The 141,251-nt window shown below is 43.1% G+C and overlaps 9 protein-coding genes and 1 long non-coding RNA gene across 14 annotated transcripts in view; 4 read left to right on the top strand and 6 right to left on the bottom strand.

The window, feature by feature from the left end:
• Positions 1 to 2,488, top strand: part of abraa (actin binding Rho activating protein a) — a 5,959-nt gene extending 3,471 nt beyond the window's left edge. Inside the window, exons 2-3 of the mRNA XM_086087630.1 lie at positions 1 to 141; positions 1,667 to 2,488. The exon at positions 1 to 141 is cut by the window's left edge and continues 623 nt beyond it. Coding sequence (XP_085943756.1) covers positions 1 to 141; positions 1,667 to 2,104 — 579 coding nt within the window. The 3' untranslated portion in view covers positions 2,105 to 2,488. The remainder of the gene's footprint in view (positions 142 to 1,666) is intronic.
• A 2,015-nt stretch (positions 2,489 to 4,503) lies between these two features.
• Positions 4,504 to 20,691, bottom strand: rims4 (regulating synaptic membrane exocytosis 4). Of its 2 annotated transcripts, none has more exons than XM_086087632.1 (8): positions 20,648 to 20,691; positions 18,208 to 18,305; positions 17,158 to 17,880; positions 12,783 to 12,927; positions 8,473 to 8,585; positions 7,081 to 7,182; positions 6,563 to 6,702; positions 4,504 to 5,748 (listed from the first exon to the last, which is right to left on the bottom strand). In XM_086087632.1, the coding sequence occupies exons 3-8, from the start codon at positions 17,252 to 17,254 to the stop codon at positions 5,530 to 5,532; spliced, it is 816 nt and encodes a 271-aa protein (XP_085943758.1). In that variant the 5' UTR covers positions 17,255 to 17,880; positions 18,208 to 18,305; positions 20,648 to 20,691; the 3' UTR covers positions 4,504 to 5,529. The 2 variants fall into 2 exon arrangements, with proteins under 2 accessions (XP_085943758.1, XP_085943757.1); XM_086087631.1 differs by lacking the exon at positions 20,648 to 20,691 and adding an exon at positions 20,101 to 20,369.
• Positions 20,692 to 22,717: 2,026 nt separating this feature from the next.
• On the bottom strand, positions 22,718 to 44,712 carry cpne1 (copine I). Of its 2 annotated transcripts, none has more exons than XM_086086061.1 (16): positions 44,565 to 44,712; positions 31,374 to 31,502; positions 29,508 to 29,687; positions 29,300 to 29,374; positions 29,157 to 29,228; positions 28,800 to 28,883; positions 28,553 to 28,642; positions 28,366 to 28,464; positions 28,193 to 28,279; positions 27,306 to 27,365; positions 27,091 to 27,224; positions 26,868 to 26,922; positions 26,694 to 26,748; positions 25,843 to 25,976; positions 25,527 to 25,763; positions 22,718 to 24,405 (listed from the first exon to the last, which is right to left on the bottom strand). In XM_086086061.1, the coding sequence occupies exons 2-16, from the start codon at positions 31,500 to 31,502 to the stop codon at positions 24,295 to 24,297; spliced, it is 1,602 nt and encodes a 533-aa protein (XP_085942187.1). In that variant the 5' UTR covers positions 44,565 to 44,712; the 3' UTR covers positions 22,718 to 24,294. The 2 variants fall into 2 exon arrangements, with proteins under 2 accessions (XP_085942187.1, XP_085942186.1); XM_086086060.1 differs by lacking the exon at positions 44,565 to 44,712 and adding an exon at positions 32,094 to 32,241.
• rbm12 (RNA binding motif protein 12) lies at positions 37,448 to 44,700 on the bottom strand. Its single transcript, XM_086086059.1, has 2 exons — positions 44,565 to 44,700; positions 37,448 to 40,209 (listed from the first exon to the last, which is right to left on the bottom strand). The coding sequence occupies exon 2, from the start codon at positions 40,179 to 40,181 to the stop codon at positions 37,470 to 37,472; it is 2,712 nt and encodes a 903-aa protein (XP_085942185.1). The 5' UTR covers positions 40,182 to 40,209; positions 44,565 to 44,700; the 3' UTR covers positions 37,448 to 37,469.
• Positions 44,495 to 51,880, top strand: hgh1 (HGH1 cochaperone). 2 transcript variants are annotated; one of them, XM_086086064.1, is made up of 10 exons: positions 44,495 to 45,043; positions 46,392 to 46,501; positions 46,604 to 46,742; positions 47,049 to 47,186; positions 48,860 to 49,011; positions 49,184 to 49,284; positions 49,497 to 49,595; positions 50,722 to 50,813; positions 50,998 to 51,120; positions 51,556 to 51,880. In XM_086086064.1, the coding sequence occupies exons 2-10, from the start codon at positions 46,392 to 46,394 to the stop codon at positions 51,739 to 51,741; spliced, it is 1,140 nt and encodes a 379-aa protein (XP_085942190.1). In that variant the 5' UTR covers positions 44,495 to 45,043; the 3' UTR covers positions 51,742 to 51,880. The 2 variants fall into 2 exon arrangements, with proteins under 2 accessions (XP_085942190.1, XP_085942189.1); XM_086086063.1 differs by having other exon boundaries at positions 44,498 to 45,130.
• Positions 51,881 to 57,369: 5,489 nt separating this feature from the next.
• Positions 57,370 to 58,577, bottom strand: LOC147167735 (uncharacterized). The gene has a single exon (XM_086087359.1). It carries the CDS (start codon positions 58,078 to 58,080, stop codon positions 57,493 to 57,495), a length of 588 nt encoding a protein of 195 aa, XP_085943485.1. The 5' UTR covers positions 58,081 to 58,577; the 3' UTR covers positions 57,370 to 57,492.
• Positions 58,578 to 60,229: 1,652 nt separating this feature from the next.
• Positions 60,230 to 79,245, top strand: nisch (nischarin). Of its 2 annotated transcripts, XR_015096335.1 has the most exons (27): positions 60,230 to 60,411; positions 61,192 to 61,275; positions 61,630 to 61,812; positions 63,053 to 63,101; positions 64,110 to 64,273; positions 64,353 to 64,448; positions 65,042 to 65,137; positions 66,414 to 66,566; positions 66,646 to 66,714; positions 66,780 to 66,965; positions 67,061 to 67,189; positions 67,266 to 67,379; positions 68,216 to 68,405; positions 69,328 to 69,410; positions 69,580 to 69,644; positions 69,717 to 70,294; positions 71,550 to 72,138; positions 72,390 to 72,574; positions 72,956 to 73,016; positions 73,764 to 73,896; positions 74,813 to 74,963; positions 75,659 to 75,781; positions 76,063 to 76,224; positions 76,751 to 76,947; positions 77,020 to 77,165; positions 77,414 to 77,858; positions 78,444 to 79,245. XR_015096335.1 is itself a non-coding variant. In XM_086087615.1 (26 exons), exons 1-26 carry the CDS (start codon positions 60,331 to 60,333, stop codon positions 77,736 to 77,738), a joined length of 4,392 nt encoding a protein of 1,463 aa, XP_085943741.1. In that variant the 5' UTR covers positions 60,230 to 60,330; the 3' UTR covers positions 77,739 to 79,245. The 2 variants fall into 2 exon arrangements, 1 of the variants encoding a protein (XP_085943741.1); XM_086087615.1 differs by having other exon boundaries at positions 77,414 to 79,245.
• Positions 79,246 to 83,280: 4,035 nt separating this feature from the next.
• stab1 (stabilin 1) lies at positions 83,281 to 121,502 on the top strand. The gene is made up of 69 exons (XM_086086947.1): positions 83,281 to 83,546; positions 85,119 to 85,362; positions 85,549 to 85,634; positions 86,225 to 86,294; positions 86,400 to 86,495; positions 86,774 to 86,887; positions 87,846 to 88,033; positions 88,105 to 88,241; positions 88,960 to 89,087; positions 90,083 to 90,159; positions 90,283 to 90,408; positions 91,292 to 91,432; positions 91,504 to 91,587; positions 91,730 to 91,843; positions 91,943 to 91,996; positions 92,863 to 92,943; positions 93,037 to 93,195; positions 93,283 to 93,345; positions 93,442 to 93,534; positions 93,636 to 93,722; positions 94,786 to 94,897; positions 94,977 to 95,163; positions 96,074 to 96,167; positions 96,444 to 96,602; positions 96,993 to 97,088; positions 97,515 to 97,610; positions 97,853 to 97,900; positions 97,978 to 98,111; positions 98,241 to 98,352; positions 98,489 to 98,566; positions 99,084 to 99,185; positions 99,295 to 99,399; positions 99,465 to 99,599; positions 99,679 to 99,807; positions 99,990 to 100,043; positions 100,210 to 100,323; positions 100,632 to 100,827; positions 100,954 to 101,049; positions 101,152 to 101,197; positions 101,904 to 101,983; positions 102,510 to 102,635; positions 102,780 to 102,853; positions 103,508 to 103,579; positions 103,656 to 103,775; positions 103,860 to 103,907; positions 103,989 to 104,069; positions 105,198 to 105,344; positions 106,115 to 106,243; positions 107,454 to 107,513; positions 107,616 to 107,792; positions 107,867 to 107,956; positions 108,157 to 108,303; positions 109,822 to 109,878; positions 109,953 to 110,121; positions 110,747 to 110,896; positions 111,583 to 111,687; positions 111,795 to 111,911; positions 113,850 to 113,982; positions 114,232 to 114,292; positions 114,977 to 115,121; positions 116,229 to 116,362; positions 117,213 to 117,378; positions 117,603 to 117,709; positions 117,771 to 117,890; positions 118,277 to 118,411; positions 118,486 to 118,590; positions 119,812 to 119,961; positions 121,136 to 121,240; positions 121,330 to 121,502. Exons 1-69 carry the CDS (start codon positions 83,490 to 83,492, stop codon positions 121,396 to 121,398), a joined length of 7,671 nt encoding a protein of 2,556 aa, XP_085943073.1. The 5' UTR covers positions 83,281 to 83,489; the 3' UTR covers positions 121,399 to 121,502.
• Positions 96,214 to 100,520, bottom strand: LOC147167733 (uncharacterized). The gene is made up of 3 exons (XR_015096280.1): positions 100,190 to 100,520; positions 96,459 to 96,577; positions 96,214 to 96,306 (listed from the first exon to the last, which is right to left on the bottom strand). It is a non-coding gene; the product is annotated as an uncharacterized LOC147167733 (long non-coding RNA).
• Positions 121,503 to 131,640: 10,138 nt separating the features above from the next.
• Positions 131,641 to 141,251, bottom strand: part of ccdc71 (coiled-coil domain containing 71) — a 9,816-nt gene continuing 205 nt past the window's right edge. Inside the window, exon 2 of the mRNA XM_086087920.1 lies at positions 131,641 to 133,673. Coding sequence (XP_085944046.1) covers positions 132,602 to 133,663 — 1,062 coding nt within the window. The 5' untranslated portion in view covers positions 133,664 to 133,673 and the 3' untranslated portion in view covers positions 131,641 to 132,601. The remainder of the gene's footprint in view (positions 133,674 to 141,251) is intronic.

Raw genomic sequence — 141,251 nt, 5'->3', positions numbered from 1 at the left:
GAGAGGAAATTGAGCTCCAGGAGCAGCAGCCTGGACACGGAGGACAGCGGCTTGGGGGACGAGGCGGCGCCCGGAGAAAGCGCAGACGCCAAGACGGAGACCTCGGATGTTAAGTGTCAAAAAGTCAGCAGCAGGCCCAAGGTAGCGTTTACATGACAGATACTTTTAAAATGGCGTAGCATAGCATGACCGCATCATGCTACACCGCCAGATGACGTAGCACGTTGTAGCATTCCGTTCTAGCGTTATTTTGCAGCGTTTCCTTGTCGTGTTACGCTGTAACATGATGTTGTAGCGTTCTCGGGTTACATTACGTTACGCTGTAGCGTTACAGCAGAGTATGTTCTAGAGTTACATTGTAATGTTACGTTGTAGCGTTACATCGTAGCATTATTTTCCAGCGTTACATTATAGCATTATGTCGTACCGTTACGTCGTAGCGCTATGTTCTCGCATTACATTGTAACGTTATGCTGTAGAATTACGTCTTAGCGTTACATCATAGTGTATGTTCGAGAGTTTTTATTTTTGAGGGATGCTTTTTAGCCTTAATTACATTACGTTACGTTGTAGCGTTACGCTGTAGCATTACATCGTATCGTTATGTTCTAGCGTTACCTTTTAACATTACGTTGTTGCGTTACATCATAGCGTCATGTACTAGCGTTACATTGTAACGGTGCTTTGTAACGTTGCTTTGTAGCACTACGCTGGAGCGTTACGTAGTATTGTTACATCGAACCTTTAAATTAGAGAATTTCATCATAGCATTATGTCATTGAGTGATGACGTCACAAAGTATCGTTATGGATTATCGTTAAAGCATTGCACCGTAGTATGACATCACAACCTGTCATAGAATTACTTGATATTACGTCGCGTGACATCATAGCTTGTGGCATTAAAACGGGCCACATACATGACAGAAATTTGAATGTAACTTAACAACCTCGTTGTCCGATGCCACAGCGCGTTGTCGTCTTCCGATTTGTTCCGATTCCAAACAATTAGCGCACGTGTGCGCGCGGATGTTTTCCAGCTCCATTCAGCACGAGCAGGACGTTGATTTCTCGGGTTTCTTCCGAAGGGTGTCAACATTCCTGCACAAAACGCCACCGTCGCTCTGACGTCTCCTGGCGAAACCCAAGTCCGAGCATGCAGGCGGGTCGCGTTGTCCTCTAAAAGGCAAACCGAGCTGCCTGCTGGCGCCTTCACAGGCTCCAACAGCTGTAAATGTAAATAAAAAATAAAACACACACACACACACACAAGCTGGGACAGTAAAATGTAAATAAAGCTGGAGGACAACGCGTTCTAGAGCGTGACCTTCAAATCAGGCTGAAGGTTTGAGTGACAGCTGACAGCTGCTTGAAAGAAAAGCTCCAGAAAGACGAGACAAGCGAAAAAGGTCAACTTTCAATTGTGACGTCACTAACGGCAAAAACAAGACGACCTCAAACTCCTTTTCGTACGCAATGAGGGTCAATGTTGGGGATACGAGGTCACAATGGCGACGTTCCGTTCCGTGGACTAACCCACCCAACACCCGAAGTATCACTTTGGATACGCAGACGCTAGCAATGGAAAAAGTTGACAAGCAATTTGCTACTATTTTGCCACGCTTGCTGCTTGATGACCACCGCGATGATTATCTGCCCCCCCTCAGATTAAGATCGCCCACACGGGCGACATCAAGAGCCGCTGGCAGCGGTGGTCCGAGGAGCACACGGAAGGCCAGAAGCTCAACCCCTTCAGCGAGGACTTTGACTACGACTACGCCATGAGCCTGCGCCTGCGCAAGGGCGACAGCGGCTACGGCCGCCCCAAAGAGGGCTCCAAGACCGCCGAGCGGGGCGACCGCGCGCACAAGCACGTCCGCAGGGAGATGGAGGAGATGGTGCGGATCGTCCGGGACATGGGCTCCCGGGACCGCCAGGGCCGGACCGCGGTCACCTTCGGGCGCCTCTTCGAACGCTACGTGAAGATTTCGGACAAGGTGGTCGGCATCCTGCTGCGCTGCCGCAAGCACGGCATGCTCCACTTTGAGGGCGAGATGTTGTGGAAGGGACAAGACGACCACGTGGTCATCACCGTGACGGACTGACGGGAACGCCTCCCAAACGGACGCTGAGTGACGCAATGGCGGCGGTGGACGCCATGACACTTTGTTGAAGGAGCAGAAGCACCGTCGGAAAACTCATCCTTGTCAATGATGGTGACGAGCAGCAGGGTTCCCCAATTCCGGTCCTCGGGGGCGGGAGTCCTGCAGGTTTGAGATGTTTCCGCCTACCAACATAGCTTTTTATTATTATTATTTTTTTCTTTTCTACCAACATAGCTGATACTAAAGAGCAGGATGGTTATCAAGCATGCTGGTGAGCGGATGATATGAACCACTTATGCTAGTACGCGGAATCATCTCAAACCTGCAGGACTCCGGCCCTCGAGGACCGGAATTGGGGAACCCCGGTGTCGAGTTTTAAGGAACTTGATCCCTTTTGGTTTATTCAATCCGTTGACCCAGTTTGCACATTTAGCGAACTCGGAGAAGAATTTGGTTTGTACAGTTGGAACTATAATTGGAATAAAGACATTTTCTTGATATCTTTTTTTTCCTCATTGTACTTTATTTAATCCAAGTCACAAAATGTGGTCGTGTGCATCCAAACAATCATAAACAAGTCGAAAGGAAAGGACTTTTGTTAGGAATCATTCATTAAATTCATATATTCAATAAATGATCTTTTTGACATTCTCGATGATGTTAGTCCTCAGAGGCAACATGTCCGCCGTGCGCGCAAGGCCTCCGCTTAACGTATTAGCGCTAAAATCAAACATAGCAGAGCAGACCTCCACCAAGGCCTCGACTTTGACATTCGCATGAACTTTTTAAGGTTTTGCCCTTTTGGGAGAAAGAAAAAAAAAGAGGACATCATCGAAACAGGAAGTTGACGTGCTCCATGATGCTTGGCGGAGGTAACAATTACGATCATTGCCATAAAATGTTCTTCTTGTTATGACTTCACTACACAGCTGTTTTCTGTTGTCGCTACGCTAGCCGCTAACAGTTTACATCGGGTGACTTTGGAGTAATAATAATAATTACAAAGTATATTAAATTGTCTGTAAACATGTTTTGGCACAACAACAAAAATTCCTTAGACCTTTTATTAAATATATTAAATATTTATATAATAACATCTACATCTCTTGTATTTTTTTAAATATTTATTTTATTATTTTTTGCATTGTTAAAAAAAAAAGCAGTGATTCCATATGCTAATAGAATGATGATAATCCAGGCTACAGGCTAGCATGTTAGCATGGGGGCGGATGTTAAATCTCCTCCAAAAACTGCCTTATTGACGGCAGCTTTGGGATTTTATTGCTTCGCACAATGTAGCTCATGATTTGTTGTGTACAAATATAATAATAACAACAACAACAACAATAATAATAATAATAATAATAATAATAATAATAATTTCCCTGCAGTACTGCTACTGGCAAACCTGAGGTCAAAACTTAATTTGAACAAAATCCTGAAATCAAATTCTTGGGGGGGGGGGGGGGGGGGATTACAAACTTTTGCTTGTTTGGCTCATAAAAAGTCAAAATAATAAATAAATAATTAAAACAAATATGCTACATCGTGCTTTGTCCCTTAGCTTAGCCTCACCGTGCTAACTGCGCATTTGACTGCATGCCGATTCTAGTGGCTAACGCTACAAGCTAGCATTCCCGTGTACCTCGGCTAAATCCTTTGGCTCACAATCGTAAATATATACACCACGTGAAGAATCCTAAAGTGCCAAAAATTAAACACCCCCCGCTTCCTCTCATCACACGAAGCTAACGTGAAGCTAACGGCTAACTGACGATATGGTACAAGCCGTTGCAACGGCTGTTACGTGATGCTACCTTGCGATGAAGCGAAGGAAGACACTTGCTGGTCAAGGTTGGCACGTTAGCGATGGTTAGCGGTTCGCCAAAATAAAAACAAGTAGATGACGTGTACAATTATGCTACAAGACTTTCTGACAAGCTTTCTAAGCGCTACGCAGTTGCCCGTCAAGAAACAAAAGAAAAGACGCATGGAAAGAACATTTCACGCCATCGATGTCACGAGTACAGCTGATGTTAGCTAATGATTTGTTTTGATTTTATAATTTCATTTTTTGCATTTTTTTTTTTTAAACATTCATTTTTATTTCGGTAACTTTACTTAATACTTACCTTAGCAAGCTAGTTTTACACTTTTGCACACTTATTTCATTTGTTTCACTTTTTATATTATTAGTTCCTTTTGCTTTGACTTTTGTCAACTTGATTGTTTTTTTAATTTTGTTTTGACTTTTGTAAACATTTATTGACTTATATTTTGTTTTTTGCTTTTGTAAATAAGAATTTAGTTAGTTTTGTAAATTGATTTTTCTCTGCATGGTAAATTATTTTTGATGATGATGATTATTATTATTTTTTAACTTTTATCTTGCTTTGGTAATATTTTATTTGTAAACATATATATTTTTAAATATACATTCATTTTTACATTGAATTTGCTGTAAAGTTCTCCATATGACTTTTAATACCTTTATGTGTATTTTTGTAGACTTGTTTTTACTCTCGTTCATTTGCTTTTTAATCAGTAAATTTTCAAATTAAACATTTTCAAATTTAATTTGTGTTTTTAACTTTTTGATTTATCAGTTTCTTTTACTTTGAAAATACGATTACATCATCACTACGTCAGGGTTTTTATTCATGGTCATGTGTTTATTTTCTTTTGTTATTCCCTGTTTTATTTATATATATATTTTTTTTTTGCTTTTGTAAGTTATTTTGTATAGTTAGGTTAAGGCTTTTTTCTTAGTAATGTAATATATTTTTTGCTTGAAGTCGCATCTTGCCTTCACGTGTAATATTCCTTTCGATATTCCTGTCAATCGAACAAACTTTACATTCAAATATTTCCTGGTTTGAAAAATGCTGCGATGATTTTAAAATGTGAAGAACAAGCAGCTCACGCGGACATACGAAGAAAAAGCGAACAAGGTTCTCAAAACTGGGGTTTGTTGACTTTTCAGAACTTTGGGCCAATTAAAAGTGCTGATATGAAGACATAAGGTTAAAATTCCCGATAGCCATTAGCAGTTCTAGAAATGTATTTTTTGTTGAATGAAATGTGTATTTTTACTTCAATAAGAATTTTGTTTGCATGTTTACTTTTGTTGTTACGGCTCATGACATTTTGATCATTAAATTGCGGAGCCTTGGGAAAATGTTCCCCACCGAACCCAAAATGTTTGAGAACCATTGCGCGAACAGAAAAAGACGGCGACGAAGAAGAAGAAGAAGAAGATGCGAGAGAGCGTTTTTACGTATGCTGAGCCTGCAGCGTCGAGTTGGTCCAGACAGGAGGCAGCATCCTCAACAGAGTCCATGAGTCCAAAGTCCGGCGGGATCCGAGGGTTCCCATCCTTGAATGTGTCCGTGGGCCTCCAAGGAGGGGGCGGGGCCGGCCGGGTCTCAGGTACGCTCGCAGCAGGGCCCCACGGCGCTCTCCAGTGACATCTGTGACGAGTGGCGCATGAGGGGCGCGCTGGTGGGCTCCACCATGGACGAGGTAGGGAACAGCTTGTACCAGCCAATCACCAAGCTGCTCAGGTCCAGCTCCTCCAGCAGGATGCGGGCCACGCCCATGAAGCACTTGCGCCCCATTCGCCCGTAGTTGCCCCAAACGATCAGCTGCTTGGCGCCACAACAAGGACAACAAAGAAACACAATGATTTCGATCTTCTTTTTTTGGGGGGTGAAAATCCAGCCCCTGAAAGCAGTTCATCATAACAATATAACATTTGCTAGACTTGCTAATCATGAGTTGGCCCACAAAAAAAAAAAGCCTCTTTTGAAGCCATGCCTGAAAAGACACAGGACGTCTGCCATTTTGATTTGAAGCGGACACTTTAGGATCTTGTTGCCAGTTTTCGCAGGGGTTCTTCATTTTGGAGGAAATTCAACCCACAAAAACAATTTGACTTTGCAATTTGAAATTTGAAAGACATGTTTAAGTATGATAAATATATCAGAGAAAATACAGGAAGTGCCTAATTGGACCTCATTTTAGGATAACTGTTTCAAGAGATCCTTTATTTATTTATTTTTAAATTCCAAAGCCAGCTGTATTTGGCAACATGATATTCAAAAGATTGTCACACATAGATCCAAAAAAGACAAAAGAACACTTTTTTTTTTAAATGCAGTCAGCCATTTAGTTTTTAAGCGGACATTTGTGCTATTTTAGACTTTTTTTTTTTTTTAATAATAATGAACTAATTTTAATTATTCTTTTTTTTTTTTTTTAAGATAGACTCCTGCTGGAGATTTTGTCGGATTATTACTAAATTTGACAGATTTATTAGCCAGATGGATGACGCCAAATTGCCAAAGGTTAGATTTCGTCATCATTGTATGGGGGCGGAGCTTGGTGGCAAAATGTCCCATATCAGGAAATGAATAAAACACACATCTCACACCTACGTAAACATACGTACGTACGTACCTGGACCACCTTCCCCTGAGGGCTCTCGGAGAAGACCAGCACTTGGTTGTAAAGCGGGTCCAGAGACTTTCTGGCGGACTTGGTTTTCTTCTTGGCCACGCAGGTTCCGTTCTCCAGCAGGTAGACTTTGATGTAGGCGGCTATAAACATGCACAGCGTTACAAAACAGCTGTCAAAAAGCAAGAGAGCACACACAAATCGTCCTGGGGGGGAAAAAACTCGAGTACAAAAATCGCAAATTCCAAAATATGACAATATCACGCAGATTCTGCAAATCTGGCAAGAAAACTGACAACAAAGTAAAAGTGGCTTTGTCTTCTGTTTTTTTTTTTTTTTTCATGCTGTCATGCTCTTTAGATTTTTTTGGGTGGCGTTTATCCTTTTTGGCCTGGCCTGTTTTTGTTCTTATGCAACACGGCAACGTTCCACATTACGCAACGGCACAGATTTAATAGTTTGTCGTTACACAATTCAACCTGCGGCCACTCTTGTTGTCTGTGTTGTGTCCGGGGAATTACCAGGAGGCCCCTTGGAGCCCATTTTCATGGTGAGCCCTCTGGCCTGGACCACCTCCACCTCCAGTCCCCCGTTCCTCTCCATTAGGCCGATCTCCACGTCACCTGGATGGAATCCGTCACTGTCAGTCACTACGTTTATGCGATCTGAAGTTTAAATTCGCTGTCAAGTGAAAAGAAATACGTAAATCTGACACACCACAGAGAAGACTAACAATCCCACTAAATTTGGATGATATCCCATCGGGATTTTTCATGCTGGGACAACGAGGCACTCTAAAGTGGCGATTGCGGGACTTCTGTTCGTCTCTTCCTCCTGATGTATTTGTTTTGGATTCATAACAATAGTGGTGTTTTGTTTTACTCAACAATTTATTTTAGTTCATGTCAAAATGTAAATTTTATTTAGCATACGTTTTTTGTTGTTTCATACAATGTGGTAAAACCATGAATAGATTATAAAAATAAAAAAAATCCACAAGAAAATAAAATTTTAAAAACCAAAAATGTTTTTTTTTTTACTGTTTTCCTTAAATGTACCGTTCACATGAATTTAAAAGTATTTTCTTACATTTACGTAAAACCTGACTTATTGCACTTAATGACAATTCAAAATAATTTGTATTTATATTTACGATTATTGAATGAGAATTATGAAAAACATTTTCATCTCTTCCTTGCTGATGTCAATGTTTTTGTAACACTTAAGTGATTATAACACGTGTTATTTTCATTTGTAAATCATTTAACCAGTTACTGCCTCTGCAAAACGTAATTTAGAATTAAATGCTTGTGGAGTCCCCGCGACCCTTGTGAGGTCAAGCAGTTAAGAAAATGGATGGATGGTATTATATTATATATATATAGATATATATTTTTTATCATGTCCTTGATATTTAAGAAGAATTGATGTTCCATAATTAATCAATATCTGGTTAAACTGAAGTGAATCGAAGCGTTTTCAGACACACGCACACACGCACGCACGCACGCACGCACGCACGCACGCACGCATGCCAGGCTGGCTATTCTGGGCCGTGTGGTGGTTACATCATATTGGACTGGACCAGGTTCTGTCGGTGTTGCTCGGGCCTAGGACGCCGGGCCTCTGCCAGGGAGGAAAGTGACCCACTTACAAGGCACGCTAGATGACTAACGCGACACCGTGCGGATGTGACTAACGCCCTCAAGTGTTGATGGCGGGAGTGACAAGCAGGATTAAGATTAGGTTTGTTTTGGGTCAGCGGGTCAGGCTTAAATTGAGGGCTTGCGCTCCCACAATGCTAAATGACAACATCATTGGCGGCGCGTCCCTGGAGTTGTGGTTCGGATGAGGAAATGCAAATTGATGCTCCTACCACCTCCAAGCGCTAACATGCTAAATGCTAAACTCACCCATGGACGTCATGGCCAGCGTCTGCCGGCCGACAAACTGGGCCGGTCCCATCCCGTCCAGGAAGTCGCTGAACTGGGCGTCAGAGGCCAGACACATGCCGCTGTAGTTGAGGCTAAAAAAAAAAATGAATAAAAAAACACACACACACGCGCGCACACACAAGTCAGATATTTCTGGACGTTCAGCCGCACAATGTTGCCAAATGTTTTTAGGATATTTACGAGAAGATTCTGGCAGAAGAAAAGGAAGAAGCAGCAATTGGACCGGCGCTTTAATTAAGTGCCGAGCGTCTTGGCAGTCGTTTGTGAATAATTTACTGTCTCGGCGCAACGAAATCACTTAGCCAAGATTAGTCGTTTACGCTATGCTTTTAATATTTTACATTTGTCAAGTGTGCTCATTTAGCAGCAAAACGCCAGCCAGCTAAGTGGCCACGTGAACCTGGATTCAGGGGCTTCATTTTTTGCAAACATTGCAAGAGTCCCTTCCCTGTAAGGAATCATAAAACTTTGCTGGAATACTTGACCGCATACGCAATGAGGAAAATTCCCCTTTTTTTGTAATTTAGCGAATTAGCATCATCCATTTGTTTCGTGGACGGATGTTAGATTTGGTCGCAATTGGACAAAACCTGTAGGACGAGTTTCTCTTTAAAAGGCTCCAGGCAAAAATAAACAAAATGACCATGAAATGTCAATTTCAAAGTAAACTTGCAGCGTGCCTGTTCCTGCATAACTTTAAGAGACTTTTTTTTGTTTGTTTGTTTTTTGCTGTACTCATGATAAACATGCCAGCCAAAGTTATGGGCCGCAAAGTGCAACTGGCTTCGGGGGCAGAACGCACATTTTAACAGTCAACATTTGTCAAGTGCGCTGGTTTAAGCAGCAACACCAGCCAGCTTTAATGAGGTCAGATGATATTATATTTATATATACACGTGTGGTATATTAATAATGCAATAAGTCCATCAACATTAGCCCAGCGAGTGAGTGAGTGAGTGAGAGGGAATTACAGCTTTGGATGACAACGCTACTGCGGGGGATTACGGTAGAAAAATGACACCAAAAATATCACGCATATCCAAGGTCATACTTGATCCACTTTTCATGATTTTTTTTTCTTTTTGCAAATATGACGTTATTTGACATATCCAGTTATCTGCCTGGCTCAATGGATATGTGAAGAACACGCCATCGTGGACTTACAGGTCAAACTTATTTGTAAAATGTATTGTCACATGATGTAATGTGATGCTAATTTCTCATACAAAAAAAAAAACATTTTTATAGTGCTGTACATAAAAAAAAAAAAGTGAGAGTTCTCCATCAGGGACATCCATTCAAGCCAAACTGATAACTAAACATTTAACAAACTTGACTGCCATCCTCCATCCAGACGCAACAACGGAAAATCGAATTCTCCACAAATGAATGTCGTCTAAACATGCTTCAAATTTGCTAGCAATTGGGACAAAATCTCTATGACAAGTTCATCTTTTAAGAAGATGGCCGAAGTGCACCATTTTCAGTCTTCCTGAGACTTTTTCGTGGGTCTACTCATGATAGACAAGTCTACCAATTTTCATGCCGTGAACTTAAACTGGCTTTGAGGGCTGCGTTTCTAAAATAATCCAGTAAAAGCAAACCAAAATGTCCGACTTTCTGTGTCTTTTCAAGCATGGGGTCTTGAGACTTTTTATGGATCGACTTGTTGACCAAATTTCACGTGGTTTGAGGGGCAGAATTTTCAAGAAAAGGACACTTGAAATGGCGAAAATAACGTGAAAATGATCACTTTCAATAAAAATGCACGACTTCCTGAGACCGAGTCTGCCAAATGTCATGCTGCTAAATTAAACTGGCTTCAGGGACTAAATGTCACCCCCCAAAAACAAAAACCCCATTGAAACAGCCAATGTAACCTCTGAACAAAAATGACAAAAAACTGAACCAAAATAGCCGACTTCCTGTGTCTTATCAGGCATTGCTTCCTGAGACTTTTTTGTGGGTCTGCTCACGATGAACAAATCCACAAAACATCATAAAACTATCTTCTGGGACTGAATTTTTTATTCCATCATGATGCACTAGCCGGACTCATCAAATTTCGCCGCCATGCTCCACCCACAAGAAATGAGTCCGCGTCACGCCGCGGCCACACTCGCGTTCCCGCCAAAAGACGAGTGGCAGGCGGCACGCAAACAAACAGACGCACGTTCGCTCATTCGTTCTCCTCCCACGCCACGACGTGCCACCTCGACGCCTAACGTGCGTCACTGCCATCGCCGCCGCCGCCGCCGCCACAGGACGGTCCCAGGATGACAAAAAGCGCCGCAATTGTTCACTTTGATGGCGTTTAACGTCGGCTTGACGTACAGCACGCAAGAAACGTTTGCCAAGTGCTGACAAAAGTGATGAAAATGCCTGAGCAAGCGTCATTTTTCCGTCCGTGCAGCCACATTGTGCGCAGCAGCAGTTTGTGCAATCAGTAAAGTGCGCTCGAACAACAAAAAGGCAGAGGATGAACGCTCACTGTCAGCAGGGGTTCGAGACCAGGAAACTAATGGCAAAAATGGGAGCGTCGTGGACATCCTCCACATATCAAAATGTTTACTACCTATATTCCTTTTTTTTTTTTTTTTAAGGAGGGGGAAAATAACACTTGTTTCTTTGATAGAAAAACTGTGTTTTTGAGGAAAAGCAAGAAATATTGTTATGGAATGTTTTTTTGAGGGGGGGGTATATATATTTTTCCAAGTCTGAACCTCACAGCATTTTTTTTTCAAGACAAAAGATGTGTTCCTTTAAAGAAAACATTTGTATATTTTGAGAAAAAATGTAATATATTATTATCTTCATAAGGGAAAAAAAAAGTCATAACGTCACAAGAATTATTTTTTTTTAGGGGGAATACACATTTATTTGAAGAAATGTTCTTAAAAAAAAAAAACATTATGAGAGAATAATGCACACAATTCAAACAAGGGAATGTTAAAAAATAAAATAAAAAAAAACTTAAAATTTAAAATTAAGGGGGGAAAAAAGGTAATTGTTTTTGTTTAAAAAAAAAAGTCATAAGGCCACAAGAGTAATTTTTTTTTCCCGAGACAAAAATATGTGTTTCTTTGAGGAAATATTTGTACATTTGCGAGACGTTGCAAGTCAAGACTTAAATTTGCTAGCAAGTGTCACTTGATGGATCCCAGTTTCAAATTCACTTGTTTAGCTTGCAAATGCTTCCTGCATTCTAATGCCATTGGCTCCTGGCATCTCTCATTAGCCAATCAGCCGCCAGCCTTCCCTTGGGTGCCGCCCACCTGCGTCTCTTGCGGCCCTTTGATGTTTTGCTGCACTTTTGGAGCCAAAACCGCCTTAGTCATAAATAGGAACAGAAACAGCGCGTGTGTGCATGCGATGCAATCATCCTCTGCTGATTTTGCCCCCCCCCCCTCCTCCTTCCTAGTCAGATTTTAACCCCCCCTTTTATATAACTGCAGGATTTCATAGCCAGGTTGGCAACAACCCGCATGTGTGTGTTTGTGTGTGTATAGTACTACACTGGTGTACTAGCCAATGATGTCATAAGCCTCCAGTGAACACTACCTCTCTAGAGATTGGGATGAGGAGAAGGAGGGGGGGGGGCACTGGTGCCTGGACTATTAGAGCCATTATATGAGGTCCTGGTCCAGAAAGTAAAAACCCTGCCACAGTTTGGCTTTAGCCCCTCGTGCTAGCTAGCTAGGTAGCTCCCTAGCAGGTAAAGAAGCACCCGGGGACCTAGCTAGCTAGCACCTGGGGCGCTAGCTAGCTAGCACCTGGGGCGCTAGCTAGCTAGCACCTGGGGAGCTAGCTAGCTAGCACCTGGGGAGCTAGCTAGCTAGCACCTGGGGAGCTAGCTAGCTAGCACCTGGGGAGCTAGCTAGCTAGCACCTGGGGAGCTAGCTAGCTAGCACCTGGGGCTAAAGCCAACTGTCTGGACCTGGATTTTCCACCTCTGGACGCCACCTGTGTAAAACAAAATTGACAAATTGCAGCCATTACGTAATCTAAGACCTGAAATGTATCCGCATGTGCCTCTCTCATAAAACCCTGACAAATACAGATGTTATATATATATATATTTTTTTTAAGTTTCAGAACCACCAACATTTCCGACCTGAACTGCTTTCAACACAACAGGGTGAACGAAAGCCACTTTTTCAATTTCAACGTCCCGCGTGGCGAAATAATAAAAGCTGTCATTTTGGGCCGCTTGTTTTCAGCGCGGCTGCCGACGAAGTGGACGGCGGGAAGTTCGGCGGCGTACTCACTTGCCCTCCGAGCCGTAACTGTTCATGCTGTCCTCGATGGACTCGTGGCTGGCCTGGCGCGGCGGCCGACTGGGCATCTCCACCGCCAGGCCCGTCTCCGTGCTCCTCTGGATGGCGCCCTTCAGCTTGCGCCCGTCCGTGTCCACTACACACAAAAAACCTTTTGGTTGACAAAAAATGCTTTTTTTTGAAGAAATGAAAATGATACGTTTACATAAGAAAGCAGAATTATACGATTACAAAAACGTAAATGTTTTCGTCTGTGGCAGTTAATTTAACTCATTGACTGTCAGCTATTTTCACTGAAGCAACCCCCTTCGCTCCTGGCTGTTTTACTGGATTTTGACTGACTTCGCAAGGCCCGCAGAATATTGTGTTCTATTGCTATAAAAAACTTACCAAAAGAAGGATTAGAGTTTTTTTCCTTCATCAGGAAAAAAAAGTACACTTCTATCTGTTTTCGTTTTGCAGCAATTAGCATTAGATTATAGCTAAGTTTCATCATTATTCACAAATCTGTTTAGAACTGTGGGGAAATCAGATTTTTGCAACATGGCCCTGGTTGATCTCTTATACTTATGCTGCCACCTGCTGGCCGTTTTTTGTAATAACTACCATTCTTCAAGCGTAAGAGTATGCAAATACATTTGAACGTACTCACTAGTAAAAAAAAAAATACTTCACATTGGTAGTTTCACGCTTCCATAAACAATAGACGACATAAAAAAAATTAACTAATACTAAAACAAAACATTTTTGAAATAACTATAAAAAACTAACAAACGCGCTCTGAAAACTCTACAATGTAAAAAAAAAAGGAAAAAAACTAACAACAATGAAAGTTCCCAAGCTGTAATAACCCTGACACACACACACGCACGCGCACGCGCACACGCACACACGCACGGGATATTAGAGTGTTTTAAAATCTTGTTTGACTGGCTGACCTTGAAAAATATTTTCTGTGCCGCCGTAAATCATTTTTCCAGTCAAAGTTTACACAAAACGGATGAAAAAGCAAAACACACACGGGAAACACACACACACGCACACAACAACAACGATAACACAGCAACACTTCATCTTGTTGCTACATGAGACTCGCAAAATCAATACACGCACGACCACAGTATGGCAGCAAGCAAGGTGTTCTGTGTGTGCGTGCGTGCGCGCGTGTGCGTGCGTGTCTGTCGTCTGGCTCATCATGAAGTGAAGAGGTGTGTGTGACCTTGTTTTTAGGACACCAATGTCTCCTTATGGCTCAGACGCACACACACAGACAAAGTGAGACTAACTCTGACTGGGACACACGCGCGCGCACGCACACACACACGCACGCTTGTAATAATGGATTGTAGCCGATTGAGTTACGTGTGCCGATTGGGTCGGCACGTACGGCAGATTTGAAAAAAAAGAAAAGAACATTCCTTTCATTCTTTGTACGATAAAAATGGAAGCAACAAAGCCGCTTCGGGGTCCGGCATCGAGCATGTGACGATGACGAGCACACGAACGGGGATGGGGATGGTGGTGGGGGGGGGGGGTGGTTAACGGATGGGGGAAGAGGGGGGGGGGGGGGGGGGCGACCCAAAACAGTCAGGAGTAAAAAAATGGCGTGCCAGGAAAGGAGGTCTGCTCCACTGGGAGGAGGAAGAGAAGGCGGGATGATGAAGCACGTGATCTCTACCAGGTGCGTCCTCTCAAAAGGACATTTTGGAAACAAGATGGCCGCCTGCAGCTAACCTATCACGGTAAATGAACGGACCTGTTCAAACAGCGGAGTGTCGGCCAATGCATGTTTTAAACGGCAATGTGCCAACCCATGGACAGCAGCCCCATTGGAACGCTGCTGCTAACCAAAACGGCAGCACCCGTTGACGCAACACGTGCATGGACGAGCTGGTTTCTTGTTTCGCTCAAAGAGCGAAAAGTACACGGCGTCCGTGCAACGACCTCCAATGATGGTGGACGGCAGCCAAACGCATGACATCATCAAGTGGACATGAAAGGATTCGCTCAGCACGTTTCTTTGCTTCTTTTTTTTTTGGGTGACGTAACAAGAATCTAACGAGTCGCCGCTCAGTATAAGCGCATCAGTTTATCTCAGACAATTTGAGGGCAGAAATAGACTAACAATTGAATGGTCGAGGTCAATGTGAGGACAGACAACGGACTGGTCGCCACTCGCCAGTCCATTGGATGTTTGATAAAGATGTTTTTCATTGAGGACAATTTTGCAATTTTTTTTCAAGAATTATTTTTTTTGTATTTCTTTTGAGGGGGAAAAAAAAATCCAATTTTATCTTGTAGTCTAAGTATTAATAAATAAAAATAAATAAACGCATTTTTAAAGAAAAAAATAGAACAGTATTTGAAAAAATAAAAATAAATAAATAAAAACTCACAAGAGTTGCATGAAATTTATTTAGATTTTAAGTACATAAATAATATATTTTTCTGTGGAAAAACTAATATTCTGTGGGGGGGTTACTTTTTTAATTGACTTTATTTTTAACAAACAAGAAAAAAAAAGGCAGGGGTTAAGGTTAGAAAAGACAATTTTTTTATATTATGAGGGAAAAAATATCAATTTTTATCTTCTAGTCTAAGGATTAATAAATAATAAATAAATTAAAATAAATACATAAAAATTTTGGGGGGAAAAAGTTTTTTAAAAAGTACCTCGCAAGAGTTGTATGAGATTTATTTTGAACATTTTGGATTAAATTTTTTGGGGAGTACTGTCGTCTCACATAAATAAATAATTTTGATACTGTATTGTTTTGCTTTTCTGTGGAGGTGAAAGTTTTACTTTTTTAATTGACTTTAAAAAACAAGAAAAAAAAGACACTATTTTTTCCCGGTTTTTCATGCAGGGCAGATGCCCGGTGGGCCGCCATCTTTTGGGACCAATGCTGTGCTTTTTAATGATTATGTTTCCTCTGTTTTACCCTCAAGAGACTGGCACACAATCTAGAGGGCAAAAACATGCAAATTTGCTACTTTATAAAGCGGCAAATTTGTGAGAAAAAAAACTCAAGAAACTTACGAGAAATACGCATAGCGTACTACTCGGATGCTTGTGCCAATACTTTTCGGTCGGGCTTTTCAAATAAGGAGATAGTCAAGTCAAGTTGACAGGAGATAGTAATTGCTTCAGCAGATATTAACCATATCATCTTAACTCATTCACTCGCAGCCATTTTGAGTGAAGCATTCCCTTTCACTCCTGGCTGTTTTACTGGCTCTTGACTGATTTTGCAAAGCCCACAGAATATTGTGTTGTATTTCTATAAAAACATGGAACCAAAAGAAAGATACAATTTTTTATCTGTTTCCGTTTTGCAGCAAATAGCATTCATTAGATTATAGCTAAGTTTGATCATTATTCACAAATCAGTTTGAAACTGTGGGGAAAAGAGCTTTTTAGCAACATGGCCCTGGTTGATCTCTTATACTCTGCTGCCATCTGTTGGCCCGTTTTTTGGACCAGGTTTTTGCCATCCTTGGTTCAGTGGCTGCATCAAAGGCTTCTGTATGCTCTAGCATAAAAAAAACCCACATAAAAACATATAAATATGTCTTTGGGAGCATGGTAATATTTAAAATAGAACATATTGATACGTTTTTGGGCCCAAATGAGTTCAGCAGTGTTGGGTAATGCCAGCGACAAAGACGCTTTGCTTTGGAAAAGTCCACACCTTGAGGATCAAGCATTTAAGTTCATTTGTTAAAATGTATATTTAGTTGTACATTTATGTTTCCAGAATTATTATTCACACTTTTTTTAGTAGCCAAGTTGATGTGTCGAATCTGCTTGCATTGACCTAAAGTATGCTAGCTTCTGATTGGTTAGTGTGAGTCAGCTGATCGGGGATCAGGAAGTGTTGTCGCGCTAGCTGTCGTGTATGACGAGTAAAGTTTAAATGAAGAATGAGTCCGTCTCCATCCCGCCTTTTCATTTTATAAACGCCGTCCCATGAACCACCAACGAATCCTCACATTCGACTATAGCTGCGCTACGTGTATTTCTCGCAAGTTTCCGAGTATTTTCCTTGCAAATTTGCGATTTTTTTTTCTCGCTACGCTACGTGTATTTCTCATAAGTTTCAGAGTATTTTCCTTGCAAATTTGCCACTTTATAAAGTCACAAATTTGCGAGGTTTTTGTCTCGCAAATTTGCCATTTTATAAAGTAGCAAAATTGTGAGTTTTGTTCTCGGCATATTAGCCCCCCCCCCCCTCTGAAAAAAAATGTATACGTGGAAATGGCTGAATTTGAAGAAATATTTGGCACAAGTGTCTCTACCATTATTCATGGCATTATATGAAAATGGGCAGTCGCGACGTCGCCTGACTCACGCATGCAAACGTACCTCCGTCGTCCTCGTCGAAGGAGTTCATGCAGGGGAAGTAGATGGCGAGCGCCTCGAAGGACGCCGACAAGCTGATGCGGCTCTGCGAGCGCTCCATGTAGAGGCCGCCCCCTCCGGTGGTCCCCCCGCCCGCCGCCGGGCCCGGGTCGGCCGGCTTGGCCAAGCGCGGCTGCTGGGCATTCTTCACGCGGAGTACGGCGCGCGGCGTCTTGCACGGCGGTCGTCGGCTGCCCCCCGCGGCGGCAGACCCCCCAAGCCAGCCGGGAAAGGCGAGTCACAAGCCGGGAAGATGCTGGCGGCGTGCGGCGCGAGGAGGAGGAGGAGGAGGAGACGGAGGACGAAGAAGAAGAGGAGGGGGAGGAAGAGGATGCTTTGTTCCTTGCTCCCAGGTCCCAAAAGTGGGATTTGACGCCGTCTTAGGAGCGCTTGTGGAGCCGTGCGGATGGCGCACCGCTGCGCATCTTCACTGGCGGTGGTGGGGGCGGGGAACAAGCAACTTTGCGCCGGAGGTGGCAGAGGAGGTGATGGCGGCAGCGGCGGCAGCGGCGGCAGCGGCGGCAGCGGTCGCCTCCTGGGCTCGGATGCTCGTCCGCTATCAGTCAGCTCACTTGAGAGGATGAGGAGAGTCTGGCAGGAATGAAGGAGAGCAGAGCAGGGAGGAGAGGAGAGGAGCCAGCCAATCACAGGCAAGGGATGGGGGAGGGGGCGTGGCTGGCTGGCAGACTGGAGGAGAAACCATCCGGCACAATGATGGGGGAGAAAAGCAATATTTTGTCAGCAACATGGCTTAAGGAATAAACTGTTTATGTTTTATGCATACTTTTTTTTGTGAAAATTATTTTATTAAATATAGCCTATGTTAAGTATTTTTTTGGGTGGGGGGTGTAGGGAAAACACTGAGAAAAATAAAGTTTTTGTTTTCAAGAAAAAAAACCTTAGTAATAATAATCTTGTAAAAAAATTAGCAATAGCTTTTCAAGATAAAAATGATGAATTATTTAGTATTAAAGGGGAAGTCAAGTTCAAACTTTTCGACCAATCACGGCTCACCTGTTGTCTGGGTTTGGTCATGTGACCTTTGCAAGCTGAACGCGCCAGGCACTGTGATGTCATTTTCAGTCGACAGCAAGTGGCAAAATGGCCGCCCCCTGAGAAGGATCAGATTCTGTTGCTTCATTCATATTCCAGAAATGCAAAATGAATCGGAATTATATTTTTAGACTAGTGGGGGTGCATTGAACATATGATTGTAAGAACATTTTGACTTGAGTTCCCTGTCAAGTCAAAGTAAAATAAATAAATAAATAAAAACAGTGGGAGAAAAACACAGTTCATACTACTCCAAATATAATGTTGCTTTTGCACCACACAAAAAAAAGTCCTTATCTTAACGTTGCTAACTAGCAAACATCCACCGATAATGAGCCAAAGAAAAGAAGGCGTCGCCACGGTAACCACGGCAACGTGTCACAATCAGCTGACGACGGGACGCCAGCAGATGCTCCTTTTTCTATTTCAAGCATCTGCAGCCGTTTCTCAGCACTCACCAAAATGTCACCGCGTTAGCCAACGAATAAGCATGTCCAACGTTCAGAGAAGCAACATCGCTTTCCCTCCTGGCTCATAAAAATAGATTATAATAAAAAAAAAAAAAAAGGTGTTTACATTGTAAAAAAAATGTTTACATTATTTTTGACGACTGTTTGCAGTCACGCTGACGTCAAAGAATGTCTCTGGAAGACATCCGACACACACACACACACACACACACACACACACACACACACACACACACACACACACACACACACACACACACACACACACACACACACACACACTCTACAGCTACCTGGTAATCCATCATGACAGCCATAGTTACATAACATTTTTTATCTGCACTAAGGACTCCAAAATGAGCTTAACTTCTGGGCTTCTTCATCAAACGTGTGTGTGTGTGTGTGTGTGTGGTGACTGAGGCAGCCTTTCATCTTAAAAGATAGACCACAAAATGAGCAGTTTATTATTAGACAATCAGAGCCAAGCTAGGGACTGCTCAAGGATTTTTGCTAAATGGCGGCTTGACCGATATTTAGCGGGGCTGAGAAAATATCTGATCAATATATTTTAGTATATCAAATAAAATGCTGGTGGGTCTTAACTGGGTCTACAACACAGATTTCTGACGGGGTATTGTTGTGTTTTCCCCCAAAATTTGTTATGGAGTAGTTTTGATGTGCTCCAAGTGCTCATTTAATGTTTTGTGTTTTTCCAATAAAATTTCACAAATATGGTGGCCACTTGCCACATTGCTATCCTGCTAAAAGTTAGCCAACAAGAGAGCCAAGCAGCTAACGACTAAACAAAATAACCAGCTTTCAAAATATTCAACTCACTAGCCAGTCAGCTAAGCTGCAAACGTACAAATTAGTACCGGTAATTACCCAACCCTAAGCAATAAACCAGAACAAAACATACAAATGTGCTAACCAGTAAACCAGCCACACACACAAAAAAAACCTCACAAAATAACCAACTAACAAGGCATCTAGCGAACTAAAATAGTAATCCAGTACTAACCAAACAACTTTCAAAAAATACCACCAACAAAATAAGAAGCAAACCAGGTAATGAATCAAGACAAATATTTTTAAAGTGTAACAGGCTTAGCAGCAAATGTGTCAATCAGTTAACATGCTAACCAGTCAAACTGCTACAGAGCTAAGCATCTCACCAGCGAATAAGATCACACACCAATTAGCTAAGCAGTCAACTAAACCCTACCTTCACGTGTTTTGGCAAAAACTGACCTTACCACTCGGAAACTCCTAATTAACGACCGAGTTCTGTTCAGGTCATTTTGTTGTTACAACAAAATTGTGCACGCTACGCAATTGTGTCGATTCTAAAACAAACCTGCCGTGCTAGCGGACGTTAACGCACCTTAGAAGTGTTCATATTCTCCGCCATGTTGAAACTTGAATAGTCCTTTCAACTCGGCTATCAAAATTAATTCCCAGTTGTCCAGTCGAAAATACGTCACGAGGGGGCGTTCGCGTGCAATTTTCTACCCGACAGGTGGTATTTACCATCATTTGGATACCACATTAAGGCAGCATAATAATAACCACTCCGTAAAGCAGCCTGCCAGCTTAAACCTGCAATGTGAACTAAGCGGCTAACTAGCTCACAAAATAGTCAGTTAGCTAACCAATCAATCAGCTAACAAGCCAACCAGTCCACCTCTCAACTGACTAAGCAACCCGCCAGCTAAAAAAAAATACACAAAAGAAGCCGCTAACAAGACATCCAGCTAACGAGACAACAAGCCAAAATGTCAATAATAAAAATAAGAAATGGGTCGCTTCTTTTTGGGACACACTTCAGCCTAGTTTTTTTCTTACTTTTTGTGTGTGTGTGTGTGTGTGTGTGAGAAAGTGGGCCGAGGCCTCAGACTTCAATTTGTTCTGAAAGTAGAGCGGCGACTTACAATTATCTGATCTCCGTCGCGTTCTCGCGCCACCTTCAACAATCGCTCGAGAACAACCACAGGCGCGCTTAGCTTAGCTTAGCTTGGTTTAGTTTAGTTTAGCTCCGTGTTCGGACAAACCACCTGAGATTTGCATACTGACGGAATTAGCGCCACAATATTTATTTATTTTTATTTTTATTTTTTATTGCAGGCGTTTGTTGTTGATGCCAGCAAAGAAGTGTTTTATTGTTTTGTTTTTTCTACTTGTCATGATTTCCTACGGGATCAACAAATATTGAAGAAAGAGGCGCTTTCCACCCTTGATTGATTATTGATTGCCTTTTGGTCAAGTGTCCCTTTGGAGTTGAAAACATATCAACGATCGGTGGGTTGGTTAATTAATAGCCAACTACTAACTGACGCACTTCCTCTTGTTATTAACTTAATAGCAAGAGGAAGCGCGTCACCGTTTGGTTAAATTAGAACCATGATGGGAAAAAAATGGTTTATTGTTATGACATCATCATGAGTTGGTTAGTTCGTTTCTTGTGTAGTCAGTCATTGAGTTAGTTGGTTTTAGGTAAGACAGTCTGTCAGTGGCCGTTAGGTCTTTCCATCAGTCAGTCCTTCAGCCAATTGGAAATTGGTTAGTCAGTAAGTTGTCAAGTCCATAATTGGAAATTGTGTCAGTTGGTGAGACGGTTAGTCCGTCAGAAAGTTACTCCGTCATTTAGTCAGTCAGTGAGTATCTCAGCTAGTAGGTAAGCCGGTTATCAAGTGGGTCAGTTGGTGAGTTTATTAGTCCGTAAGTCAGTCAGTTAGTTAATTAGACAATTAGTGTTTACTCAATGAGTCAGTCGGAAAGGTAGGCAGTTAGTTAGCTGGTGAGTCAGTTAGTCGGCTTATTAGTCATTTAAACTGTAAGTTGGTTAGTTATTTGGTCATTAGGTCAATTATCAGTCTATCAATCCAAGTTAGTTAGTTCATCGGAAAGCCACTCCATCATTTAGTCAGCCAATCAATGACTTACTCAGTGAGTTAGTTGATTAGTCATTTGGTCAGTTAGTCAGTGAGTTTTAGACTTAGAAAAGCGCCATTTTTGTGTTTGTCTTGTTTTTCCGTTTTGCGTTATAGTGGTGTGGGAAAGCTCGAATTGCAGTGCAGCGTTAAAAAAAATGAAATGGCTCTTTGTTAACATGAAACAGGCCGCGTCGCTACTTCGATGTCTGTCTGTCGTCCCGTGACGTCGCTCAGCAGCAAGTCGGTTCGTTGCAGGCACAAAAAGCAACTGGATTGATTTTGGGCAGCTGGGGGGCCCCCCCACAGCCAGCTGTGAGTTATGACGCTTCACAACAGATCGATGACAACGCTGGCGGGCGGCGGCGTGATGGAAGACACGTTCCCGTTTTCGGCATCCGTCATCACGCCACAGGAACACGTAAGCAAGACCGCGCCTCACTTCAATTCTATGCTTTTGGAGCTTGATGTAGGTCAAAGATCAAAGGGTCAAGGTCAGAGGCTGAGCAATGTCAAATATGTCAATCCCACACATAAAAATGGAAAATCCCTTAATTGTATCCGATGATCTGATTCGCTTGAATTTTGGGGATTAGCCTTGGGTCAAAGTTCACCAATACAAAGGTTAAATGTGCTTTTACAACAAAGCACACTTGAGGCATGGATCACATTAAATGTACTTGCTTAACCAGTAACCAAGTCAAAAATTCAGGTCGAATAAGCCCCATTGAGTTGCACCTCAAATTGTAGATCTTAATGAGAGCTTTCCATATCGATCTTTACTTTGGCAATACGTGGTCAAATGATTGCCTGTTAATACCAACAACAAAATAGATACAATTAAAAACACGGTGGGTCTGAGGAAGATCTTGACAAGAAAATGACAGCCACGGTCTTTACTGACACCTAGTGGCCGACAAAGTCAACTGCAACACACGCAATTTCAATTTCAAACCCAACCTAATTCGAAAGCACACCCTTGACTTGGAAATGTGGATATAAGTATATACACACATTCGCCGTCGTAGACTTTTGAGACTTCTTTTGTCCAGAAAATGAAAAGTCCAAACATCCATTTTTTTCCGCCAGCATAATTGCTTTATTGTGCGCATTGTTGAAGCATTGTTAATACAGTACGGCGCCTTCTTACTGATCTGAAGTGAAGCATTGTGGGAAGTGCAGTTCTTCGCTAACTGTAGTTTGCATAATTTCCACCTTTTGCGGGGTTTTTTTTTACTACTTACTACAAAATGTATTCCTCCGTTTGTAAAATTAACTCTTAAGTTGGGATAAAACATATTTTGTAGTCTAATGGCATCAAGAAGCAGCATTTTATTATTATTATTATTTTTTTTTAATAATGGCACTGTTTTCTAACTTCAGCACTTTGGCAAAGGCACTTCTCTGAAATGTTATCATCAATTTCTCGTTCATTTTTTGTCTTTTTTCTGTGTGTTTGTGGAAAAAACAATTGACATTTGACAATTGCAACATAGTTACTATTAAAGGCTACTAAACCTATTAAGGCATTTGGAATAAGGCAACGCAAGAAGTTCTAAAGCTATGATAACATTTTACATATATTTTTAGTAACAACAATTCCAGCATTGAGAGAGGAAATCAAGCAAAGTGCAAAAATAATCGATTCCTGGTCAATAAAAATGATTGGCAAGACACAAAGATGCCGAAAAGTGGTCACCGTGGTTATGTAGTAAACATCTGAACCCGCACTTCTCCTAATGGCCACTAGATCCTGCTATAATCAAAGATGAGTCCAGTCTCGAGATTGGCTATCAGTCCCATGTTGCCATGGAAACGAGATGATGCAAAAAGGTGCGTGAATGTGAGCTGCATAGTTAGAAGAATGAAAGTAATGAAAGAACTAGTTCTGCTTTTTTGTTTTTAAAGAAAAGACAAAAAGTTGCTCCTGGCCTTGTGACTGGCTGCCAGTCGAGCAGTGATGTGATTGGTCCTTTGCAGATGCACAAAATGGCACGTGGTCCGAGAGTAGCTAATGGTATGTGAATGAAATCACGGTTTGTTTGTTTTTTGTTTTCATTTTGAAAAGCATGTTGTATACTTATTTGTAACTGTTCAAGCAAAAAATTTTTTATGTGAGCCATATTTTTTGTTTTGTTTTTAAATTTACAGTCCCAATCGTACAATAAAAAAATAATTTTAAGGTGATATTTTCGATGATTTTTTTTCCCACTAAGACATTTTTCCAAACAAAAAGTTAATGAAAAATATTGCAATGTTATATATTTCCGTGAAAATGTCACATTTGTTTTCAAGTAATAATCATATTCCTTTGAGACATTTTGTATATAAATGGGCTAACATTAATTCACTTTTTTATTTTATACTTTTTTGGGGGTGAAAGTTTGTATTGACCTGACTGACCCTTTGCAATCTTCTAATCAATTATTCGTGGTTTTCAGTTTAGCCCTAATCTACAAGCAATAATTTCTTTCAATATATTTATGTATAAAAAAAAACAACCTGTCGTATAAAAATGTCATGTTGCTCTTGGCCTTGTGATTGGCCGCCAGTTAAGCGCGCAGCTGATTGGTCCATTGCGTGCGAAACGGGTGGTGGTGTAGGAGTGCTTTACGAAGGCGGGAGTGCGGCACTGGCACGCGTGGCCTTCACGCTTTGGCGGGCACCTTGAGGGGCTGCAGGCCTCTCATTTTGAAGTAGGACACCACCTGGGTGGGCACCTCTGCCAGCACAGCCTGAGCCAAAGTCGCCAGGGGGGCCTGGGGGGAGACAAAGCCGATTCAACAATTTCAATTCATTCGGTCAAAGAAGTATCTTTTCTTTTTTTGCTGCCAATAAATGTCTCTTATCTTTATTTCCTCTGTCTGCAACAGTGACATTGTGACAAAAGCTAATGTGAAAGTAGTAACTGCTGCATCTCAACTGCACTAAGTTTCTCTGGAAAAAGTGAAAACACAAACTTAGTGTTTGTTCCGTGCGAGTGCACTCAAAAATGCACATGCTCGATGGATAGCGTTGATGCGGCGGATATGATTTTTCCAAGGCCAATGCAGATAGCGATTATTAGTAGTCGAGAGACCGATATCCGATATTTCAAGCCGATATTCATTTTCAGTAAAAAAGAGAAAATATTATTGTAAAATGTACTTTTTCTTTTCATCTTAAACTTACAAAGAATTGGCATCTGTGTTTAAAAATGCTAACAAAAACTGCAGGGAGCTTCCAGAGTCATTTTATTATTAGTTTTTATTTAATTAGGTAATTTTTTTTTAAACTAATTCTCATTTATAAACATGACCTGGACATGCATGTTTTACGCTAATTAAAAACTAAGCAAGTACATTTCTACTGGAGATAAAATTTTCTATCTAATTTTATTATCATTTAAAAAAAAAAAATGTGTAGGGAGTTCCCAGCATTTTTTTAAAAAAAAATTTATTAAGTGGAAATTTAAATAAATCCATAAATGAGAAGTTTCCTGTATCTCACTGAGTGACAAATGCATGCGAATGCAGCGACTTCAGGGTTTTCGTCAGGGTTCATAAAAGGTTTCAAAATATATTTGCAAATAGTAAAAATTGTCAGCATATGTTGAAAATGGTTTTGTGACAAGCAAAAGCTGTGAACATCTTACAAATCCTGTTGAAAAGTCTACATTTCGCAAGCATTCCCTGCACAGTGAGATACCAACTTCACCAACCGATGTCGATATTTGTCAAAATGCCAAATATCGGCACCGGTCTATCCCTATTTAGGATTTTCTTTAAGTGCTTTGCCGCCATCTTGTGGCATGTATAGCCAATTACAAGCCCCTTTTCGAATCGACGCAGATCACAGATTTGTGCGTTTTCATTTTTGGCAGCAGGGCTCAGCCACTCACGTCTTTGAACTTGACGAAGGGGACAAACTGGACGATGTCCCTGGCGACGGCCTCTCCCACCGTGGACCTCAACACGCCGTCGTCTCCGTCCAGCAGCTCCATGGCCTTAAAGTCGGCCGGCCCCACCCCCGCGATGATGATGGACAGCGGCAGGCGGGAGGCGCGCACGATAGCGTCCCGGGTCTGGTCCAGGTCGGTGATCGCGCCGTCGGTGAGGATGAGGAGGATAAAGTATTGCTAAGGAGAAGAGACGCACGCCATCAGTCCCATTTGTCTGGGCGGGGGGCGCGGGTGCCATGTGTGTTTTTGTCCTCACAGAGGCGCTGTTGCTTTGGGCGGCGCCGGAAGCGATGGAGGCCACGTGGTTGATGATGGGGGAGAAGTTAGTCGGCCCGGAGAGTTTAAGCTGAGGGAGAGCCATCCTGTAGGCCTCCACGATGCCCTGAATGCCTGACACATCATCATCATCATCATCATCATCATCATCTTTTAAACATCTGCATATTTTTGAGCAGAAAACACACATTTATGAAAATGAAGTTGGTTTTTTTTGGGGGGGGGGGGGAAACCAATCCCTTTTAAGAAAAATAATAAAAATGTTGGACTGAAAAATATTTGTGAAAAGCATGTTGTGCTAACTTGAAAATTGATTAAAATGTACAATAATTTTGATTTTTTTTTTTTATTAGATTTTTTGGAGGGGAAAATCATAAATACGAAAACAAATCTGAGAAAAAGGGTTTATTTTATTTTTTTTAGAAAAAGAAATAAAGTCCAATATTTTTTAAATACAAAATTTTACATTTTGATATACATTTTTGTTTTTAAAGATTTTTTTTTTAATGAAATATAATGCAAAAAAAGGTTCTAGTTTAGTAATAAAAAGTCTTAACATTTAAAAAAAAAAAAGCATATTTCTCAGGGAAAAAAAGTTTGACATCTTGAAACAACAAAAAATATTTCTTTTCTTTTTTTAGGACAAAAGGTCATAATGATAAGTGCTAATTGTTGAGGAAAATGTCAGATACTGAAGAAGTTGGAGAATCTATTTAATGCCCATAACATGAGAAGTTGGCCTTATTTGCACCCATACTGAAAATTTGGGGAACCTGTTGGCATTTCTAGAAAATAAATGAAGATGGCGTGCGTGCGTGCGTGCGTGCGTACCTTGGCAGTAGGGCTTGGTGGGATTGAAGTTGAGGGCAAACTCGTGATGTGCGGCCTGTGGGATCCACGACACAATAATATCAAAATAATATATTCCACATTTTCAATGACAACATTCAAAATCATGCTCCTATGCCAGCGAATTAATATGTTTGTATTGTATGTCGTAAGCACCTCGTATCCGGGAGGAAGTTTGGCTCCAAAACCAAATGCAGGGAAGAGTTTATCACTGAAAATAATTAAAAAAAAATCAATTAGAAAATACACAGATACTAAAACTGATGTGCCTATTTTGTTGACAAATACAGCAGCACTCATCCAAACTGTTGCAATTGTGACGTCTTACATCATTATTTATGCACAATGTTTTGTCTTATATGTGGAAAGTTGTACTGACGTGTCGTAGTCTTGAATGACCTGGCCTACGGACCACAATGCGGACAGGTACTGATTCATCCCGTCTGAACTCAAATAGTGGAGAGAATTGGGCGAGCGAGGGTCCCCGTTGGAGCCCGTGAAGTCGATGCCCACCTACGCACACGCAAAACGTATGTGAGTAGATGTATTAAAACACAGCGCGTGTGCGTGCGCGCGAAAAAAAATGGCCCTCACAGTGAAGTTGATCTGACAGCCGCCCATCACGTAGTCCAGGAAGCTGTGCTGCGTTGCCAACTGTGACATCACAAACAGGAAATCCATCAAGGGAGACACAAGCCAAAATGCGCCTCGTTGAATTGGTGATTGGAGTCAACATCGTGTGGAATCGTAATTCAAGTCAAAATGAATCGTAAAGTCAATCCCAGTGAATTGGACCGTAATGCAGCAATTGAAGTGAATTGGATCGTAATTGAATTGCATCGAATCATATCCCAGTTGAAGCCGAATCATTAACACAATTAAAGTCAATCGTATTTCATCGTAATTAAAGTACATCTTACTGTACTTTGAGTGAATCGTATTGTATTATAATTAAGAGTGAATTGTCCCATATTGTAATTGGACTGACTCATCATTTGAGTGACTTGAACTGAATTGCAGTGAATCGTCTTATTGTAAACGGAGTGAATCGAGATGAAGGGAATCGCTTTGCGATTGGAGAGAATCGAACAAATCACAGTTGGATTGAGTCACATCGCAACGGCAGTGAATCTGATCGCAATGAAAGTGAATCATAGATCGCAAATGGAACCGATTGTATTGCATCATGACTGGGATGAATCCGATCTTGGCTGGAGTGCATCAAATCGGAATTGGAGTGAATGGTTTTGGTATCGGAGCGGCTCATACCATTAATACATTTACCAGCGTAATCAGCACTCATCGTATCATATTTATGGTCTCATAAATGAATTTGTGCCATAAACGGAGTGTCACGTCCGAATTGGAGTGAATTGAATGATATTGTGATTGCTGACCATAATTAATTTGGAGCGAATCGGATTCTAAGTGAGGTGAACTGCATTCACGTCATAGTTGAAGCGAAATCCGTCAGTGGTTACCTTGCAGCTCTTCACCGACACCACCCCGGAGTTCTTGTAGCTCTTCTTCTTCTTCTGCTTGTCCGGATGGATGCAATCAAACGCCACCTGTAGGACAAAAAAGCAGGAAAAAAGATACAAATTAGAACGACGAAGAAATCTGGAGGTCGGCGGTCGGAAATCTGCGAGCTGACCGGCGAACCCGAGGCGGCTTTCTGCAGCTCCGACACTTTGGTGGCGAAAGAGCCGATGAGGTCGTGCGAGCCGTCGCTGTCGTGGTCGGAACAATCCACCTGCGGGTGACACAGAGCCGGTGAAAAGTGGGCGGAGGCTTCTGCCAAGAGGTGCATTGTGGGGTTTTTTTTGGGGGGGGGGGGTGACCTTGAGGGGCCTTTCCAGGTCGCTGCTGCAAAATGTCTGCAGGGGCACCGAGAACTTCTTCCAGTTGGGACTCAGGTTGTTCTTCACCACCTACACACACACACACACACACACACAGACACACACACACACACACACACACACACACACACACACACACACACACACACACACACACAAGACAAATGCAACATTTGTCAACAAGCGTTTGGCCAACACATCACCTGCAATTTGAGCATTCTCAAACCTCTGTTCTGTGGACCAGCTGCCACTTTCCATCATCTCCTTTTTTGTAGAACTCCAGGAAGGGGTCCGACTTGCCAAAGGTGTCCTGAACAAACAAGTACGGACGTGAGCTGTTAAAAATTGAACACGGTTGTGGCGAAAGTGCGATTAACGGGCTGGGGCTGCTTTGCTACGTCAGGGCCAGCACTAGTTGCTGTGATCAACCTAACGATTCGATTCTGCCGCTTACAAATAAATTCTGCGCGCTTTTCATATTCTATTGGGTTTTGATGAGCTCAAACGTAAGTGTGATAAACATGCAAAAACCAAATCAGGAAGGGGGCAAATACTTTTTTTTTAAAGAGACTGTAAAAGTTACCTTCTTGTCCAGATTTTTGGCCTCCATCTCCAACTGAATGGCTCTGTTGTCCTTTATCTCCTCAGCGGTGACCTTATTATTCATACGAATCGCTGTTCAATGAAATGTCATGATTATGTTGCAGCGTGAACAGGACTGCATACCGTAATGCTTCCTTTGCCAGCAGGTTTTCCTTTCTTCAGCTGCAGCGGTCTGGTCACAGTTTTACTGGCAACGATCTGAGCGCACACACACACACACACACACACACACACACACACGCACACACACACATCACGTGGTGCTCTGTTTGAACGCGGACAGGCCCGTGTCAGAGTTCAAACCTCTGATCCAAATTCCATTTGTGTTTACCTGGCCCAGGGTGAGCTCCACGCCTCCCAGGTAGTCATCGTCGCCGAGGTCCCGGGACGCGTTGTCGATGTCGTAGATGCCCAGTTTGAGGTTCTGCACCGTCTCAAAGTGGTAGTCCAGACGGAGGCGCTGACTGAAGGACGGGCTGGAGGCGTTCTCGATACTCTCAGTGCGGCCCAGCTAAAATAAAAAAAAAATGGGTTGGTTGGTTGGTTGGTTGACCCTCTCCCTCTCCCTCTCCCTCTCTCCCCTCCCTCCGTCTCTCTCTCTCTCTCTCTCTCTCCCCCCTCCCTCCCTCTCTCTCTAAAAAAAAAATGGGTTGGTTGGTTGACTCTCTCTCTCTCTCTCTCTCTCCCTCCCTCTCTCTCTCCCTCCCCCCTCCCTCCATCTCTCGCTCTCTCTCCCCTCCCTCCCTCCGTCTCTCTCTCTCTCTCTCTCCCTCTCTCTCTCCCCTCCCTCCATCTCTCTCTCTCTCCCTCCTCCCTCCCTCTCTCTCTAAAAAAAAAAATGGGTTGGTTGGTTGTCTCTCTCTCTCTCTCTCTCCCCCCTCCCTCCCTCTCTCTCTAAAAAAAAAATGGGTTGGTTGGTTGGTTGACTCTCTCTCTCTCTCTCTCTCTCCCTCCCTCTCTCTGTCCCTCCCCCCTCCCTCTCTCTCTCTCCCCTCCCTCCGTCTCTCTCTCTCTCTCTCCCCCCTCCCTCCCTCTCTCTCTAAAAAAAAAAAATGGGTTGGTTGGTTGACTCTCTCTCTCTCTCTCTCCCTCTCTCTCTCCCTCCCCCCTCCATCTCTCGCTCTCTCTCCCTCTCTCTCTCTCTCCCCTCCCTCCCTCCGTCTCTCTCTCCCCTCCCTCCCTCCGTCTCTCTCTCTCTCCCTCTCTCTCTCCCCTCCCTCCAGCTCTCTCTCCCCTCCCTCCCTCCATCTCTCTCTCTCTCTCTCTCCCTCCCTCCCCCCCCCCCTCTGTCTCTCGCTCTCTCTCCCTCTCGCTCTCTCTCCCTCTCTCCCCTCCCTCCGTCTCTCTCTCTCTCTCTCTCTCTCTCTCCCTCCCTCTCTCTCTAAAAAAAAAATGGGTTGGTTGGTTGGTTGACTCTCTCTCTCTCTCTCTCTCCCTCCCCCCTCCCTCCGTCTCTCGCTCTCTCTCCCTCTCTCCCCTCCCTCCCTCCGTCTCTCTCTCTCCCCTCCCTCCATCTCTCTCTCCCCTCCCTCCATCTCTCTCTCTCTCCCTCCTCCTCTCTCTCTCTAAAAAAAAATGGGTTGGTTGGTTGGTTGGTTGTCTCTCTCTCTCTCTCTCTCTCTCTCTCTCTCTCTCTCTCTCTCTCTCTCTCTCTCTCTCAAAACGATCCGATCTGATCGATCAGAGCAGCCCTAGCGCTAACTCAAACATAATTGTCACTGATGCCTTTTTGCCACGCCAAAGTGCCAGCGGGTAGCCTACTAGTTAGCCCGCAAGGACAACATTAGTAGCTCATGGGGCTGTTCTAAAAATAGACAATCTGTGACGGCACACTGACGTACAAAGAAGAGGTCAAATACATGAACAATGTTAATATTTCCCTTTAACATGCATGTTTTTTTAATGCACCAAATACACAATATTCAAACAAACAATCAAACATAAAATTGATTGTGTTCAATAGGAAAAAAAAAATTTGTTTAAAAAAAAGGACAGGTTACCTATAGAGCTGTAATTTTGATAATGTGGTACAACAATATTTGTGCTCACAGTTGATCAGACTCTTGATGTCGGCCCATGCCTCATTTAAGCTCATTTTCTCAGCCGGGCTACGGCGTTTTGCATTACATTTGATCATCAAGCTATTAGATGAATTTTGGTTCAATACGTATGACTGTGGATGAACGATTCCTTTTACCTCAGTCCAGCTGTCTTTTCCAGAGCGCTGCAACAGCACACACAGAGGATCCGACTTTGATCCCACGTCTTTGTCCAGCAGGTCCGAACAGGAGACAGTCAGCTCCACCTTAGACACACAGTCCGCCATCTATGTAAAAAAATAAAAAATAAAAATAAACATGCAGAAATTATGCATTTGTCTAATTGTTTGTTTAGTATTTATTGTTTTATCTCTAGATTCGGTTTTGGACACCAAACAATATTCAATGAGTCAGTGACAAAACAAGTCATGTACGTATTTCCCATGGGATATAATTCACGTAATACACCAATGTGGACTTTGAAAAACAACAACAAAAACAATTGTCGTTCACCACATAAGGTTTTCAGTGAAAAACGATTTGTCATGGGGGGGGGGGGGGGTTGAAACGTACGAGGGGAAAATTACAATCATAGTACACACGCCCATTTATATTTCGCAAGCAAGGGAACTGGCATTTTTTACTTTTTACAAAGACACCACATGAAATATATACAAGGTAACCCAACAGCGACGCAAAGGTGAACTAAACATGTGCCAACAATTATGTCATAAACTGGTAAAAGTTAAGATAATTGGGTTTTTTTTTACATCGAGTCCAAGAACTACGGCGTAGTAGCGCATAAACCGGGAACCCGAAAAATTAAATAAAAAAATACTCAGTCAACATGTCTGTACGCGGAGCAAACACGTTGTTACCTGGTTAAACTTTGACATCAGTCTGGATGTTTTTTTTGTTTTTGTTTTTTAAATCCACAATTTTGCCCAAAAGAGACGAAGCCGTAGCCACTAGCTTGGAAAACAGACGAGACTCACACAGGAAGCGACAGTCAGCCAGCCACAAAGTCCTCACTTTGATTGGACATCAAAACCAAAAAAGCGGCCTCTTGATTGGACAAAACAGTCAGTCACCTCCACCCGCCCAACTCGGGAAAACCCTTTTCCGGCCTCAGCCAGTCAGAATAAAAGAGCACCAGAGCTCAACCAACTTAACAGGACATTGCTACTTTCGGGTTTGAAAAATGATGCTAGTCGTGTTAAATTGACAAAATTGACTCCTAGAATCATGTAAAATATTCAAGTCACGTTCTCCGTCGCACTTCGTCAACGTAATGTCGTTTTTTTTAGTTTTTTTTTTTTTTTACATCAATTGCATTTGTACACTATTTGAAGCGTTGCCTCACCAGAAGTGAATTCAAAAACGGTCTTTTAAATTTAGTACTAAAAAATATCAAACAAAGCCTCCCTCACACACACACACACACACAAAACCGAATGTGTTCTAAGCCATTATGTTGAAGGGCAAATACTTGCGCCGGATGCAGCGCACATCGCCAACTTCCGCACATCGCCGCTTTCTTTCGTTCATTTTTTTCGTTCATCAAAGCAAAGGAGAAGTAAAAACACAACACAGAAATATAGAGCAATTGTTTTCTCTCTCAATCAGCATGGTACCTAGAACAAGAAGCATCCAAGGCAAACATCCACTTCTTCCTGTGCAACAGCAACAGCTTTTAATACAGCATGACACATTTCGTCAGTTGTATTTGTCTAATACAGACATTGAAAAAGTCATGGTACTTACATGTCTCTTTGTATTTCACGTACGGATTCTATTCAAATCTCCAAAGCAATTGAGACTGTTCTCGTTTAGACCTTGTTTAATGCATGCCACATGACTTTGAACGTAAACGCATGTCAATAATCAGACAAGATACGTCGAGGCAAATGTGAACATTTTGCATCAAAAGTGACAGCAACATCTCAAACTTAGTAAAGCAATCATGCAGCCACTCATCCATGTGGTCACTTTTCTTCAATTGTTTTCATAACACGTAGAGCTGGACTCTATCAAGCCTGTTGACAATCGCTCAGTCAACCAAAGATTTCTTCAAAGTGTGTCTTTAGTTAAAAAAGGTATGCAGGAGTAATGGGGCCACAACAAAGGGAGAGTACAAGGATAGTAATTCATTTAAGAGAATAATGTCGCAATATTACAAGGATAAAGATGCAAGAGTGAAGTCTGAAGTGGTCTTTTTTTTTCCAGACAAGGGAGTAATATTATCATTAAATGTGTTAAATTATACCTTGACAATATCACAACAAGGCACCTAATTATTTTTGTTTTTTTTATTTACTATAAGCACAGCATAGCCCCTAAATTCACCCCACTCATTACCCTATATTACTAATAAATGAGCTGAAGAGTGGAGAAGAAAATTGGCAGGGGGAAAAAAAATCAACAAATTATCTGGTTGCATAAGCACGAGTATATGAGAAATTGTAATACCTCATACTTTATGCATCAAAATGACACCATTGAGGAGCAGTCTGAAGCCCTGCACAAGAATAAAGCTGTAGTTTTGCGTAAAATAAAAGTAACGAGATAAAGTCTTCATTTACGTGGTTTAAAAAAAGCACATTACGAATAATTTTACAGGAAAAACTATCAAACCAAGTCAAGTCCGTCAGTGAAAACTGAGTCCTACATTTATTATCATTATTTTTTAATGACAATGTTTACAACGTGATTTTCAAAGTGTGGTTTGAGTACCATCAGTGGAAACGCGCTCTCTCTCTATTGCGGAAGAAACACTGGGCTCAGTTGTATTTAACATTTTCAGTGCATGCATTTGCATTTAAGCAGTCTCCCATATTTCTATATTTAAGTGCAGTGTTATTCAAACTGTGCTTATGTAATGTTACAGTAGCTTCCAATAACATAAAATGACGGTTTAGGAGTAAAACCTTTACACCCCCAACCCCTTTTTTTATTTAAATGAACACTTAAGCCAGCAACACTATGAATGTTAATGTTGGTTATGATAGTGGGACTTGGTGGGTTGGGATTTATTTTTATTTTTAAGATAGTACTTGGTGATTGAAGTTTGAACACTATTACATGATAATTTAATGTTAATTTTGTACGTTGAAAAAAAAGAAGTAATTTTCTTAGAATAGTCAAACTTAAATTCAAAATTTTCTGTGGAGTCAAATTTCAGTCCTCTAATTTTGTAATATAAAAGGGGTGTTCTACCATTCATGATTTACAGGAAAAAAATATGAAACACTAAAGCTATATTATACAAAAATGTTCATAATCAGAGAAAATGTAATTTGAGAAAAAAACGTCTGAGAATTGCATTTTTTTTTTTTTTAAACTGTTATTGGCAAATATGTTTTTGGTTAAAATGTCTACTTTAATCCAAAAGACATCTTCATCATCTGTTTCAGTGCGGCCCCAAGACTCCGCTGTTGTTGACAGCTTCAACAAAGAATTCCAAAAGGAAAAATATTATCCAGTTTGGACAACAAGGGCATCAAGACAGCAGCAAAAGTCACTCAATCATGTTAAGACAATGACAAGGAGACAAGAGAGTGGCCGGCTGGTGGGCAAGGAGAGCGAAGGAGAGCGTCCTGTACGTACATCCTTTTTATTAGCCAAAAAAACAGGAGTATGTGCAGAGCATGTTGTGTTGCATCATACAAACACATGAAAACATCCCAAGTCGAAATACGTACAACAAAAATGCTACCCAACTAAAAATGCTACAAACACTACAGTTTACGCGCCTACTTTGTATATGTGTCAACATCATGTATGTTCGGGTATCCAAACACAGCAACATAATCATAAAAACAAAAGAAAAAAATAGCTCGGCCACCAATCTGACATGACTGACATAGAAAGAGGAGACAGTAAATTGTCCATCCCGCTTCACAGCAACACGATGACCTTCGTATGTTCATCAAAATGTCCATACAACAACAACAACGACAACAACAACAACAACAACAAAAAAGCATGTGACAGGTAGGGCTGCAAAATTCAATTAGTTTCAAAATGGGAAACTTTCCATGGGAATTAAAAGAAACCCACAAAATGACAACTTGACCCATATAATTTTTTTGGGGCGGTGATGCCGATATTTGGCAGAATAGAATTGTGATCAATTGGCTGATTAATCAAAAATATATAATTAAAAGAAAAAAATGTTTTTGGTCCTTTAACGTTTTAAACCAAGATAATTACAGGCAGAACATTGGGTGATTTTAAAGTACTTTACCAATTACAGGTAGTTCAATTTAATTTGTTTATTTTAACAAAGACAACTAAATTTTAGGGTATTTGAACGTCAATATCATCGTCTTATGTTGTAACGTGCTAATGTAAAAAAACGGAAAAAATCTAAAAGAGAAAAATAAATCTGCCAATCTTCCAACGATTTTAAGAGCTAATATCGTCCAATTGGTTGGGCCCTAACTAGCATAATCCTGACGATAACGTCCTGATTTCATGCACGGGCAGTGATACCTTGACTTACAAGTAAACCAACTTGAGTTGTTCCCAGTTACGAGCTGTTGCCTCGAGGTGTGATTCTGTGACCACACTTGTATCTCAAATCATTAAACATGCTTCTGTGTTTTTTTTTTTAATATGTATAAGAAAAGCAGCCCTCTATATCATACTTTATAAAAACATACAGTATAAACAAAAAAAAAATTTAATTCAATGGACAGTGCTTCTTCTGACGGCCGTGCTTTGGCCATCTGGAGGTAATACAGTACACGGATACGGTCCCAGTTTCTCAGGAAGTCACAGCAGTACTAGTAATAGCTGATTTTTTTTTTTTTTTTGCAAGGGAAGACAAATTTATGCCTGTGAATAGTTTTATCATCTGCTTACACATTTCAGTTTTATGGCAAAACTGTGCTTTTTTTTTTTAATACAATGCGTAATTTTGTTTAGTTTTACAGTAAACTTCAATAGGGAGTGGCACGAAACCGTTGAAAGCCTTGAATTTTTTTAAAAATAATTTCTGACAATCTGTCAAACTGTTGCTTGTCGTGAAGTGAGTTCAGTTCACTGACGCCATCGAGCGCTCGCCTAAGTCAAAGCAAAAAGGCATCCAACTGACAGCTTGTACCTGGAAACACTAAAAGATGGGTCACTGGTATCTTAAGGCACCATTGCAGTTACATTTGTGCTTCAACGGGACACGTTTTCATTACATTACCTTCAAATTCTCATGAAATCCTACAATTCCAAAGGACAGGAGCAATAATATTTCTAAAATGACCAAGATTCACTTCCCATGGAAATTTTTCAGAAACTTGATGAAAATGTTCCACCTCTTTGCAACTCTAGCGACAATACATAGATGCTTTCTATCATCATCATCATCATCATCATCATCATCATCATCATCGCGACACAGGAAGAAAAGAACAGACATTTCATGTGGAAGAAGCATAACAGCGAAGAGTTCATTGAGTTTGACAGCAAGGGAACAAATTATAACGCGTTTTACCACAACAACAACAACATGTAAAGATATTAGCAACACAGCATGTAGCGGCATTAGCATAGCAACCGCAAATGTGAAACAACCTCAGCTCGAGCACGCGGTTTACACATCGAGGCAGCAACGTGGGCGTTACCATAGCGACAGAACACAAGTCAGCATTTTTCCCAGGCAATTTGTCCTCATCATGACCATCAAGTTTGTGACTTCAAAATGGAACATCCAAGACTTCAAGTGGTTGCTCTATGCTTAAAAAAAAAAAAAAAAGAAGTTGTGTTGGGGACAAAAGATAACATTTATTTACAGTAAGACCCCCTTCACACTGAGACGGTATGAGCTGGTTTGGAATTGGTGGCAAAAATTTGGACCAGATCTTTGGAATTTGGGTTATTTTAACCAGAAAACCACTTGGATATTAAAAAAAAAAAAAAGGTGGAGGGTGGGGGAGCGGGGGTTTGGGCTTGCAGTTTGCGTTTCTCTAGCTCCCGGTACGTGTTGAATTTCTTGCCTAACCAGCGTTGTCCTTATGATGCAAGTTGTGTGCGGTTATGTTGCATTTTTGTTATCACATCACAATTACAGAAACCATCAATACCAAGTAGCAAACGCACAAGTGGCCACTGGTAACCAGTCAACAAAAAGCCAGCAAACTCTCGCCACCGGTACCCAACCGGCAACAGCTCAGCCTGAAAGGGGTACATTTAGAGTCAGTCTGCTGCCGTTGGGGGTCTTGGGGCAAGGGGGGGGGGGGGGGGGGGGGGGGGTCGTCCTAACCCAGACAAATTTTGACTTTGCGTGCGCCAATGGGGCGGTCGTTTAGATCCATGACAGCGGCGGTAGCTTCAGCCGGGTTTTGGAAGGCCACCATGGCTTCGCCGGTGGGCAGGCCTTTGTCGTTGAACTGAAAGCAGATGGATCCAGGAAGGACCTCGTAGCCATAGAAGAAATCCATGAGCTCGTCAGCGGTGACGGTGAACGGCATGTTCTGGAGCTTGACTATTGTTGGGCCGGCAGCAGAGGCGGCAGAATTGCGCTGACTGTTAGAGTTGTTGGGTGCCCCGGGGGTGGCCAAGAGACCCTCTGGGCCTGGGTTGAAACCAGGAGGTCCACAGGGAGGCGCTCCTCCTTGATGCCCTTGGTTGTTGTTGTTGTTGCTAGCCACAGGGCCGCCTCTGTTTTGTAGACCTCCTCCTACTCCTCCGCTTGGTTTCCTGCTGTTGTCAAAGGGCACCAAGCCTCTCAGAACCTCCTGACCGAACGTTGGCCCCCCTGCCACGCCGGGTCGAAAGCCCGGTGGCTCCAGAAGCGGAGCTCCGGGAAGACCCGCGATGAGCGGCGGAGCGACGGAAAGATTGACTTCACCAAGTCCTACTGCCAATGGCGGGATTGGAGGGGGTCCCACTACACCATTTCCGGGAGTAGAGAATGGAGTGACAAATGGGGAGCTGTTGAGATTTCCCATAGTGCCTCTTAGAAAGTTAAATTCCTCACCGCCAATGCCTGTAAAGGGATTCATCTGAGGCTGCTGTGGGACCGCCTGAGACTGAAGGTGCTGGCCCTGCTTCTGGGTCTGCTGGTTCTGGTGTGGATTTCTTTGGCCCCTCTTGTTTTGGGGTGGTGGGTTCCTCTCAATTTCCTTCATCTGCTCAAAGGTCACCAGGTGAACGAACGCATCACGGCCATTGAGCTTCTGGCGGTGAAGTCTTTCCGTTTTACGGGCGTCTTCCTCGGTCTGAAGCTGGAAGACCGCCTGGCCTAAACCATTGCCGTGGGTATCGGTCAGAACCTTCATTGTGTCTTCGTAAAGCCCGACGCCCTCCAGGAAGGCCCGGACATCCTTTTTGGAGATATTGTAAGGGATGTTGGTGATATGTGCGCAGTTCCTTGGTGTTTTGAGGCCATCCTGGTTCCTGCCGTCGTTTGTTGCATCACGCTTACGAATGGAGTCAATCTTTTCTAGCATTCCCTTGTGGCTGATCGGGTGTACTTGGATGAAGCGGGAGCCCATGTATTGCATGTGAGAACCCAGCGCAGTCTTGTAATCCTGCTCCGTTTTGAACTCCAGAAAGCCTTCTCCTGTGGCTCGCCCATTAGGGCCGTAGGCGATGAACATAGTCTCTTCCATCACGGACAGGTTCTTGAAGAACTCCTTGATCTGTTTTTTGTCAGCCTCGTAAGGGAGGCCCTTCAGGTAAACACACAACTCTTGACGATGCGGAGATCTTGACCTCCCTCGCTGATCCCGGCCAACGTCGGCGGCTTGACTACGCCGCTGGTGCTGGTCTTGTGAGAAACTGTGCGGTTTCGCATTATTTTGAGAAGTCAGGCCCATCGTGCTGTTATTGAGGCTGGCCCACTGCCTCTCCGAGCCCGGGGTGACCTCAATGAACCTCTGACCCATCATGCCGCCACCCCGCTTTACAGCTTCAAAGCAATCTTGGGGCAAGAAGAATTTGACCATGGATCTGCCGGTCGGACGACCTTGCCCGTCTCTCAACAAGCGCACTCCGTCCACTCCCAGACCCCGGAAAAAGTCCCTGATCTCCATCTCTGAACAGGTGAATGAGAGGTTCTGCAAGAGGACATACAACTCATCTGGGTTTGACACACCGATTGAAGGGGCTGTAGCTGCAGCAGCCTTCATGTGAGCCTGAAAGCCCAGAGACGCAAGAGGGGTGAGGGGGTTGAACAGCATCGGGTTCGGGCTACTGAGGGGGAGGCCAGTGGAAAGTGTTCCGGGTGGTGGCATGGATGGGTTGAAAGGCGGCAGGGAGGACATGTGTGATAGGTGGGACATTGGCGGCACAGGAGGTACGTGGGAAAGTTGACTGACGGTCGGGACAGGGGGTAAGGACGACACGGGAAGGGGAACTGTGGGCAACGTGGACATTGTTGGCATGTTGGGCATGGGTGCGATGAGCGGAGGGCCTGCATTGAGAGATGTCAGGGCCGTTGTCATGATGGGGGCGGCGTTGTAGCCATGCGGAAAGTTGGGCATCAGACTCGCCAGGCTGGCCGCCGCCGCCTTGTGAATCGGAGTCTCCTGTGAGGAGCTCGCCGTTACCACCACGGGCGCATTAGCGAAACCGGGGTTTCCATGGCCACCACTTCTTCCCGCTGAGGCCGACTGTATCGTGGGTATGGCTGCCACGGACGTTTGGCGATTAGCCACCGTGGGTGTGGCGATCTCAGCCGCACCCGTGCCGCCCTCAAACCTGCGCCTGCTCAACTCGATCATATTCTGCATTTCCGTCTTGCTGCTGAGCAACAATGACACTTTGGAGCCCTTAATGGACCCACCTGTGCGCATCATCCCCAGCCGAGCGTCCTCGTCGGTGGCAAAGACAATGAAGGCCTCGCCATGCTCGCCACCCACGATGTGCACGCCCCCATCAGGGATGGTGAGGCCAGAGAAGAAGTGTCTGATGTCCATGGTGCCGGCCACTATGGGCAGACCTTGAAGTCTGATGACTACCGCCATACTGACAGCTAATCAACAGGCCTACAACCTGGGGAGAGAGCAACACTGCCGTCAGATCAGGAGCAAAGAAGACCAAACCCGTGGTTTCCAGATGCACAGCAAACATGGCATGACATTTTATTCCAAAAATATGGAATGTTTTGGGATCCTAACCAAACATTTGGAAACCACCGATTCTGTAGCGAGGAATTAGGGGTGAAGGTGCAAATCGTTTGCAGAAGAAACTCCAAGCCCGTCTTTAACACTTGAATTTAGAGTACTACGAGGAGAGTAATGAGCTCAAGCTTCCAAAAACAGAATTAGCATCAGGCAGTGACAGTTTAAATTTTTACACAGAATGTCCTATCGAAGAATAATTTTAGCAGAACACAATCAACAGTGCATGAAGACAGGAAAGACCTACAGAGGAAAAGCTCTCCAAAACACTGACTAAACATATCTTAGTGACATAATTTAGTCAATTCAAAATGTATGAACTTCATTTCGACCTCTCAGCATAGTCTTCCTCAGTACGCATTTTCCCTCGTAATAATACCTGAACCATACTGGCCCACTATCGAGCAACCTTCGCAGTAGTACAGTATGGTTGGCCGTGTAGGGACGAGCATGATGCAATCCTGTCATTTGATCGGCTAACAGATGGAATGTAAAACAAAACAAAAACAAAAAGGCACCATTTCAAAAGCAATACTGTGGAGTCACGCTTATCTTAAAAATGGCACCACTGAACTTAAGGCTCAAAATAAGCAGTTTCACATCACAGTTTGCGAGTCAAAATGAGCATTTTGCGTCAAATATATAACGAATAGGAAATTGCAGATTTTTTCTCTTGATAACTGAACAGCGGAAACAGTCCCCCCCAAAAAGGCTTGGGCAAGCCATTTCAATTTTGTCGACATGTTTCAAGGGTTACTTGACTCATTTAGCCATTTTCAGCAATAACAAGTTAATATTGTCTCAAATCAATTTGATAGCTTTATTTTTCATGTACAGTTAATACCTTTAAAAGCACATTTTTTTAAAGGTATTAACTGTACATGAAAAATAATGAAATTCTCAAATTAATTATATTCTTAATCAATGTAATACCTTTAAAAAGCAAATTTTAAAGGTATTAAGTGTATATGAAAATTTTAAAAAAGGTATCAAATTAATGATAGACAAACTGTTAACTTCTTACTGCTGAAAATGGCTAAATGAGCCAAAAACCCCTTTAACCATTTCAGGCGCGATTTTGCCATCTTACTAAATAACAATAACATTCTCATTTTCATACACATTGGGAGGCGGGAGCAAAAACACACACTTATTTTATTTGAATTAAATATTCTAGATATAATGTGAGGAGATGTAACTGCTAAAATAATGAGCTAACATGCTAAAATGTGCCTTGTATATATTCTTGGCTAATGGCTAGTTAGAAGAAGAGAAACTAAAATGACACGATTCAGCTCACGCCATGTGGAGTTCCCCGATTAGTATACAATGAAGGGCGCCTGAATCCCATCCCAAGCAAAAATGTGTGAGCACACCAAAAAAGGGGGCCAGGTAGGCCTGCTCGAAATGTTACCCGCCCAGCTACTTCACTTTGGAGCTCCGATTTGATTTTCGATCAACTATTTTTGCAAAACCAGGACAAAGTGACTGACTGCAGGAATAAGGCAACCGCTACCTCTCTTGGGATTGTCCGTTTCTGTAAAATGTAAAAAAAATAAAAACACTCAACAAGCAATAACTCATTTGCCAAAGAAGTATTGAGTTTCCTTAAAAACAGATAAACCACTGAAATAAACCATTTGTCAGATTGTAAAAGGAGAACAATCGCTATATGCTACTCAACTGGCCACGTAGTTTCAGGGTAATACGGGCACTCTGACGGACACTTTGACAACATTTAAAAAAAAAAAACAAAGCAAACCGCTTTCCCTCAGAACTACAAATGTGTGCCAAACATTTTCTTAATCCTAACAGGCAGCAAAGGTTAGCAACGGCAACATCATACAATCGTAATTCCCACAACAGCATAGCACTACACAGCGATGCGGACCCCAGTGAAAAAGTGACTTTTTTTTTTCCAAACACATCGGAGCACATCATGGACCAAAGCGACACAATAGCATTAAGTCATTAGCATGAGCAAACAACCACTCAGCAAAATACCAGCAGCTCAATGCAAAATCTCAAAAGCACGCAGCAGCGCTATGAAAACATGTTGAACAAGATCCTCATACAGAACACAGCTCAAGAGCGCCACCAACCTGATTCAGCAACACGTTACACTCTCGAGCATTTTGAATTTAGAGGTCATAACAAATCACAACAATTTAGTAATCCTGACTACTCGCGAAGGATCGGAACAAAGTATTACTGCTAATAGTGAAGGAAAAAATTTATTTGTCTTAAAAATATTTCTAATTAAAACAGTGGTACCTTGACTTACCAGTAAACCTGGTCAAAAATATTGATTAGTCAGGGCGTCACAATACTCCTCCCATTCAATCTCGATTAAGCAAATCCTCTGAAATGATTCACCTCCTGCCCAGCGGGGGGTGCTTTACATGTGATTCGAACGGTATGAAGGTAAAAAAAGAAAGAAAAGAAAAAGGCCACCGCTCACACACTGACTTACCGCCGGCCAATCCGACTCCAGCTCCAGACATCGCTCACGAGGCCAAGCCCCTTAAAAGCACACATCCAACACACAAATACTACAACATAGAGTAATTACACTTTATACAAAGTATATTTTCTTTCATTTTTAAATAATACTGTTCTATTTTTATTGATGACAAAACCATTTTTAAAAATTGTGTTCTTGACAAATTTTGGGAACAAATTGTCATTTTACATTATTAAACTTCTAAGTCAGGTTACCACTGAATTTGTTGTTTAAAAAAAAAAAATTATGCCTAGAATGCGTGTAGACTTGCATGCAAAAACTCTTAACATTCACGAACAACCCGAAGCAAATTTGGCTCCTCCCTTGACAAAAACCTCATCTCCCAGTCAGGATTGATCACGTCCTTGAGAACAATGCCTATTTTAACAGGTTTATGGCGCTATAAAAGTGTTGTAGAACGAGCACAAAAAAAAATGGGGAGCTTTACAGGAAACTAGGGCAGACACCAATAGAAGAATTTGTGACTCACAAATTCACAGCCACATTTCACCAAGCACAGATCAATTAACAAAGTGGAAAGTAATCCATACATCTTGATCTCTGCGAGTGTACCGAAAGGCAAGACTGGTACAACTCTACCTGGAACTAAACACATCAACATGAACAAAAACAACTTGTGCCCCTTTGGTATCAGCTCAACCAACCAAGGAACTTTTTCTGGTCCCAGCCGGTACCACCAGTGGAAAAATCATTAGCAAGTCGAGCTCAGCCAAGCTGTCCATATGACTATTTTCTACTCACTGCCAACCTAAATCATTAGGTACCTTTATGTGTTTAAGTAACCTGGACTTCTTGATGGTAACGTGACTTAAAATGAACAATCTTCAGCAAAACATCTTCGGGAACAAACCAGAACATCCTTTGAGTGGGCACCAGACCAAAATACATCAACCAACAAGCACTTCCAGTCTAAAAAAAAAAAAAAGACAAGGGGAAACAACCAGTGTAATGAAGAGAAAAGCTTCCATTGTAAATTGCACAGAAATCAGCAGACAGAAGAAAGACATTGTCCTTTTAAATGTCCAGAAAAAGCACATTCACAAGACACAGCAGATCATTGGGAGCACAGCCAGCAACTAAATTGATGAGCTCAGCCTCAAAATGCAGCAAAGATGGTCAATGTGCGTAAACAGACACAATCCAACTCATTCCATACTCATATTACATACGCTAAAATAGCAACCTAATAGGGAAAGTATTTCGATCATTGATTCAATATGAGGGTCAACTCGTCACAACCTCCTTTTAATGGCGGGTGTGACGTCACCAGTCCTGTGCTATGCCAGAAGCTTAAAAAAAAAACTCCTTCACACAAACTCGTTCCATCACTAGTTTACACAAAACGACACATTAACGCAAACTATTCAAACAATAACAACAACAAAAATTGTGTATTAGGTATTGATTGGTACTCATTCACTAATAACATACCACCCCGAACGGATTTTTATTAAACTAAGGATAATTTTAGACGGTAAGACACCATTTGGACTATATAATACAATATAAAAATTATTATATGCTAGTTCACAGAGAAGCGCATCAACGTAAACGAGCAGGCTACGCCCCACTAGCCACTTAGCTGTTTACCAAACCTGCTTTGTGTGTGCGTGTGTGTGAGGACCAGAGTCGCCATTTTTCGGCGGCTTGTGTTATAAAGCTTTTAGCATTTTAAGCAGGTCGTCTCTTCTGGGAATTCTTACCGAGGATTCTGTCAACTAACACACTCAGGTTTGATTCATGCACGGACGTCTTGGTTGCTCACTTCCGCCTCTGCAAAAAAAGGTTTTGGAAAAAGCAAGCTAGCAGAGACCGCGGTGGCTGCACACGAAATGTCGGTGAAAACAACGCGATATCTTGCACTCATCGCGAGAAGGTGACGTTGGCGAAATGCCCCCATCTACCGGCGAATAAGGAGAACTTCGGACGCAAAAACCAAAAAACGCAGGCAGTATAGTTGCGAAACAGACTGATTTGACTCCCGCAGTATGTGACTGGACGGAATGCTTCGAACAATGTGAATATATTTCCACTAATTAAGTGAAAATGGATTTTTTGCTCTCCGGCAGAATGAAAAAGTCACAATTATATAGTCTGTCCAAGTGGCCTTACCGTAGCTTCCGGTGCGGATCTGGTTGCCGGATGCGTTTTGGGTATCCACTATCCTTGGCGCTTTCCACACGTGAGTTAAGAAACACACACGACGTTTCGTGTTTTAAATTGAAGAGTGAAGTGCGGAATGAGACCAGCGGCTATATAGCAAGTAAAGGTAGGTCAATATTGTGAAGCTACATTTAGACCATCGCCATCCACCGTTTTTCGCTTTCTTTCGCGTTAGAGTAAAGCCCCAGTAAACAACCTAGCATAAATAACATAACTTGTAAGTTCTTACGAGTTATACTAATATGATAGCAGTCTCGTAGCTTTCACTAACACTGACTTACTTCAGATATAAATGTAGCGATATTACGTGTATGTTATACATCATGTTTTATCTTTTAAGAACCATCAAGTGTCAAATTAAATTCGGAAGTAAATCTTTATTTAGCTGCCTTTTTCTGAAAACCACTGTGAGCAACCCGTCCTGCGCTTCCCCCCCCCCCCCGACTGTTACGTCACAAATGGGCTAATTAACGTAACCACGCCTACACCGAGTTTCTCAGCCACTGACATGATCAGTTAGGCTGGCTGAAGTTAGGGAGTGAATAAACCCATTTGATGGTGGCTGAAGCACTTATCATGCCATATAGTCAAAAGGTAAGCAAAGCTGCAGTGTTGTTGGGTGCTGCGATCACTCGCTGAAACTAACCACAACCGGGCTCATCATTGGCTGATGAGGGCTGGCACACCACGAGACATATCCGGCCCTAAAACGAGACAATTTTACCATGACAAGAAGCAGCGAAGAAAAATGTCAAATTCTTCATCCTTGGGGTATTTTGATGAATGTATGCAGCAGACATTTTGTTAAGACCCCTGACAACTGCTTTGGTTTCTTCAGTTAGAGCACTTCCTGTTTTCCACATGACAGTAAGTTAGACACCCTTCCTATTTCCATCCATCCATCTTCTTAACCGCTTAGTCCTCACAAGGGTCGCGGGGGTTGCTGGAGCCCATCCCAGCTGGCTTCAGGCAGTAGGCAGGGTACACCCTGAACTGGTTCCCAGCCAATCCAGGGGACACAGAGACGAACGAACAAACATCCACACTCAAAATCACACAATTTAGAGCGTTTAATAAACCTGCCATGCATGTTTTTGGAATGTGGGAGGAAAACGGAGTACCCGGAGAAAAGCCACGCAAGCACGGGGAGAACATGCAAACTCCACCCGGGAAGGTCAAAGCCCAGACTCGATCTCACGTCCTCTGCACTGGGAGGCGGACGTGCTAACCAGTCACCCACCGTGCCGCCTCCTTTGTATTTACCCCACAAAATATATAAGTTATGTTTCAAGTTTAAGATTGTTGGTCCCAAATGTTTTCCAAGTTATGGAAGAATGCAGGTTTTATTTTTGCGTTTTTGTTTAAAGATGCTGAATGATTCCGAGGCTGCCGAGCTGCTCTCCTTCTTGACGCCAGCGACGCGGCCCGACATCAAAGGCCACACCACCAGCTACATCCTGGGCTTGTCGGGAAACAGGTGGGTGATGTTGATGATGATGATGATGATGATGATGATGATGATGAAGAAGCACAACAATCACAGTGGGTTTTTTTTTTTTTTTTTTTTTTTTTTTTACAGAGATGGCTGCCGCTTCCTCCGCACCAAACCCGACTTCATAGCCGCTCTTTTCGCACTGACGTCCGACCCGTCGGTCGCCATCGCAAAGGACTGCTACCACATCCTCATCAACCTGTCGGCCGACGAGACTCTGCACCAGGTAACGAGCGGCAATCCACGCCGATGCGTGCTGGGCTTCATAAATATTGGGACATCAAGTCAATAACAATTCTCACCTTTTTGGCTCCAAACACCACCACACGGTGTGTTTGAAATAAAAGAAACTGCAAATTTGTGCTTCCCACATTGTAAGGGGACACATTTATTACACTCTATATTTTGTCTTTACATTCTCGTCTATTATGTTTTTCTAAATATTTTATAGAAAATTTGGCATTGTATTCAAACGCAACTTTTCTTCAATAAAAGCACAAAGAAAAATAAAGCGTTGTGTGTTTCTGGTCAGGTGTTGTTGACAGACGTCGGTGTGGTCCCCTCACTGCTCAAAAACCTCAAGGATCCGCAGTACCTGTTTTCAGACCAGATCTGCACCATCCTGTCCAACCTGACTCGCCACGAGAAGACATGCAAGACACTCTTCAAGGTACGCCGGGACCCGACTGGATCCTTCCGCTTGGATGACGTTGCCCGTGAGACCAATTATATTTGCAATGATTCATTACACACTTTCCAAATTGTCGCAATCAAAACCAAACCTGTTCTCCAGACTTAAGACTAAACCAGACTAACTTTTGACTAGGCCGCACTTTAAACTACAGGCCAGATATCAGATACAACCACTCTTTATATTAGACTTTACAAAAGACCGGACTTTAGACTAAAACATAGCAGAGCAGACTTAAAACTGGACTACATCCCCAGACCCTGACAGTCTGACCAGACTTCAGACTGGGCTAGACTTTACATTTCGGACCAGACCAGAATTTAGACTCAGCCATACTGGACCAGACCAAATCATATTTCTGACCAGACTTTAGACTAGGCCAGACTTTACAGTTCAGACCACACCAGACTTGATATTAGACGTTAGGATAGACCAGACAAGATTTTAGACAAAACCTGACATTAGGCTAGAATAAACCAGACCAGTGCGGAGCAGATATTGGATCAGACCACACTTTAAACTTCTGACCAGGTCAGATTTAAGACTTTAGATTAAACCAAATTTTAAACTGTAAACCAGGTGCGAAACCAATCAAGGTTCGAGTTTAGAGTAGGGGTGTGAATTGCGTAGTACGTGGCGATTTGATCCGTATCACGATTCATAGGTCACGATTTGATGCCGATTAATCCCGATTATTGTGTTTTGTTTTTTACTGTCCATCCATCCATTTTCTGTACCGCTTGTCCTCACAAGGGTCGCAGGGTTGCTGGAGCCTATCCCAGCTGGCTTCGGGCAGTAGGCGGGGTACACCCTGTACTGGTTGCCAGCCAATCGCAGGGCACACAGAGACGAACAACCATACTCACAATCGCACCTATGGACAATTTGGAGTGTCCAATTCACCTGCCATGCATGTTTTTGGAATGTGGGAGGAAACCGGAGTACCCGGAGAAAACCCACGCAAGCACGGGGAGAACATGCAAACTCCACCCAGGAAGGCCGAAGCCCGGACTTGATCTCACAACCTTTGCACTGGGAGGCGGACGTGCTAACCAGTCAGCCACCGTGCCGCCTGTTTTTTACTGAAATTTAGAAAATACTAATCAGTAAACTTGTACATGTACACGGTAAGATTTGTATGAAAATGCATTTATTTATCTGAAACGAGAATTGCGCCGTAATATCGCGATATATTGCCGAATCGATTTTTTTTAAAAACACCCCTAGTTTAGAGGAGACCAAACTTTAGACTAAACGAGACCAGACTATAAACTAGACCAGACTTTGGACTCTTGTGTGTGGCGGTGCCATGGAACTATATTCACGTGAGTAGAGGCGCTTGCTTCAGACAAAAGTGCTTTGTCAACACCTTGTGGCATCTTTAGGCAATTACAATCACTTTTAGACGGGGGGATCATTTACTGGTGGATTTTTGCTACCGGCAGCGCTCACTTTCTATTCCCCACCAATAGTATGGATGTATGTAGATATACATGAAGAACTCAGTCCTTCACCAATGTAAAGTGTTCCGTTTTGCGGCAATACGGATCAACAACAAATATGCAAATGAGGAAGTCTGGCAAAAACTGCACGATGAATAATGGACACGAAAGTTCGGGATGGAATGCAATCCAATGCGTTTGTTTTTCCAGTTGCTCCAGGAGGAGGTTGGCCTGGCTCGGCTGGTGGACATGCTCTGCACGGAGGGTTACAACCCCCACGCCAAGCTGCACTACCTGGCTCCTCTGCTGTCCAATCTCACGCAGATGCCCGACGCCAGACGCTTCCTGATGGACCGAGACCGGTCCGTTGTGTCGGCAACGCGTTAAGCCGCTTTTATGCATTTTGTGGAAGATTCAAATCTTTTACCAATGTAAAAAAAAAAAAATTACAGTCTCAGAAATGTACTTTGGTACCAATTAACGGCTTTTGCAATCATTTCAATGGGGGGAATTGATTTGATTTGTGTGTTGCAGGTGTGTGGTCCAACGCTTGTTGCCCTTCACACAATTTCAGGCGTCGGCGGTGCGGCGTGGCGGAGTCGTCGGCGTCCTGCGCAACTGCTGTTTTGACTACGGTGAGGTTTTATAAAACCCGTCGTGAGAGATGGGGAAATTTTTAAAAAATCCATCCATTTGTGCAGCAAAGACACGCCCACTCTTTTTGTTTTTTTTAAGAGATAGTCCACTTCAGCCACGTTCGGCCGCTAACTTTTTGGGTAGTAAAATTTCAAAGTAGCAGAAGAAACTGAATGTTCTCAGTTGTTGTCACATGACCACTCTCCTACAGCCAATCACGAGTGGCTCCTCAGCAACCAAGTGGACATCCTTCCCTTTCTGCTGCTTCCGCTGGCCGGTCCGGAAGAACTGAGCGAGGAGGACAATGAAGGTTTGAGATCTGACGTGTAGGGATAGACCGATTGTCAGCCGGGCTGATTATCGGTGCAGATAGTTGGCATTTTGACAAGTATCGGCATCGGCCTTTTTACAAATCTGAAGGCCGATAAAGCTGGTATCTCACTGAGCGGGGAATTTCAATTCAAATTTTATTTCACTCTTTACAATAAAAGAAATGAAAAAAGAAAGAAAGAAGTAAAAATTTCTGCCCCTGATCAACATTAAAAAAATAAACACAAAATGAATGACAGTGATGCGAACGTAGCAAATTGAGGGTTTTCATCAAGATTTGTAAGATGTTCACAGTCAGATTTTACATTTCGAACGTATTCAGACACATTTTCACTGTCTGCGAAGATCTTTTGAAACCTTTTACGATCCCTGTCGAAAATCCCAAATTAGCTACATTTGCAATTTTGCATGCATTTGTCGCTCAGTGAGAACTTTGCATTTATGGTTAAATTTCCACTTAATAATGCATGATACCGACACTGAACGCTCCCTACACTTTGTATTTTTAAATATTTAAAAAATAAATAAACTAAAGAACGTATGTTGACATTTTGGGAAACTTTAGAGAACTCTTAACTTGCTTAGTTTTTAATTTAGCTTAACACGTGCACCCTGGAAGCTCCCTGCAAGTTTTGTTATCATTTTCAAACAAAGCTTTCTATTTTTTACATCAGGGGCGGCAAACTGCGGTCCTCGAGGGCCGGAGTCCTGCAGGTTTTAGAGGTTTTCCCTACTTGAACTGCAGCTGATTCCAATTAACAGGCGCGTTATCAGGCTTATGCAGCGCTTGCTGATGAGCTGATCATGAATCAGCTGTGTTGAAAAAAGGGAAATGTCCAAAACCTGCAGGACTCTGGCCCTCGAGGACCAGATCTCGCCAGCCCTGCTTTACATGTTAAAAATGAAGAGAAAAAGTATTTTATTATTATTATTTATTATTCTGACGGTAATATTTTCTCTTTTACTGTAAATTAATGTCGGCCTTCTTGACTACTAATAATCGGTATCGGCCCTGGAAAAACCATATCGGTCTGTCACTACTGATGTGTCACAAGTATGATGAGAACGAGGATGATGATGATGATGATGATGTCATGGTGATGAAGGTCTGCCCGTGGACCTTCAGTACCTGCCGGAGGACAAGACGAGAGAAGAGGACCCCGACATCAGGAAGATGCTCCTGGAGACGCTCATGCTGGTAACAATCAAAACACAGCAGAGGTCGCAGAAGTACTCGCATGTTATACTCAAGTAGAAGCGTAGTTACTCGTAATCAAAGAAAAGTGGTGCGAGTACTGATCCAGCTCCTTTTTCTTAAGTAAAAGGGTTCTTGGCATGCTCCGCCCGTGTTCTTCTCGCTCACATCAATGTCAACCTTGTAGCTGATGGCGACTAAAGATGGCCGACGGACTCTGAAAGACAGGAACGTGTACGTCATCATGAGGGAGTTCCACCGCTGGGAGACGGACCCCCGAGTCACCACCGCATGTGAAAAACTGGTGGAGGTACGTTGAACCTTAGTTAGACGGGCCCAGACTTTAAAAATTCTGCGGCTATTGAATATTTTTTTATCCCATCGATTAGTCAAGTAATTGGTATGCAAAGTGGTAGAGACGCTGCCATTTTTTGGATCTTTTCACTCCGAGGATGTGACGCATGCTCACCGATTCCCGCCTGCTTTATTAAGAAAACGAGAAAAGTTAGGAAATATTCAGCAATGACAAGCTTCGTGTTCAATTTCATTACAAGCCACATAATAAACCAGGATTATAAATGTTGTCATTTTCATGAGCCGGCTCTCCTTCACATTTCATTCGCAGCAGGCTGGAGACGGTTTTTGCGCAACATGGCGGCCTCATTTACATCGACGAATCATTCGGTTTGAATGCTTAATTCCACTAACACAATATTAATCAGCGCACCGGTCGTCCCATCTGTAGGTGCTGATCGGGGACGAACCGCAGGAGGGCATGGAGAACCTGCTGGAGGTCAGCATTCCGGAGGACGTGCAGGAGAAACTGAAGGAGGCCGACGCCAAGGAGCAGCAGGAGCTGGAGGCCGAAGAGGAGCGGATACAAAAGCGAAGAGGAGAAGAGGAGGAGCAGACACACACCAGGCAGGAATAAGGCCAATTATGAAATATTTTCATAAGCACGTTTTTTTTTTATGTCGTGTGTGAAACTGCACACTCAACTTTATTGGTAAGATTGTATTCGGCAGTGGACAATTACGACAAATAAAAGAGGTATTCAGCCATTTTCTATACATTCCGTTGAGCTGAAGTCTATCCCAGCTGACATCGGGTGAGAAGCGGGATGGTGGAATACAACCCTAACTGGTTGCTAGTCAATCACAGCACACATACAGGCAACCAACCATTTACACTCATATAAGAACAACGTAGTCTTCAATAAAGATGATGTTCATGGAATGTGGCAGGAAGTCGGAGTACCTGTTAAAAAAAAAAAAGATAACATATTATGCAGACTCCTGAGCCAAGATTCAGACCCAGTTCCTCGTGACCATGAGGCAGACGTGCTAACCACTATAACACTGTGCAGATGCTCAATATCTCCTAATGCAATTGTATTTTTCTTAATCAGAGACTAGAGAGAAATATGCATGAAGAATGTTGTCTCTGGGTTAGGTGTTCATAATTCAGTTTGGCCAGCAGATGGCGCCAAGGTTTCACCCATTCTGCTCTACCGCGTCCTTATTTTGCTCTGGGATTTGTTGTTGTTTTTTTACGCCACACTTCCGCGTTTTAAATGCCCTTCAAGTTCCTCACATTTTCCTGGCTCCAAGCTCACCTCAGTCATTTGTGTTTGTGTGATCTCAGCAGCAGAGCCACCGAAATCCATGCTTTGTTGGACGTTGCATAACAAAATAATAATAATAATATTAAACATAACTATTAAACATACATGGGTCACTTCGTTTCTAAAATAAGAGTGACGGCCTGGGAAAAAAACACCATACAATGACAGTAAGGACAGTTAAAAAAAAATTGAAACATTTCAAATAAAAAAAATACAACTCACGAAACAAAAAAAAAAAGTTTATGCAATGACAAGTTTTGTCAACATAACAGAAATTGATTTTTAATTGAAAATCAGGCCGTTGCCCAAACTCCAAACGGTGATCGAGGAGGTGACGTGGAGCCAAATCTGATTACAAACTTAAGTATTATGAATCATTTTTGAACGATTGAAAATCCCACAACTCTATTAAAAGGAAACATGGGTCACACTTCGGTTTCCATTTTCACTTCCGTGTTTGGGTCGTCGCGAGCACGCGCCGCGGACGTGCGCGGCCCGTTGAGTAGTACCGGACGTGAGCGACGCGACGATTCCGTTGCTCCTTGTTGTCAACACATGTTTCAGGAAATTACATGATGTCGTTTTTAATGCTTTTAATATCGATCTTGTCTGAATGACGTCGACGTTCGTTTCACCAGGAACGAATCGCCCCTCCCCTTTGCAGCCCAGTGGCGCTATGAATGGAACGTATAACATAACAAACTCGTTTAGAAAACATGCAACAAGGTGCATATAGTCAATCATATATAGTGCACGTATTCAATAGTGTTTTGCCAGGCTGCTGAGTGGGTGAAAAAGGCGCAGAGAGTCAAACAAGAAGTGCTCCTGTTTACACTTGGACCAACAAGACCTTGAAAAAAAATAGAACACGTAGTAAATCCCGTTTGGGTGCGACTATCTGACCGTGAGAGCTAAAAAAATAAATAAATAAAACGCTTGAAGGATTTCGCATTACATATTAGTGTAATTAAACTATATTTTCAGAGGGACAATTTCAATTTCCTACAAAAACTCTCGAAAATTGTCTCGAAAAAAACAAAGTATAATTTCATTGGGAAAGGTGTATGTTTTCAAAGAAAAAGAGATCTGTGTGATTTTTAATGTTTGGGGTAAAAGCTGTATGTTTTTGAAAGAAAGTTGTATTTTCAATTTATGTATTTAAGGTAAATAATTGTATATTGTTGAGGGAAATGGTTAATGTATTTGACTAGATTTCCTATATTTTGAGATAATCTTAGAAAACAAATCCTATTGTGAGTTTGTGTCGTTTTGAGAAAAAGTTTGATACTTTTTAGAAATATTTTTTTGCAAAAAGTAGTCTATTTGTGAGAATAAAAACATCTGTATTTGAGGAAAAAGGTGAATATTTTCAAACAAAAAATCGGTGAGAAATTAAGTTGTATTGGTCTAAGAAAATAGTTTTCAATTGTGGGTACTAGGTGGTTATTTAAAAAAACAAAATGGCGAGAGGACTACAGTATTTGCATTTATTGCAAGTATATGTGACGTGCGGTGCATTACAATATGCGTGAATGTGCCCATGAATGCTGCAGACTTTTTGTTGTTTCATGTCTTTCTATTCTCTTTAGGGAACCAACTATAACTTAGTTTGAGTGTATTGTTGCCACTGACACGTCAATACTCCCAATTACTCAAAAATTAATCCTCTTCTATGTCCCCTTTTTTGCCGTTATTTTGCTTGGTCTTGTTTAAAATGATTGAGAAGTAGGCTACCACACTCTACCATAAAAGTAAATGCCTCTCTTGAATTGCACAATCTTAAAGTTGACACACACACACAAGGAGAGAAAAAAAAACAAGACTTCTTCTCAGTTGCATGCCACTGCTGTCAATCCATTTGTTTGTCTGCTCTCCGATTGGCTATGCCCAAAAGGCTCCACCCACTGAGGGATTGCTGTACTTTTCCACTCCAAAGTGAAAAAGTATCTCCAGTCCACTTCTCTTCCTCCTGGCAACACACTGAGCTCCTTCTCTGATTGGTGGCTGAACAAAAATATTATCATGTGTCATTTTTTTGTCATAGATCGATAGGATTAGAAATTAAGGAATATAGGCAATGGTATAAACATGTCTATTATGTACTGTAAATTAATATTCATAATATTGAAATTGATTGCCCATACTGTATGTTATTTATAATATAAAGCTCATATATGGGCAAAGGGTAGCTGCGTTCTAAGTTTGAGGATGTCAGAAAAAAAAAAAAAAAAAGATACATTTGCAGTTGCCGGGCTCGTGCTAAATATAGCTTACTGATCGCTGAGAAATGGAACTCTACGCTAGCGTTAGCATTAGCATCACTTTGTCCTTGTTCACGACTTTGCAACAATAGGAAAATGTGAAATCTTCTCGCGTCACAGGCACTGATGCTCTTCCCCAGCGGACGACCGCAGATAAATCAACAACATCTCGTTGGGCAGTTGAAGGATTTGACCTTCTGTGTCCTCCCCCCAATGATTGTATTTGGCTGAGCGTTGGTCCTCATCTTCTCGAAAGTCTGCAACGTTTGTTAGCTTTGAGGACCAGATGATTCCTACTCCACCAGTTCCATGTATGCCGTTCTTTGCACACCCCACCACCGTTGAGTCATCCGAGAACTTTCTTGAGGTTTTTCATTAAACAGGCGCCTTTTTCGTGTTAAAGTTCAGAAGCCAGACAGATGGTCGGCACAGGCCTCCAGGACCCGAGCACTTGCGTCATCGGGTCATGCAGCTGTGGGTTTTATTGGACTCGCTCCAGCTGTCTTATCACCTGGTCAGCTGTCTTTGCGGGGTCTTCCCTGGCGTCACTCGGGGGCGGGTGTGAAGTGTGGAGCTTGCTGTAAGGACTGGGGGCGGGGCTCAAGCTATAGTAAGGTTCAGGTGATGAGGGGGAGGAGGGACAGCAGGGGGGTGCAGACCTGAATCTGCTGAGAAGTGATAAGCGAGCCCCCCTGCTGTGGATGGTCTGTTGTGTTGTGGCCTCCCGATTTTTGCTCGTCCCCCGGCACACCTCTTTGATGTCTTTCCACTGGATTTTCATCTCCAGTTTAGGACAAAGAGTCTTTGGCCAACCTCAGTTTCACCGTGACTTGGTTTAGTAGTTGGATGGTAGTCATGGTTAGACCAAGATGAGGGTTAGAATTTAGACTCGATTTAATTTGGACTAAACAAGAGTTTGGACCACGCCAAATGAGACTTTAGACTAGACGACACCAGACGTTCAGACTAGATTTGACTTCAGACTAGACCAGACCTTAGACTTGACACTCTTTAAACCACACCTGACTTAAGACTAGGTCAGACCTTGAACCCGAACAAACAAGACTTTAGACTAGACGTCACTAGACATTATGACTAGATTTGATTTTGGACTAGACTAGAGTTTTGATGAGTCCAGACTTTGGACTACGCAATATCGGACCTTAGACTAAACAAGACCAGACTTTTGATCAAATAATTTAAAGTAGAATCGACTAAATATGATTTAAGACAAGACCAGACTTTAGACGTAACGCTCCTGAAACCACACCTGACTTTAGACTCGATCAGACCTTGGACTAGACATCTTTTAGACTAGATTTTCACTAGTAAGGGTGCATGTGTGTCAAGTAGAATTAACGAGTGTAATATTTGGAGCGGTGCGAAGTTGAAAATAGGTTTTTGGACCCTCTCAAGAGGGAGGGGGGAGGAGCAGGGTCTCTCTGTGGAGGGAGGGGGGGAGCACACTCGCACACAAGATGCACTTGTGGCGAAAACCTGAGCTGAGCCCAGCGATTCCTTGACAACAACTAAACCTAACTTTAACAAAAAAATAACTTCAAAAAGTTCCTCTCGGACAAAACAAAAACAGATGCTTAGTCGTTGCTTTTTAGTTGCACATTTTGAAAAAATAGATCGCTTCATCTATGAGTGACTGACTGACTGACTGAGAGTCTGAACCAAGACCCGTAGAGCCAACATGACCTGAATGACCAGCATGACATTGGGAACACTGAAAGATTGCAAACACACACTGCAGGTTAGTGTGACAGTGTGTGTCTGTGTGCGTGTGCGTGTGTGTGTCGGTGCATTAGCCACACAAGCTCAAGAGGAATTTCACTGCATTCCCGACTGAGCGGATCCACGGTTTTACACTCCAAAATAAATGTATAAGTGCAAAAAAACAATATGCACACCATGGATGGATTAAAAACAAATGAAAAATAATATTTAGCTTTACTTTATTTATTTATTTTAGCATTTAATTTATCAGCGCCTTTCATGACACCCAAGGACACTTTACAGGGCTGACTAAACTAAACTAAGACAATTAAAAGCAAACACAAAAATTAGGGCAGAGAAAAAAAATAATTAATAAAAAAAAAAGGTGTAAAATCAATACAGCAAAAGGAAATTCAATAGAGTAAAACTTAAATTTATTCTGTAAAACTAAAATGTAGATTTCATTCTACTGATTAATTATTATAATAATGGATATAAGCAGTTAAGAAAATTGATGTATGAATAAAATAACTCAATTTAAATTCAAGGTCATTATAAAAAAAAAATCTCTGCTTATGGCAAGTTAATTGATTTGTGCTGTAGCCAGTTAAAACTGCTAGTCACTTAAAAATGTAAGTGGAAAAACTTCTCATGATGCAAAGGACTACTTTTTTTCTCAACTCACTTATTACCAAGATGCCACCACGACGATAATGTCAAATCTCAATATGCATAGGTTTGATGTACCGTGCAAAAAAATCTTTTGACAGCACAAAAATGTTCACCGTTTTATGTCAAAGTAACAGCTGCACATACAAAAGCTGCTTCAACTCACCTTAGCATGAATAATGCCATAAACCAATATTGTTGGTGCTTCAGCCTGAGCACCAAAACAGGAAATAGCTGAGTTTTTTTGCACATAATGAATAGTAGAAAGAAAAAAACGCCAAACCACAACTTTAATTGATTTTATTACACTCATCGTAGTTCCTCAAAGGGAAATTCAAAGTACTGTACAAAAAAACAACAACTCTTTGTTGACGTCGTCTGATGACATCATCACAAACTTGCCCATTTATGACGTCAGAAAGTCACAGAACTGTGCAAAGTCCCGCTGCATGAAGTTGTGACTCTGCAGGATGTCGTCCTCGGAGGGGAAGTACTGCATGCTGTCCTCGTGCTGGACCACCTGGTCCCGCCGCGTCCCAGTCGGCGGTTCCGCTTCCGGGTGTGCTCCCGGACCGTCCGGCAGGGCTCCCCTGGCGTTCTCCAGGGCGCCCAGGTACGAGTCCATGTCGGTGAGCTCCGATTCGCTATCGGAGCAGCTCCCCCCGGTATCGCTGCCCACGGAATCGGAGCGCATGTGCATCATCTGGTACTTCTCGTGCATGAGGAACTGGTTGGTGTTCCTGGGGGCGCGCATGCCCCGCGCTCGGTTGCCTTTGACGTTGATGGGCCGGAGGCGCAGCAAAGTAGTTCTGCTGGTGGGCCTCTGGAGTCTTGCGTGAGGATGAGGATGATGAGGATGAGGATGAGGATGCTGGTGGTACTGCCGCTTCTTGCGTCCCCTCAAACAACCGCCGGCTCTCTTGCGCTTATCGACGCGGGCCTGCACGTCCCCACGCCGGACTTCTCGCCGGCACATCTCCCTGGAGAGCATCATCTTCCCTTTCTTCTTCCCTTGTTCACATCCTCAACAAAGAGGACTTTAAAGTGTCTCGCCCCCGCCCCGCCCCCCCCGCCGGTCTACCTTGTGACACTGTTGTGGCTCTTCTTCTTGACGTCTGGCTTGGGCCGTCGCATAGCCCGCTCGTCGTCGCCTCGCTTGCCCGCTTGCCTGCGAGCCTTCTCGGGCTGCGCGTCACGCCCTCCTCTGCCTCCTCGACGCTCGTCTTCTTCTCCTCACGGGAGCTGCGCACGGCGTCGCCTGGGGAGTTTTTAAAACGCGAGTTACAAAGTGGAGCTTAGGTTGATTGTTTTTTTTTGGGGGGGGTTTTGCTGTTTTTTTTCCTTTCAAGTTTTGAGCTTCGCGATGTGACACTTCCTTCTTATGTAGGCACTCAACTGAACTGTGTCTCGGATGGTGCGAAGAGGACAAATAAAGAGGTAGCATGATCCATTCCCGGATTCCAAACGGGGGTGTAGCACCTCTACCTTTTTACTCCCGAGTCCCGACTCGCACCACCGCTTCATTTATCCAGCAACGTTACGTTATATCTACGCCGTACTGTCAAGTATTAGCACGTATATACACGTTTGTTCGCGCGTTAGCGTTTATGATGGTGAAGCGCGCCCCCCCCCCCCCCAATTCAACAAATAGTTCAGTCCACTTTCTGCCCGCAGATGAAACTTGATCCAATTCTGCTGTCATTGGAGCCCCGCCCACCTCCAATGATTGACATCAGCAACAGAATCACTGGACACAGTATTAGGTACACTTGTTTGTCTCCTTCAATTTTGATTTCACATAGATTTTTAAAAACACACACACACACTACAGTCCTTTATTGGTCCTAATGACAACACAGCAGAATTCAACTTTGTGTTGAAAGATACAACTCTTTAAATAAAAAAGTGTTTTAACATGTTTAAATGTGTCTTTCAAGTTTAAACAAAAAATCAAGAATTTATTTCCAGATGACTTTATATTTTTACCAAATTTCATACAACCGTGCAAGATAAAAATATCTTATAAACAAAGAAAAAACATGATACACAAACATAACTAACGCATTTTTAATCCCAATCAGAAGGCGAGAAAAAAAACATGTACTATTAGGCTAAATGCAGAGTGTGTTTTACTAATCAATTTTAATGTAAGAAAATTTGTGAATTGTTAGTGTGTTCGGGTGAAGAGACAGCCTCATTGCTAACATAGTTTACGTTCCATGGGCGAAGCCAAGCCAGCGTTACTGATTGTGAAGGTCCTGAGCAGATTACATTGACATGGCAACACATGGAGGCCTGTGCAGCCAAGATAAACGCTATGAAATGAAGCTAATAGATTGATGGAAATAAAATCCTTTCATGAAACAATTGGAACCACTCACTCCTGGCAAACTACAACCACTGATTAAAAAATGTATTAATGCATCATAACTTGCAAGTATTTGGACACAAATCTAGAATAGATGTGTACCTAATGTGTGTGATGTGTCAAACATGTCAACGTATTATCTTCTATAATATTATATATATATATATATTTTTTTTTTTTTTCAAACGACCAATCTGGGTCATCTTCAAAGAACATTGCAATTGCAATAAAACATCACTGCAATTTATGATCTACATGATTATATTATAAGTATGAACGTCATTAAACGTCGCCCACGGTTGGATTTTCGTTCAGGAAAACTTTTAAATTAAATATAAAAGGTGCTAAGCGACCCCATGTGGCTGAAATGCGTATTACATATTTCATTTGAGTGGAAAAACTTGAATCGTTTGCTCGGTGTACAGAACAGAACTGAGTGGACCAAAAAGTCGGTACAGTATACGCATTTACGCGTATTTATTGCAGCTACATACGATTTTAATCACTTCGTCCTTTCATCCGCTCTTCTTTCCTTCCTGCCTACCATCCTTTTTTTTTCTTAATTTCTTACCAATCTTATTACCTTTCTTCAGTTCTTTTTTTAAATTATTGACATGATCAATATCCATTCGTTAACTTCTAGCGCTACTACTCGGTTACCGCGCGGGGGGGGGGGGGGGGCTGAAGGGGGAAGCAATACGTCATAGTTGCGCCCAACCTATCACATTCGAGTAAAAGAAGAAGTCAGCCGCTTGGCGTGACAACAAATTAAATGGCGGCCGTCGGCGAACGGAGAGACTCCAACTGCGCCGTAAAAGTCGATTTAAATGACACTTAATTTTTAACTCCAGACAGAGCGCAATCCCCGATACGACCATGGAACCTGTCCCGTGCTCAGAGGAGCTTTCGGAACGAAAAGTGTGTGTTGTCGGCTCAGAGTTGGTGGAAAACTACACGGTAAGATTGGCTTCTGCCTCTTAGCTTAGCTTGTGGCTATCCTGACGTTGTAAATCGGCGAGAAATTGGCGATTTAACTAGACAGGTCGTGTTTGAGTCACCGAGTTGTCATGCTGCGTCCCTGCGTCTCGTTTTCACTTGACCGTCACTTTGAGTCGACAAGCCGGATTGACTGCACGAGCTAAGGGCTGAATAGCAAGCTGTCAGTAACAGAATGATCTTTGGCCAATGCTGGAACACAAGGAATTTGTTGTCGTACATTTGATTTAGGACGTAGATATTCACACGTCTTGATGAATATCGTAACCCCCAACACATCATTTGCAATATAAACGTATCTATACAGTCATGGACGAAATTATTGGCACCCCCGGAACAAAACATACCTAAAAATAGCACCAAGAAATGGTTGGGAACAAAGTGCTGGAGAGTTCGGAAGTGGCCATCGATGAGTCCGGATCTAAATCCCATTGAACACCTTTGGAGAGATCTCAAAATTGTTGTTGCAAGATAACCTTTAAATCTGAAAGACCTGGAGCAGTTCACACAAAAAAAGAAAAAGAAAGAAAATTGCAACAATTTCTGGAAGAAATTGTGTATTTTCTGGAGAAATTCCAGGGGTGCCAATAATTTTGTCCATGACTGTATATAAAAAATCACAAAGCAAAAAAAAAAAAGAAGTAGACAAAGATACCTGCATCTCACATGCACTTTCTTTATGTGTTGGCATTGCTTAATAAGTCAGTAGAATGACAAGGTGATTTTTTTTTGCCTTTGCAGGTTTATATCATGGAAGTGTTGGATGGCGAGCACAAGTGGACGGTGAAGCATCGCTACAGTGACTTTCATGACCTCCATGAGAAGGTAAACATGGGAATCACCTCCAGAGTATTTTTTGTCATGATGGCAACATTAGGACTTGGATACTCTACCTGCATAAAGTATTTCCTATGCACTTCAGTATTAGTGTGTTGGACGTGTGCCTTTAAGGGGCGCGGCTTAGGGAATTAAAGTACCACTGATTGTCACACCTAACTAAGTGGGGCGAAATTCGTTCTCCGCATTTGACCCATGGGGTCCCATTTTTATAGTCTTTGGTATGACCCGGCCGGGAATTGAACCCACGACCTCCCAGTCTCCGGGCGGACACTCTACCATAACGCTACTGAGCTGGTTAATGGTACTCATATTGGTATGTGACTGTTTTGTTCTTCCCAGCTGGCAGCGGAGAACAAAGTGGACCGGCATCTGCTCCCGCCCAAGAAGATGCTGGGCAAGAACTCCAAGAGCCTGGTGGAGCGTCGGCAGAAGGAGCTGGAGCTCTACCTTCAGGCGCTGCTCCGGCAGTTCCCGGGGGCCACGCCCACTCCTCTCGCCGCCTTCCTTCACTTCAACCTCTACGTGAGTTTAGTCACCGCTGTCGCTCCTGTTGAAGTTCGCCGTAAGACTGAAGCGAACCAACGAGAATTCATGATTGTGTATTTCGGCAGCGTAATGTTCTTCTAAAACGGATACGTAAGATCTTGGCTCGTCACAGGAAATTGGGAGCAGGCCTGTAAAAATCCGCTTAGAATTGATGCCTACAAAAAATGTGTTGGGGGGGGAAAAAAATTGGGGATTGCCCACCGCCTTAAAAAAAAAAACTGTAAATCTGTTAATTTATTTTTCCTTAATTAATCAAATCTCACTTATGCTTCTCTCAGGTTAAGTAATTTCACTTTATTTCTGTTTTATTATGACGCGGTTAACTGTGTGTTTGTTTGTTTTAACAAAAGTTACTGCCTATTCAGTTATTTCATTTAAAAAAAAAAAAAGTTCCTCATCCAGAACAAATGACTTGAGTGTATTTCCAAAATGGAAGTCAACAACATCACTTGACCCCAGTCGTAAATCTTTCCAACATGCCTTTTAGCCGCGTCTCATCTTAGCCAGTTGTCAAGTCATCAGCTTATCCCGTGACCTCGTAAGTGCAACACGAGGCCAGTTGTTCCATCGTTGCCAGAAACGTCTCCACGTGAGCCGTGCTGATCAACATGTGAACATCAGCGCAGGCTGTCAAAACCAAACAACAATATTGCCGTCCGTTTTTAATGTCGCGTGGTGGCAAGTGAAGACACACTAAAAAAGTGCAACCTCAGTTTTCATGATTGATCCATTTCAGAACGTCTGAATTGTGTCAAGTCCAAACTCATAGGAAAGACTGAAAATGATAAATCCAATGAATTTGTTCCAGACACCCAAATTTTTTTTCATTCAGAACAACTCTAGCTTTATATATGGAAACAGTGTGAAATAAATCTGAATGAATAAGAAGTGGATACACGAATATTAAAGATCACTTGACTCTGACTCTGATGGTGTCTCCAAATAGAAAAGGGAGCTTGTGAAGCCCTTTTTTCAAGTTCTTTCCTGATTCCTATCCTCCTTTCACTCTTAACTTTGCGCGGGGTTGTGTAAAACGGGTTCAACAGGCGGCGAGGCGTTGTCTACAACTCAAGCTCTTATTAGCAACTCGAGTTATGTGGATACACGTTGCCGTCTGGTGAACCCGTTTTACGCAGTTTAGAAAATTATTTTTGTTACTCCACTCGTGTAGCTTTTTCAGGATTTGTTGCACCGCTCATTGTTTTTCCACTTTCAGGAGATCAACGGCATCACGGCTGCACTCGCTGAGGAGTTGTTCCATAAAGGTTTGCTAGCTGCCTTTTTCTCCTTTTTGGATTCCAGTTGATGAATTTTGAAGCTCACATGGCAGTGAGTGAACTCACAGAAGCAAACAATATAGGAATTTTCCATCTTATTCCAAGGCTGATCGACTGCTGCCATGCTTGCTACCAAAGTTGCGGTGTCGGTACCAGATGCGATCGGGCTGCCGGATTGTATCGGGGTCGCCTACCGATGACGTCGCGCTACAGGATTGGCTGGAAATCCGTTTACAAATTCTTTAACAGAGTTACATGGGGGGGGGGGGGGATCCAGTTGAGTCAAAAACATTGAAAAAGGAATTATTAAAGATGGCATTTAAATAACAAAATGTAGAGACTGAAATTGTAAAAATGTAAGTAAACCTAAGAATATAAAAGCAGGATACTTTAAGATTGAAGAAATAATCAAATAGATTGAAGCGCCTTCTTGTTTGCCGATGACGTCAGTAGAGCAGCGCTAACAAAATGCGCGAGTCGGATGTGTTCACTTTGGTTTGGTTTCTTTTTTCGCTGTTCACAAATAACGCAAAACAGTCTTAATGACAATAGGAACACATTAGCAGTCTAAACTGACAATATTTGTTTTAATTAATTTGTGCATTTATCTTTTATTCAATCCCATTTTATTATTTATTCAATATATCTTGCATTTAGATTATTCGCTTTATTTATTTAATGTCAGACCATACATTTTATTATTTAAATGACATCTTTTAGCATTTTCTTTCCCATGTTTGACGTCAACTGGATCATTTGCAGCCGATCCTGTAGCGTGACGTGTTCGTTAGGCGACCCCGATACGATCTGGTACCGATGGGCACACACACGAACAATTAAATATGATTGAATAACAAAATAACTTCTTTTTTTCTTTTTTTTCGATTGATCATTGAAAATGGACATAATGACTGATCCATGGATCGGAAAACTTATTTCAACGAATCTGTCATTCATACATCATCAAAACAAAAAGCAAGTTGTGTTTGTTGGTAGGCGAAGAGTTGCTGGCTGCCGGCGAGGTGTTCACCCTGCGCCCCCTGCAGCTCCACGCCGTCTCGCAGCAGCTGCGTCTGGCCAAGCCCACCTGCTGCAACGGCGACGCTAAGACCGACCTGGGTCACATCTTGGACTTCACCTGCAGGCTGCGCTACCTCAAGGTCGGCCGCGCTTCACCTGGCTCCAGTTTACTGATGTTCTTTTTTGTTTTGATTTTAATCGTCACCAATCGCACTGCAGATCTGTGGCGCCAGAGGTCCAGTAGGAAGCAGTAACATCCTGGAGAGCGATCTGCCGTTTGATCTGTCTTTTTTCAAGTCGCTGCTTCAGATTGAGGTGAACACATTTTTTGCATTTTTACAAAAAAAAAATTCACGATTTAAAACAATTCCCTACTCACTTAACATTTTTGTAAAATGTTTTCTTTAAAAGTAAAAGTATCAAGAAGTGGCCTTTGTTACCATGACAACTGGGGGCGACGCTAATGGTTTCAAGCAAGTTTGAGTATTTGCAAAACGAGTGCCCGTTAAGGCGTTAAAAAGTAACATTTTCACTGGTGGAGGCAGCACTTCATACAACGCCAAGTAGTGTTCAGATCTGTGCCATATGCAGCGGACGCATCCAACACAAATAGACTCACGCTTCGCACCTTGTCATCAAGCATGTTTCCCTTTTTCCAAAAGCTAATCTGGGCATCCAACAAAATTCAATGCAGCTCTGCTTACCTTTTGCCTTTGACATGTTAGTGTTTTACACATTGTAGACAGGCAGAGAAACTCGACGAGGGGGTTGGTTATTATGTGAATTAATGCAATTATTTAAAATAATAATTGTTTTGTCACAATTCGGTGACAAACTAAATATGTTTTGGTTGGGATTTGAAAATATGGCTAGAAATTTAAAGTTTGTCTCTCTTTGGCTGTCCTCAGATCAGCGAGTGCGCAGCTCAGCAAATTGGAGGTTTGTCGTCTCTGAGGTCCAGTCTGGTCACTCTGAACATCCACCACTCCACGGACAGCATGATGGTACACTTAAGATATGGGCTGGGCAAACTTTTGCACACAATAGCCACATTTGATTTTTTAAACGGACAGAGGGGCCTGTCATGATGATAGATGACATAAAAAAAAATATATAGAAAATAATTGATTTTAATAATATGTTCTCCTATTTTTTTTAATGTGATTTTTAATTTGATTCGATTAAGTAACTTGTTAAATTGTTGATTTTTTATTTTATTTACCCTGAATAAATTGTCATTTGAGAAATGAATAAAAACAAAATAATTAATACAATTAAATTAACCAAATTTGAATAAAACATGGCAAAATTGATGCAATTTTATTTTTTATTTTAATAACATAGTTCATGCTCATTTAAAAATATTATGTGTAATTAATTTAATAAACATGATTGTAAGAACCGCTAAATGTACATATAAAATTGTGTATTTACAAAAAAATATTTTTTTAATGAGAAAAAATTAAAAATGAATGCATTTTAATCAACCAATTTTAGGAAAAAAAATGGCTACAGTAATGCAACAAAAATTTTGAAATAAAATAATTCATATGATTTTAGTTGTTAATAATTATGACTAATCAATTACTATAACATTTCCAATGTACATGTAAAATTGCTTAATTATTTTTTTTTTTAAGTCAATTATCTAGTATTTTAATTAGAAATATAAAGTTAAAGGTTAAAGTATCACTAATTGTCACACTCACCTAAGTGAGGCGAAATTCTTTCTCCGCATTTGAGCCATCCCATGAGGGAGCGGTGAGCAGCAGCACGGGCTGCGCTCAAGAATAATTTGGTGATCTAACCCCCCAATTCCAACCCTTAATGCTGAGTGTCAAGCAGGAAGGCGAATGAGTCCCATTTTTATAGTCTTTGGTATGACCCGGCCGGGGATTGAACCCACTACCTCCCAGTTTCAGGGCGGACACTCTACCACTAGGCCACTGAGCTGGTAACAATGAATAAATAAAATTTCCTTAAAACAATTTTTGAAAAGCGGTCAAATTAATGCAACAAATACCTTTTTTATAATAAAATAATTCATTAAAAAATATATATATATATAATTTAAAGCAATATAATGAAATCTTTTTTGAATGTATATAATTGTTAATTTTACAATTTTTTTTATTAGATTATTTACAATAAACCAGCCAATTGTTCAGTGATGTAAATGATACTTTAAAAATGAATAAATGCTTTATAATCAGCTGATTTTTCTCGTTCAGCGACATTTCATACTATCATCAATTCACAATGAATGTCACGTTCCCCCAGTTCGTCCTCGTACCGGAAGCCAGCGAGTTCCCTCAGTGGGAAGCCGAGGGCTCGGACCGGGGATGTCCCGTGACCGCCGTGGTGCCGCGCTGGCGAAACCTGACCACGCTGGACATGAGCCACAACGCCATCGGCGCCATCGACGGCTCAGTGGTGAGAAGTGGCCGCCGTCTGTCGTGTCTGCGTGGCTCTTTCTTTCCTCTGATGTTCTTCCATGTGTCTCCGGATGTAGAAACTGATCCGTGAGGTGGAGTTTCTCGATCTGAGCCACAACCAGCTTTCCTCGGTGGAAAACCTTCAAGTACGTTTTAGCTCGTCACTGTTGTGCTGTCGCAAAATACTCTTTATTCAGCGTGTTTTTTGCAGCACTTGTACAATCTGGTCCACGTGGATTTGTCCTACAACAAGTTGCGCGTGCTGGAAGCGGCTCACACGCGGCTCGGCAACATCAAGACGCTCAGCCTGGCCGGCAACCAGCTGGAGCGGCTCACAGGCCTCAGCAAGCTCTACTCTCTGGTCCATCTGGACCTCAGCCACAATCAGCTGGCCCAAGTAAGCGGTACTTTTTGGAGCGCACACCTGAAGGAGCAGCATAATAAAATACTGGTCAGTTTTGTTTGTGACGAATGGTCTTTGTGCGTTTGCAGTTGGAGGAAATCAAGAACATCGGCTCGCTGCCGTGCCTGGAGAAGCTCAGCCTGTCCTCCAACCCATTTTGCATCATCCCCGACTACAGAACCAAAGTCCTGGCCCAATTTGGAGAGCGAGCAGCAGAGGTAATGCGACCGCCACCGCAATGCTGTGTTTGTTTTTGTGCGTGTGTGCTTTGTGTCATTCCCGTGTGTGCGTCAGGTGTGCCTGGACGGTCAGGTGACCACATCGAAGGAGTTGGACACGGTGGAAGTGTTGAAAGCCATTCAGAAAGCCAAAGAAGTCAAAGACCGCATGAGCAGCAGTGACAAGAAGGTAACGTTTGTTGTACAATAATCAAAACAAATCAAGTAATCATCTACATGTGGCGTAGGAAAAGACCTAATTTCATTATCATCATCATTATTATTATTATAATAAAAAAACGAATATGTCTTCTTTTTTTTTTGTCAACTGTCTAAATTGGTGGCATATATAGTGACAGGCAGAACAATTAAAAGCTACTCCAGTGGATGGCAGAGGGTAGTAGGGCTGCTCGATTATGGAAAAAATAATAATCAAGATTATTTTGGCAAAAATTTTAATTATTCAAACTATTTTATATATATATATATATAATATATATAATAAATATATATATATATAATAATAATAAAAATATATATATATTTATTTATTTATTAATTATATATATATATATATATTTATTTATTTATTAATTATATATATATATATATATATATATATATATATATAATTAATTAATTAATTAATATATAATTAATTAATTAATATATATATATATAATTTTTATTTATTTATGTATATATTTGTGTTGGCAAAAACTTGGAAGTTGCACTGTGCAGTAGGATGAAGAAAATGTTTAAACGTAAAAAACAAAGTGAAGGCACGCAATTCCAAAACCGCATTTGCTTGTACAGTCTACTATACTGAAGCAAAAGCCATTTTCACACTCGTGTCTTGAGAATAATAGTATCTCGTTTGCCCCATTGACACTGCCAGGGCTTTTTCCGATGCAGCAATTCTGCAGGTGCTCAAGAGTGCAAGATCACAAAACGCCTGCGGCTCTGGTTGATGATTTGGATGGTGGCAGCTCTCTGAAGGCTTCCTCCTTTCTGTCCTCTTGTCAGATCAGTGAGGAGACCGAGCTGTCTGCTGCTACACCTTCTCGCCTCTATCCTCCTCCCTCCTCCTCCCCCTCCTCCTCTAACCCCTCCTCTTCCTCTTGCTGCACCTCCATTGTTGACCCTCATTCTGTCACCTCCTCCTCCGTGCCGTCCTCTTCCTGTCGGGCCCAGCAGGCTTCCTGCACCAGCCAAGGTAATCATGTGTGTGTCAGGCTGTGCATGGCTGCGAGGTGTTGAGTGGTGTCTTCTTCAAATTGCTCCGTTTCCTGGTTGTTGCTATTCAAAAGATCAGCCCCTGAAGCCAGTTTCACTTTGCATTATGGCATTTTGTAGAGACGACCCACAAAAGTTCCAGGACGCTAAAAAACACAAAGCAGCCATTTTATGGTGGACTTGACCTAAAGAATCAAAAATCATACAAAATAGTCGATGGAAGCCTATTTCACTTGGAAACATGACATTTGGTAAGCATGTCAATTATGAGTAGACCCACAAAAAAAGTCTCAGGAAGCCCTGCCCTAAAACACACAGTCTGCCGTTTTATTTGAAAGCAGCCATTTTAGGGTATTTTTGGACAGGTCCAAGGTCATGGTCAAGGTCAGGCAAACTAATCCTGTTTTTGTTTTTTTTCATCCCCCAACATGAAATTTGGTCTTGTCAATCATGCATGAGTAGAGCCACCAAAAAAATGTCAAGGAGCCATTCCGAAAAAAGACACAGGAAATCGGCCATTTTGGTTGAAAGTTGATACTTTTTTTCCTCCAATTAATTAACATTCAGTTCCCAAAGCCAGTTTTGTGAAGTTCGGTAGACGTATTTATCAGTTGACCCACTAAAAAGTTCTCACAAAGCCATGTCTAAAAAGACGCAGGCAGTTGGCCATTACTGCACGAGGTGGCCATTTTATACTTCTTTTTCTTCAAAATGTGACTCCCGCTAGAGGTTTTGTTCAATTCCTTTTTCCTACTTAATTCCGCTAGACTACAGAAAATTCCAACTTGTCACTAAACATCACTAAAGCGCGCCTGCCTTGACGACTTTTATCACCCAATAAAAGTGACTTCAGGAAACTTACCGTAAGTCTACTGACATTCCCGCGTGTCTTTTTTTTGAAGAAATGACCAGCCGAGAAGAAGCCGCCGTTTCGCCCATCATACTCCCTCCCGCAACTTCCTCCAATATGCACCTCTCCACTCAGGTCGGACACTGTTACCATGACAACCATCTGTTTACTTGGAGTAGATCAATGCTTTTTCCTGTAAAGGCAGAATTGCGTGACTGAGAAGTACATGGAATTAAAACATCTGGAATGTAACTGTGCTTCTAATAACATATGTTAAATAGGTATCATTATTGTTTGTGTGCAGGTTCGAGACCCTGCCGTCCATCTGTCTGAACGTGTACACGACGACTCTGCAAACGCAACTCCCTGGTCAGCAGCTAACTCTGATCAAGCTCCCCCCTTTCATAGAAAAGCAATTTGTCAATTGTGTTCCTCTTGCAGTTGCCGGTGCTCCTCCTCCCCTTCCTGCTCCTCTTCCTCCTCTAGTCTGCCCGAAGCTACCTGCCCCAGCTGCAGCGCCACCTGCTGTCCTCTGCTCGCCTCTCACTTCTTCTCCTTTACCTTCACCGACCAGCTCTTCACAGGCCTGCTCTCCAAGCGCCTCCACGCCGCCCTGAAGGAGCTAGATGAGAGGAAGGTGGAAGCTGAGAAGGATCAGGAGGAGGAGGAAGAGGAGGAGGAGGAGGAGGAGGAAGTGTGCCCATCCACCGAGGTTTCATCCCACGTGGAGGGCATCCAAGTGGACAGTCCGCTCTCCAGAGACGGCTACTTCGAGATGGGACTGGATGATTCTGTTCTGGACTCGTCGCTGGCTCCTCCCCCCGCCGGGCCTAGCCTTCCTCCCTCGAACCCATGTGATGAGGAGCGGCAAGAAGAGAAGGTCAACACTGTGCTTTGGTGCTATTGTCTTAAAGTGGAGGAGGCGGTGGAGCAGAGCGTTGTGTGCGTGGTGCTGACGGACAAGCTTTTGTGCTTGTTACGCTTGTCACATGATGTCAAAGGGACCAATCTGGATGCAGGTAAATATAGGAATGTTGTTCATTGTTTAATGAAGTGAGGTTCCTTTTGCCGGTTAGCATGTTAAGAATTTTGGTACCATTGGCTAATGGAATGAGTTTCCCCACGCCTGGTGAAGTTAGCTTATCAATAAGTTTGGTGCAATTGGTTACTTGAGTGTTGGCAACACGTGCATGCCAATTACTTTGGGATCGTTGGGAAATAGTGAGGATCCCCTCGCAGGGGAAGTTAGCTTCTCAATCGCTTTGGTACTATTAGCTAATGGAGTGAGGTCCCTCAGGTTTCTGATACTAGCGTGTGAAAAGTTGAGTTGGTGGTTAACGGGGTGAGTTTCCCCTGGCATGTAAAATTAGCAGGTCAATGAACTTGCTTAATGGACTGAGTTTGCAAAGGTTGATGAAGTTAGTCACCAAAAGTAGTTTTTGTCACACTGTTAGTCTTTAAATAATTGAATACCATTTACTAACTCATTTGCTCCCAGAAACCTATAAATACGTTCTCTTTTAAATATTACCACGGGCTAGAGCATACAGAAGGCTTTAATGCAGCCTCTGAACCGAAGAAAAAGCTTAAAGCCGTGGTAGTTATTACAAAAAGCGGCCAGCAAGTGGCAGAAGAATTATAAGAGATCAACCAGGGCCATGTTTTTTATAGCAATTGAACACAATATTCTGTGGGCCTTGCAAAATCCGTCAAAATCCAGTAAAATAGCCGCGAGCGAAGGGGGTTGCTTCAGTGAAAATGGCTGAGACTGAATGAGTTAAGTGGTGTGAAGTTCCCCAAGTTAACGTGTCAATAACTTTGGTACTATCGGTTAATGCTGTGAGGATCCCCAGGATGGCAAAGTGAGTTTTTCAAATTTGTGACCACTGGTTAGTGGTTAATAGTGAGGTTCCACTGGCAGGTGAAACATAGCATGTCAATAACATTGTTAGCATTAGTTAATGGAAAGCGTTTCGTCAGGCTAGTGAAGTTGTGACATTAGCGTGCCAAAACTTTATTACTATTGGTTAATAGTGTGAGGTGTCTCTGACAGGTGAAATTAATAGGTTAATTAATAACTTTTTTTATTTTTATTTTTTTTATTAATAACTTAATGGTGTGAGGTTCCCCAGGGTGGAGAAGTTAGCATGTCAATATTATCACATTGGTTAACACAGCGAGATTTCCTTGGCGTGGGATGTGTCAATAACTTTGGTATCCATAATTCAACCGTCCATAATTATATCTTATTCTTTGTGTGTTTTCCGTCCGCAGAGGCGCTTGTGTCCAGCCTTGAGTTGGACCTGCTGCTGCCCTTTCCCCAGCTGCTGCTCTCCTTGCACGCTGGGCTTCCTGCCTCCTGCCTGGCCTTCGGGCTCCAGAACGGTGCCGCTTGCTATTTTCTCTTCTCCGAGGCCCGGGAGCTCCAGAGAACCCGGGCCGAGCTGAAAAGACTGACGCTGGTCACAGGGCTAGCGGAGCCTCCTCAGATCCTACCCCGCTCCCTCCTGAACTCCTGGGAAGTGGAGGAGAGTCAAGGAGCCCAGGGAGGCTACCTAAGCCTCATCCTGCCCTCGTCTCGCGCTCCCTCTTCCACCTCACATCCACTCCTGTCGGACGGTTTATCCAACACGGAGGAGCTCCCGTCTCTCCTCTTCCTCACCCACCGACGCCTTTGGGTGCTGAAGATGGACGTCCGAGAGATGGCGGAGAGAGAGAGGCGCGCCGCCGGCCGTCATCGGGACTCGTGCAGGCTGCTCCGCGTGCCCCTGGGTTCGGTGGTGCTTCACCCCAACCAGAGAGCTCCTCTGGATGGGGAGACGACCGGCGGAAAGTCCTGCCGACATCCTGAACACCACAGCAGGTAAAAGGGGTTTGTAAATGTGTTGTAGATGCCACGAGACGGTGGTAAGGCACTTGAAACTGATAGGACCATAAAGCATCAACACCCTTCAGCTAGCATGTACGCAATCATGAACCCATGGTACATAAACGACGATTCAGTAGTTACATTATTCAAAACGAGCAAACCACCTTCATGATGCTCATCCATAGTATTAGCTAGCGAACATATCCCGAGTTTGGCTGTATTTCAACCCGCGGTGTCATGTCCAGATTGAGCCACACGGCGGAGCTGCTGCTAGTTGGTGGGAGCCTGCTGCTGCTCTTCCCGCTGGCCCAGGACAAGACCTCCTTCTTGGGGGAGCTGAAGCGGCGGAGAGTGGCTATGGAGGGACTGAAGATGGTGGCGCTGCCCCTCCCATGCAGATGCCGGCCGCAACCAGATGAAGCCACAAAAGGTGATGATGATGATGACAATCGTTCATTTAAGACTGGGAACAGCAATTGTGTCATTTTTGAGTGCTTGTCTTTTGCTAAGCATTGAAATGCTTTTCTTGGTATTCATTTATCTTATTAGATAATTTAGTCATTCCATTGGAAATAATAATAAAAAAAAAAATGTATATAAATACTTTTACATTTGGATGGAATAGTTTGTAATTCATGATGTACTTGGCTAATGAATACTAAAAAAAATATTTTTTTAAATTAATTGGATTGAGTGAATAAAATGAATGATTAAATTCAACTATTCCATAAAATTGTTACTATTCTTCTAAATGCTTAATCACACGTTTGCCCACTCTTGCTTTCGATTGACATCACGTCTGTTTCTTCAGGTCACAAAAGAAATGCTGCTGACCAGTGCTGTTGTAGCAGAAGATCGCACAGCACCAACGGGTGAGCTGCTCATGGCCGTTGCTTGATTTCCGAATGACGCAACTTCCAGTTGCAAGCTGTTGCTTTGCTGATTTTATTATTATATTACTGAATGGGACAGTCGAAAACACAAATGCAAAATGAAAACACTCACAAGGATCATGGAGCAGAAGCTCACACAAGATGCGTTTCCATTACAGTTTTTTTTCAAAATTAAAAGCGATATTGTACTATTTCGATAAAGTACAATTTTGACTTGTCAGTGTTTCCATTGATTGAAGAGCGTTTGGCTTCTGAGGTGCAATTCTCATAATGTCCCGTCTCGTGAGATCTTGCCGTTCTGTAGGAGGTGCTCTTGATGTTTACGAAAGACGGACGCCGGAGTTGTTAAGATTACTTTAAAAACATCTCCCTCCCCTCATCAGGTGCGTTCGGGCATTTGGTTGTGTGTGTGCGTGTGCATGTGCGTGTGCGTGTGTGTGTGTGCGCTTATAACTTGTGTTATGGTGCGGACGGATGGATTTCAACGAGGACGTGCGCCATATGTCGCTTGTTGCCCGGGGTAACGGCCATTTCTCAATTTCTCAATATTGATCCACATTTTGGATTATAAGGCGGTCGGTTTTTGAGAAAATTAAAGGCTTTTATGTGCGCCTTTATAGTGCGGAAAATACGGTATTTCCTTATATTTTACAATACAGTGTGATCTTTTCTTTATTAAAAGCAAGCATAGAACAAAAAAAAGAATTTCTCATCCGTGTCTTGCAGCTCCTCCCGTCTCCGCCTGGAAGAGAACCAGCCGTCCTCCCACCTCATCCCGTGTCTTTCCCCAGGGCTGAAGCTCCTGGCTGGGCTTGATGGGGAGCAGCTGTTGACATACTTCCATAGACATATTGCACTGGTAAGGATGCTCACTTAGGCTGCCATTAGAGTCACTTCATTTCAGTATACCCGGGATATTTTGGGGTTCGCTTTTTCACATTTTCATCGCGTGTGCAAGTTTCCAACCTAAGCCCATTGTGTTTGGTGAAAAACTCAAATATGAACATTTTCCTTCTCTTTTTTTTAAACTTCTAAGATGCCACAAAATAGTGGCAAAGTCCTGTCTAATAGTAAAGTTGGGTTCAAGGGCTATGCTGAAATAATGCATTTTTAGTCCGACACAAAGTTTTTATGTTGTGGAGCTACATTTAGAATGGATTGTTCTCTTGAGGCCTCCCTGATTTTATGTTTTTGGATTTGTTGGGGTCTGGATGTTTCTTGGGCTGGGGAGGAGTTCTGGTGGGGGGTGTCTGGTCGGTGCTGGATTTCACCTTCCTTGGTTTTCTTTGGTCCTTCCTCGGGTCTCCTGGTGTTCGGTTTAGGTGAACGGTATGAGATTTTTTCTAATAGGTTTTCTGGTGAGCTAACAAATACACGCACGCACGCACATACACATACTCACCCACACACACACAAAAAAAAATATATATATATATAAAATAAAATAAAAATAAATAAAATAAAAGAGCAATGATGACGACATTTCCGAATGAACAATACTGAGCTCTTAAAAAGAAGAAAAAAAAAAGAATGGATTGTTAATGTAAAGAAATTACGAGAGCTTTGCTGCATGAATGCATTAAAAAATTAATAATCTGTAAATCATTTATTTTTAGTCAGAATAATGTGAAAGTTTGAAGCGACATTAAACTGCTTTGGGATCATATATGTACTGTGTAAAGTATTAAATTGGACATTTATGAGTAGTAGGACATGACTATACTACATCAAGGAAGATGCCCCGAGTCTAGCCGTTTCATTTATTCCCCCCCAAGTCTGATAAGGAAGAGGTGCGGCATGTCTTGTGGCTGTCTGCGGTCCTCTACGCTGCACCAGAGGCAGAACTGGCCTGCTGCCTCTTGCTCTCCACCGACAGTGTCTACTTCCTGTTGGAAGACTCTGCTGCCGCTCACCACTGCCTCGCAGGTAAACAATGTGCCTCAACATCAACAACGATGTAAAGCACATTAAAAAGCACCTCATCCATTTAGAAGCACGGCTCACCAACTCCAATCCTCGTGGGCCCCTATCCTGCATGCCTTTAGATGTCTCCCTCCTCCAACACACATGATTCAAGTGTTCAGCTCTGCAGGAGCCTGATAACGATCCTGATTTATATAATAATTTTGGTTATTCTGATTTCTGGTGTTGGTGAATTTTTTTGTTTGTGTGTAGTGAATATGTACAATATGAAATTCAGTTTTCCATAATTTTCTTATTTATTGTGTATTATGATGCACATGTATACTATAGTGTAAAACCATCAAAAGGATGCCTTAAGAATCATTCCCGGTGAGCTAACAAATACACACACGCACGCACGCACATACGCACATACACATACTCACCCACACACACACAAAAAAAAAAAATATGTATATATATATATATATATGTGTGTGTATATATATATGTATATATATATGTATATATATATATTTAAAAAAAAAAAAAAAAAAAAAAAAAAAAGCAATGACGATGACATTTCCGAATGAACAATACTGAGCTCTTAAAAGAAAAAAAAAAAAAGAATCATTCCCCAATCTTCATTGGATTGTTTAAATGCTGTAAGTGTCATTGTCATGAACAGCTGGTCTGTCGTTCTTGTCTGTCAAAAACAGATGTGACAGATGTGAGCACTTCTCCAGACCCAAACGTGTGCCTTTGCTGCTGCCTGACCATTCGACTCGCCGATCTGCTCTCCGTCAATGTGGGATTGTTTGATCAGTACTTCAGGCTTGTAGGTCAGTATTTGACATCCTGGGAATTGCACTCTTTGTTTGCCTGCGCCTTCTCCTCACAAAAAATCAAATACCGCAATTCGTCTGAGGTTTGATCAATCTTTTGCCGCCTGTGCTAAATTCATCTATTTGTATGTTCTCCTAGTATTTTGATTTCTCTTCTATTTATGAGCAAATACGTTTGCACACGATTTTTCATGTGCAAACCTTTTTTGTAATACATGTCCTGAGTGCCCCCATTTTTTTTTTTTTTTCATTCTTCAAATTCCATTTTGCCTCCACAGGCCGCTCAGCCGAGCACATCATTTGCTGCCTGAGCAGGGACAGTTATGGCACGGGTGTCTTTCTGCAGGAGCTGATGTCCGCGCTCAGTCTGCAGCAAAAGCTTCCTGCTCCGGAGCCCTCGGAGCAGGACTTCTACTCGCAGTTTACCAGCACCAGCTCAGGTGACGCTCAAGTCTGACAGCCAATCTCTTCACTGTGGGAACAATATTTGAACATTTGTGATCCGGAATCTTAATTGGTACTTTCATCCAGATCTCAAATGACTTCTTATTCCAGGAAATAAATTGTAATTAAGTCCGGTATAAACAAATTAAGGTAGATGTGATCCGAATTGTCATAAATGCCCTGAACATTTAATTTATTGTCACCTTCTCAAAGCCACAGTCTGGATGGATCAGAAATGAATGACATTTTATGATACTGTACATTGTAAAAAACATGAAAGATTTAACAAAAACTCCGAATTGGGCATCATGCACTGCAGTGTGAACGTAGCCTTGGATGGCTGACAATCGACACGCATATAAAGGAAAAAACATTTTTATTGATATTGTGACTGTAAGTTAAAAATTACTTGGGCAATTATGGTTTTGGCTAATAAAATGTGTTGAAGGAAAATCTTCCTGTCAAAAGAATGAAATGGATTCATCACTCAGCACTTTTCTTGCAATTGTGCGCCCCCTGCAGGCAAGATGCACAACTACGAGCTGGTCCACAGCAGCAGGGTGAAGTTCATCTACCCCAGCGAGGAGGAGATGGGGGACCTGACCTTCATCGTGGCTGAGAGGAAGACCCCCGGCAGTGCGCCACACTCGTCTTCCGCGTCTTTGTCCTCCTCGTCCTCGCGGTCCTTCAACGTGTTGCTGTACCTGCTGGTGTTTCAGGTGTTGCTCCGCCCCCTCAGTTTGGACGCCCTCATTTTAGATGAAGTCTCAATGGATTTTCTGACTTAACAGGTTCAGCTTGACAACGGTTTGGCCTCTGAAAGATCTCCCCTCCTCCGGCCCCGGACGCTGATTCTGACCAGCACGGATGTCTTCCTGTTAGATGAAGATTACGTCAGCTATCCTCTTCCAGACTTTGCTAAGGAGCCGCCATCCAGGTGAGGTTCCAGTTCCCTGCCTTATTGTCAGAGGTGGCAAATCCAGGTCCAGAAAGTAAAAACTCCTTCCACAGTTTGGCTTGAGCCATTTATGTTAGCTAGCTAGCTCCCTAGCAAGTAAAGAGCACCGTGGGAGCTAGCTAGCTAGCTAGCACCTGGGGCTAAAGGTTTTTACTTTCTGGACCTGGATTTGCCGCCTTTGCTTATTGTTCTGCGTCTGTTTGTAATTGACCGCTGCTCTCTTGTAGGGAACGATACCAGCTGCGGGAAGGCCGGCGGATCCGCGACTTGGACCGGGTTCTGCTCGGCTACCAAACGTACCCTCAGGCTCTCACGCTGGTGTTTGACGACCTTCCGGGCCCGGACCTGCTGTGCCACCTCACCATGGACCACTTTGGCGTGGAGGGCGAGGAGCCCCCACCGCTCCCGGCTCCGTGCGGGGGCGCCGAGGGCGAGGTGCAGTGGTGCATCTTCGTGCCGGGAGCCGACAGCCGCGAGAGACTCATCTCCCTGCTGGCTCGCCAGTGGGAGGCGCTGTGCAGCCGAGAGCTTCCTGTGGAGCTCACCGGCTGATGGGAGCGCAACGAAACGACCGCAATGGGAACAGCGCCACCCTTAGGCAGGAAGAGACTTACAAATGAGCCAATCGCTGTGGATTGTCCAGAAAGGAGCCGCCTGTTGCCAGGGAGATTAGTGAGTGGAATTGCGCCACTGCCGTCACTGAAAATAGTTTCCAAACTTAGTGATGATTAAATGTGTAATAGCGACTATTTACAAGGGCGGCCATGTTTTATTTTACTGCCAATAGAGATGAGGAGATTAGATGAGGGCGGCCATTTTGGCTCGTGGAGATGAAGAGGCAAGAGCAAGTGATGCAATTTTGACTTGCAATGTTGTCCCACCCCTATAGCAGATGAAGAGGCAGCCATTTTGTCTTATGGTATTTTTGGCTCATCAAACTGGGTTGGCCAAAGGAGAGTGACAATTTTTTTGTTTTGTGTGCCATTTTGTCTCTCAAAAACTGTCCCACCACAAAGAGATGCAAACCAATGGTGACCATTTTGTCTACGTAGTTTAGAAGAATTTTTACCTTTTTTCATGGATGTTTTGAATGAACGATCAAAACTTGCACTGCAAAAAAATGCTGTGCCAGGTTTTAGCTTAGCTTCGCATCAGGCAACGCATGCACTACTAAGAGTTGCACCTGTGGATTTCTACCTTTTTATTTTGTCAACCACATCCGGTTTGCTACCTCTCACTTCCTGCTTTGTGTTTCAGTGAGAGAGAGTTCGAAAGGGAAATGTTGCACAAGCCATCAATGGACACTGCGGGAGAAAAAAAAAGGAGCTTCTTCTGTCACTTTTACGATCTCGCTTCCTCCATTCTACCTTTGGGTGAGTGAAAGACTCAGACAAGCACAATTTAGTGCACTAAGATAAACTAAGTATTCAGAATGGCCCTAACTTTTTAAATTGTATATATTTATATTGTGTTAAGTCAGCCAAACGTACTTTTTCCAGCAGTGGGCCGTTGTCCACCTTGCTTGATTTTTAAAACTGTGACCAAAAAAAACTTAAGACTGTGGAATATTTACGTTTACAGCCACTATATGCACAAACACAAAAACTCGCGACAAGTATTTAATTTGTTTGCACTTTCTGAGACTTCCTGAAGAAAATAAAGATTTTTTTTTTTATTGGTGTAACTATATACAGGTACTGGCCACATTATTAGGTACACTGACACAGTCATAAGGGTTTTATACAGAAAGAAAATCTGCCTTTTCAAAGATACGGCTTGCTTTTAATTATAACTATAAAGCAGATTTTTTTTTTCTATTGAATTGCCTGAGACTGTGTACCTAATGAAATGTCCAGTGGGTGTAACTGTTGATGGTCTGGATTATGATTATTTCTTTAATGTATTTACAACATCAATGTATATTGTGTATTATTATCATTATTATCATTTTTTTTTATTATCTATTCGTTCTGATGTACGTGTTTTTGTTTTACATTTAACCAGTTGGAACTCATGTCCCTTGTTCAAAGAGAAATTAAAGTAAAAATCCCCAAAACCACATGCTGAATGTCATGTGAATATTCACCAAAGTGTTTGTTTACAGGCAAATTTACAAATTAAAACCATATAGTTTAGCAAGATAATATCTCCCCATTTTACAGGCTTTTTATGTGAAATGCAATACACTTAAAAGACATCTCGGTAAACGCTGTCTGAGGACTCCATTGTTAAATTGCTGACTTGTCTTTGTCCTGTGACAAAAACATCAGAGGGGGGGAAAAAAAAAAAAGGAGCAAGTTCCCAATCAGCACTTGCCCTCGTTGCCAGCGTCGTCGGCGATCTTGATGACACTGCAGCGCGGCCGTCTTTTTTACCCTCGCTCCTTTTTCTCGCTTCCTTTCGGCCTGGCTGCGAAGCGCTGGTCCGCTTCCGCTTTGACGGACATTGAGGGACTCTCTCGCTGCACCGCACGGGAAGTGTCAGCAAAAAGTCAGACCGTCTGCTCGTCGAGGGCACACGTTCCCAATCACGCAAGCAGCCAATAGGAAAAAAGGCAGCAAAAGTGGGTCGTGCTCGCAAATCAGCACTTCGTGTTCACTTTTGTGACTTATTTAATGATGATTGGACTTCGTAATGAAGACATTGGTTGTTGTTTTTTTAAAATAATTTTTGAATTATTTCCAGAACTTATTCAGAGGCAAAAATTCTGAATGGTACAATTAAATTTTTGGTGAGGGGATTTTTTTCCCCCCAATAAAATTCTAATTATTCAAGTTTTTTGTTTTTTGTTTGTTTTTTATAAATGTTCGTATTTTCTTGACTCAAAGATTCTGCCTTTTTTTTCCCCCTCAAAAGAAATCGGACATACAAGTGTGTTTTCACCGATAGATACCAATTGATCCTCCCCCTTCCAATAGTAAATGGTACTGCCCGTCGGTTCATTGTCCTCGTTGACCCGGGTCGTAGTTTGCCAATGATCACATTTAGCTTTTTTGTTTGTTTGTTTAACCGGCGAGTTGGGCCTTGGCGGATGTCTCGTCTTCTACTGTACAATCTGTGTGACGTGCATTTTTTTGGCGTCTTGTGACTACACCTTTTAATTGTCTTGTCACTTTTCATCTTTTTTGGGTTCACGTCAGCAGTTTATTAGCTGATGGAGCCGTTTGCGAGGTTAAGACCCTCGCTCGGGTCCCCCTTCCTCTCACACCAAGTGTTTTCATAACTTTTTCATGGCCCGCGCGCACGCGCGCGCGTGCTGTTGCACAACAGGGCCCGCGATAGCCTTATCGAGGCGTCCGTTGTGTCGTGTGCGTGTGGTTTGGTTTCTCGAGGCAAAACGTCCGAGCCGAGATACGGCGAGATACGCCGATGAACTTTATCAGGCCGCGGTAGCGACGCCGAGTCAGATAAATTAGAACGACACGCTTATTAGCAAGGTCGGCCTGCAATCAAAGCCTCCAATCTGTCCGCAGTCTGTCTTGTCATCTTAACTTTCAACCCACAAGGCAGCAGGCAGCTTTTAGGCTCGCGTTACAAACAAATATCGGCGTGTCCTCGCATTTGTCTCCCTTAATCTGCTGCATTTGACCCTCACACGTTCTTACAAGACGAAAATTGGAGCTCCGGCGGTCTTTACTGTCCTTGCTGCCTTGCTCGAAGGCACCTTGCAGACTTTTTGTGGGTTTGAAGCAGATATCCAACTTAAAGGGTGGAACCGGGAAATATAAGAAGCAGTTGTGAATGCCACAGAAATAAGTTGAACCACTTTTTACGAATCGAATTTTCATATGTTTCCTAATTATTTAATGTAGGATTTACCATTTTAGCTTTGTTTTTATTTCCTGGGATCATCTTTAGACAAATTTGCACAAGAGATTTTGTCATGAGGGAACGTGAGTGGATGAGGGTTCCGAATGCACGGAAACGGGAATCAAGTGCAATGCCTGGTACTTTTATTAACCACAGTCAGAAAGGTGAACAGACAATCATGGCTGGACGGGGCGTGAGTGGACTGGTCGCCATGGCTGGACGGGGCGTGAGTGGACTGGTCGCCATGGCTGGACGGGGGCGTGAGTGGACTGGTCGCCATGGCTGGACGGGGTGTGAGTGGACTGGTCGCCCTGGCTGGACGGGGCGTGAGTGGACTGGTCGCCATGACTGGCCGGGGCGTGAGTGGACTGGTCGCCATGACTGGCCGGGGCGTGAGTGGACTGGTCGCCATGGCTGGCCGGGCCGTGAGTGGACTGGTCGCCATGGCTGGACGGGGGCGTGAGTGGACTGGTCGCCCTGGCTGGACGGGGGCGTGAGTGGACTGGTCGCCCTGGCTGGACGGGGCGTGAGTGGACTGGTCGCCATGACTGGCCGGGAACGAGCGAGACGTGACGGGACCTGATTTGCCTCGACTTGGCTTGGCTGGGACGAGGACCACGTGGTCGTCGGTGATGCAATGCACCCAAAGCGACCGGACAAACGCAACAGACTGAATACAGCAACGCCAGTGAGACACACCTGGGGAAGGGAAGACACACCAGGAACACAAGACAAAAAACACCAACCACAGACAAAAACAACAAGAACACCCATAACAAACAAAATCCCACAGAACCGAAACATGACAGATTTTGTCCGATTGCTACCAAATTTTAACCATATACACAAACTAGTCAGATGGATGACACTAAATTAGGCGGGATTGGCATTTTTGTAATTGTGGGCGGAGCCAATATTAATAAAACTGAAAACAAAAACAAAGAAAAAAATCAAATCCAAAAGTGATGATTTGGCTGCGCTTGCGTCCCAGTAGGTGGGAAAACTATTTAAATGGTCAGCATTGGAGCGTACGTGCACTTCCTGCTATTGTTCCCGGCAGCGTGAACTTTGACCTCTTGTCCGCTCGTTCCCGACGTCGGCGTTAAAGCCAGGAAAGAAAGTGCTTTTGCGTTCCTTTCTTTCTTGTTGCGCAGCCGCGGTGTCAGCTGGTACGAGGAAATCCGTCCCAATTGCGGCGGCCCGCGGGGACCGCTGCCAGGGAAGGGAAATCCGCCCTAAACTTCCTGTCAGGAAAGAAGGATTTCTCACAATCTGGCTGCCGTCTACAAAATGGAGGCCTGCCACCGTCTGTGCTCACAAGGCTTCACAAAGTAGCTGAAAACGATCCAATATGTTACAACAAAAATTCCTTACAAAATAAAAAAGACGATGCAGAAGTTTAGACAGGTTGTTGTTGTTAGCAGAATTAATTCAAAGGACAATTTTATTTCATTTAAAACAAAAAAATTCTTAATAGACAGTTGTAGAAGGAAAAAGTATTTATAGTGACTCACAATCACTTTTAATTTTATTTGCATTGTACAATAACAATATTTAAAAAAACATTTGATTAATCATAAATTATTTTATGTATTTTTTTTCATCAAGTAATTACATTTTTGTAAATTTTGAATTAATGTACTTCATTTGACCAATTTCATATATTAAATGTACAAAAGTTGTTTTACTATTTTTCTTATATTTACATGCAATTATAGTAAATATATTTTCAACACATTTGAACACTTTTTCTTGAAATTAATCATTTTAATTAAATTTGACCAATAATGTAATAAAATTTAATGCACACATGCAAAAGTATTTTTGGTAATACAATATAATAAAACTATTAAAACAGTATTTTATGATATAAATGAATAATTCTTTGTTTACCATTATATAGTTCGTCCATTTCAAAAATTGTAATTAGCATCTTCGGGAAGCTTGTTGCAAATCATGAAATTACATTTGGGAACAGTAAATAATACAATAGGGTATTAAAAGTGTGAAAAAAATATCACTTGAGAACTACTTTCTTTTTCTTTCCAATGCCAAGACCAGCCAATCAAGTCAGTCATCAGTAATTGGTTTTGAAAAATGTCTTTGACGTTCTTGATGAAATCATAATTATGAAAAAAATGATCGGTAAACAGCGTGCAGTAGTTTTCAACATGGCAGGACGAAACGTGTGGCTCGCTCGTGTTGTGCTTTTGTGCTTTTGTACTTTTTTGCTCCCTCCCGCCTCTTCCTTGATTAGAAAACAGAGGGCGGGGCCACGCGGTGCACAAGACGCGACGGCCGCAGCTTCACTCTCGTCTCTCTTGCTCACTTTGTCACTTTTATCCCAATACCTCGACAGATACCACCTCTCCCTTTTTTTTTTTTGTACTTGTGCCTCATTGTAGTGTAGGATTTTGTGTTTTTTTTTTGTGGTAAGTTTCTTCCCCTGCCTTTGGACGGGGCCGTTGTTTTTTTTATTTGGGACACTCAATCATGTTGCTGCTGCTGCTACTACAACTTCTACCACTACAAACTTCACTGCAACAGCAGGTAACACACACGCGCACGCGCACGCTTTGAAAGAAAATGACTTGCAATTTGAACATGTTTAAAGTTGTATTTGTTTTGAAGATAAAGAGTCTTGATCACAAGTTTAATGTCATAGTCAGGAATTGTACAAAAAACAGAATACCATTTTATTTGAGATGAAATATGAACAAATAGAAATTTCTGGTCCAAAAAATAAATATTACAAAAATAAAATACTGTTATGAGTTTTAAAAAAAATTGTCTTCTATATTGATAAGTCTTTTTTCTTGGAATTGTTTTAAATTTTATTTCAGTATCTTTATTTTAATATAGAGGAAAAAAATAAAATATTAGGATGTACTGCAATGATTTTTTTCTATAAATAGAAAAACCTCTTAATGCAAGGCCATACTGAATAAAGTTATTTTTTATTCTATGAAAATGTTTTTCAAGAGCTGACAGAAATACATTATTTTGATGGGGAAAAAATCAAAATATGAACATAGAATTTTTATTTTTTGAAAAAAGAAAACTGAGCTCATTGTTTTTATATTGGTTCATCCTTTTTTTTCCACAAGAAAATCGTTCCGAATGTTGTTTTTTTACATTTACAAGAATTTACAAGATTGGAGATGTATTTTTCTAGATACAAAGTCATTACAATATGAGTTGTAACAAAAAAGACTGGGTTGTTTTAATAAAAACAATTGTAGTGTTAAGTCATGTTGATTTATTAAAGTTGCACTTTTTTATGTAGAAGTAATTTTAAAAAATGTGAGCAAAAAAAAAAAAATATATATATATATATATATATATATATATGAGATTTAAAACCTTTTTTTTTGGAGTTGAAAAATGCTTTCTCTAATCCTGTTCCTTGTGCTTTTCATTATCCTGTTGCTGCTTTCTCAGACTAAACCTGTCACAGCTCCTTCCACTGACCCTGTTCCTGCTACATACTGGTCTTGCTGCCGCTTCTCAACCGGCTCCTGTTCTTTTTACTGATTCTGTTCCTGCTTCACATGGGTATAGCTGCACTCTTGTAGTCCTGTTCTGCTTTCTCCTACTAAGCCTGTTACTGCTGCTTCTCCTGCCTGTCAAATGCTTCTACTGATCCTATTCCTGCTTGGATGTTTTCATCTTGTGACCCTGTTAAGCTCCACTTTTCTCATCCTGTGACTGTTTCCTTTGACTTAACCTGTTGATGTTGCTCCTGCTTTGGCCTGTTGCTGCTACTAATCCTATTTGGGTATTACAGCCTCCTTAGGTCCTGCTCCTGTTTCTTAAGGGTCTTGCGACCTCTTCTGAACCATTGATGATGCTTCTATGGCTCGTTACTGCTACGGCAGCGGTTACTGTCGCATCTACTGCGCTTGTTCTTGCGTCCTGTGGCTATTACTGTTCCTGCTCCCTAAGGATATTATTACCTGTTCGCAGCCGCCGCTGTTGGCGTTAACTACCTGTTACTACTTTCCGGAAAGTACCGCTCCCCTTGTTGCCTGATCCAGCTCCCGTTGCACTGTCTCTAATTTCTTGTGCTAATTCTGTGACTGCTCTTGTTGATATTGACCCTTGACCCTCTTCCTGCGCCAGACGCCGCCGCCCGGTCGCTGCGACATCAAGCAGAGGCTGGACGTGTACACGGCGTGCACGTCCTGCGCGGCGGTGACCAGCAGCCTGTGCCCGCGCGGCTTCACCAACGGCGGCGTCAGCAACTGCAGCTACGTGGTGCAGATCGGCGCCAACAAAGTCCCGCTGGACGGATGTCGCCGGCTTTGCGTCAAGAACTTCATGCAACCCATGTGCTGTCCGCAGCACTGGGGGCCGCTTTGTCTCCGTGAGTCGTTGGAAAAACTTGACAAATGGTCCCTGCAATACTCTTTAATGTATTTTATTATTTTTTTACAAAATAAATGGAAGATTTCGGCAAGCAATTAAAAATAAAACCTCGAAGCATACGAAATGTCTGTCCGAAGTGCAAAATGCGTGAACGTGAGCCCGATGTGTCCCGTGTGGCCCACAGCCTGTCCCAGCTGGTCGGGGAAAACGTGCAACTTCCACGGAACCTGCATGGACGGGGACCTTGGCAACGGGACCTGCGTCTGTGACGTTAGTGACATTCCGTCGCGACGGCTTCTCGTGTCTCTTCCTGATGGTTGTCATTCCTGTTCCTGCAGCCTCTGCCTGTTACCGCTAAGTTGTATTCCTGTTCCTGCGGCTTCTCATGTCTGTTCCTGCTACTTCTTCTGCCCTTTCTGCCTGCTTCCAGTTTCTGTCCCTGCTGCATCTTATTCCTGTTCTTGCTGCTTTTATTCCCGTTCCTGCTGCTTTGCATGCCTGTTTTTGCTGCTTCTCAAGCCTGTTCCAGTCGCTTCTTATTCCTGTTCCAGCAGCTTCCAAAGCCTGTTCCAGCAGCTTCTTATTCCCGTTCTTGCGTCTGATGCCTAATATCATTACTTTTCATGCCTGCTCCTGCCTCAATGCCTGTTCCTGTTGCTTCGACTCTGTATTTGCTGCTCTCGCTGACCCTGTTGGTTTTTTTTTCACTTTCCCAACATCAGCATGTTTCTGCTGTCTGTCTTGCCTGTGGCCGTGTTTGCCACGACCAGTTCCCGCTGCCTTGCGTACCTGCTCCTGCCGTTTCTCATGCCTGTTCCTGATGTTGTGTAACACCTGCTCCCGCTGCCTCGTGTCGCCAGGAAGGCTTCGGCGGGTTCGCGTGCCAGACCTGCAGCAAGGAGAACACTTTTGGGAGCAACTGTGACAAAGGTCAGAGGTCACATTGGGCTCCATTTGAAATGACAGGAGATGACGTCGTGCGATTCTTCCGTGTATATGCGACAAACACGTTGTGTTGCGTGTTTTTTGTGCTAGCGTGCGACTGCGAGCACGGCGTGTGCGAGCACGGCCCCGAGGGCGGCGGCCAGTGCTTCTGTCAGCCGCCGTACACGGGAAAGCGATGTGACCAAGGTGACACGCCGCGCTGGCTCTTTCTGTTCTCTTATAACATAAACGTCTCATTCATATTGTAGCATGCATTGCAAGATCTTTATTTGTACGACCTCATTCGAAATCAAGGTCATCTAAAAAGAGGATGATTGCAAGTGAAGCGTCCAACATGGCAAGCGACTGCGGCCATTTTTGTAGTTTTTAGCATGAGCACATGACCACGTCCTCCTCAATGAGTCTCCAAACATCTCATTCTTGTGTGTGTGTGTGTGTGTGTGTGTGTTTTTGCGTGTGTTCAGTGAACAACCGCTGCAGCGGGTGCGGCGCGTACTCGTACTGCTCAGGGGAAGGAGACGCCGCCACGTGTCAGTGTTTGCCAGGATACAGAATGTCGCCGACGAAGAAATGCGCAAGTAATCATGATGTTCTTTCGTTACGTTACATTTCTGCCCCCTTGTCCAAAAAATGGATAAATAATCAAACGTTCAAGTGGTGAGTCCAAGTTTTGTTTTCTTGGGTTTCAATTGGTACAGTTTGATGTCAAGCATATTACTGATACATTTCAAATTTCAATTTGAAATGACAACATCAACAAAAATCGTTCACATTTGCATCAAGACTGCTAAAATAATTGTTTTAAAAAGGAAATAAGGTGGACTTAAATGACCAGCATTGATTTGTATTCAGAAAATGGATGGTTATTTGATATTTTAAGTTTTGTCCCGAACCCAAAGCAAAACGTCTTGTATATCAGAAGACTTCATCATGGGTTTTAATTTAATATATTTTTTTCTTTTATTGGATTTATTTAACCTTTATTAATCCAGGCAAGGCAATTCTAATTTGCAAAACCGATCTAGCAACAAACGGCAAAGTAAATCAAATCAAATCAACGATCATTTAATGTGTACATTTATTCAGTTTTAAATGCAATTTGACATTTTTCAAATAAAGAAAAATATTTCAATTTTATTCAACTGCAGTTTGTTTATGGTGTAAATCCACTGCCAGTCACTAGATGGCAGCGCACTATTGTTTTACACTAAATTTGAACAAAAAAAAAGAAAACGGGAAGTATTTCAAGTTAAGGCCAGTTTTTGTTGAAGATGAATTCAATGGCAAATCCTGTTCAGTCCTGCTTTTTAAGCCTACAGAGAGTGACAGTTGTCAATTCTTTAAATGTACATCTGTGGACATGATTACTGGTTACGCTGTTTAAAAAAAAATGCAAATGGGTGAATTTGTGAACGATAACTCAACGAAAAGGTGGAAGTGCGCTCTATTTTCAATTGTGTTTCACTTTGTATTTGAAAAGTGATGTGATGCGGCGTCAGTGATTTATTTTTTATTTTTATATATATATATATATAGGCGTGTGCGTGTCAAGCAGCTGCGGCATCAACGCTCAGTGCTCCACGCAGGGGTCAAAGGTCAACTGCGCCTGCAAGGCCGACTTCGAGGGCGACGGCCACGTCTGCGTACCCAAAAACCCCTGCGCCGTCTACAACGCCGGCTGTCCCCTCAACTCCACCGTCTGCGTCTTCAAGGGGCCCAACAAGGTGCAGTCAGCCAGCGGCGTTCCAACTCGTGACAGGAAGTTGATGACAAGCGTCTGATTTCTGTCTCGCAGGCGGCCTGCGAGTGCATGTCCGGCATGACTCCGGTGGGGAACGGCCCCGAGTCGGGCTGCCGGCTGCTTCCGGCCTGCTCGGCCAACTCCTGCCACTCGTCGGCCGTCTGTCAAACTGGACTGGATGGAAAAACCCGGTTGGACACATTTTTGTCCAAAAGTCATTCACATTGATGCGAATGACTATGGAGGACCAAAACTGCCCGAAAAATAAATAAATGATTAAATAAATAAATGAATAAAAGTGAAAATAAAAACGGATGTAAAAAAATATAATTCAAAAATTAAATACAAAAAATTAATATGGAAATAACAAAGCAAAAAAAAAAAAATCCTTAAATAAACAAATAAAAGTAAAAATAAATACAAAAAAACGAGATTTAAAACACTGCTCTCACATTTATTTATTTCATGCTGCAGACGCTCTGTCAGGACGAAATGTTAATCAAATGAGGGGGCGGTCCTAAGCCTGTCTTGGGGGCTGGGCTCTGCCTCCTGCTTAGGACCGCCCCTCATTTGAATAACATTTCGACCTGACAGAGCGTCTGCAGCATGAAATAAATAAATGTGAGGGCAGAGCGTTTTTATTGATTGATTGATATTAAATTTATTTTTGTATTTATTTCCACATAATTTTTTCATATTACATTTTTGAATTATATCTTCTATATCCGTTTTTATTTTCACTTTTATTCATTTATTTATTTTTAATTTTGGCAGTTTTGGTCCTCCATAAATGACAAGAATTGAACTTGATTTAACACGACATGCAGTAAACGGGGGGGGGGGGGATGAATTAAAATCCAACAAGGGTGAAATGATTGTGTTCTTTTCCCCCTTCTCCCTTCTGGTCAGGTGCATGTGCATGCCGAGCGAGATCGGTGATGGTCGGCGTTGCTATGGTAACGTGATTGAGCGTCTGCAAGACCTGAACCGCAACGGAGCCCAAAGAGAAAAACTCATGGGGGCAATCGACCTGCTCGGTACACGACACACACCAGTTTTACGCTAAGACATTTTGCGGATCAGTTCAAATCGATAAACATCGCCGCTGTTAATGTTTGGGAACATTCAAATTTTTTCAAGCGCATCCACGCCGTTTGCGCGTGGCTTCGACTTTGCTGTGCACCTCAACCTAACCTGCCGCGGCCGTGGGAGCCATTTTGTGTGTGTTTTGCGCACCAAGTTTGACCGTCACCATCACATCAAGTAGACAGAAGGAGCGTGAACGTTTTTCGTTGGCCACTTTGTTTATTGTTTTGAAAGGCTTGAGTATTTTTGTTACTCTTTGAAAATCACTCATGTTTGTAAATTAAATATCGCAAGGACGAAGGGCTAATTTCAAGTGCGTCAAAACATTCTAGCTGTCTTTTTTTAAAAAAAATTTATGTCTTTTTTTATTTTTTTTATGTTTTTAATACTTTGTCCTTCACTCCCAAAAACATTATATACTTTTTTATTTTTATGCTAGAGCATACAGAAGGCTTTGATGCAGCTTCTGACCTGAAGAGGTCGCTTAAAGCAATTGCAGTGGTTACAAAAAACGGCCAGCAGGTGGCAACGGAGTATAAGAGATCAACCAGGGCCATGTTGCAAAAAGCTCTCCTCCCTACTGTTTTCAACAGATTTGTGAATAATGATAAAACTTAACTATATTCTAATGCTAATTGCTGCAAAACGGAAACAGATACAAATATACTTTTTTTTTCTGATGAAAGTCGAGACTCTAATCTTTCTTTTGTTCGGTTCCATGTTTATGCAGCAATAGAACACAACATTGTGTAGGCCTTGCAAAATCAGTCCAAAACCAATCAAACCGCTGGGAGCGAAGGGGGTTGCTTCCGTGAAAATGGCTGCCAGTCAATGAGTTAATATGTAACAACATGGAAAAGCCCAAACGATTCAAGTTGATTCAATCGGCTCGTGGCTGCCGATGCTTTTGTATTTTTCAAATCGTATTTCTGTTTTTGTGTTTCAGTCAAAGGTTGTTTATCGCTGCTGACTCACAACGGACCCTTCACGGTTTTCGTCCCCGTGCTCCCAACCTCTCTGACCGTAAGGCGATCCGGCTTTTCTTGCCACCTCACCCCCAATAAATACGTTGACGTTTCATTATATAAATATATAATATATAGATAATAAAAATATAAAGACCAATATTCACGTTTGCACTCGCAGTCTGTGAACGAGGAGAAGGTGTGTCGCAACCACCTGATCCTGGGTCAGCACCTCCTGCGGGACATGACGGACGGCCGAGAGTTCAACATGTACGGAGGCGCCAAAATGAAGAGCAAAGACAACAAGGTACCAGCGGGACTTTTACAACGCCGAACGTCGCATAACTTGTCCAATTTGAAAAAACGGCGTGTTGCTTCTTCCTAACATCTTTTGAGGGTGTATTTGGAAAATCGTTTTTTGGGGAATTGGGTGATCCTCAGTGAGATGTTGTGGTCATTTATTTGGCTTTTGGCAAAACGCAAGGAAAGCTGATTCTCTTGTTTTCCGCATGAAATGTTTTTAAAGTAAAAATAGATCATATCCACATTTTTAGTTGCATGAAATTACAAACCAAAATGCAACATTTTGTTTGGTTTTATACAAAAATGACATCTTTTTGACTAACGTGTCTACATTTGAGATTTTTTGTTTTCAACCTGAAAAAAAAAAAACAATTATATTGTAAATTATTCCAATAACTGTCATTTTAAGACAACATTTTTAACTCCAAATGTTCAAATTGGTGTTATTTTTCAATATTAAAAAAAAGTCTTCTCAAATTTGTTTACAATTAAAAACACAGTAAAGAAAAAAGTACAATATCTCCAGATTCCGTGACGTTAAGGAAAAAAACACACAACTTTGAAAATATGGAATTATATTTAAAATCCTTTAATAGGTCTCAAATTTTTTTAAGCCAAAAAAGACCAAAATATTGACTTGTTTTTCATATATAACATTTCTAAAGTAAAATCAAAAGTAAAAAAAAAAAAGTCCAAATAGATTTTTCTTTAAATTACTAATAAAAAATTATAGAAATATAACCTTGAAACAAAACAAGATGTAGTTCTTCAACTGATAACAATTTATGTATTTTAATTTTTTATTTTTTTGAATCCCCTCAAATTACTTGCAAGATTGAATGTGATTGTTTGAATGTGTTTTGCATTTGTGCGTCGCGGCCGGCCAGCGCTTCATCATGCGGCACGATCCCACGCGGACGTACGCCGTCGTCCAGGCCGACCTGCCGGCGGCCAACGGCGTCATCCACATCATCGACCGGCCAATCACGGGCTCCCCTGACGACACGCCTCCTTCTCGTCCTCTTCTCGTCAGTACTTCACATAGACGTGCATCAATAACATTTTGTGATCTTTAGAAAAACAAACAATCATTTTTAAGGTAACGGGTCAGTTTCAAACACTGAACGTCGGTGAGCTTGTGAGACGAGAGCCCGCCTTCAACCGCTTCCTGTCGCTTGTCGATGTGAGTCAAATTAATTTTAGTCAGTGTTTACTGCGAAAGCTGATATTTTTGTTCCATTTTTTTTTTAAAAACTAGTTTTATCCTGGAAGATTTGGAAGCCATCGAAGAGCTTTTTTGAGATTGTGTGTGCGTGCGTGTGCAGAATTGCGGCGCGGCGCTGCCCCTGAACGGCCCGGGTCCTCTGACCGTGTTCATCCCCAGCAACCAGGCGGTGGACGACGCCCGAGACGGGAGCATCCTCTACATGCTCAATCACGTACGCCAACGCCAACAACATCAATAACGACGACGACTTTCACTTTTTCGCTTTTTCAACATTCAACGAACTCCGAACCGGTTTTCATTTTGTCCTCAGGCCAAAGCCAAACTTCAAGAACTACTCCGGAACCACATTTACTCCAAAGGCAGCGTAAGAACGCGCACACACAGACACACAAAGTGTAACATTTTTAAACTGAAACACAGGAAAAAAAATATGACATTGCATTAAGAATATTATGCACATTTTATCCCAATAACCTAAAATTGTAAGCATTTTTTTAATTTTCCTTTAAAAAACAAATGTCTTTATCTATATTCTATATCTATATAAGTTAGATTGCCCCTCCCACCACCCCCATCTAAAATAAAATAAAAACTTAAAATACAATACATTCATATTGTTGTGTTCTTTAGTTTTTGAGATGTTTTTAAATCCTAGCAGACATTTTTTGTTTTTTAACAGACGAAATGTGATTTATGCATTTTTTTTAAATATATAATTTTCTTTTAGTAGGAGAACCTTTTTTCAAATCTGAGATACAAAATGTTTTACTTAAATTTAAAATAAGTGTAAACATTTTTTTTTTTTTGCATTTTAGTTATTTAATAATATTTTTTCGGAATGTATTCAACTAGAAAAGCCAAAATTTTCCCCCCAAAAAAATTTAGGTATAATTTGACCAATTTCTTAAGTTATTATTTGAAATTAAAACTTCTAAAATCTCTATTGATCCAAAAACTCTTGTTTTAGTTTTTAAATAACACAAATTTATTGTAGTTGTTTACCGGAAAAATATATATATTTTTTTCTTTGTTGACAATGTTTTTAATAAAATTAAAATAGTCCAAATCTACCTCCAGTTCTAATGTATTATCCAATAAAACGTACATTTGAGGGTTTTTGTTATATTTAAAAAAACGTCTTTTTAATTGTTCTATTTTTCAAAATACCATTGATGAGGTTTTCAAGTCCAACTAAATCATGTTGCGATTCGATGAATTTTGCGTCCACAGCTGACGTCGGACGACCTGACGTCTCTTCCGCACATCGAGACGACGGCCAATCAGCTGCTGAGCATCTCCACGTCCGCCGAGGTGAGCCCCGCTCTCTCCGATTGGCCGCCTTGCGCGGGCGAGCCCGCGCGCTAACGTGAACGCGGTCGCACCGCACCCGACCTCCTCCGCCAGGGCGACATCCTGCTGGGCGACAAGGGCGTGCGCGTGATCTCGCCCGACAACCGCGTGCTCAACGGCATCATCCACGTGATCGACGGCTTCCTCTACCCGCCCACCATCGTGCCCATCATGCCGCACAGATGCGATCGCGTCGACAGCAAAATCACGCAAGTGAGCGCGTGCACACGCAAAACAAACGCAAACGGATTCTGTTGGCGTCAACAAAAATAAACCAAAATGTCTTTTTTTTGGTTTCAGGGTCCGTGTGTTCACTGCAGTTACCTGTTCGAGACGTCCTGTCCGGAGGGCAGCACTGAACTGGTGAACATGCGTCCGTCCGTCCGTCCGTCCGTCCGTCTGTCCGTCCGTCCGTCCGTCCGTCCTTGCATCTAACCAACCAAATGCCACGTGTTTCAGAACACCCATCTGATTGGCTGCGAGTACACGCCGTCCCCTCTGCATCGGTCGCTGAGCAAAGGCTGCGCCAAATACTGCAACGTCGTCACGCCGGTCAGACAATCACAAATGTTCTTTTTGCCGTCTGGCCGAATGGCGTGAGAAGATTTGGTGTCAATGTTGCGCTTTGAAAAGGTATTGTGTTCCCCCGTCAGACGGCCGAGTGCTGCAAAGGGTTCTTCGGACCCGACTGCAAGCCGTGCATCGGCGGCTTCCAGCATCCTTGCTACGACAAAGGAACGGTCAGCAGCAACGCAAAGTCGCTATGCTAAGCACAACATTTATTTACTTGATTATCATTATTATTATTTATTTGTATGTCAAATGTTTGTATTTTTATAATACATTTCTGGTTACTGGACGACCGTCTCTACACCTTGAGCCACGCCCGCCAATTCATAATTGTTATAATCTACATATTTCAAATATTTGTGCTTTTTTTTTTTTTGTAGTATCCTTGTAGTAACTTCGTTTTGTATATTTTTGATGATTTTTTTCCCCACTTTTTTTCTGTTATTTATTTTTATTTTCATTATTTCATTTATTGTCTGTATTTTTGTATTTTTAGGCATGAGTCGCATTTTTGGGGTATTTTTTTAAAATTCATTTTAATTAGGGAAGTCGCCCAAGTTGACCACAAAAATAGGTCAACACAAAATATATTAACTTTTTTTAAATACATTTTTGGTGTACTATTTTTGTATTTTAATTAACCTAGTTTTGCTTTACTTTTTATGATTTTTACCCAAAAATTATTTTACGTTTTTTCAATTTAATTCGTTTTCTGTCTTGTTTTTTTTTGTAGTTGCTTTTATTTTTGTTGCACATATTTTATATTGGGCGGCACGGTGGCTGACTGGTTAGCACGTCCGCCTCCCAGTGCAAAGGTTGTGAGATCAAGTCCGGGCTTCGGCCTTCCTGGGTGGAGTTTGCATGTTCTCCCCGTGCTTGCGTGGGTTTTCTCCGGGTACTCCGGTTTCCTCCCACATTCCAAAAACATGCATGGCAGGTGAATTGGACACTCCAAATTGTCCATAGGTGTGATTGTGAGTATGGTTGTTCATCTCTGTGTGCCCTGCGATTGGCTGGCAACCAGTTCAGGGTGTACCCCGCCTACTGCCCAAAGCCAGCTGGGATAGGCTCCAGCAACCCCTGCGACCCTTGTGAGGACAAGCGGTACAGAAAATGGATGGATGGATGGATATTTTATATTAATTTTCTCTACTTTTTTGTACTATAATTATATATTTGCCACTGGTGCCATCACCGTAGCATGTTTTTATTTTCTTCCTTTTTTTTTTACAGTGCTTCGACGGTATCCTGGGCAATGGCTCTTGCAGCTGTCAATCACCCTTTGAAGGCGTGGCCTGCCACATCTGCTCCGACCCATCCAAACACGGCGAGCACTGCGATGAAGGTGACGCGAGCCTCGCGCGTCCAGGGCGGCCGTCCGCCTTGATCGCTGCTTTTCATTGTGTCTTGTTGCGTGCTCGCAGAGTGTCACTGCCTCCACGGCGTGTGCGACAACCGACCGGGCAGCGGCGGCGTGTGTCGGCGCGGCTCGTGCCTGGAGGGTTTCTCCGGGGAGCGTTGCGATAAAGCGGCCACGCCGTGCAACGCCGACGGCCTGATGGAACACTGCCACGTCCACGCCTACTGCACGCACAACGGCCTGCAAAGCACGTAAGACTGTGTGGAGCAAATGCCGCACCACCACCGCAAACCACACGGAGCAGTGTTGAGCTCCTCTGACCGAGTGGGGGGAAAAAAGTAAAAAAAATGTTTTTCTTATTTTGTCAAGATTTAAAAAAAAATTGCAGCTTTCCGAGAATTTTCAGGAAATGTGAATGAATTAGCTATATTAACCGACTTTTTTTCATAAAATGATTACAAAGAAAATTCCCCTGAAATAAATATGACACTTTTTTCAATCTGGAAAATTTCTGATTTTTCTAAGATTAAATATCCCAAAAGTTCAAAGTTGTATATTTGAGGGGAATTTTTTTAAATATATTTTGAAGAATTCAAAAACTGATGATAATAGCCTTATTTCTTATTTTTTAGAATTTTTCCAATAATAATGATACATTTTTTTAATCAAAAGAGTTGTTTTTTATTTGCAAGGAGGACATTTCAAGAGTGGAAAATTTGAGGAGAAATATTATAGGACAAAAATAAAGTTTTGCATTTTTGGCACCAAAATATTTTTTCCTAGAAAAAGACAATAAAATGTTGTTTCACAAATGTCTTCCCTTAAAGGAATAAAGTCTGAAAATGTTTTGTTTTATATAGTAAAGTCGCATTTAGGGAAAAAGTTGTAAATTTAAAAAAAATTGGAAGAAAATATATATTTTTAAAAATTGTCTTTTTCTCATCTAATCTTTGTTTTTCTTTCCTCCAACATGTTTATCTCATAATATTGTATATTTTTCATATCTGACTTGTTTTCTAAAAATGAAGAATTTTAATAATTTTTTAATAATTACAATAAAAAAAAAAGAATTTTCATTTGATCTCATACTCTTCATACCTGACTTGTTTTTGAAACTTTTTTGCTTGAAATGAATACTTATGGGAGTCCTTTTGCTGCCAGGTGTGTTTGTCGGGACGGCTACGACGGCGACGGCCACTCGTGCGCTGCCGTCAACCGATGTCTGAAGAGCAACAGAGGAGGCTGCCACGCCAGCGTAAGATTTGCACATAATCTTCAAAAAGACAAGAACATGCAGCGGTGGGAAGTCACAAAGTGCACAAACCTTCTCTTTGTACTCCTTACTTTGTCAAAATAGGCTTGATACCTTTTTCAACCTTTGCGGTTTTACGACGCTGCATAAAAAAGAAAAAGAAAAAAGATTGAAATGGAAAGAAAGAAAATCAACAAAGATCAAAAGAGTGTGTTTTAGCCATCATAAATAATCAACGTTATTATATGAGTGTTTTTTTTTTTTTGTGTGCACCGCCAGGCCGAGTGCGTGTACCTGTCTCCGGGGAACGTGTCCTGCGTGTGCGTGGAGGGTTGGACGGGTGATGGGCGCGTGTGCGTGGAGGTCAACAACTGCCAGACGGACGCGCGAGGAGGCTGCAGCCCAAACGCAGACTGCAATCACATCGGACCCGGACAGGTTACCTTTCAATATATCGTTGTTCCCATTTTCCAATTTTACCTTATAGGCAACATGTCAATTCTGAATCATTTTAAAGACATATACTGTATATCATATATGCAATTCATTTTCTATATAGAAAAATAAATGATCAGCAATATAACATTTATTTTAATGTTTTTTTATTTAATTGAATAAACAAAATGTATGCAAAACATTTAAACACTGTAAAAAATAATAATTCATATTTACCAATTTTTGCATTTGTCTTCTCACTAATTGAAGATAAAATATGAAAAACTTTATTTGTCATGTTGTTCCCACCTACAATTTAAAAACGTTTTGGTATTTTTCTACATGATGAAATATCAGTTATATTAACATGCAGGTGTGTGCGTGTGTATGCAGAGCGAGTGCGTGTGTAAAACAGGTTACATGGGGAACGGCGTGGATTGTGACCTCGTTAACCCCTGCTTCAACAAAAACGGAGGCTGCCATGACCTGGTAATGGTGCACAAGCACCACACTACTGATTTTGTTTGACACACAGTACAACAAATCTGGACTGGTCACGCCAAGGCCTTTCATTTGTCGTATGACTCCATGGGGTTTGTTACTGATGAAATTTGACCTCCGACCATCTCCTAAAAGCGTGTTTTTGGGCCATTACGTCATCATGAGAGGGTACATTGGCAGCATAGTAACATATCTCAAAAGACATCATCGAAGCCTTTCATATGACATATGACTCCATGGGGTTTGTTACTGATGAAATTTGACCTCCGACCATCTCCTAAAAGCGTGTTTTTGGGCCATTACGTCGTCATGAGAGGGTACATTGGCAGCATAGTAACATATCTCAAAAGACGTCATCGAAGCCTTTCATATGACATGTGACACCGTGGGGTTTGTTGTCATTTTTTTTCCCAGGCAAAGTGCGAGCAGACGGAGGACGGCAACCGCACGTGCACGTGTCCTGACGGCTACGAAGGAGACGGAAACGTCTGCTACGGAACCTTAATGGAGGTCAAAACATGACAGTTGTGCTCATCAATATCTGCGTCCGGCCGTTCATCCATTTCACCTTCGCCGCCGACTTACCGGGCTCAACTTCTCTCCCCGCTGCGTCGTTATGGCAACAAATTGCGCACACACTTCATATTTTAGTTGCGAGTAATTTTACTCCCAAAAAAATAATCGTACACTTGCTTGAGATTTGCAACTGTTTCAAACACGTGTGTGTGTAACTTGTGTGTGTGTTTGTGTAGGAGCTGGACATGAACCTCGTGCTGAACGGCCTGTACGTCATGATCCATGTGTGTAAACACTGTGTCACACTTGCGCGTCTTCGTGGCTAGCATTTGACCTCGCCATTTTGTGTGCGCGCTAATAGCGGTACCCTCAAGCGGCCGAGGACCTCAGCGGCAACCTGACCGTGCTGGTCCCGAACAGAGCCGCTCTGCGGAACATGAGCGACGAAGAGGTCGCGTTCTGGAACACCAGACATCATCTCCCGCACTTGCTGCGGTGGGTCAGCACACGCACACACATTGACACACACAAACTCAGACAAAAACAATACAAGTGAGCAAACACTCACACAAACAAGCACAAAACCACATGACCACAACTTCCTGTGTGACTTCCTGCTTCCAGGTCTCACTTCCTGCCGGGCATTTACTCCATGGAAGACATGGAGGGCATGATTGGCCGCAAGCTGGCCTCCATGAACGAGCCCAGCCAATGGGAGATCACCAACAGCAGCAAGGTAGCATGCTAGCCGTCATCATCATCATCATCATCATCATCATCATCATTAATAATATCAGAATGGTGGCTCACATTTGGAGCGTTGGCTCCGCCTCACATTTGCAGTACACTCGAGTCGTGTGATGTCGTTGCAGGGAATTCTCATCGGCGGCGGCGCCGTGGTCACTCGGAACCAGCCGGCCATCAACGGCTACTTACACGTCATCGACAAGGTGAGCCGCCCCGATCCCGTGCTTTAGGAGAGATTCCACACGCTAACGTGCTAATCTGCTAAAACATAACAACCCGAGTCCAAAAATTTTTGAGGCGGATGTGTACATTGCTAACATGCTAATGCCTCATATGCTAAAATGGCTCATATGCTAAAACTGTACATGCTAACAAGCTAACGTCTCACATGCTCTAACAAAACAACCCGAGTCCAAAAATGTTTGAGGCGAATGTGTACATTGCTAACATGCTAATGGCTCATATACTAAAACTGTACATTCCCAACAAGCTAACGTCTTACATGCTCTAACGAAACAACCTGAGTGTAAAAACGTCTAAGGCGGATGTGTACATGCTAACATGCTAATGCCTCATATGCTAAAATGGCTCATATGCAAAAACTGTACATGCTAACAAGCTAACGTCTCACATGCTCTAACAAAACAACCTGAGTGCAAAAATGTCTGAGGCAGATGTGTAGGACCGAGGTTCTTGGCACTGATGGGTGTTTTTTTTTAGATTTTGTTCCCTTCCCGTTCGGAACTCCCGCCCGAGCCTCCCACCCTGACGGCCTTCCTGGCGTCGTCGCCAAACTTCAGCCTGTTCCGTCAGTACGCTATGGTGGGCGACGTCGCCTCCGCCGCCACACGTCTGTGTATGTCGGTCGTGTGTGATTGTGCGTTTGTTTTCTGCGCCCATGTGTGGACTTGGTGTCGGTTGTGGGCGTCAGACGTACAACCTGTCAGGGGAAGTCGAGAAGACGGAGTTCACGCTTCTGCTGCCCACCGACGACGCCATCCGCCAGTACCTCAGCGACACCAACTGCACCCATCTGGTCGGTGGCCCGCCCTCTTCGCACGTTACACAAACTCTAAAGTGCTAACGCGCTAGCATCCGCAGGACTCGGACGTGTTCAAGTATCACGTGATTCCCTCCCAGCTGCTCTTCCCCGACCGTCTGTATGACGGTTTGCTCAAGAGCACCCTGCTGGGCAACGACTACCAGGTCCAGTTCCACCTGGACTCCAACAACAAGGTAACAAAAAAAAAACCTTGGGCGAGTTCCTCGGAACTTTCCCGTTGTTCTTACCCCGGGTCGCCCTTTTCCACTTGAGACGTTGGCGAACGACGTCCCGCTGGACGGCGCCTTCACCGAGACGCAGTACGGCATCGTTATGGTCCTCCCGCGCATCCTCTCAGTGCGCCGCAACCGATGCAGCCAGGAGATCACCGTGCAAGTCAACGTAAGCGAGCACGCGTGTGCTAACATTGGACCTTATCAGAGATGGGCAATTTCACACGAGCGTAGATTCAATGCTAACATGCTAACATATACGGCCCAGTAGATTCGCATGCTACCTGTGCATTACGATGCTAGTTTTAGCTTATGACAATGTTTTCTCTCTGTGCTGCCGCATTTCATTAGGGCCGGTGTTCCCCGTGCGACGGAACACCTCGCTGCCTCAACCGATACAAGCCGGTGAGTCTGTCAATAACATTGATCAGAATCACAATCTTTATTAGCCAAGTATGTAAAAAGACACAAGGATTTTTTTTCCCGGTTGTATGAAACATGCTAGTATTGCATTAGCAAGCAACATTAAAACAAAAAGAACATTTGCCCACCTGTATTTTCTGTCCCTCAGATCGTAATGCAGTTCCCGGAGAACATGAAGCCCAACTGTCGATACAGGAAGCGCGTTGGAAACCGGAGGAAGTCCGTGATAGGCTGCGTGATCAAATGTCTGCAGGTCGCCAAGGTAGCCGCACCTTTGAAATGCTCTCAGCTAGCATGCTAACCACCTGAGTTGGGATCCCAAATGTCAATTTCTGGAGCATCTTGAAGGATGAGGCATATGCTATCAGATGGTATGCTAAGATAGCAACCCGAGCACAAAGTAACGCTACGGTACATTAACATGCTAACATGCTAACACATAGCGAAGTAGCAACCTGAATATAGAAACCAAAAAGGTAGCTCGACATCATGACAGCCATCGTTTCAACATGTTAGCATTTGATGGCTAACGCTTTGACGTCACGCCTCCCGACGTGTCCCCCCCTGCAGCATCAGTCATGTTGCCGTGGTTACTACGGCCACGAGTGCTTCAAATGCCCCGGGGACGTGGGCAAATGGTGCTCCAATCACGGCCAGTGTCAGGACGGTCTCCTTGGCAACGGGGAGTGCCGCTGCTACGAGGGTTTCCATGGCACCGCCTGCGAGGACTGCGAGCCGGGACGTTACGGCGTCAACTGCACTTCCAGTGAGGCACACGCACACACTTGCATGCACACTGTTCCAAAAATATACGCACACAAGTGTCAAATATGTTAAATACGTGTGTGTGTGTGTGTGTGTGTGTGTGTCCATCTTCATGTGTGTATCACAGAGTGTGCGTGCGACCACGGGAAGTGTGACGACGGTCTGTCAGGTAGCGGCAGGTGCGAGTGTCACAAAGGTTGGAAGGGAGCCTCGTGCTCCATCGGTAAGACATGCACACACGTGCGCACGCGCACACACACACGCTAACTCAGAGTGTGTAACATCCCATCATCGAGCCGTGTGTGTGTGTGTGTGTGTGTGGCAGAGATCAAGGACGACGCCTGCGGTGGAGTGTGTGACGAGAACGCCAAGTAGGTTTATTGACGTGTGTGTGTGTGTGTGTTGGCCGCCATTTTGTTTTGGATATTTCCGGCGGTCAATCGGCTCTCATTGATCGGCCATTTTTGTGCCGAAAAAGGAGCAAGCTGGTCAAAGTTGCTGCGTTCGAGGAGGGTGGGAAGTTGGGCTTTTCTGACTTCGTACATCCCCTTGAGAAGTCGGGAAAAAAGGACTGCGAGCGGTTTAAATCTGACGACACTCGACGATGCAAACCTCATGGAGACAACAACCGTCAATGACAAAACATAATTTACACAATTATAAACATAAGGGTCCATTTATTTTTTATAACCATCATTTCGTCATTCAAAAAAAAGTAACTTTACGTAACCAAACGTGATTTTGACTGACCGTGCCAAACAAACAATTTATCGTAATCAGCCATCTTTGTTGTCGCTTTGAGGTCAGAACTGGGCGATTCCAAGTGCCATATGTCCGATTTCCCACCCTCCTTGAATGCAGCATAAGTCTAATTGTTTGAAAACGGGATAGCACGGTGGACCAGCGGGTCGGCCCGTCCGCCTCACAGTTCTGAGGTCGGGGGGTTTAAAAGTGGCCTCAGGCCTTCTTGTGCGGAGTTTGCAATGTTGGCCCGAATACCCGCACAAAAGCCGCGCATGTGCCCTGGGATCGGCTCCATACGGATGAGCGTGTTTCCAAATGATGCGGTCGTTGCAGCTGCATCACGGGGCCGCAGGGGAGCGCCGCCGCCTGCGTGTGCGTCGCCGGCTACAAAGGCAACGGCACCGTATGCAAAGGTACTGAACGCGTTCTTCTTCTACAACTTCTTCTACTTCTACAGTACACTATAAAAAATAAAGTAACGTTTTTTTCCACTTCAAACATTTGAAGTGAATTTTACAAGGAGAGTTGTGAGCATATTTTTGATTTGATTTTTTTTTAAACTACTCATTGGTTGAGAAACGAACCTACAACCTTCAGGTTGAGTGACGGCCGCTCTACCACCTGAGCCATGCCGCTCCTGCTGTGTGTTAGTATATTGGCGGAATCCTTGTAACTCCGAGAGACCCGTTTTTGGTCTCATTTTGGACACGCCAGCAATAATGACAAACAGCCAGATGATTAAAAAAAAAGATTTTTTTTTTTACAGTGTACCTACTTCTTGTACTTCCTCTCGTTTTTCTACTTCTACTGAGACTTCTACTTGTTTTACTGTTACGACTTCATCTTCTACTCACAACACCTTTACTTCCTCTACAATTTCTCCTCCTTCTTCTCCCCGCACCGCGTGTCCTTCTCTTGATGAGTGTGCGTGTCCCTCAGGGGTGGACCTGTGCAGCCTGTCCAACGGCGGCTGCTCGCCATTTGCCACCTGCGGCAAAGTGTCGGCGGGCGTGCGCACCTGCACCTGCAACGCGGGCTACACGGGCGACGGCGTGGTCTGCCTGGGCAAGTGATGTCATCGTTAGACATGCAATACACGCTGCGTGTACAGCGCTCGCAAAAAAAGTTTCCTTCGTGGTGACATTTTGTGGATGAACCTCAAAATCTTTACAGGTCAACTTCATTTGACCTTGTGTAACCTTTTTTTAGAGATGGATGGCTGCCTGGTCAACAACGGAGGATGCCACAAGTCGGCCGGCTGCATCAGGACGGGACCCGACACCGTAAGGCCGCGTCTCATTTTGATGATGATGTCACGTCTTGGTGGGACGCGTTTGTCAATTTTAAGAATCGGCCAATCACAGGCTGGACAGCGGATGGAATGCCCTTTTGACCTTTAGAGACTCACTTGTCTAACCTGGATGTTTTAAAAAAAAAATAGTTTTGACACCCTGAGATATAAGTGACCCGAGGTATATTTTTCCAGATGGGACAATTTGACTTGTGAGCTTAAATTTTAAGATACAAGCACTGTATGGTGGCAATTGAGCAAATAATTAGTAGATATTCTTAAAAAAAAAAAAGAAAGACTGAAGGTTACTGTCAAAAACCGCATAGCTTCTGCCATCTTAATGCTAACATAGGTACATGGGCTAACAATTAGCATCTATGTGTCGCCGTTGTTTTGCTTTAAGCAATGAATATCTGAACACAAACAGCAACACATGTATACTCACAGGCATATATTATTTATCCTCTGCGGCGAATAACTCATTTTTGATGTAAAAAAAAAAAAGAGCTAAGAGCCCAGTACGGTATGTCGCTTACACTGCCCCCAGGTGGCCAAGGTGTGCACATCAGAACGAGGAGTTGAATTCTTTACATGATGTCGGATGATGTCATCACTCGCGTGACATTTTCTGCGTGGGCTTCCCCAGGTGGCGTGCAGGTGCCAGGTGGGCTTCCAAGGGAACGGCAGGTTCTGTTTCCCGAGCAACCCTTGCAGAATCGTAAGTCTGCCGCACGCGTCGCTTTACGTTCGCGCGCACACTTTTTCCGTTGGCTTGATGAAACGTGTGTGTGCAGAAAAACGGCGGTTGCAGCAAATACGCCCGCTGTGAGTATTTGGGTCTGGGCCAGAGGAACTGCACCTGCCTCCGAGACCACGTGGGCGACGGCATCGATTGCCGCGGCAACACCAACGCGGTGAGTCACATGACCCCGAGGCCCCCCCCCAAAGTGAACCTCGCCACCGTCACGACAACGTTATCTCTGTCTTTTTTCACACAGGAAGTGTTCCGAAACGCCGAGAACGCGTTGTTCCGTTACATGCTCGCCGTGAGTTGAACAAATGCACGTTGTTGCCTTCGCACAACAAACAAGTTCACCAACTTTTTATTTCTTTGTTGTTTTGTCCAGAAGTCGGACGCTCGGAGTCTTTACGGCGACGGGCCGTTCACCGTCTTCGTCCCCGTTGACGACAACGGCACCTATTCCGTTGTGCGTAATATCAGCCGCCATCTTTATTTTGTCCTTTCTCGTAGTTGCTAATCGTCTGCAGCTAAGCTTACCTGTGGTTCGCACTAAGGCTGAACAATTCGTGGAATTCAAATCGCCATTGGGATTATAATAATTGTTTATTTCATTTTGAGTTTTTTTATTTAATTTTTGTTTGAAAAAGTTTTCGGAGTGGGTTTGTTATATATATTTTTTTAATTAGTTTCAGTTTAAAATAGTCTTGTTTTTATTCGTTTAACGTTTTTCCCCAAAATGTCTTTACAGTACGTAGCCTTTTTATTTAGCTTAGCTCTTCACAATGGGTTCTCCTGAAAGCTTCTGGCCAATAGTTTTCAGACTGGATTCGGGTTTGAATTTCCCGCGCTCTGTCTGTGGATGTGATGTAATCATGTGCGCGTTGTGTATGTGCAGGTTCATTTTTTTGTCACCAGGCGACGGTAGCGATTTGAAATTGAATATTCTACATTCGGTAACTTTAAACATGAGTTTTTTTTGTATTTTTGTGTGTGCAAGATTGACCAAAAAACACATGGTGTAAGTATTGTTTAGTAAAAAAAAAGAAAAAAAGTATTTTAAAAACAACCATCCACTAATCAATCTTATTTGGTAGAATTTTGTGAAGTTGTTGTACTTAAGGCTTAATTTAATTTTATTTTTTTAAGTTTAGTAAGTTAACAACTCTAATTTCTTTTAGCGTAAGCCTAACCTATAATTTATAATGAATCAGATATTATTTCTTATAATACAGATTCATTTATTGTTTGTGTGTTTTTTTTTTAAAGAGGGCCTTGAAGGAATAATCGCACATTAAATCGCAATATTGAGGGGGAGAAAAAAATCGCATTGAGTTTTTCAAAATTGTTCAGCCCCAGTTAGCACCCAGGTCGCTAGGTAGCTAAGCTAACTTAGCAGTCACTCACTCGCTGCTTGTGTAAAGTTCGCACAAGATGGAAGTCAAAGTATTTTTGTTGACAAAAAGCTGCTGAAATTTGATGACCTTTCGGGTGAAGGAAGTTCATTTGAACTTCTTATATTTCTGCTGCGTGTGTTTGTTTTCTCTCTGTGTGTGTTTGTGCGGTTGTTTGTGTTTTGTGTGTCGTGCGCGTGCAGGTTAATGAATGGAAGCTGTCGGGACGTCTGAATGATCTTGTGCGCTACCACGTCGTCGCCTGCGAGAAGTTGACCGTGAACGACCTCCAAAGCACCCCGCAGGCCGTCTCCACGTCCGGACACGCGCTGAAATTCACTCTGCAGCAGGTCTCTCTCCATCAAACACGCGCGCGCGCACACTCGGGACGTAACTTCGGGCAGGCAAGCGGAAACTGAATCTTGAGCTGATCACGGAGGAGTTTCTTTCTGATCAAACAAGCCTGCATTGACTTTCAATGTCGCGGCGTCTGGAGGCATAATTGCATTCATATTTAGTCCTGTTGAATTATTAACATTGTTTTTCAGTTTCAATTTATATTTTAGCCGTTTTGGATTTAGTTATAGCTGTGTAGCTCAATGAATAGTATTGTCTATTGTATTCTTATCTGTCTCTCTCGTCTGAGAAAAGAAGGGCAACAAGTTTCTTTTCCACTATTATCTAAGAGGGAGTAGAGTTTGTACCAGTCTCAGTCGGTCGAGTCCAAGGACAGGCTGATTTATTATTGTTTAGGTCTAATTTGATTTGTATGCCTGGGAACTTCTGCCTTTTTGTGCTCATGGGAGGGGAGGGACTTTTCAATAAAAAACGGTGTGCAGGAGAAGGAGGGACACACAATCTGAACGGAACACGGTTTGAGTGTCTTCATTTTGTGTGATCAGAAGCTTCTGATATAACGATACCTTTGCAAAGGGACTTCTTCACCAGAATCTCACCGTTCAGTTAATTGAACACGCAAAGAGTAGAATACAAATATTGTCTACTCTAACAGTCCGAACGCTGAAATCGACTGGCTGCTGATTCCAAACCGGCGTCCAGCTCACATTGTGCGCATAATTTAGCGTGTTTGTGTGTGCGCGCGTGTGTGTGTGTCCGTCAGGGCTCGGTGTGGATCAACAACGCGTCTCGGATCGTCAAGAGCGACTACCTCACGTCCAACGGCGTCATCCACCACCTCAGCAGCATGCTCGCGCCGTACCAGCTCAAGAGCAAACAACGCGTCCCCAAGGTGGCGCGACCCGACATCGCTAATGAAAAGCCCACCCAGAATTCATTCCCTAGATATCTAGCTTCACTTCCATGTACTAGTATGCCCTTCGTCTTCACTACTAAGACAATTTAAGCACACTAGTGGAATGACTTGGTCTTACTCGTGATATTATAAGTGCCACGTTTTGGTCTATTAGGACACAATTTAACCTTGATAACAACTACGAGATGGCAATTACATGCTACTAGCGCCACTAATGGCATTATACAATTCTACTGGCCAACATGTAGAGGTGGCAAATCCAGGTCCAGAAAGTAAAAAGCCTGCCACAGTTTGGCTTTAGCCTCAGGTGCTAGTTAGCTAGCTCCCTAGCTAGCTCCCAAGGTGCTCGTTTACCTGCTTGGGAGCGAGCGAGCTAGCTAGCAAGCTAGCACTAGGGGCTAAAGCCAAACTGTGGCAGGGTGATTCGCCACCTCTGCTGTAGAAGTCAACTAGTGCAGTTTTGCCTCGCTAGTAACGTGTCATTGTCTTAGTAAGCCAAATCTGTCCTGTAGTGTGAAAAAATGTCATACAGAAGGAGGGGGGGGGGGTTGATGGGGGGGCAATAGTCGTTGAGCTGCCAAACCATAAAAACATTTTTAATCAGATTAATCACATCTTAGAATTTTGATTAATTATAATTAATCACTTAATTAACATGGCCATTTTTTTGCCCACCAAATTTGAAAAGCATCTTTTATATGTTAATTCTTCTAACGTTTGATGTAATGAGGATGTTGTCAAAAAATTTTGATCCACTGCACACGCTCATCCTCCTCTTTTTCTAATCAGTTAATTACTTGCATCATTTAAAATGGGGGGGGGGGAAAGACCCCAGTAGTTCGACATGAACAAATATTCTGAATGTTATACGCAAACATTTATTAATTAATGACGTAGTTATGTTTATTGCTCAAACGCAACCTGTGCGACCTTTAACATCACATAACATGATTAATGTGATATTTTTTGTGTGATTAATCAGTGAGTTAACGCTTTAACTCTGACAGCACTTTAAAATATTTTACTTGTGAAAATAGATCGTACGATTGCATGGACTTGAGGATGGAAATGGAATAAATGCTCAAGCGGCTTTCGAAACCAACGCCAGCCGACATTTCAAGCAAACAAGCCTGACCTCTTTTTTTCTTTTGTTCTTTTCTTTCTTTCTTTCTTTTTGTCCTTCCAGATGAACTTCACTGCGGCCGCTCAATTTTACGGCTACAGCAGCTTCTACCAGTTAGTCGAGGTAAACCCGCGATGACGTCATTCGCCATATCAGCCGCGTGCCATCCGTCGCGTTATCCGCCATTCATCCGTCCGTTCGTTGACGTGTTTCCGGTGGGTGCAGCGCGCCGGCCTGCTTCCGGTGCTGCAGTCGTCCATCCACCGGCCCGTCACCATGTTCTGGCCCAGCGAGCGGGCCCTCAGCTCGCTGCCCCCCGAAAGGCAGCGCTGGCTCTCCAGTCCCGACCACCAGGAGGAGCTGGCCGCCACCGTCAAAGCGCACGTCATACGCAGCGCCAGGGTAACGCGGCTCCTCCGTGCCCCCCCCCGCTAAAATGGCCGCTCGGTCGCCGTAACCCATTTGTGTGTGCGTAGGTTCTGAGTGTCAGTCAGCCGAGTAAATACTCGTCCTTCCGCACCATGCACGGATCAAGAATCAAGTATAGCTGTGACAAAACCCTGGTGGTGAGAAAACACACACGCAGTGTTGCTATGGTAACAATTGTTGTCTGGCATCGCCATGGTGATGATATTTTGCAAGGGGATCTTAATCATGGCAATCTGCCCTTCCATTCTTCTGAGCCACAATTAAAACCATTTCGAGGGCAAAAACGCCTCGCGAGTGTGATGTCGTTGCTTAGGTTGTGCGATTTGTGCTGACGCAGGGCGACATATTGATCAACGAAAACGCAGCCAAGGTGGTGGAGCGCTACATGAGCTTCGACGAGGGCGTGGCCTACGGCATCGACCAGCTGCTGGAGCCGCCGGGCTTGGGGGCGCACTGCGACAGCATCGAGAACCGGACCACCTCTGTCAGTACCGCAAACTCAACAGCATGGTCTTGTCCGCAGGTGGCAAAATTGCTGGCGTTTTCTACGTCCGCAGCGTCAAAGCTGCTCGCCAGATTTCCCAGCCTCGAGTGTCTGAAAACCACGCCCCTCGCTAATGCACGCGCGAGCCCAAATCTCAAACACAATTGTCACTCAAAAGGCTTATCTATACTATAGTGTCAACAAAATAGCGCTAACGATACTAAGCTCGCGTCCTAACTGTAAAAGCTAACGTTAGCCATGACTGCTACTTTGCTAGCTAGTTTTCAATCAATCAATCAAATCTTTATTTCTACAGCACCTTTCGTACTTTAAAAGCAACACAAGGTGCTTCACATAAAAAAAAGAAAGATTAAACACAACAAAAACAAGCGTCAACAAATTAGCCCTTACAATATCAAGCTAGCATCCTAACTGTAAAAGCTAACATTAGCCATGACTGCTACTTTGCTAGCTAGTTTTCAATCAATCAATCAAATCTTTATTTCTACAGCACCTTTCGTACTTTAAAAGCAACACAAGGTGCTTCACATAAAAAAAGAAAGATTAAACACAACAAAAACGAGCGTCAACAAATTAGCCCTTACAATATTAAGCGAGCATCCTAACTGTAAAAGCTAACGTTAGCCAAGACTGCTACTTTGCTAGCTAGTTTTCAATCAATCAATCAAATCTTTATTTCTACAGCACCTTTCGTACTTTAAAAGCAACACAAGGTGCTTCACATAAAAAAAAGAAAGATTAAACACAACAAAAACAAGCGTCAACAAATTAGCCCTTACAATATTAAGCGAGCATCCTAACTGTAAAAGCTAACGTTAGCCACAACTGCTACTTTGCTAGCTAGTTTTGTAAGAAATGAGTAACTACAGATATCTGAATGAATCAAGTAGTAGAGTGACCATATTCCCATTTCCCCCAAAAAGAAGAACACTCGCCCCGGCCTTGAAATTGTGGTACCGGTCGCAGTTACACAGTGCACTTCACCTCCTATTAGTCATGCCATTCCAACCGGACATTTTCATGAATTTATAAAACGCCCGAACAGGACGTAAGAAAATGGTTTGTCCTCGAAAAAGTGGACACATTTGGTCACCCTACCCTAAGGAAAGGCAAAAAGTCATACAAGAAATAAATGCAGTACTCAAGTAAAGTACAGCCACCAGAGAAATCGACATTTGCACTTCATGATGCCATTGATGGTAAAAATTGCTTACTTGTTTAATTAAGTGAAGGAGTTGAATCAGAACTAATATATATATATATATATATATATATATATATACACACACACAGATCCAGTGTGGTCTGAATGTCCATAATAAGGTGCATTACTGTTTTGTTTTTTTAAAGGATATTTAAAATGAATTAAAGGTGGTAATAAAATGAATGAATGAAAAACATCAAAAGTACAGTACAAGTCGTGTGTGAGTACTTTTTGCCACTTGAGATTCATCGGCGTCAAAGCCCTCACTTGTGCGTATATCCGTGTGGCAATAGGGTCGCTGCGGCCGCTGTCTGTTCCCCCCGCCCTGCCCCATCCGACACCAGGACACGGTAAACACCCCCGAGCCCTCGCTTTGAACCGCCAATCCACAGAAATGACGGACGTGACGCGTGTCTCGTTCCAGGGCCGCGTGGAGAGCTGCTTTCGAAGGCACAGCAAGTACTCGCAGGTCTTCATGCGCCTGTCTGACAACCCGCTCAGCCCGCTTCGGTCCTTCGGCTGCAAGCGAGTGTGCCGCTTCCCGGGCTGGATCCAGAAATGTTGCAAAAACCACTACGGCAGGGACTGTCAGGGTGAGCTGAGCAGGGCTGGCCAAGATTTTAGTTGCATTCAAGTTCGAATGTCACAGGCGAGCTGCCAACGTGTGAAGTTCAGATGTTTTAGTAGGCTTTTTTTGTGTGTTTTGTTTAGTTTTCTAACTGAAGGTTTTGTGCTCTAACATTGAGAGCTGTTTGGAACCGTTCATAATTCCCTCCATCTTGATTAAGGCCCCAGTATCAGCTGAAGAAATGTGTAAAAAAATGTCAAGAAGAGCCTACTAGAACATCTGAACTTCATTTGGTATTCACCAGAGGCACTTTCAATGTTGGCAGGTGTGTTCTGACTGCCATTTCACATGAGTTTGAAAGTGATTGGTCTACTAGTGAACACAGCCACATGCTCGGTTAAAAGAGGGTGTGCACACTTACGCAAACGCATCCCAGTTATTTGTTTTCATTTCCCCTCTCCCCCCAAATTTTACAAATAAATTGTTCAGGTTATTAGTCTCTTTAATGGAGTTAAAAGTTTTGAAATAAATAATTGTTGTCTTTTCTTTTTATTTTATTACAAAACCCTGGCATTTCAACAGGGGTGTGCACACTTTTGATCGCCACTCTATGCTGAAATAATGGACGCGCTTTCTCTCTCTCTCTGCAGTTTGTCCAGGCGGCGTAGAGTCACCGTGCGGCGGCCACGGCGAGTGCGTTGACGGCTTGCTCGGGACGGGAAAGTGCAATTGTCCCGCCGGCTTCCAAGGCGACGCGTGCGAGATGTGCACGCCGGGATTTTACGGCGCCAACTGCACAGGTTTGATCTTCGGCATCACCTTTCATTCCGTTATAGATCAATTAAAGATTAAAAGAAAAATACATTTTGTTATGTGGTAGTACTTTTCATATCGGTTTTTTTTTCCGTCCCGTTTTATGTATTTTTTATTACAAATATATATATATATATGTTTGAGCAGCACTGCATATATATTAGGGTTGTTAAAATGAGTGCGTTAATTTAAAGTTGCTTGAACACCACAAATTTTTTTCCCGCGATTAATAAGCGCCCCGTACTTGTAAAGGCCGTACTGGGGGAATTCCAGTCCCAACGCAGCAAACATGTCCACGTCAAGTTGTAGTTTACAATGTGGCAGAAAAATGACCAACACAAATCAATATCACACTCGTTTTTTTACTGTACATCTTTTTGATTTGAACTAAATTTTATGAATTATTATGAAATGATGCAGATATATTTCTATTAGTTGAAAAAAAAAAGATCCCCACTTTTATGTTAACAAGAGTATGAAAACAATTTTATCGTACATTTAGAACAGATATAACATTTACGATTAATCGTGAGTTAACTATTGAAGCCATGCGATTAATTAATCGCCTGACGCCCCTAATATATACACAAGCTGCGAAAGATCACTTTGTGTGTACGTGTGTGTGTGCGCGTGTGTGTGCGCGCGTGTGTGTGCGCGTGTGCACCTGGAGCAGCGTGCGAGTGCGGTAAGCAGGGAAGGTGCGACGAGGGCATGGACGGATCCGGCCAGTGCGTGTGTCGGCCAGGTTGGAAGGGCGACCGCTGTCAGATCGACTTGGGTGAGTGACGCAGCCGTTTGCCACCAGGTGGTGCTGTCGTTGACTCTTTCCTCTATTTTACATTGAATACAGAGCAACCATTCAGTTGTGTGTGTGTGTGTGTGCAGGTTCCATCCCCGAGGAGTGCCACCCGTGTCACGCTCAAGCCGATTGTTTGCCAGTGGTGGGCTGTCAGTGTAAAACTGGTTTTCAGGGCAACGGCACGTTCTGCGCTCCTGAGCCACGTGAGTTTCAACATCAACAGCTTTTTTTTTTTCCTGCTTTTTTTCTATTCAATTGTTTCGTTCACGATGGCACGGTGGGGAAGTGTTCAGCGTGTCCGCCTCGCAGTTCTGAGGTCGGGAGTTTGATGAGATTGTGCATCAGTGGCAGGAAACAGTTTGACAAATAGAAATGTCCACAGCAATCAATGAAACAATACGTTTTTAAATGTTTGTATTTCATAATATTTGTATTTTTAATTAAGTAACTTTAACTGTATTGATAAATACTACGGGAGTTTTTTTTTGCATTCACTTGGGAAAAAAAACCTCCTGTTTTTCTGACTCATTTTTGGGGGGAGTATTTTTCTTTTAATTTTCAGTTTTTTTAAATATTTTTTCTGTCATTAAAAAATATTCGGAAAAACGGGGGGGAAAATTACTCCAAAAAAAGGAGGAAAAATTACTCCAAAAAACGCGGGAAAAAATATTCAGAAAAACAGAAAAAAATACTATTTTATAAAACGGGGAAATTACTCATAAAAACAGACCCCCAAAAAAAATCCGAAATAAGGAGGGAAAATTACGAAAAAAACCGCGGAAAAAAATATTCAGTAAAACAGAAAATAACTATTTTATAAAACATTGGAAAATTACTCAGAAAAACAGACAAAAATATATTCAGAAAATACTCAAAGAAACAAAGCTCCCCCCAAAAATGACTTCTTTTTCTTTTTCAAGTGAATGCAATACGCGTCCGTAAAATACTTCCTATCATGAGCATTTCACGCATTTCCTGCTCTTGCCTTAATTTTAGCTCAATCTTAGATTTACCATGCGGGCTTTTTCCAAATCTTTATCACATGATGCATGTGTTTGTACTTTGCTGACTTCCATGTGAAAGGCACAAATTGTCATAAAATATAGTATAATATATAATATATATATAATGTATATATAATAAATAGTGAATGGAACTGCTGCTCGGGTTGTGAGTGAGGAAAAAAATCCCATCTTGAGTCCAAATGGTGCTCCACTTTTTCCGCTTCATTTCACGGCACCGGTGGCGTCGCCGTGGGGGAGGGGTGAACGTCTAATTTAGGACGATCTCGCGTTAATGGCCTCTGGTGTGGTAGTTCGATGTCAGTGGTGTAGTACTGCTTAGAAGCTGCAGAGGCAGTAGTGAGTCGCTGCAACGAGCATCAGCTCAATCAATCATTTAGACTTTTCGGTAAGACGAAACAACGTTCATTCAGATCGATGGAAAAACTGATATAATGAAAATAATTCATCTTAAAACCAACTGAAGATTCTCCAGAGAAATAAGTGACAATGCAAGCACGACAGCTAAATTGGCCCAATCTGCGTTTTTCTGACCCAACTTGATGAGTACTAAGAGTAAGACTAATTCTGCCTAGCAACAAGAGACCATGCAAACGTAACAAAAATCACCATTACGTATTTAAAATGTCTTTTTTCTTCTTTCAACTCTCCTTGTCCTTTCTGTGTGGCAAGAAAAGCAAAAGTCCAGATGGCATTTTAATTCAGCTTTGTAATTCGTCGTCACGCCACGGTGGTCATGAGTTGCTAGGCAGAATTCGGTGAAGTCCCTGGAAAGATGTTTGAGCATTTATCCAATATCCTTGATATCCAGCTTTAGTTCCATGTACTAGTATGCTCTTTGTGCTCTCTAATAGGACAACTACATATTACTAGTGAGGCCAAACCATGCGTTTGTTGATGATGATGCTACTAGTAACTTTAAGTACATTTTTATTACATTTAAAATTAGATTTGCCTAACTAGTATTTGTATTCATTTTCATTGTAGTATACCTGTTGTACAATGACAATAAAAGCTACAAATTCTGCCTAGCAACAAATGACCAACACAATCAGAACCAATCCAAACGGTATAAATGAGCTTTTAGCAGCAGGCTAACTGACTCCAAACGGCCCACAGCGCCGGATCTGTGCGGCGAGTACAACGGCGGCTGTCACCAGGACGCCAATTGCACCCAGACGGGACTGCGGGTCAACTGCACTTGTCGCAGCGGTTACCAGGGCGACGGCAAGACCTGCGACGCCATTAACAGGTGAACGCAACCGGAAGCGAAAAATGACTTTCTTAATGTGTTTTTATGGTATGTAAAAAAAAAAAAAACACACACACATAGTGGCAGGCTTAAGGATGTATTTGGTGCCTCCTGCGGGTTAGTAGCAGGGTACTGCTCATTTTAGTGTATTCATATCGGTCAGTGCTTCTGCTCATGCTTAGGCCAGCAGACAAAGACTTTTTCACCTTGACTGCCCACCACGAGTAAAACGATTGATGTGTTTTCCAGGTGTGTGGAAGAGACAAATGGCGGCTGCAGCGACTTTGCATCCTGCAAGTTCACAGGCCCGGTGGGTACAAACGTACACAGATAACCCGAACTGTTTGCATTTTGTTTTGCCTTCTCAACATCTCAACCGACTTTTAAAACACATGGTAATTATTTTGAAAAAAACAAAACAAAACAAACAAAAACATTACTGCGAGCATTAGCGCTGAGGATGACCAACTTTCATTTCAGATGTTAGCTTCAACATTAGCTTACAACGTTAACTCCCAATGTTGGATTCCAATGTTGGCATCCAACTAATAGCTTCAACTTTTCCTATCTTGTTCGCTACCGACGTTAGCTCCTATACTAGCTTCCAAAGTTAGCTTCAACATCAGATTTCAGTGTGATTTTCTTCTGAAGTTAACTTTCCATGTTAGCTTCTAAACTTAGCTTAAACATCACCGCTAACATTAAAGTTGAGGAGTTAATTTCCAACGTTGTTAGCTTCTGAAATCAGCTTCCAACGTTAGCTTCAACTTTGCCTTTAATTTTACCTTCCAACATTGAATGCAATGTTCAATTCCATTGTTAGATTATGAAGCTAGCTCCAAATGTCGCTAAAGTTAGCCTCAACTTAACCTCTTAACATTAGCAACATCAGCTTTTGAAGTTGGCGCTGAGCTCAGCGTCATATACGAACATTGGCTTCATGATCCGGTTTCCCGTATTTGAGGGCTTTTTAAAGTATCCGTCTTCCCTCCAGAACGAGCGCGAGTGCGAGTGCTTGCCGGGCTACCTGGGCAACGGGGTCCAGTGCCTGGAGAAAGTGGTGCCCCCTGTTGACCGCTGCCAGGAGGACAACGGCGGCTGTCATCCCGCCGCCTCCTGCAAGGACTTGCACTACCACGGTAACGCTTACGTGCGGGTCTCGCGCCATTGCGGTAACGTCGCTTACCACGCAAACGGACCTCTTCTGTCTAACCTTTCTGAAAAATTTTCGTTATCATGGCAACAAACCTCTTGGGATCTTGAGGCCTGACAACTTGAATTCAACATTGAGACCTTGCGTCACTTTTGTAACATTTGCATAAGATGCTTGTTACCATGACAGCAGACATCTTGTGGCTTTTTATCTGTGACGATCTGTGTTCCATATGGATTACAATCAGACACGCTGATACCAACATCTTCATGATATCTGTAACCATGGCAACAAATCTCTCATGCTTGTAACCTTTCCACAAGGTTTCTGTTACCAACATAGCTGCAATGGCGTTACATACTGAACGACTTCTGTTATCCTCTTGTTACCACTGTAACGTGGCCACACGTAGTCTGTTACCATGGAAACGCATTTCTCCTCCTAACCTCGATATCTGTTACCATGGCAATGTTTCCCGAAGATCGTCTTCAAATCTGTGGCTTTCATTTCAATTGTTTGACACATTCTGATAATTCCACTTATCGTGGTAACAGTGCTACAATTATGTTCCCACGGTAACAGCCATCTTGTGACTTCTTTTTAACCTGCTAAACACACCTGTGGGTTTCATTTGAATTATTGTTAAATAACATGACCACCCAGGTAATTTGTCCTCTTTGGTAACGGACATCTTTTTTTTTTTGTTTACCTACTAACTGCTAACACAATCTGGTTACCCTGGTAACATTTTACAACCCTGGTAACGTGTCGACTTGTTTCCATGGTATCCACGGCCATGTTCCGGAGACAGTCATGTCCTTGTGTTACCGTGACGCCGCATCTATTGTGACTCACGCACACAACTGTAATGAGTGTACAGGTAATTACCATGGCAACACTGTAACAGGGGACAGCAGTGACAGTAACCACGGTGCCGCCTGCTTTGGGGTGGGGTGGGGAGGGGGGGGTCGCTTTTGTTTCCTGACAGACATGCTCAGCAGTCACTGGGTTGCCATGGCAACTGATGGCGCGGCGACATTGTTCACGTTACCGCACTCAACCTGGTGTCCCAACGTGGCACTTGTGTTTCCAGCCAATACGGCGGGAGTGTTCCACCTCCGCTTGCCGGAAGGAAAGTACAAGATGAATTTCAGTCAGGCGGACGCCGCGTGCCAGGCCGAGGGCGGCGTGCTGGCCAACCTCAAACAGCTGGGCGATGCACAACAGGTACACACACACACACGTCTATGGTTGCCATGGAGACATCAGCTGTATCTACACTCTCTTCATTGCCTCTGGGTTTCACTGAGACAAAAAAAAACTTTCGGCCAACATGGAAAGATTATAATTTGCTTCAGATTAATTTATTAATTCGTCTCTGTTTATAATTGACAATTTAGTCCAAATGTGGCCAAAACTGACAAAATTTAAAATAAATAAATGACTAAAAGTGAAAATAAAACACTGATATAAAAAAATTATAAATTAATTAATTAATTCAAAAATTAAATAAAAAAATATAAAACTATCCAAAAATAAATAAATAAAAGTACAAATTAAAAAAGATTTAAAAAAAAAAAATACATATAAAAATAAGTGTCAAAATAAATACAAAAATAAATATATAAATAGAATTAAATATCATTCAATAAATAGAAACGCTCATGAAAGTTCAAAGCTTAAATTTTCATTGCCATTTACATTGACACATTTTAATTTAGAGTGATGTAAATCATTAAAGAAATGTGGTAGCAACAAGTCAATATATAAAATATCTGGATTTATTTGTCTGTCATGGAAGATGTGGAATACGGAAACATTTGTGGGATTTGCATATTTCAAAAAAATGTTGCATTTTTGGGGGCGGGTCATTTTGCTTCTCATTTCTCTCCCATAATTCATAGAAATGCATATTGAATTTTTATCCGCGTTTTTAATTTTGGGGGGGTTAAAGAAAAAATAGATATATTTGTATTTGACCAATTGTGGTTATCCTTCCACATTTCTCGTCCAACTTCTAGAATTGAAATGAAACCCGTGCCGTGTTTGTGTCTCGCGCATTTTTGTGTGCTTGCAGCTGGGGATGCATCTGTGCGTGGCCGGCTGGATGGAGGGCGCACAGGTGGGATACCCCACGCGCTTCCCCAGCGTGAAATGCGGCGAGAACCACGTGGGCGTGGTCCTCTACAAGGATCCCGTGGACCAGAGCAGCAAGTACGACGCCTACTGCTACAGAATGTCAGGTAACGGCCATCTTGGCACGATCGCTTGCCGAATGTGGAAGGGTCGGGTCGGGTTGAGAGTTTGGCTACGGAAAAAATGGCCAATACGCAACATTTTCGGAATTCGGGGAAGGCAAATGCTGAATTTTGACTTCAAATCTGCAAAATGCCTCCATTCATTTCAATGGCGTTTTGAAAAACGTAGCCATTTTTTGTGCAATGTTCCCGCACGCCGACGTGTGCAGACGTGGACTGCGAGTGTCAGGACGGTTTCGACGGGGACGGCATCTTCTGCAACGGCGTCCTCATCAACGTTTTGGCGTCCTACAGCAACTTCACCCTCTTTTACAAGGTGAGGCGGCCGACGGTCTTCGAGGGCGTCGATCCAATCCCAACATTTTCTTTCTCTTCAGTCCTTGCTGGACTACGGCGGTTTGTCCGCGCAGGGCCAGAGTCTGCTGGACTTTTTGTCTCAAAGGCAGTCGGAGGCGACGCTGTTTGTCCCCCACGATGACGGATTCAGCCCCGGACAAGTGAGCCCTTTTTCAACCTGTGGATTATTTCCCATTTTGTTCTATTGTGCACAACGGCGGTCATTTTGCACAATATTTCACATCATGAATTATTTCTAGCCCGTCATTTCTATCGTGCAAGATGGTGTTGATCATGAATACATTTTTACTCTTTGGATTATTTTGGGTCTTTCTGTTCAATTCTATTTGCATGTTGACACTGATCAATATATATATATTTTATTCTATGGATTAATTTGAGTTTTTCTGTTCTACGGCGGTGATATGGATTATTTCTTGTCACTCTGTTTATTTATTTTGTGCAGGTTGGTGATTAGCATGAATCATTTCTACTTTTATGGATTATTTCAAGTCCTTGTGTTCTTTCTACTGCTTTTACTTCTCAGGTGCTCTCGGGTCGAGATGTGGAGTATCACATCTCCACCAATCACGTCAGACGACCATTTAAGGAGTTGCGACACCAGGAAGTCATCCCGTCCAGGCTTGGCTTCAACCTGTCCGTTACCCACGGCAACAACCAGGTCGCACCCGTCGAAGCGCTCGCACGCACGCAATCACCAGGTTCCGTCTCATTTTTGAACCTTTTGCGTCTCAGAGTCGTAAACTTGTCAACCAGCGCCTCCTCCTGGCCTGGGACATCCCGGCGGTCAACGGCATCATTCACGTCATCGAGGCGCCGCTCACGGCTCCGCCCCCTCAGGTGAGCTGGATTCATAGGACTGATGACGTAAATATGTAACATGAGACATGAAATCGGATCCCTTATAGATATTTGAAGACAAAATATAATGTAATGATACGAGTGACCCTTTTCTTATGGCCTGCCCGGTTGTGGTTGACTGTTAAACAAACCAAAGAGAATCACACATTGTGCCTTTAAAGCAAATACACTGCTATGCCTTGAAGTCCGTTAGCTTAATGCTAACAAACAATGTGAAGTGCCATCGAGAGGCTAACGTATAGCATCTGCAGTACATGGTGGTGCTGGTGTGTCTACACATGTAGACAGACAATATAGCAATATTCTTTATCCTCCGCAAAGAATGGTTCATGTTACCGCATCTTTTAGAAACTATTCGAGAAGCAGCAGCAGAATGTCCATTTTAAATGCAATCAAAAAGTGTGACAAAAAACTCATTTATTTTTATATTCCCTCACTGTTGGTGATTATTTTTTATTTTTTTTTGTTTATACAAAGTACATTATTGTAGAGTGAAAATTCTCTTAAAACACAAACTTTTTTTGGGAGAGAACACAATAATTTGATTTCGATTTGAACGAATGAAACAAAAGCAGAGGTGGCAAATCCAGGTCCAGAAAGGAAATCCCCCGCCACAGTTTGGCTTTAGCCCCAGGTGCTAGCTAGCTAGCTAGCTAGCTCCCCGGGTGCCTGTTTACCTGCGAGGGAGCTAGCTAGCTAGCATGAGGGGCTAAAGTTCAACTGTGGCGGGGGTTTCATTTTCTGAACCTGGATTTTGCCACCTCTGACAAAGGACAAATGATACATTCGCTGTATAAATATTTCAAATGTCAAAATGCAACATGACTCAAATTGCATTCCTTTTGTCAATGTGGACAAAACAAACTGATTAGGAAGCCATATTGAGTTTTGTAGTTTTCATATTTTCCACCAGGTCAACGTGGATCAACTTGCATGTATGAAATCATTATTCATATTTTTTTTTTATATTCATGCAAATTGTTACAGCAGTTTACGCGAATAATAACTCTATATATCGGTAGTAGCATTTTGAGAGCAAAGTTGTTTTGGTCGGTACTTAAAAACATCTGCTTGAAACCCTTCCAATCCGTCCTGAATGCTCGTTCCTCCGGTCGTCATGGTTACCAGCTCACTTTGAAGACGTGCCGTTTAACCGAGTGATTGATGTGCGTGCGTGTTTTTGTGTGGCGGCCAATCCAGGCTCCCCGTCACACTTGGCACGGCCGCGCCCACTCCAGCGGCACCGTGTCGGCCATCTTGGTGTCGCTGCTGCTGACCGGCGTGGCGGCGGGGATCGGATATTACGTCTTCAAACACAAGACGGACGCCTTCAGGTTTCAGTACTTCAAAGTGAGACGCACGCACACACGCACATGGGGGGGGGGGGGGGGGTTGGATGCTAACGGCCAGTGGCAGACATTTTGGAGTTAACCTTTCAGTAGGAATTGACTCATTAGCATTTTAGCTGTCTAATTGTAATGAATGAAGCGATTTTTGTCATTTGCGCTCTGCTTGATGGGGGGGGGGGGTCGGGGGGGTCACAGAGTCGTGAACATGATGCCAAGGCGGACACAAGATGACTTTACACGGCACAACACCTTTGACTCTTGAGGTCTGAGGGCAGATTAGATTGACACGGCAACACACAGAGGCTGAAATCGGATTGGACCAAAAAGATCCGACCAATTGAAATGCAAATAATAGCGGTGTCAACATTTGTGAGTTAATTTAAAGTTCCTTATACGCCACAATTTTTTTTTAACGCACGATTAATGACTTTGAACGGAGTAGACGTGTCAATAATAAATGAATAATAATAATGCATATATTTGTGGAGACTGGGATCAAGTTGTATTTTAAAATTTAAAAATGTGTGCAGATTTTCACAAGTTACTTCATATTAAAGATTAAATTAGAAAAATGCACTGAGCTGTCACCAATGTCTTAAAAATGCAATTATGCCATCTAGTGGCAGAAAAATTACCAACACAAACCACCTTTTTACTTTTAAAATGATGAAATTACTGTTTCAATTACTAAAAAATGCAGCGATATTTCCATGAGTTTATTTGTTTTACACTTTTATGTTAACAAGAGTATGAACAATTAGAAAAACATATTTTATTGTACATTTAGAACAGATAAAAAATGTGAGATTTTTGAAGTTCTGCGATTAATTACACTAAAAAAAAATTCATCGCCTGACACCCCTAGTTTCAGACAGAAATTAATAAAAAAAAGAAAAAGTAATTAAAGTGCACGTTTCACACATCAAAATCAGGACTATTGTGTTTGGCAACGATGTGGAACTAAATGAAAGCTTTTGTCCATCAAATCAAGCTTCAATATTTGCAGTTGCCATTTTATTTGCCTACAAAAGGATAAGTGACGCCAGAGCGCATTTATCTCGTCATACCGCCCCGAATGGCGCCGATAAACGCTTGCGAATAAGTCGTCGGAACAAATATGTCAATTTAGCTTGACTTCCCATCGCCGCTAACGAGCGCTCCTTTCGCGTCATCAGAATGACGACGAGGACAATCCCGCGGGCAGCCCGTCCAAACCCGCCCTGGTCTCCATCCCCAACCCTTTGTACAGCGGCTCCAGGGCCTTCGCCGAACCTTTTGGGGTGAGTCCCCGAGACGCAACGGCATCGTCGGCGATAGGTCGGTCATGTGACTCCTTCCCCTTGATGTTGACCTTCCCTCCGTGTGACAGGAGACCAGTCACGGGGCGTTGCCGGCAGAACCTGAGGAACCTCCAAAGATCTTGGACCTGGACCAGTAAAAGCGTTACGGGCATTTTTTCGTGTATGCACAAATCAAAGCTGTCGCGCAACAGGAAGACAAAGTGATTGTCAATAAAGTTTTGCACTAATCGTTTTCTACCGACCGCGCCTCACATGACTCAAATGTGTCTAATCATCTCAGTTGACGAGCTCCTTTCAACCCGTTCGCTAACCAAAACAGCAGCTATGGAGGATGAACAGATCATTTATAATGCCTTGATTAGGTACACCCGGGATTCTCGTCCCCTTGCCCACCCGGAGTGGCGGCCATCTTGGCCAATTGATTAGGTACACCCGGGATTCTCGTCCCCTTGCCCACCCGGAGTGGCGGCCATCTTGGCCAATTGATTAGGTACACCCGGGATTCTCGTCCCCTTGCCCACCCGGAGTGGCGGCCATCTTGGCCAATTGATTAAGTACGCCCGGGATTCTCGCCGCCCCCGATCCCTCACCTCCCCGGGGGCAGCGGCCATCTTGGACAGTCTCTGATGTGTTTATTGGTACATTTATTGCTTAAAATGTCCATAGCATTTATATGACGAATATCGCTTTTGCTTATCATAACCTTCGAACGACCTTATAAACAGCATCTTTCCACTGCTGCAGCGCTTGCGATTCCTGATTACGCTCGCATGTTCTATGTTGACGTGTCTGAAAAGGTCGGCAGTTTTTTCTGCTGACCTTTATCAGAAGGGGGAAGGAGGAAGTCGACAAGTTTGTCTGCATGCTCTCCGGCCGGTGGCCCCTGGCGGGGCCCGGGGGTCGTCCCCTTTGGCGCTGCCGCGGCCTGGGGGGCCCTGAGGTGTTGCGCTTGCTCCGTCCTGGCGGGGGTCGACGGCTCCCCCCTTTGGTGGAGATTTTCATGCACGCCAGATCCACCACACCAGCATCTATCGAAACTCGCACACAATCTGCTTCCTCCTCAGGTCGTTGAATCGGTGGAGGCCGTCTGTCCTTCCTTCCTTCCTTTCCTCAGTCTCTCCTTTGGTCTCTTGAGGTCTCCCTGATTTGTTGGAATTTGGATGTTTCTGGGGTTGGTGAAGAACTCTGGTTGGCGGCCCGGTGGGTGGTGTCTGGTCGGTGCTGGATTTCACGTTCCTTTCCTTTCTTTGGTCCTTCCTCGGGTCTCCTGACGGCGGTGTTCGGTTTAGGTGAACGGTATGGGATTTTTTTTAATAGGTTTTTGGTGAACTAACGAACACACTCACACGCACGCACATATTCTCTTTACTCATGAAGGAGTAAACATATCTGAAGGTCTGCTCGAAGGAGAACCGCATTGTTGCGTACAAAGAACTGCGGAAGAAAACTCACTCCGCACTGAACTCTATGAGACACCAATTGGCAACCCGGACTTGATCCTTTTCACAGATGGATGTTGCTTCAAAGGCAACGATGGCCTACAATCTGGATTGGCAGTAACCCAACCCACAGAATCTGGTTTTGAAGAAGTCCAAGCAGAAAGAATTTCAGGCTCTCAGTCAGCACAAAGAGCTGAAATTTTGGCAGTAAATATTTACACAGATTCGGCGCATGCACACATGACAGTTCATGTTGCATTCAAAGAATGGCAGCGAAAACGATTTCCAAACTGCAAGCGGTACACCCATTAAACATCAGGACCACGTTCTCAAATTGCGAGACGCTTTCATGCTCCCAACAGCGGTGGCAGCAACAAAATGCAAAGGTCCCTCTCGAACTAATGATTTTGTATCGGCAGGAAACGAATCAGCAGATCGAGCAGCAAAAAAAAGGTTGCGGGGGTACCGACCCAACACTCCAACTCACTGCAAGTGAGTCTGAATGTGACAATCCGCAGGAGGTGACAGTAGAAACAGTTCAGTTGTGGCAGGAAAAAGCAAGTCCAGAAGAAAAGAGTGCGTGGAAGTCGAAAGGGGGTGTCAAAGATGAGGATGGCGAAAAGAGGGTCAAAGCGTTCCGTCTCAGAAACGATTGAAAAATCTCATTTCAATTTGGAACATGCCATGGAGGTGCGGAGTCCGTCTTGAAGGAAAGGGGGACACGTGGTTCCACATCTCGTCTACACCACCCGCCAGATCCGCCTCAGGCTCAGCGATCCCACCACCTGACCACGGCCGGAAAACCACGTCTACTGGTCCAGTGTCAGCTGGCCCCCCTGTTGATGACATCATTCAGCAAAGGTTGATTTCACGGTATACGGGCAGAATAACCCCGGCGAATCCGCCTGGGACCAGGTAGTCTAACCCTGAGGTCCCGAAGAAGCCGACTGCGTCTTCGTTCAACTCTTCACTGGAGAACGGGCGCAAGACCCTCCCTCCGTCTCACCGTGGCATTCCCGCTCAGACTTGCAACAGCCTCTCTCCTGGTTTTGGTGCGTCTTTCCTGGTCGTCCAGCTCACCAACACGACGCTTACTGAGAAGATGATGATTTCCAATCTTTCCACACAACCCTTTGCTTAATGCTGCGCCAGCCGTCTGCGACGATGACGCCGCTGGCACCTTTCTTTCATTTTGTTCATTTCATGTGTCGGACTCTTTCGCGTCCAAAAGGGGGATTGGAGTGCGTCTTCTGCCCAGATTTAGTCATGACTGTATAACTTCCTCACTTCCTCAGTTGAGCTCTGTTCTGTGGCCAGATGTGTCCTTGAGTGATATCGCATATCTCTGCACGTCCGGCTTATCAGTTAACTTTGCTGAACTGTTTCCTGGAAACGTTGTGGTACCGCCCTTCAAGATAGTATAAGAATGTTGTAAGTCCTCTGTAACTTCGCACTTGTGAGAAGCTACAGCCATCGTCTGTAACTCACTTGTGCCCGGAATATTCTGCAAATAAAAGCTTGGAAGGAACTGTTCATCGTCTCCAGCCTGTATTCGGCTAACCAACATTCTCACTGCCCGAAATTAAACGAACACGCGGAGGAAAAAGCATCCTCCAACATTTGCCATTACAATTAAATAAGTCTTTAACAAAAAAATAATGTTCTTAGCTATCCAATTTTGCAGATCCATCGTTCCAAATAAAAGACTGATGTGTTATTGGGTGTGACGCATTTTCACGGCAACAGCGCTTGTTGACAAAACGCTGACAATTTAACAGAGACATTATAGTTGCACAACAACAAAAAATTGAAGACCTCCTAAATTGTTGAAAATGGTATATGGAATAAAATACCATAAAGATCCTGGAGCTTTCATACATTCCTTTAACTTTTAACTTTTAACCTTGGTCGCGGTTGTGCCAGATAATTGCTGACGCAAACAAAGGGGGCGGACTGCAAAGTGTGTCAGCCACGCCCACAAATTAGCACACAACTGAAATGGCGAAAAACAATTTGACACTAGATCTCCTCAATTAATTGAGTAGCGCATACTTTACTTTTTAGTCACATTTTCAACAATTACCTTCAAACATTTCGGAGCAAATCTCCTAAATTCACAAACGCACGCGCACACACGTTTGGCGCCGATCACTTCCTGTTGTGCGGCGTACTTGTGTGTGCGTGAAATAAGAGCGACAAAATGGCCAACGTGCGACTTCTCACACGTTGGACCTCACGTGTGAAAATGTCTCCTGGTCCTTTCCTTTTTCGGCACACGTGATGTTTTCCTTTCCAACGTGTCTGCCGGCTTTTCAAACGGACAAATGAACAAATTTGGAATTGTGTACGTGTGTGAAAACAGGGTGCCAAAATGGAACCTGGGAAAATGGCCCCGAGTCATTTTGTCTTTCTGGTCCACACAATTTTAAACAAACGAACACAAAAACGTCTCGTACCGAATGAGTTCAAAAAATACAATACAGTATTTGAAAGCATTTACAAACAAAAGAGTTAAAAGACGTTTAAAAGCAAGAAAATAAAACGTTAGCTTGCTACAAAAACGTTGTTTTAAAAATGCTTTGAAATCAGATCATCCCATTTGCGTGTAGCATAACCGCTAAATGTTTGCTATGAACTCTGAGCGCCTCGAAATTGACCCAAATCTCTTTGACTGTAAATGAATTTTGCGTGCAAGTCCAGCGAGTCCTTCCTCCACACGCGCAAGCACTTGCACACAGACACGTTCACAAAAACACACAAACATACACACACACACACACACACAATCTTGCACAAAAACACAACCACACAAAAACAAACACGCACACAAAATTGTAAATAAAACATCCTCAAACACAAATACACACGTGTGACGCAGTGGTGTACGTGCGTGCGCACGTTTGTTGTGCGTGCGCATGTTTGTTGTGCGTGCGCATGTTTGTTGTGCGTGCGCATGTTTGTTGTGCGGTGTCATAAATCATTGATGGCGTCGAATGTTAGCAACTGCGAATGTGCTGAGCTGGTCACGAAAGAGTCGCCGCCGTTTAACAGATGTGCGTGACACGTCGACATGTCAAGATGTCTGCGCAAATATGCAAACATTACGCAAACGTGCACGCACACGCACACACACACACACGTAGTGCCAGTCGGTCGTGGGATCTAAAATAAATAGAGGGTCTGAACTCAAAATCTCCACAAGCCGGAACAAACAGGGAAGTTAGGAGAGAACATTTTGCGGAAACGGAATTTGAAAAAAACTGTGTAAAAAGGCTAACGTTCCAGCTTGAAATTGCTACGGCTAACATTAGCATTTGAATGCGAACAGCTAACAGGCTCGATTGTAAAGCATGCTAATCAGATCAAATGTTTTAGATTCTGAAAACATTATTTGTTAGCGTTTGTGTGTAAACTGCGTGCGATAAAAACATTTGGGCAGCATTTGAAAGTTTATAGCCCAAATGCTAACTTTTTAGCATCATTGTTAACATTGTATGCGTTCACGTTAGCATTTATGTTATGTGTCAATCCAATTAGACATGACAAATTGACAAAAGCATTTGCTAGCCCAAGAATGCTAACTGTGTAGCATTTATGTTAACATTTAGTTAAATGAATGTTCACACTTATGTTAGCATTGCACGTTAATCCAATTAAACAACAATAGCATTGGAGTACTGAAAAATGCTAAAACTTGTAGCATTTCTATTAACAAAACTGAAAACAGAGAACATGTACATACGTCCTAATCCGATAAAAAATGACATTAACATTTTACTCATATTTATAAAACATGACGAGCACGCACACACGCCCGGTTGTGTAAAATTACTCTAACATTAACACTGTTAGCATTTGTAACACTGAAAATGTTCATTAACAGAGAAAATTTACTTAGTTGTCACTAGCGAATATTTTTCAATCGATTCATCTATCAATTTTTCTATTGATTCATCAACCAATCAGATTCATTTTAATGTTGTATTTAAAATGTATTACAAAATAGTTTTTTACCCAATTACTGTTCATTAACCGGTGATTGGTGATTATTTCGTACTTTGTATTTGTAGAGTGCTTTAAAAAAAAAAAAAAAGGTAAAAGTAAAAACCGGTGTTTACAAATGTCTCATTTGAATTAAATCAGTCTTCTTTCATGAAGGACTACAGAAATCAGTGAACAATTGCTGTTGATATGCTAAAATCAGAGGATTTGGACAATTTCAAATAAAAAAAATGGCTCCAAACAATTACTCGGTTATTAAAATAGTCGTCCACTAATTTGATAATCAATTGTCGATTAATTTTGACAGCTCTAAAACGCTTTACAAATCAAGTTGAGTTATCCAATAAAAGCTTATTTTAGCGTAGTGCAAAATCAAAGGCGAGAGCAGCGAGCTAGCTTGCGGGGTGCGTGTGCTCCTTCACTGCTAACCGCTAGCCCCTTTTTGTTGCCTTTTGAGGGAGAAGGAAGAGGAGGAATAGAATGAACACGTGAGAGGAGAGCGGCCATGTTGTTTACGATCCATGCTTTCCCTCCCCTCCCCGTTTTTTCTCTCTTTTTTTTTCTTGTAAAATGGCTCCCAACCGCCCCCCCCATCCCCCACCAAAGCTGGAGGCTGAAACCAAAGCTGCGTCGGGGCTCATGCCGCACGCCGTCGTCGCGAGATAGCGATTTCTCGTTCAGTAAAACAGCCATTCGATATCTCGAGTTACTGGGGAGGAGGGAAGGGTTCCGAACCTTCTGACTTCTCAATCTCTATGTTGGGATTTAGACGATGAGGAAAGCGGATTTGCGACACAGGCGCCACTTTTCGTCATGCGTAGAGCTCGTTTGTTTAATCAGAAAGTCCCGAATCGACGCAAATGCGTTATTAATTGTACTTTTTCCCAAAAACACGATATAGTCCAAAGGCGGGCGCGTCACTGGATTTTCAGCGTCCGTCGTTTGACAGTCGTCAACAGTCAGGACGTCCTTCTGTCGTCGTCAATCCCTCAACGTTAAAATGACGGCCGCTATTTTAGGAGCCAACAGTCAATTTCATGGGCCGCAGTCCCGCAATCATCAGTTCGTCAACATTATTTTAATCACGCGTCTGTCGTGCTAAACGGCATTTTGTCACGACGACAGCGTCCGTCCGTCCGTCCGTCCGTCCGTCCGTCAGGTTTCCATCCCAGATTTTTAAGCGCATTTACTGAAAATGCGACTTCTGCCCGTTTCCATCTGTTCTTCTTTTGGGAATATTGAGAGGGGACTCCGTCGCTGTAGGTGGCGCTGTACACCGTAGAGATGCGATCCAGCAGTCATTTCAAAGAAGAAGAAGAACAGAAAGCGATTTTTGATAAACCGTTTTCTATTTAAAAATAGCATTAATATTCGCTTCTTTAATTAATTCCAAAAAGGTTTTCCGTTTGGTCGCCCCCCCAAACTTACTTTATCGTCCGACATTGCCTTGTGACTGCAAACGTACGTAACATCCGGTCTTGTCAGCGCTTATTCGCCAAAATTCGCATTTTCCTTTTTTTTTGATGCGCTTCAAAATCCACCCCCTCAAAGCGTCAAAACTTTTTTGTTGTTGCGAATTTTGGGCCCTTTTTGGAATTTCTAGCGTTTCCATTTGGTTTTATTTTTGCATTTCTTGAAAATTCAAATGAAAATGGGTGGATGGAAACCCAACTATTGACCGACTGACGTGCCTTCCGTCAATATTGACACGGAATTGACAATTCCGAACATTTCCGCAATGCAAACAAACGATGCTTTTGCCCGTGACAAGCGTTCAAAGCAGACAAGATTGCGATCGCCAAACGATATTTCATCACATTTTGAAATCTAAATCATCTTCACAAATCCAAGTCCAACGTTTTTCAGCGAGCTGTGAGTTGGCCGCCATTTTGACTTGTCATAGTCCCAAAAAAAATGGAAATCCAATTTAGTCACAAGGCTAACACAAACATACGGAAAATATTTCCTTTTTATTTTAAAATCAACGGCCGAGCCCGGCGTCTTCTTTCGGACCACTTTTAAATCCGTCCGCTTGCTTGATAGCAGCTACTCGCTATTGCTAAGCTAACTTGCGCATTTTCATATTTTGTATCCTTTGCGCGGAGAATAACAGACGCTAAGAGTGAGCATTTGAACGCAGCATGCTTTTCACCCGCTGCTGACGAGGAGCAACGTTCACAAGTTGTTTGTTTTCTTATGAAAATAAAAGCTGGTACGTTGGACGACGGGACGAGCGAAGGGAGGAACGACACTGGAAGCGGCGCACCGGTTAGCGTTGTTGTTTTTGCCGTTTCTCCGTGCTGAACATTTGTTTGTTTTTTAACGGCCAATTCGTTTTGTTTCGTCGCCACCGATTCGTGCGCCGCCCTCGTGAATAAAAAATGATTGCCAACAAAAAGCCTTTGTACCCAAGAAACAGATTTTGTTTTTCCTGAATTGGCGCAATGAAACCTGAACCTTTAGTCAGGACATTCCAAGAGCGCTACAAAATGGCGCCCTCGCTGTGGATATAGTGGATGGGGTCGGAAGCGGTTGTGCGGGAAAACATCAAAGCAGCGTCGTGGTGGTGTGTTTTGGTTCGACGCTCCTCCCGCCCGCCGGCCCGCCTCCCCGCCGGCCCGCCTCCCTTCCCCCCACCACACAAAGAGCGCGGCCTGCACAAGCGACTGCAATCAGTTTTGCCTGAAAAGTGACACTGTGGCGGCGGCGGCAGCAGCAGCGGCGGGAGGGAGGGAGGGAGGAAATGGCGGAAGGAAGTGAGGACGGCGGCCGACCTCCGCTCGCGCGCTCGCGCACGGACAAAACAAAACTGCAAATCATCACACCGTAAGATTGACTTTGTGGCTAATGCATTCATCAGCCCCCGACACTGCTTTCACCAATGGACACCAAATTGGATGGCGGTGTCTACTAAATTTTTTTTTTTAAAAAAGTCCCAAGGACCCGTGCCCAAAGTCGGCCATTTTGGCCAAAATTCAACCACGACTTTTCAAAGCAAAACCTGTGTCGGTTTCAAGGTTCGAAACGAGTCGGCCAGACACCAGTTTCTATAACGGACCCGCAATTGGGTGGATGTATCTTTGATGGGGACTAAGCACGTCCCAAACTGAACAGGAAGTCAGCCATTTTGATTTGGGCAAAAATCCGACGAAAACCACGACTTGCCAAGCAAAATTGCGAATTCCACAGAAGAAGAAGGAAAACGATTACGTTATCAGTTTTACCAATGGATACAAAATGAGGTCGACGTGTCCATCATGACTCGGTGCAGAAAGAAGTCTCAAGAAAGAAACCCGAAATGGAAAAGGTAGTCAGCCATTTTGGTTTTGGAAGAAAAAAAAATCTGATAACATAATAAAGTTTCCTTTGCAATTCACGTTTGAACGTGGTTCGAAACAAATCGGTCCAAGACGCCAAGTTTCATTGACAGACACAAAATTGGGTGAACAAATCCATAATGACAAGACGCACAATGAAGTCTCAAGGTCAAGTCAGCCATTTTGCTTTTGGAGAACTCCAACTAAAAACCATGACTTTTCAAAGCAAACCATGTTGACTCCACAAAATATTTGTCTTTGCTTTTTCCATACAAACTTGTTGGGCCGCTCACACAACAGGCGGGCTAATTATAGCATGATAGCATGATAGCATGATAGCATGTCGCTCTCACACCGGACGTCCAGCGGCGTGCTTTCGGACTGCTGAAAAATAAACAACAACAAAACCCGTCCTGACACCAGCTTCGCCGATCGGGACAAAATTAAGATATCAGAAGCAGAATGAACGAGCGAAAAAGTGTGCAGGACTCATTGCTTAAAAGTGAATAGGAAGTCGGCCATTTTGAGAAATTCCAAGGCTCGTCTGTTGACAAACTTTAATATGCCCCAATCGTGTTTTCTTTAAAGTCTCTATATTAGATCCATTTTAAAATAAAATGTTTTAGTACAGTGGTTGTAGTTTCTTTTCTATTTGATTTTTGTAATTGCCATTAAAAAAAAAAAAAAGACAAAATAGTGAAGCACCTAAATCATATCTTGATCACTCCTGAATGGAAAAACTAGTTCAATTGGTTGAATGCAAATTTACATACGTGACATTTATTGATTGGGAACTTGCCCAACTTTAGTGGAGATATTCCGATTATAAGTCCCGGAAGTCAAATTTACTAGTGATGCGCCGAATCTTCGGCCACCCAAAAATTTCGGACGAAAATGGCAAAAATTTGCATTTTGCTAAATAGGCCTAAATATGTTATAATAATATAATTTTAATTAGTTATAATAAATGCAATGATAATAAAAATTGGCATCATTTTTTTTTCGCCAAGCATTTCTCATTTTCGGTTTCAGCTAAAAATTTCATTTCGGTGCAACCCTAAAATTGACTTAATATTTAAGTCTGGTTATTGTGTTATGTCGCTAAATTCCAGAGGACACAAACACTGCGGGGTGTGAAAAGGGTGGATGGTATTTGTCAGGGTTGAGTCAGAATATCAACAGATCAAAAGTATTGGCATTGCGGCAGTTTGGTGTTCAATATTGTTGGGTCGGTTTGGCCTACCACCGCCCCCCCCCGCCATTTTTTAAAATGAGAAAATTAAAACTAATATTATATATTCAGTAATAACCCATTTAAATAGAATTCACAACAAACATTGTCGCGCTTTCTCCTTCAATGCACATTTTGCCGCTCATGGCAAATTTTACAAATTTTTCCAAATTTGCGGCCACCCTCGTTAAACGGCATGTTAACTGCAATGTTGATAGTAAAGGAAGAAACTTGTCAAGATAATCACATGGCCGGCACGTTTCAAATCGAGAGAAAACAACAAGGTTTATAGGACTGAACCCTGAGGCACACCATAATATTTGCGATGTTCCAAATGTAGTATAAGATCCAGGGGGGTTCACTGCAAAATAAAAAAATAAAAATTCCGAGTGGTTTTCAGAACAGTTTTATTGAACAAAAAACTTTCAAAGCCCATGTAGGAAATTTTTGTTTTCGTTTTTACACGTGTTTCACAAACAAGATGAACAAAGAATTTAAAAAAAAATTGTTTTTAACGCATTATGGGCGGGCGGCAGAAAACAGACTTTCTAAACACAAAACTCTGCCAACTTTGATGGAAGAGAAAAAAAAAAGGGAAACGCTGTCATCAAATTGGTTCGAAGAGTAAACGTTACCTCAGATTGTTGTTTTTAAAAATTAGGAGTCCAGATTTTGCAAACATTTGTCTAACTTTCGCACCTCGCTACTACCATCCAGTCCAAAATACGACCTAGTGTCTGTTTCCGTGTGGAATTAAAATGGAAAACTTCGTGAAGGACGACAGACAGTTGGACCCAATCAGGAAGCAAACCGGCCCTCAAGTGGGTCCCAATGCCTTCCTTTACCACCCACACTACAAAAAAAGGAAGACCAACTCACGCTTCCCTCGACTTCAGAATTTTCGTTTAATTTATTGGAGACCTGCCGACTTCTTCGTTTTGAAGTCTTTACGGAAGCACAGTGTCGACTTCCATCCTTAAATCAAATAATTGTGTTCTTCAATTGGGCATGGGAATGCTATCCAAATAACGGTACTTTAAAAATATTAAGACCGTGAGAAACGGCAACATAAAAACTCTCTTGGAAATACAGAATTGAAACGTGAAAATGTCCTGGCATTCAAGTGAAAAGCGATTTCCCAGCCTGCTAGGAAAAAAAACTCCTTACTCCGGTGCCTTTCAAGGAACCCGAATTTTCAGACCCGACCTGCCCCCACATTGGATACCAAAAAAAAAAAAACGAAAAACCATGAAAGAATTTTGCTGCAAAAAGGGTATCCGGGTAGAAACGGACCGATGTGTAAAACACCAACTCATAAAAACAATGCGTACGCTCAGCGGGACTGTCGGTTTCAGTTCTGGTATCGGAAGTCTCGCAGCACGTGGTTGAGCGGGCGGATTTGGATGACGGGCGACAGGTCGACCTGCAGGATTTTCTGCGCTTTACACCGGGCTTCGTCCACGGAGCGAGAGTCGTCGACCTTCACGACCTTCGACCGCAATCGCTTCTTGTCCCGCCAGTGGTTTCTCTGCCGGGTCGGGTGCGTCTGTTCTTTTGGTCCCAGCCCGTTCCGCCGGAGCACGCTGACCCCCCAGCCGTTGCTGGTGAGCTCCGTGTGAGTCTGTGGGAAAGCTCGGCCGTTGGCGTGGAATACCGGCGCGGAGTCGCCGATGAGCGCCCCGTCCAGTCGGATCGGGCACGACGGGCTCTTCTGGCTGAACAAGGCTACGGCTTTGGTGGGCGCGCCGCCGTTGTGGGAAGGCTGCAACGGTATTCCTGAAAGTGCTGGAGGGGGGGGCTGCTGCTTCTGCAAGAAGACGGCCGGGGGGGTCTTACAGGGTAAGTCCCATGTGGTCTGAATCTGGAGTCTGGCTGTGTGGCAACCGGACAGGCCTTTGATATTAGTCAGTCTGAGGCACGACTGCACCGGGGGCGGCTCCAGAGTCCGAACGTGGGTCTTGCTGTAGACGACGGCGCGGTCCGTCGGTTGCTCCGGAGGGCGCACCCCTTGGATTCTGGGGCTCCCCCTTCGAAAGACGTTCCAGGAAGGGTGCACTTCTCTTTTCTTAACCCGATACCGTCGCCGCTTTTTGGCCGTCGGCCTGACGTTCCGACCGGGCAGCTTGATCATGTCCGCCGTCATGGGCTGGTTCGTGGACGAGCGATAGCCGTACACGTCCTTGCTGCGCAGCACGGTGGGCTTGTGGCCCTCCTCGCTCAGTTCCCGCAGGAAAGTGACCAGCTCGTCCGTGCCGGACAGATCCCGGGACACGGGGCTGAGGATCTTCACCGCTTCCAACAGGACGCTGTGGCCGGCTGATGCAATTCTGGACCAGGAGTGAACCGCCCGCTGCTCCTCGTTGGCAAACTCCAACGGCCGGCCGACCGCAGGACCTCGCGCTGCATCAGCCATGTTAGCAATCCTGGTCAAGAAAACAAAAGAAAACAAAAAAAAAAAATCACTGAACACAACTCAAGTGAACGTCCTCCGGAGATTGACTTTGGTCTGCCACCCAAAGGCGAGACCCCAAATTGAAAGTCAGGTGGAGCGGAAGTGAGGACCGGATTGGCTGCTCCTGACAAGCTTTAAGAGAATATTATGCTTGCAGAAGTTCAACCGGGCCTAACGTGGACAAAATATACGAGTGGGTCCAAAGGGACAACCACTGGACCAGATCACAAAGATACCGGTTTAGCCGTTTAAACCGGAGTATACTGGTTATTACTCTGCGGTGTGACGGGACAAAGTGAAATTGTCAGAAAAAGATTAGGAAGAAACACAAGAAGCGTCTTTGCAAGGATTTGCATTATTTTATGAAATACTTGACCAAAAAATTTCCGTCAGTATTAGCAACTAAAATCACCAGCAATTGAAAAAGTTCTGTTCTCGTATTTCACACCCCGACTGACACCAGAATTTATGAGCACACGAAGCCCACAATCTTTTTGATTTTACCCACGCCGTCCTTAAGTCACCTCTTCTAATTGCCTCAGAGAGAAAAAACATTAAGTCCCTTAACGTGCAAAAACGTGACCGATTGCCACCAAAATGTATATGAATATCCTAATCAGAGAGTGAAAATGTTATAATAACGTAAGTCGCAATACTTTGAATTATACGAACGTCGTAAGCATTGCGCCTCATTCCGACGTTTTTTTTTTAACTTGAATTTTATTAATATAAGTTTTCATGCCGTGTTGTCTCCATCTAGATGCTGACTTATCTGAACGCGCCTTTGTGACATCACAAAGTCGCTTCAGCAACTTCCGTCTCAAAGACACGGACGGGGCAAATACATTCCAGCTCTTGTCGTTTGTGCCAAATTGTTGAGCGTGTAGCACGAAGGGTCAAAATCCAAATCGGATCTACTTTCTCAAGCCATGCGGCACCAAACAAGTTTTGGTACAGACTATCCCATTTTCCGTATAAACTTAATACTGGGGTTGCAAAATTCTCAAAATCGTAAACTTTCAATGGCAGTCAACGGGAATTTCTTAATGTAACCCCGCGCCGCTTATTTACACGAGAAGACTTGCTAAACATTGGGGGGTCTACTCTGCCTTTTTTTTCCACCAACGTTCACAAATTTTTCTCGGAGATGATAGCCGGTGTACGCGGATTTTGAACTGCGCTCCCGTCGATCCATCTAACAAATGTGCGCTTCCGGCCCGACAAAATGGACGAGCTCCCCCCCCCCCCGTCACAAGGACCAACAAATGGACTTTGCGTCTTCTGCCGGTCTCTGCTTCACTGAAACCTGGGCTCCGTGGACGCGTCCCGGATGACGTGCTCCACCTACGCGTCACAAAGCTAACAAACGGCGGTTCTACAGGAAAGTGTTTACGTCCCACCACAAGCTAATGCGGACACAGCGCCACAAAATGTTAGCTCACCAGATGAACTAATTCTCAAACCAAGACAACCAGATTCAACCCTTAACAAAGCAAAACTTAACCATGAACTTCCTGATTGTCCCACCGGGGAAGACAACATTGTGGACACTGAAAAGACTCATGCCAGCCGGTTGCCCACGCAGCGTTGTGTTTGTCTAATCACGATCTAATCCACTTAATTCCAGCATGCAAGCACAAACCCCCAAATGTACAAAATGGCTCTAAAAAATTTATGAAGAAGTGGACCAAGGACGCAAAGCTGACACGACAGGAATGTTTGGACTCGACACTGACTGGAGTGTCTTTGAAACTTCAGCTTGGACGATCGTACGGACACGGTCACATGCCAAATCGGTTTCTGCGAGGACGCGTCCCAAAACAAACGTCTGCTCAACAACAAGCCATGGACTCACTTGCCAAACGCACACAACTCCGAGGACGTCTTTCGAAGCGGAGGGTCCAAAACCAGCTGACAAAGTAAATGAATATTGCAAAGACAAGCTACGCAGAAAGGCTGAAAAACGTTTCTTGCGAAAAACTGTCCCTATGGAATGCCCCCCCCCCCCACCCCCCCTCTCTAAGCACAGAACAACAAGATAAGGGATCGGCTAAAAACCTGAATATGCTCTCCTGCAGATTTGAAAACTACCTCAGTCACCCCACAAGACTCCCTGCCCTGCCCGACCTTGACGATTCACAAACAGGACGTGAGACGTCTCTTCAGGCAGCATAAGATCAAAAAGTCTTCAAGGCCAGACGGTGCGATTCTTCCTGCCTGAAAGTCTGCGCTGACCAGCTGGCTCCAATCTTGACACGGATCTTCAACAGATCCTTGGAACCGCGTGAGGTCCCATCGTGCTAAAAAAAAACGCTACTACCGTCATTCCGGTCCCCAAGAAACCGGCACCGTCCCAACTGAACGACTCCAGGTCCGACGCGGTCAACGCGGGACTCGTGTCATTTTGGAACACCTCAACGGCACATGGGACCTAACGTGAGGATCCTGTTTGTGGACTTCAGCACGCTGCAAAAACCAAGGCAAAAGTCTCTCGGACCCGCCATATCCTGGTCAACAAACGCCTCTTCCATCTCCTTCCCCTCAAGCAACCACGATCAATCGAACGATGCGCACTAAAGACAGCCGATAGTCCAATAACTTCTTCCCTCTTACCATCAATTCCCTAAACCAGGGGTGGGCAAACTCAGTACTCGAGGGCCGGAGTCCTGCAGGTTATGCACTTCTCCGTCTCTTTATTGGGGTTCACTTGGTTTGTTTAGCTTTGCCTGGCGTTTTTTGCACTTCTTTTATAGTCCCCCCCCCCCCTTATGATTTAGTGGATAAGCCGCACCCTTGTATTAGCCGCAGGGTCAAATGCAAGTGAAAAAAAGTAGCGGCTTATAGCCCGGAAATTACGGTAAATTTTCTTGGAAATGTGTTGGCCCAAGTATGACGACGGTGTGGGAAAGATTGCGATAAGCGTTATCAGCAAGCTCTGCACAAGCCTGATAACGATTCTATTGATTGGAATCAGCTGTGTTGGAAGACAGAAACCTCCCAAAAACACGCAGGACCGTGGCAGCTTGCAAATGTTTTCCAGTTTTGCACATCTCTGTGTTGACAGCATTATTGATTATTGTAGCGTCAACTCTCTATAAATTATTTGCGCAACTGTTTATTGATCATGATTTTGCAGTCCTTGACACTTTCGAGTGCTAAAGGGGGACTTTCTGCGTCATTCAAAGTTGTATCGCAATTCAAGTGCTTCCCGTCACTTTAAATGTTGCGACGAATTGTCGTCGTATTGCAACTGCCACACGACTGGTCGCTTTCACTTTTGCTCAACGACTCTCCACGTCGTTTCCACAGCCGTCTACGATTACTACAACACAAATGACATCCTTACATTACGTAAAGACTTGCCGATTTCCGATTTATGCAAACGTGTGCCCGAAATGATAAATTTTCCAAGTCACAAGCAGTTGCTTAATAGTTTCGTCGCGAGCCCAAATTCTGAGGCACGAGTGAGCTTCGAATGTCGACACTGGCTTGCGACAAAGCGCGTCACTTGGCTGACCATTTGCCAGTCGGTGCCGTTCACAGCCGAGGGGAGCGGAATATTACGGCACACGGGTGCGACCTTTCGCACAGCCAAGATGGACTTCCTGCTTTGGGATTGAGACACAAGAGGGTGAGGAAAGTGAGCACCTTTCACACACAACAGCGACATTGGGGAAAAGCCGGCTTTGAAAGACGGTGCGAAAAAGGGAATACAGACAACGAACCACCAAAGTAGCCCACTTTTACTCGTAGTCCAGAAACGGACAAAAAGGTTCACCGCCGCATTTCTGACAGAACAACATCCAATCTTCAAACCATTTTTTGCAGTCGGTCTCCAAAAATGAATAGCTCAACCGCTGACCTCAATATATGGATTGAGATAGCCCACACACGCCCAGCCAGTCACGGGGCGGCCATCTTGCTCCTCCCATCTCGCAAGCAGACTACTGTAGAAACCAGTGAGACGTGCAGTGAGCTCCAGGTTCGGGTCGGCAGGCAGTCGCAAATTGAGACGCACGCGCCGATTACAAATTTGTGTGTCGGCAGACGAGCGTACAACGTATCCCGGGGTAACCATATTTTCATTTCCAAAAAAAAGGAGGACACTCAGCCTGACCTTGAGATACTTGATACTCAGATACAAGATGCCATAACATTCAAACTATTTTAACATATGCCTCCTTTGTATGGGTAGAAAAAAAAAAAAAAAAAAAAAACCTCTCTTTTGAAGTCTTACATTTTTTGCTCCGCGATCGTGTTTTTTTTTTTTTTTTGCCTCCGGCAGCTCAACACTCGCTACTCAGCTAAAATTCTGGGCCACCGTCAGCCAGTGCGCAGTCTGCCAGTCACAGTAAACGTTGCGGTGCATTCCGCCTCCCGTTTGCCGCGCAACGAAAAACGGCCAATTTCAAACCCGCCCCGGACGTTCAGAAAGAATGTAATAAAGTGAATATCTCCCTGTAAAACGGCCTAATTGCTCACAAAATCAAGCTAGCTATAGCAACGCCAAACACCTTGTAAGTAAAACAACCGGTTAATCGAAGCACATCCACAAAGTCAATCTTTCCTTTTGCACCATTCTTTGTGAAAAGCACGAATAATTATTTGTCCCTTACTTTGCTGAAGGTCCGGTAGCGAAGGCGTTGGTTAGAAACTGGTTTGTTGTTGTGTTATTTAGAATCAGTTAAGCAATAGTGCTGCCATTTCATGTAAAACCATTTTCGCCCCCCCCCCCAAAAAAATAATAGCTCAACCACTTGGAACACAGGCGACTATTTAGTTCTTGCATTTAAAATCTGTCCGGCTATAGTGGTGCCATTTCTCCTAATGTAATTAAGAAAAAATAATAATAATTTCCAGAAAAACGTATATAACCTTTCAGAACAATTTTGCATTTGGTCTCGAAAAAATGTCGGTAAAATCCCGTGAATGAGACGTACCCTTCCCCACCAGCAGCGGCGGTAGCCACATATTCCTTCATTGTTAGAGAAAAACAACCGGAAAAGCTCTTTTGAGTTTCTAAAAACTCAAACAATGCATACCGCTATCTTTTCCACTCACGACGCACTCCTACAACAAAGCACACGCTATCGTGTAATATAAAAGTAAATCCTACCTACCTGGTATATCCTGTTGCGTCTCCATGTTTTGCCATCGTTTGGCTTTCATCGCTCTTTCAACAAACCCTTTAACGGTCACGTCAACTAATGCCGGCCTCTCTTGAAGTCGTGTAAAGGTTTTCCATCGCTTACTGTTTATCCGCGTTCGTCATTTCCTGTCCTTTCCCCGTGAGCCGATTCGCTAGATAACAGCCAATCAGATGTCGCAAAGGTCCGACGCCAATTCAGCATATTGAATCCGCCGAAATTTTTTTGCGTATTAGAAGCCAGTACAATCATATTTTTTTAAAGACACCTGAACTGTTTTTACATTTGGTCTCAGAAAAATAATAGGCTAGCTCGAACATCTGGAACACAGAAACCATTTTGTTCAGGAATTTAAACTCAATTAAGTTAACCAATAGCGCTGCCATTTCACGTGATTAAAAAATGAGTAGACTAATGATAAAAAAAAGCAAAAAAAATCTGAGCTATTTTAACTTATAGTCTTGAAAAGGAAATGGCTCCAAAATTTTAGAACCCAGCCATCTCCATTCATATAAATGAATTTAGTAATCATTTAACAAAAACACATCAGAACCGTCCTAGGGTTTGATCTCTGAAAAATAATAACGTAACTTATTTGGTCGTTGAGAGATATTTTCTTAACAATTTCTAACTACCATCATCCCTATCCATTTGTTTTTTTTGGCTCACATCACAAAGCAAAAAGACCAATTTAAAGCTCATAACTCGAACAATTCGGAAGTTGGGCCACTCTCACTACTGTCTACTTTCAAAACGTATCTGTTTTAATCATGATTATAATAACATTTATTTTCCCCAACTACTTCCCTACTTAAAGCCAACGTTCAGTTTTGTAAATACCTGGTTTATTTCCACCAATTACCAGAAATTCCTGTTAACTCCCATGGAAAGCTTCCAATTTTGAAAATACCGGCCTATTTCGAACACAGAGGGCCATTTTGTGGCATCACTGCCGCTACTACGCCGGATAAAAATTTGTGCAGCAACAGTTTAAAAAAACAACAACACATCGGAATTGTTTTGAATTCGGTCTAGGGATAAATGAGTTTGAGTAATTTGAGTACCTTGCTTCAAAAAAAATGCTTGAAGAAGTATTTATTTTTTGCCTCAAATACCCGTTTATTTGGTGTGCAACGTCAGCAACGGTCAAACCACCCACAGAAACATTTGTTCACACAATGCATGACGGTAACACGCCTTATCTGACCAAAGATGGCGATCAACGCCTTAGGACGCTTGTATTTTTAAGTTATTCCCGCACAGCACGTGGCGGTGCGGCGGCTGTTTCGACTCGCCTTCCCAACTGTAGTTGGGGGCTAGTTTAATATTGCCGTCACAAACTGTTGCCACCATTAACACAATGTCATCATGAACTCACATTCAATCGCAAATTAAGGACACAAAAAAAAGAAAACTTCTAATTACCGTAACATTGACCTACGGTGCCTGTTGCCTGCCTGCATGAATGAATGTCAAGTAGCTAGCAGCTAGTCGCTAAGCTAGTGCCCCATTCGGCGAAAATTAGTTCACAGAAGGTTCTGAGAGACTGGGTTCCGGTTACGATCCACTTTTATACATGAGGATCACGTCAGCCGGAACCCTGGAAATTATTTCTCTCTGGCGGTCGGGAGGGACGAAATAGAACCGTAGTTACATACGTAACTGTCGTTTTGCTTACATATTGACACAGTTGCCGTTCCGACTGATCTTTTGCTGTTTTAAGCTGTTTTAGCCGGCAAAAATTCTACTGTGATTCTGACGTCATTTCATCCCATACTCACCAATTTATCCAGAGAAGAAAAGACTACGGGAAAAAAACACAACCATGTGGAACACAGGCGGCCATTTTGTTCAGCCATTTAAATGAGTTGAGCGACAATGCTGCTGTTCCGCTGAATAAACAAAACCACAATGATCTAGAACACGTTTTTTTTGTTTTAGGCGCAATGGCAATCATCTACATTTAGTGTTAAACTCAGGACACATTTAGTGTGGATAAAACTTGTTTCTGAGCGTAAAACACCAATAAACACAACAAGCTAGCTACCCGTCGCTACGTCGGGTAAACCGTGCTCTCGGGGGCCCCCTACCGCTCTGGCGACAGCAAAACGAGACTCCATTATTATTTTTAATAAAAGTGTTACATTCAGGCTTCCCCGCTCCACGCTGAAAGCCCCGTAAACAACTTTGACGACTTCGGCTAAGGTCGTCGCTTTTCTTTTACGGACTTGAGGGAGTCAAGCTTCCCGTCGCGGCGAGCGGCTAGCCGAGGAGGCGGCCGCGGCTGTGGCTACCGCCGGCGAACCAGCCCGCCAGCCCGCCAGCCAGCCAGCCAGCCAGCCAGCCAGCCAGCCAGCCAGCCAGCCCCCCCCTCCCCAGCCGTGTCAGCTCAGCCCCGTCCT

This window comes from Leptonotus elevatus, chromosome 10 (genome assembly GCF_054856555.1).
Source record: "Leptonotus elevatus isolate MCC_2025b chromosome 10, RoL_Lele_1.0, whole genome shotgun sequence".
Taxonomy (NCBI): Eukaryota; Metazoa; Chordata; class Actinopteri; order Syngnathiformes; family Syngnathidae; genus Leptonotus; species Leptonotus elevatus.
The sequence above is the reverse complement of the archived record's forward strand: the minus strand, read 5'-3'. Positions and strand labels throughout refer to the sequence as shown.

Coding starts and splice junctions, on each gene's coding strand:
- nisch (XM_086087615.1), top strand. CDS start 60,331: ATGGAACCTGTCCCGTGCTCAGAGGAGCTTTCGGAACGAAAAGTGTGT. Junction 64,449..65,041: donor AGTCGCTGCTTCAGATTGAG/GTGAACACATTT, acceptor GGCTGTCCTCAG/ATCAGCGAGTGCGCAGCTCA. Junction 69,645..69,716: donor TCTGCAAACGCAACTCCCTG/GTCAGCAGCTAA, acceptor TTCCTCTTGCAG/TTGCCGGTGCTCCTCCTCCC.
- cpne1 (XM_086086060.1), bottom strand. Junction 28,465..28,552: donor ACCTGGAAAGGCCCCTCAAG/GTCACCCCCCCC, acceptor TGTCACCCGCAG/GTGGATTGTTCCGACCACGA. Junction 28,280..28,365: donor AAGCCGCCTCGGGTTCGCCG/GTCAGCTCGCAG, acceptor TTTGTCCTACAG/GTGGCGTTTGATTGCATCCA.
- LOC147167735 (XM_086087359.1), bottom strand. CDS start 58,080: ATGATGCTCTCCAGGGAGATGTGCCGGCGAGAAGTCCGGCGTGGGGAC.
- stab1 (XM_086086947.1), top strand. CDS start 83,490: ATGTTGCTGCTGCTGCTACTACAACTTCTACCACTACAAACTTCACTG. Junction 97,611..97,852: donor GCTACGGAACCTTAATGGAG/GTCAAAACATGA, acceptor GTGTTTGTGTAG/GAGCTGGACATGAACCTCGT. Junction 103,776..103,859: donor GCCGCGGCAACACCAACGCG/GTGAGTCACATG, acceptor TTTTTCACACAG/GAAGTGTTCCGAAACGCCGA.
- rbm12 (XM_086086059.1), bottom strand. CDS start 40,181: ATGGCGGTAGTCATCAGACTTCAAGGTCTGCCCATAGTGGCCGGCACC.
- hgh1 (XM_086086064.1), top strand. CDS start 46,392: ATGCTGAATGATTCCGAGGCTGCCGAGCTGCTCTCCTTCTTGACGCCA. Junction 49,596..50,721: donor GAGCGAGGAGGACAATGAAG/GTTTGAGATCTG, acceptor ATGGTGATGAAG/GTCTGCCCGTGGACCTTCAG. Junction 50,814..50,997: donor TCCTGGAGACGCTCATGCTG/GTAACAATCAAA, acceptor TCAACCTTGTAG/CTGATGGCGACTAAAGATGG.
- rims4 (XM_086087632.1), bottom strand. CDS start 17,254: ATGGAGCGCTCGCAGAGCCGCATCAGCTTGTCGGCGTCCTTCGAGGCG. Junction 7,183..8,472: donor GCTGGCCATGACGTCCATGG/GTGAGTTTAGCA, acceptor GATTCCATCCAG/GTGACGTGGAGATCGGCCTA. Junction 6,703..7,080: donor GGGCTCCAAGGGGCCTCCTG/GTAATTCCCCGG, acceptor GCATGTTTATAG/CCGCCTACATCAAAGTCTAC.